The 144179-nt window shown below is 46.3% G+C and overlaps 1 non-coding gene across 1 annotated transcript; it reads left to right on the plus strand.

Moving 5' to 3' along the window:
* The first annotated feature begins 25322 nt into the window (after nt 1-25322).
* On the plus strand, nt 25323-25394 carry trnap-agg. The gene has a single exon. It is a non-coding gene; the product is annotated as a tRNA-Pro (tRNA).
* Nucleotides 25395-144179: the final 118785 nt, after the last annotated feature.

Below are 144179 nucleotides of genomic sequence, written 5' to 3' on the forward strand. Positions count from 1 at the left end.
CCTGCCTTGTTCCCTGGACTATAATTGTTGCTGCCTGCCTTGTTTTCTGGACTATAAATTTTGCTGCCTGCCTTGTTTCCTGGACTATACATTTTGTTGCCTGCCTTGTTTCCTGGACTATAAATGTTGCCGGCTGCCTTGTTTCTTGGACTTTAAGTTTTGCTGTCCACTTTGTTCCCTGGACTATAAATTGTGCTGCATGCGTTCACTTGTGAACTATAAGTTCTGTTGCTAGCTTAGTTTCCTGGCCAGTAAATGTTTCTGCCTTATTTCCTGGAATAGAAAATGTGCTGCCTGCCTTGTTTCCTGGACTATATGTTTTGCTGCCAGCTTCATTTCCTGAACATTTTGATCCCTGCCTCATTTCTGAGATTATAAGTTTTGCTACCTACCTCATTTGTGGGACTAATTTAGCTGCCTGCCCTTTTTTTTTAACTATAAGTTTTGCTGCCTGCCTTGATCCCTGGACTATAAATGTTACTGCCTGCCTTGTTTCTTGGACTATAAGTTTTGCTGCCCACTTTGTTCCCTGGACTATAAATTAAGTATAAGTATAAGTATTGTTGCTAGCTTAGTTTCCTGGCCAATAAATGTTTTGCCTTATTTCCTGAAATAGAAATTTTGCTGCCTGCCTTGTTTCCTGGAATATATGTTTTGCTGCCTGCTTCATTTCCTGAATTATACATTTTGATCCATGCCTCATTTCTGACATTATACATTTTGCTACCTACCACATTTGTGGGATTAATTTTGCTGCCTGCCCTTTTTTTAACTACAGTATGTGTGTTGCTGCCTGCCCTTTTTTTAACTATAAGTTTTGCTGCCTGCCTTGTTCCTTGGACTACAAATGTTGCTGCCTGCCTTCTTTCGGGGACTATAAGTTTTGTTGCTATCTTGGTTTCCTGGCCAATACATTGCACATAGGAAACGTTAACTCATTCTCACAAGCCCCAATCTCCAATGCAAGCATTCATTTTATAATATGAAGTCAAAGAACGTTATTGGCTCTACCCAGGTTCTGGTACAAGCCAATAGAATTACAGTCTATATTTAAATATTTATATCCCAACACAATCCCACTGATACAACCTGGGTGGAGCTAATACCTTACTGAAAACTTGGCACCTCAATCTAATATCTTCCTGCTTCTCCCTGCCCCTTGCCCTCACCCCGGTGACGTCTCTTACTAATCCCTCCTTCCCCATCTTTGTGCCCTCACTGCTTGCACCCCAACTCTTACTTACCCTTTCCACCTCCTTTCCTTCCTTATGTTCATTACTTGCCTCTCTAATTCAGGCTAAGGAGGCCCTGACCCAACGTTGGACCTTCAAGCAAAACCTACATCAACCACCAGTCTTGGGGATTGTTGTCGCTGTTTGACTCCTGTATAGAACACTTGTTATCTGATTGATCCCAGGCCAGAACATTCCACCTCAATACCTCGCTCAGGCTTATCCTTTGATATTATGGTCAATATGACCTACATGGGGGGAAATCCAACCATTTGTTACTAACGCAGAGCAGGTCCATTTGACTATTATCCCTATTGCCTGTAACACATACACAAACCCCCCTTGATAACCACAAAAAGGTCCAACTGTAGAACCAATAAATACCCCCACTTTCTGTGTAACCCAAACCAGCAGCTGCTCATCAAAAAATGAGTGTAAGTAATGGAAAAGCATTTAAAATACAATCCCCCCTGGGAACGCTTTAAAGAGCAGCACCGAACGCACGGCCGCGAGCTGCTGGGGCTCCAGACGGATCTGCAACAACATAATGGGAATGTCAGAGCTTCAAAAGAACATTCCCTGACTTATATCTTCTATTAGATTTTCTTTAAAGGAGAACTAAAACCTAAAAAAGAATATGGCAAGAAATGCTTTCTTCTATATATAGAACTTAGGGAACCAGCCCTGAGGTTCCACAGCCCTATAACATGATCCAGGCCACCATCTTGGATTCTGTTAGTCCACAGTTTGTGTGTACTGGAATGACCCTATACCTTGTGGCCATCATAAAAGAAAAAGGGGTCTTTGACCTGGGACCAAAGAAGGAAAAATAGGGGGTTATACCCTATAACTGCCCCTCCAATTGGGGGGTCTACCCCCAAGTTCTGGCTTGCCCTAAAACCAGGCTTAAAGTTGCAGGCTTATGGATAGGACGATATTGAAGATATAGAAGGAGCAATAGGAGACATAAAACAGCTGTTTTCCCCAAATGTGTAGAAGCCCTATGGCTTAAGTTACCCTTTAAATCACATTTTTTTTCTCTCATTTTATATACTTGATTCTTTTTTATGGACTGAAATCAGTTGCACCACATTGAAACCCTCATTTCCTGCAGAAAGGGAAGGGCCCCCACCTTGGATACAGTATTCATTATTCTTCCCACTCATGCGAGGGGACCCACAAACCAAACATATTCAGCCGTGTCCCCATATTTAGGGTACAGAGAGCCATAAAGTCCATATACTGTGACAGTCGCGTGAGTTCTGAGGCCGCAGTGTATGTTCAGCTGAACTGGCCCCGGCGCTACTTATAAATATTAGTTTCCCAAATCTGCTGTCTGAGCGGAATCAAAGAAGGCTCCTCAGGGGGTGAGTTACCCCCACAACTGGCGGAAGATCCAGAAGACAAAGACAAATCTATTCAGCTTGCCAGGAGTTGCTGGGAGTTTTAGCTTAGTCACAACGGCTGCTGGTAGAATATGCCTTCCCTTGGACAAGGCCCATTGGCTACTGTATAACAGAGCATTCTGTCACAGTGGCACAGATCCTATCTGATCCCTCCATTGTAAGCAGCAGTCCTGCCCTGCTTTATGGCTGAGATTCTAGCTATCTGTATAACAGAGCATTCTGTCACAGTGGCACAGATCCTATCTGATCCCCCCATTGTAAGCAGCAGTCCTGCCCTGCTTTATGGCTGAGATTCTAGCTATCTGTATAACAGAGCATTCTGTCACAGTGGCACAGATCCTATCTGATCCCCCCATTGTAAGCAGCAGTCCTGCCCTGCTTTATGGCTGAGATTCTAGCTATCTGTATAACAGAGCATTCTGTCACAGTGGCACAGATCCTATCTGATCCCCCCATTGTAAGCAGCAGTCCTGCCCTGCTTTATGGCTGAGATTCTAGCTATCTGTATAACAGAGCATTCTGTCACAGTGGCACAGATCCTATCTGATCCCCCCCATTGTAAGCAGCAGTCCTGCCCTGCTTTATGGCTGAGATTCTAGCTATCTGTATAACAGAGCATTCTGTCACAGTGGCACAGATCCTATCTGATCCCCCCATTGTAAGCAGCAGTCCTGCCCTGCTTTATGGCTGAGATTCTAGCTATCTGTATAACAGAGCATTCTGTCACAGTGGCACAGATCCTATCTGATCCCCCCCATTGTAAGCAGCAGTCCTGCCCTGCTTTATGGCTGAGATTCTAGCTATCTGTATAACAGAGCATTCTGTCACAGTGGCACAGATCCTATCTGATCCCCCCCCCATTGTAAGCAGCAGTCCTGCCCTGCTTTATGGCTGAGATTCTAGCTATCTGTATAACAGAGCATTCTGTCACAGTGGCACAGATCCTATCTGATCCCCCCCATTGTAAGCAGCAGTCCTGCCCTGCTTTATGGCTGAGATTCTAGCTATCTGTATAACAGAGCATTCTGTCACAGTGGCACAGATCCTATCTGATCCCCCCCATTGTAAGCAGCAGTCCTGCCCTGCTTTATGGCTGAGATTCTAGCTATCTGTATAACAGAGCATTCTGTCACAGTGGCACAGATCCTATCCCCCCCCCCCATTGTAAGCAGCAGTCCTGCCCTGCTTTATGGCTGAGATTCTAGCTATCTGTATAACAGAGCATTCTGTCACAGTGGCACAGATCCTATCCCCCCCCCCCATTGTAAGCAGCAGTCCTGCCCTGCTTTATGGCTGAGATTCTAGCTATCTGTATAACAGAGCATTCTGTCACAGTGGCACAGATCCTATCCCCCCCCCCCCCCATTGTAAGCAGCAGTCCTGCCCTGCTTTATGGCTGAGATTCTAGCTATCTGTATAACAGAGCATTCTGTCACAGTGGCACAGACCCTATCTGATCCCCCCATTGTAAGCAGCAGTCCTGCCCTGCTTTATGGCTGAGATTCTAGCTATCTGTATAACAGAGCATTCTGTCACAGTGGCACAGATCCTATCTGATCCCCCCATTGTAAGCAGCAGTCCTGCCCTGCTTTATGGCTGAGATTCTAGCTATCTGTATAACAGAGCATTCTGTCACAGTGGCACAGATCCTATCTGATCCCCCCATTGTAAGCAGCAGTCCTGCCCTGCTTTATGGCTGAGATTCTAGCTATCTGTATAACAGAGCATTCTGTCACAGTGGCACAGATCCTATCTGATCCCCCCATTGTAAGCAGCAGTCCTGCCCTGCTTTATGGCTGAGATTCTAGCTATCTGTATAACAGAGCATTCTGTCACAGTGGCACAGATCCTATCTGATCCCCCCATTGTAAGCAGCAGTCCTGCCCTGCTTTATGGCTGAGATTCTAGCTATCTGTATAACAGAGCATTCTGTCACAGTGGCACAGATCCTATCTGATCCCCCCATTGTAAGCAGCAGTCCTGCCCTGCTTTATGGCTGAGATTCTAGCTATCTGTATAACAGAGCATTCTGTCACAGTGGCACAGATCCTATCTGATCCCCCCATTGTAAGCAGCAGTCCTGCCCTGCTTTATGGCTGAGATTCTAGCTATCTGTATAACAGAGCATTCTGTCACAGTGGCACAGATCCTATCTGATCCCCCCATTGTAAGCAGCAGTCCTACCCTGCTTTATGGCTGAGATTCTAGACGTGCTACACATAATAACTGAGCACAGATGTATAAAGCATTTGAGCAGCAGTGGATTGTCAGCCTTGTCAGTTACTGAGCGAGGGTCAGAAGGGGACTGTTAGTATAAGACGGGTCGCAGGAGTCCTTCACACAGACCCAGTGAGTGTTATTCTTGGAGCCCCATCAGTAGATCGGCTGAGCGCCGCACTGGGAACATTGCTTTTATTTTCATTCTAGTGGAATTGCATATTTTTGACAAGAAATCCTGAGTTCACTGAGTTTTTTTTCATGCCGAAAACAAGAAATCCGTTGTTCCTTTGTCTCGTGCTGATGTTGCTCTGACATTTATGGAAGTGACAGGAGCTCTGGAAGGAGCAACATTGGCTCTCACTTGTGCCTATAAAAACCTGCAGTCAATCACGGCCCCAGAAAGTCCCGCGAACAGGTGCGATGGGGAGATAAAGCAACGCTCGGGGAAACAGCTTGGGTATTAATTACCCCGGGGTTGTTTTGTAACGGAGATCCCCCTGCCTGGGGCCGGGGGGCGGGGATCACGGGGATTCTCTGTGCGACTACGGTGCCTTTTCTGCCCAAAATATAAAAGTGACATTTTTGCCTCAGCCGCCTTTTTCTTGGCGACTTTTTTGCCAAATTTTTGCCACAGTTTCGCAAAAAAATCCGGAATTTTTGCGGAATTTCGCTGCCTGTCAAAAAAATTCACTCATCACTATTGTCTGGTTATAAATATATAAATATATAACCATAATATAATATAGGAGCCCCCTAGGCCCTTGGACCACAGGTTCTTAAACTTGAGGGACTTGCCCCTTGGGGGGGTGCCCAAAACTATAGATGGGGGTGGCTAATGATATGAAATGATATAAAATTAATTGAAAAGTTTCAATTAACTGAGACAAATTGCAATTGGTCTTCATTTTTTATTATTTGAAGTTTTTTAATTATTTCAATTTTTGTTCAGTTTGGCATTTCAGCAGCTGGTTGCTAGAGTCCAAATTAGCGTAGCAACCAGAGAGCGATTTGAATGAGTGACTGGTATATAAATAGGAGAGGACCGAGATAGAGAAATAAGTACAGGTATGGGACCTATAATGCGGAATGCTCGGGACCTGGGGTTTTCCGGATAAGGGATATTTCCGTAATTTGGATCTCCATAACTTAAGTCTGCTAAAAATCATTTAAATATGAAATAAACCCAATAGGGCTGTTCTGCCCCAATAAGGGGTAATTATATCTTAGTTGGGATCAAGTACAGGTACTGTTTTATTATTACAGAGAAAAGGGAATCATTTAACCATTAAATAAACCCAATAGGGCTGTTCTGCCCCAATAAGGGGTAATTATATCTTAGTTGGGATCAAGTACAGGTACTGTTTTATTATTACAGAGAAAAGGGAATCATTTAACCATGAAATAAACCCAATAGGGCTGTTCTGCCCCCAATAAGGGGTAATTATATCTTAGTTGGGATCAAGTACAGGTACTGTTTTATTATTACAGAGAAAAGGGAATCATTTAACCATTAAATAAACCCAATAGGGCTGTTCTGCCCCCAATAAGGGGTAATTATATCTTAGTTGGGATCAAGTACAGGTACTGTTTTATTATTACAGAGAAAAGGGAATCATTTAACCATGAAATAAACCCAATAGGGCTGTTCTGCCCCCAATAAGGGGTAATTATATCTTAGTTGGGATCAAGTACAGGTACTGTTTTATTATTACAGAGAAAAGGGAATCATTTAACCATTAAATAAACCCAATAGGGCTGTTCTGCCCCAATAAGGGGTAATTATATCTTAGTTGGGATCAAGTACAGGTACTGTTTTATTATTACAGAGAAAAAGGGAATCATTTAACCATGAAATAAACCCAATAGGGCTGTTCTGCCCCAATAAGGGGTAATTATATCTTAGTTGGGATCAAGTACAGGTACTGTTTTATTATTACAGAGAAAAGGGAATCATTTAACCATTAAATAAACCCAATAGGGCTGTTCTGCCCCAATAAGGGGTAATTATATCTTAGTTGGGATCAAGTACAGGTACTGTTTTATTATTACAGAGAAAAGGGGATCATTTAACCATTAAATAAACCCAATAGGGCTGTTCTGCCCCAATAAGGGGTAATTATATCTTAGTTGGGATCAAGTACAGGTACTGTTTTATTATTACAGAGAAAAGGGAATCATTTAACCATGAAATAAACCCAATAGGGCTGTTCTGCCCCTATAAGGGGTAATTATATCTTAGTTGGGATCAAGTACAGGTACTGTTTTATTATTACAGGGAAAAAGAAAATAATTTTTAAAAATTAGAATTATTTGGTTATAATGGAGTCTATCGGAGATGGCCTTTCCATAATTCAGAACTTTCTGGATAATGGGTTTCCGGATAAGGGATCCCATACCTGTACTAAGAATTAAAAACTGGAGCCTCACAGAGCAATAGGTTTTGGCTGCTGGGGTCAGCGACCCCCACCTGAAAGCTGGAAAGAGTCAGAAGTAGGCAAATAATTTAAAAACTATAACAAATAAATAATGAAGACCAATTGATAAGTTGCTTAGAAATGGTCATTCTATAACACTCAACAGTCTTGTATCCATCTTCATATGTATCCCAGTCCAACTGGGAAGGGAATCCAAGGAATACTCATGACAATATGAATGGACTGCCCCCCCCCCCCACTATTTGCATTGGAAATACAAACATTATTTTAGTATAATGACCAGTTTCCATTTAGCAGTTACTTGTTACATAGAGATAATCATTAATTATAGTTACCGGCAGCTTCTGTCTCAGACCCTTTGTTGTAGGACAAATAATGGATGAACTCAGCTCCTGTTCTGTCTTGTTTGAGTTGAAGGCATTTGGACTCGTGGGAGAAACAGGGAAACACAGAGACGTTCTATTGCCTTCCAACGGCAAATCCCTCTAACCGCTGGCTGAATCTGTAATGTAATGAATAAATCGGGGACTAACGTATTGTCTTCCAACCCAATAATCCCCCCCCCGTATTGACTTCCAACCCAATATGCCACTGTATTGACTTCCAACCTAATCCCCCCCCGCATTGACTTCCAACCTAATATGCCCCCCCCCCATATTGACTTTCAACCTTATATCCCCACCCGCATTGACTTCCAAACTAATGCCCCCCCACATTGACTTCCAACCTAATATCCCCCCCCACATTGACTTCCAACCTAATCCCCCCCCGCTTTGACTTCCAACCTAATCCCACCCCACATTGACTTCCAACCTAATATCCCCCCCCGTATTGACTTCCAACCTAATATTCCCCCTCCCCGTATTGACTTCCAACCTTATATCCCCCCCTGTATTGAATTCCAAACTAATGCCCCCCCACATTGACTTCTAACCTAATATCCCCCCCTTCATATTGACTTCCAACCTAATATCCCCCCCCCCCGTATTGACTTCAAACCTTATATCCCCCCTGTATTGACTTCCAAACTAATGCCCCCCCACATTGACTTCCAAGTTCCAACATAATATCCCCCCCGTATTGACTTCCAACCTTATTCCCCCCCCCACATTGACTTCCAACCTTATTCCCCCACCCACATTGACTTCCAACCTTATATCACCCCCCCTCGTATTGACTTCCAACCTTATATCATCCCCCCTGTATTGACTTCCAACCTTATATCACCCCCCCTGTATTGACTTCCAACCTTATATGACCCCCCCGTATTGACTTCCAAACTAATGCCCCCCACATTGACTTCCAACCTTATATCAACCCCCCCCCGTATTGACTTCCAACCTAGCTGAGTGAGGGGCAGGTTGGGCCCCAGTACAATCAGTGCTATTCATACTGCGCTGCCGGCCGCACCTAAATGAGTAAAAAAAAAAAGGTTTTTAAGACAAACGAGTGAGATCAGCGCTGATTTAGAACTCTGGAATATACTTACTCTGCCAGAGAATGAGAAAATTGCTCTTTTTTTCCCTTTCCATAGAATTATTGGAATGCTTTGCAACAAATTAAAGTGCCTTCAAGCTAAAAAAAAGAAGAAAACCAGCGTTTATTCCAAAAATGAGCACATAGCTCTGTCCTGATGGGATTGCTAAACTGGAACAGTATGGGGCCCGACTGCACGGGATTACTAGCGGGAGCGGGTAAAGAAAAACTTCATTCAAAAATCTAGCTTGTCTTTATATGACCCCCCCCCCCCATCATCTAGTTCAACCTTCAAATGAGCTTTTATTATGACATAGACATTGATATTCTGAGACAATTTGCAATTGGTCTTCATTTTTTATTTCTTATGGTTTTTTAGTTATTTAGCTTTTTGTCCAGCAGCTCTTCATTTGTTATTTTATTTACCAGGTTATCAGGTTTTGGAGAAGGGGGGTGGACTTTCCCTTTTGCTTTACTGTATATGAAACCCCATATGTAAAAAAAGGCACTACATTTGCCCAGGAGCAGTAGCCCATAGCAACCAATAAGAGGTTTGCATTTCAACAGGTGACTAGTAAAGGCTTCCTGCTGATTGGTTGCTATAGTATATTAGACTGGGCCAATAGTATCTACATATATTAGTGCCGCAGCCTTGACAAAAGCAGAGAAAGTTACCAAATTTCTCCTTTATGATATCCAACTATAGATATTAACACTGGAGACAAACATCACCGGCGATATGACCCTTAGCAACCAGTCAGATCTTTGCTTTTGTTTTCTAACTAGTAGGTGACTGTTTAAATCCAAATGCTGATTGGTTGCTATGGGCAATGTAACTGGTGATGTTTGTCTCTGATGTTAATAAATTCACCCCAAACTTTATTGTGCGTTTAGCCCCCCCAGTCAGAAAGTGTTACCCCCGCAGTTCCAGTCCAGCCAGTACAGGCACCAGTCCACCTACCTCTCTAGTTGCCCCACTAGCCACTAGTCATGTGCCTGTATAGATAATATGGCCCCACTCCCTTTAAAGGGGGGGGGGTCACTTTTAAGTTCACTTTTAGCATGTTATACATTACCCTGTTCCTAGCAACTTTGCAATTGGTCTTCATCATTTTTTCTTTATCGTTTTTGTGCTATTCCTCTTCTACTTCTTTCCAGTTTTCACATGGAGGGGGTCACTGACCCCGACAGACAAACAACTATTGTTCTGTGAGGCTACAGTTTTATTGTTACTTTTATTATTTATCGTCCTATTCAGTCCCTCTCCTATGCATATTCCAGTCTCTCACTCAAACCACTGCCTGGTTGCTAAGGAAAATAAGACCCTAGCAACCTTATGGCTGCTGAAATACCAAACTGGAACGCTACTGAACAAGAAGCTTGAAAACCACAAAAATGTAAAAATGAAGACCAATTGCAATTTGTCTAATAATATCACTGTCTACAGCATACTAAACGTTAATCTAAAGGGAATTAACCCTTTACATTCCCCAGACACAGAAGGGGCAGAACTTTACACCCATTAATACACTTGGCACCTGTAGGGAATGAGCTTTATATCCATAGAAAATTTGCCCTAAAAACACAAAATTCCTTCCTTTTATACAGATTCCTCATATTAATACGCCCCGCGTCACTGAAAGACATGAACCCACATGACACATTTCCCTTTTCGTGACCTTTTTATTTGATTTCTCTCCCAATTTCCTGCTCCGCCAATGCCGATGGCTTATTCTGCGCTGGAGTTGGCAACGGCTTGAAGGCAATTTTTATTTTTCTGCATTTGGATCGCTGCCACCCAAAATACGGACATGGTGGATGTATCAGAGGCGGCGTAAGGCAGAAACCGCAAAGGGCCAAATACTTTCAACAACCCAGTAAGAAAGTCTTAATATTCTCTACAAGCAGAGCTGTAAAAACCAGCGAGTATGAGAATTATTAAAGATTTTATTCTATAAACATTAGATTTATGGCTGCCGCTATGTAATGCTCAGTCAGCCGCTTACTCACTCCTTCCCCTTGCTTGCTTTCTGTCACAGTGGCACAGATCCCCCCCCTATTGTAAGCAGCAGTCCTGCCCTGCTTTATGGCTGAGATTCTAGCTATCTGTATAACAGAGCATTCTGTCACAGTGGCACAGATCCTATCTGATCCCTCCATTGTAAGCAGCAGTCCTGCCCTGCTTTATGGCTGAGATTCTAGCTATCTGTATAACAGAGCATTCTGTCACAGTGGCACAGATCCTATCTGATCCCCCCATTGTAAGCAGCAGTCCTGCCCTGCTTTATGGCTGAGATTCTAGCTATCTGTATAACAGAGCATTCTGTCACAGTGGCACAGATCCTATCTGATCCCCCTATTGTAAGCAGCAGTCCTGCCCTGCTTTATGGCTGAGATTCTAGCTATCTGTATAACAGAGCATTCTGTCACAGTGGCACAGATCCTATCTGATCCCCCCATTGTAAGCAGCAGTCCTGCCCTGCTTTATGGCTGAGATTCTAGCTATCTGTATAACAGAGCATTCTGTCACAGTGGCACAGATCCTATCTGATCCCCCCATTGTAAGCAGCAGTCCTGCCCTGCTTTATGGCTGAGATTCTAGCTATCTGTATAACAGAGCATTCTGTCACAGTGGCACAGATCCTATCTGACCCCCCCATTGTAAGCAGCAGTCCTGCCTGCTTTATGGCTGAGATTCTAGCTATCTGTATAACAGAGCATTCTGTCACAGTGGCACAGATCCTATCTGATCCCCCCATTGTAAGCAGCAGTCCTGCCCTGCTTTATGGCTGAGATTCTAGCTATCTGTATAACAGAGCATTCTGTCACAGTGGCACAGATCCTATCTGATCCCCCCATTGTAAGCAGCAGTCCTGCCCTGCTTTATGGCTGAGATTCTAGCTATCTGTATAACAGAGCATTCTGTCACAGTGGCACAGATCCTATCTGATCCCCCATTGTAAGCAGCAGTCCTGCCCTGCTTTATGGCTGAGATTCTAGCTATCTGTATAACAAGAGCATTCTGTCACAGTGGCACAGATCCTATCTGATCCCCCCCATTGTAAGCAGCAGTCCTGCCCTGCTTTATGGCTGAGATTCTAGCTATCTGTATAACAGAGCATTCTGTCACAGTGGCACAGATCCTATCTGATCCCCCCATTGTAAGCAGCAGTCCTGCCCTGCTTTATGGCTGAGATTCTAGCTATCTGTATAACAGAGCATTCTGTCACAGTGGCACAGATCCTATCTGATCCCCCCCCCCCCCCCCATTGTAAGCAGCAGTCCTGCCCTGCTTTATGGCTGAGATTCTAGCTATCTGTATAACAGAGCATTCTGTCACAGTGGCACAGATCCTATCTGATCCCCCCATTGTAAGCAGCAGTCCTGCCCTGCTTTATGGCTGAGATTCTAGCTATCTGTATAACAGAGCATTCTGTCACAGTGGCACAGATCCTATCTGATCCCCCCATTGTAAGCAGCAGTCCTGCCCTGCTTTATGGCTGAGATTCTAGCTATCTGTATAACAGAGCATTCTGTCACAGTGGCACAGATCCTATCTGATCCCCCCCCCATTGTAAGCACCAGTGCCCTGCTTTATGGCTGAGATTCTAAAACCTGATTCTAAGGATTTTTATTATACTGTATTAGGCGGTCTCCTCGACCTTAATGATTTGTTTGTGAATCCACACTCTCGGCTCTCCCTAAGCTGATCAGAAACCCTGCACTACACTGATGAGCCCCAGGAAGGGCGAGACCGGTCTGTAGTTGGGAATCTGATCAGCTATTATTCCGGCTTTTGCTTTAAAACTCAATGGGTGAGCTTTAGCCTATAGGATAAACCCATGTAAATGGGATTTTCTTGGAGCTTTTTGGAATTCATTCCCAGAATTCCTTTTATTTAATTCTCTATAATAACTGTAATTGATTCAGAAATTCCATCACACTCAGTGACTGGGACATTGGCCAGTTCTGGAATGCAAATTGCCCTAAATTCATTTCTGGCTAAAACATAATTCTTGGTTTCCTTCATTCATCAATGTTGCACATCTGGGGGAGGGACAATCCTATATATCACTCTTTCTTTATTTATGTAACGGACAAATCAGATAATCACTGCATCTCATTGTCTGTTCCGACACCTTTGATAAATGACTGTCTGGGCTTTCAGTAAACAAATCATTTCTAAATAATCCCCTCTTATTAAACTGATGCAAAGTCATCCATTATATTTTGGGAATTTTGTAGCATGGAACAAGTGTAGAATATGTATATAGCAAAACTATAAGTAACAAATGAAGAGATTATAGGCAGGGTCGGACTGGGGGGTGCAGGGCCCACCAGGGCTGCCTCCCCAGGGGTCCCGTAACCCCCAAGGTGCCTCCTCCGGCCGTGTCCCACGCTGGGGCCCCCGCACCCCTACTTCCCCCCCTGAATACGCATATTTGAAAGGACATTGGAGGCCAGAGGAAGCGGCAATAGAGTCGGGTCTGGGCCGCTGTGGCCCACCAGGGCTGGGGCCCACCAGGTATTTTCCCAGTGGCCCAGTCCGACCCTGATTATAGGGCAATATGGGGGAATACCTGGCAAGAAAGGCTGGGGGCCCCTATTACAGAGTGGGAAGGGGGGGGGGATATAATATAAATCAGGGATATCCAACCCACTGCTCTACAGCTGCTGTTAATTACAACTCAATAACAACACAATATTTATCTTTATCTGGGATCCCAACACCAAGGGACCCTTCTGATGCTGTGGGCCCAATGTAAAAGGGAAACTATACCCCCAGAATGAATACGTAACCAACAGGTAGTTTATATTATGTTAAGTGGCCTATTAAACAATCTCGTCAGGAAACATTGCCCTTTTACATCTTTTCCCTTGAGCCACCATTTTGTGATGGGCTGTGTGCTCCCTCAGAGATCAGCTGACAGGAAGTAATGCAGCTCTAACCAGGGTTGCCAGGTTGACAGGTTTTCCACCAAATTGGGCTACTAATTTAAAGCCCAGGAGGGTTTCCAAAGTACAAACCCACCAAGGTACAGTTTTGGGCTATTTTTTGAGCTTTGGTGGGTTTGTAGTTTGGAAACTAGCCAAAGTTTTTTTCCTCTGGCATGTCTATCCCAATGCATGCTGGGTAATGTAGTTTGTATCTTACAATTAGCCTACAGCTAAGATTAATATAAAACTACAATACCCAGCATGCAACTGGAGCGGGGGTGCAGGGCTTGGGAAGTGATTATAGGCTTTAAAAAGGCAGGTTTTCCCATATATACTTTTATTTTTGGGCTACTTTCAAAGTGGCTTTTGACTAGTTTGGGGCTGGTTTTAGAACTGACTTTGGCTGGTTTGGAAAAATAAATCTGGCAACCCTGCTCTGTCCACTCATTGGCTGATGGGGCCTAGCATGTATGTGTGCCTTGGCTTGCTTGTGTTCACTGTGAATCCTATGATCCCAGGGGGCGGGGCTTAGTACTTAAAATGGCAGTTTTCTATTTAGGATTACCCAATAGCACATACAGGTATAGGATCTGTTATCCAGAAAGTGCCGAATTATGGAAAGCCCATCTCCCATAGACCTTATTTTAAACAAATGATTGTAATTTTTAGAAATTATTTCTTTTTTCTCTGTAATAATAAAACAGTACCTGTACTTGATCCCAACTAAGATATAATTACCCCTTATTGGGGCAGAACAGCCCTATTGGGTTTATTTCATGGTTAAATGATTCCCTTTTCTCTGTAATAATAAAACAGTACCTGTACTTGATCCCAACTAAGATATAATTACCCCTTATTGGGGCAGAACAGCCCTATTGGGTTTATTTAATGGTTAATGATTCCCTTTTCTCTGTAATAATAAAACAGTACCTGTACTTGATCCCAACTAAGATATAATTACCCCTTATTGGGGGCAGAACAGCCCTATTGGGTTTATTTCATGGTTAAATGATTCCCTTTTCTCTGTAATAATAAAACAGTACCTGTACTTGATCCCAACTAAGATATAATTACCCCTTATTGGGGCAGAACAATCCTATTGGGTTTATTTAATGGTTAAATGATTCCCTTTTCTCTGTAATAATAAAACAGTACCTGTACTTGATCCCAACTAAGATATAATTACCCCTTATTGGGGCAGAACAGCCCTATTGGGTTTATTTAATGGTTAAATGATTCCCTTTTCTCTGTAATAATAAAACAGTACCTGTACTTGATCCCAACTAAGATATAATTACCCCTTATTGGGGCAGAACAGCCCTATTGGGTTTATTTCATGGTTAAATGATTCCCTTTTCTCTGTAATAATAAAACAGTACCTGTACTTGATCCCAACTAAGATATAATTACCCCTTATTGGGGCAGAACAGCCCTATTGGGTTTATTTAATGGTTAATGATTCCCTTTTCTCTGTAATAATAAAACAGTACCTGTACTTGATCCCAACTAAGATATAATTACCCCTTATTGGGGGCAGAACAGCCCTATTGGGTTTATTTCATGGTTAAATGATTCCCTTTTCTCTGTAATAATAAAACAGTACCTGTACTTGATCCCAACTAAGATATAATTACCCCTTATTGGGGCAGAACAATCCTATTGGGTTTATTTAATGGTTAAATGATTCCCTTTTCTCTGTAATAATAAAACAGTACCTGTACTTGATCCCAACTAAGATATAATTACCCCTTATTGGGGCAGAACAGCCCTATTGGGTTTATTTAATGGTTAAATGATTCCCTTTTCTCTGTAATAATAAAACAGTACCTGTACTTGATCCCAACTAAGATATAATTACCCCTTATTGGGGGCAGAACAACCCTATTGGGTTTATTTAATGGTTAAATGATTCCCTTTTCTCTGTAATAATAAAACAGTACCTACTAAGACATAATTACCCCTTATTGCAATATATTTTTATTGTTTGGGGGTATAGTTTTCCTTTAATACCAGCCCCGCCGGTGGAACTCCGGCCGTTGGAGAGACCGGCTCAGCGTGAGCGGCTTTGAAGGCTGCAGCAGAGGGACAGGCGCAAATAATGGATGAGAGGGGATAGAGGTGCTTCTGCCCTTCCAGGCAGGTCCAGAGCAGGATCCGATTCCCAGTCCCCAATGCTTGCACAGCTGTGCCCTGCCTGTGCTGATTGATGGGCAGCCTGGGATCCCCTGCTGGTTGGCATGTAGGCATCTCATCTCTCTTCAAATGCAGCACAAATATGTAAGAATAAAGGGCTTTGTAGCTGGAGGATCTCTCAGTGTGAAAATGTTCCTACTGTGCCCCCAGACGGAAGGAGAAATGTAGATAAATGTCATCTATGGGGGGCTCCCCCCTCACCAACAGTAAATCCACATTCTGCAGGGAGAACCGGCAGCCAATAAATGCCAAGCTCTGCAGCCTTTCCCTCTCAATAATATTAATGGACTTATTCGTCTGTTTTCCAGTTTGTTCTTAGAAATCGAATTGAAACATAAGTCGGAATTCGAGTTTTTTTTGGAACGAAAAAAAATCAAACTCAGACGTTGATAGAGCTCCCCCTAAATGTAACATCACAAATTTGATTGTGCCTAATGGAAGAAATTCTCGTTCTTCCCAATAGACATTCATTACATTTAAAGTTTTTAAAGTTATTTGCGAGTGTATTTGTTACTGGGAAGTAGCGTCTGTCTGTCTATAACCTCTGCACTGCTGGCTCCTCCTGAAACAATGTAGTACTAAAGAGCTGATCAACAGACCTGGAGGGGAAATGATTGTTATAAAAGAATGGAGATGTTTGTTCTTAGAAATCGAATTGAAACGTAAGTCGGAATTCGAGTTTTTTTTGGAACGAAAAACTTGAATCGTGAAAAAAATCAAACTCAGACGTTGATAGATCTCCCCCTAAATGTAACACCACAAATTTGATTTTGCCTAATGGAAGAAATTCTCGTTCTTCCCAATAGACATTCATTACATTTAAAGTTATTTGCAAGAGTAATTGTTACTGGAAAGTAGTGTCTGTCCGTCTGTCTGTTTGTAACCTCTAGACTGCTGGCTCCTCCTGAAACAATGCAGTACTAAAGAGCTGATCAACAGACCTGGAGGGGAAATGATTGTTATAAAAGATGGAGTCCCACCCAAAAACCTGGGCAATGAACCCACTAGGTAAAGTAGACTGCCAAAAATCTTAATTACAGATGCAAGAGAATTGACCAATGAGAATGATGCTTCCAAGCACTATGTCGGGCATCTTGCTGTTATCTTACATAGGGAGATTATTGTGCCTGTTTGGCTCCATGATATTGGAATTAAATATCAGGAGTGAGGACAGACTGTTCTGAGATTTAATAACAAAAATACTGTGATTAAATCATGCAGCTACAGGAAAAAAGAAAATATATTGGCACAGATCTGCTGGGGTTCTCATTGGATGATTGTTTTGCATTCTAATGGGGTTGCCGGCTCTGGGGAGCTGGGGAAAAGTGTTATTGAGCAATTTAATCTTAAGAATTCAGCCTGCATCTTACCCTAGTTGTGATATGAGGCTCCAAGACATACATTAACCCCCAGGAAGAGATGATATGGAGATATAACAGGAATCTGCAGGAAGTGAGGCTGAAATACAGCAATCCCCCATATGGCAGCGCTTATAATGGATATGAACTAATGGGGTGGGATGAAATGACTGAGACAGTCAAAACAAACAGTAGGGTAAGGTGCATAACCCCCAGGTTCACAAACTGTAGGCGTTAATCGGACCCTCAACTTGAATCTACAGAAATGTTTGTAAGCTCTGCGAGCCGGACCCTCTGATCCTTCTGATTCATTATGTGAGTTATTGTATAACAGAGTGACCAAGTGACTGGCTACCTCTGTATAAATAATAATAATGCAATGTACAGGGGTTTGTTATAGGCAGGGCTGGGACATTGTCAGGGCAGAAGGAACGTTCTGGAGAGTTGAACCCCGGCCTCCATGTATCTGGGGGCTGTTAGACGTCTGTATGCTGGCAGGATTGCCATCAGCAGGGAGGGGTTCCGGCAATGGTTCCCATTGAACTAGGGGCCCATAAAAGCATATTAGTACTGAATCAACGTCTGCAGAAGGGGCGGGGCATAGCTGGGAATGGGCAGCACTTGGCCATACAGGTACCCATGCTTCTTATTTGGTAAGGGCCACAGAGGGGGCCATTCACGCTGGTGCGCCATGTGATAAGAGGAGTGACCCCCCCCCTACTGGCTCCAGGCTGAACCATAGATATGTATAAGGGGTATCAGTAAAGCTGGGGCAGAATACGGGCAAACATTTAAACTTTTATGGAACCCCACCTTCTCCTCCACTTAGTACTCCAAAGGCCAGGCCCTAACTGGGGGGGGGGGGGCATGGGCCCCTACCTGCAACAAAATCACAGAAGAAATGCACAGCCCCTTATCTCTTCTTGCTGCCCCCCGATAATGAGATCTGTGTCCAGGTTCGGACTAGGGGGTTTAGGGCCCATCCGCACCGCAGGGGCCCCGCAACCCCCAAGAGACCCGCACCATGGTCCCCCTTTTAGTATGTTATAGAATGTATTATTCCTAGCAACTTTACATCTGGTCTTTATTACTTAATTCATTATTTAATGATTTGCTTTCATTGTCTACATCTTTCCAGCTCTCACATGGGGTCACTGACCCCGGCAACCAAAACCATTTTCTCTTCGAGGCTACAGCTTTACTGTTAATTTGTGTTCATTATTTTTCTATTTAGTCCCTCTTCTATTCATACTCCAGTCTCTCATTCACACCACTGCCTGGTTGCTAAGGTAAACAAGACCCTAGCAACCAAATAGCTATTTCTAAACCCTCTTCTATTCATACTCCAGTCTCTCGTTCACACCACTGCCTGGTTGCTAAGGTAAACAAGACCCTAGCAACCAAATAGCTATTTCTATACCCTCTTCTATTCATACTCCAGTCTCTCAGTCACACCACTGCCTGGTTGCTAAGGTAAACAAGACCCTAGCAACCAAATAGCTATTTCTATACCCTCTTCTATGCATACTCCAGTCTCTCGGTCACACCACTGCCTGGTTGCTAAGGTAAACAAGACCCTAGCAACCAAATAGCTAAATAACTGAAAAACTGCAAAGAATAAAAAATGAAGACCAATTGCAAATTGTCTCAGAATATCAGTGTCTACATAATACTAAAAGTTCATTTCAAGGTGAACAACCCCTTTACCAGCAAACAGTATGTATTTATTTTTCCATGTGTATATTAATGGAGATACGTAAATATGCCCCTAGGAATATGCGAGTGTTTTGTTTTCCCCCAGCCTGGCCCCCCCCCGCCCCCCCGAGTTTAATGGGACATTAAGGTTCAGCCTTGGGACTCGTTTCTTAAACTTGGTTAAAAAAAAAAATTCCTTGTCAGATGGATCCATTAATCTCAGTGACAGCTACAAAATAATTGCAGCTCGCACAGTGGGTACCAAAACTCATGTAATTTCACACCTTTGAAGCCGCCTTCCCTGAGAGGGGCACTGGGAGTCAAAGGGGCTATTTATGACTCTCAGCTGGGGGGGGGGGGGCAACACGGCGCTCGGCACAAACGCATTCCCAGCCCTTTCCCCCCCCCCCCTCATTCCTCCGCACAAACATCTCCCTAAAGTCTCTCGGATTATTTCATTAGTATCGAGTCTTTTATAGAGGAACGTCGCCTAAATACTCTTTATTTCTATGTCTGATGTAATAATGTATAGTTATGGCGCAGTTTGTACCAACGCACATGGAAAGGGGCAGATTTCTGCCGGTCTGTAGGCCCCACCCTGTGTATGTGCCTGGGGGCACTTGGTTTCCAAGGGGGCTATTACTGTGAGCCGCGAATAAACAAACACATAAAGCAATGATTATTCATGTATGTATGTGTGTATGTATGTATATATTTATTTATAAAGTGCTACTTATGTACGCAGCGCTGTACAGTAGATACATTAATACAAACAGGGGGTTATTAAGATAATAATAGATAAATACACAGTGTAACAATAAATACAAATAAACACAATTTACAATGTAAATACAGTTGCAACAAGTTGAGTCAAAGACACAAGAGGATGGAGGTCCCTGCCCCATAGAGCTTACACTCTATATTAATCTATATATATGGTAAAAAATACCATCATTTAGGGCAAACACTGGGAGCTCACAGAGGGAGAGTGTGAAGGTGAGAGGCAGGAATAAAGGCATGGGGAAGGGCATAATAAAAGTAGAAGGAGAGGAAACAGGGTTAAGGGTAAAAGAAAAAATGAAAAAGATAAAGAAAAGGAACTGAGAGAAATAAAGGAGAGAAGAAACAGTAGAAAAAACAGGGATGAAAGTGGAAATAGTTAAACTGAGAAAAAGTGGGGTCAAATAGGAGAAAAGCAACAGAGAAGTGAGCGGATAAACAGAACTGGAGAATGTGAGAAAAATACAGAAATGTGAATAGAGAAAGTCTGGAGGAAAGGAGAATATGAAGGAGTAAGGGGCAAACAAGGATCAGGGTAATAAGGGGAACAAGTAGGGGGGTACAGGAGGCGCTAGAGAGAGAGAAAATGGGGCAAAGAGAAGAGAAAATGTCTAAAGCAAAGGCAGAGAAATTAAGAGTGTGGGACAGAGTGGGAAAGGACAAGAAAGGAAAATAGAAAAGATTAAAGGAATAGGGGAGAGAGGAAAGGGGAGAAGTGGGGGAGAAACTAAAGCCATAGAGAGAGAGAGAGACAGAGAGAGAGACAGAGAGAGAGACAGAAGACACATGAAGATGAAAGAGACATGGAGTGTAAAAGAAGGAGAGTAAGGGTGGCCATACACCTTCAGATCCTCTCGCTTGGCGATGTTGCCAAGCGAGCGGATCTTCTCCCGATATCCCCCACCTACGGGTGAGCGATATCGGGAGAATCCAGGCTAATTAGGGGCCTGGGGGCCTAACGATCAAATTAGAACAACAGGTTTAGGCAAAGTCGGTCCGGGGACTGTATCAACGAGCCGATGCAGTCCCCGATCCGACTAGATTTTTAAACCTGCCCGATTGAGATTTGCCCGATTTCAGGCCAGATATGGGTGGGGCAGGCTCGTTGGTAGTGCCCATACACGGGCCGATTAGCTGGCGAATCTAAGGGACCCATATCGGCAGCTAGAATTGGCCCGTGTATGGGCACCTTAAGCTGGCCTTACACGCACCGATAATAATGTAGGAAACCTCGTTTCGTACGATATTCGGTGCGTGTATGGCAAGTCGGCGAGTCGACCGATATCGCAGGAAGCTGCTGATATCGGTTGATTCGCTGATCGGCCAGGTTAGAAAATTTTGATTGGGCGCCATAGAAGGCGCCTGACCAAAATCTGCCGTCAGGGCTGAATCGGCAGAAGGAGGTAGAAATCCTATTGTTTCTCTCTCCTTATCTGCTGTTTCAGCCCTGACTGTGTGTGGCGGATCTGACGATGTTTCGTGCGATGGTCGCGCGAAACATCGTCAGATTGCAACGTGTATGGCCAGCTTTAAGGGTGAAGACACACAGAGCTACTAGTAGCAGCTACTAAAATAGACAATGCTGATAACCCTGCTGATAACCCTGCGGCCAAACGACCGAATTATATTGGCGGCAATGGGGCAGTCAGTTCGGGAACCGCATCAACGAGCCGATGCGGTCCCTGATCCGACTGAATTTTCTAACCTGGCTGATCGATATCTGCCCGATTTCAGGCCAGATATGGGTCGGCCAGGCCCCTCGTTGCTGCCCATACACGGCCCGATTAGCTACTGAGTCGGTCCAAGGGACCCATATCGGCAGCTACAATCGGCCCGTGTATGGGGACCTTAAGGAGAACGGCAGAAATCACTGAATGGGGTAAAAGAAAAGGGAAGAAAATGAGACTGACAGAAGGTGCTTAAGGAGAAGAGGCAAAAGAATAGGAAGGAAAGGAGAATGAAATAAATACAAATGCTTTATATGGGGGGGGGGGGGGGGGGGGGAGAAGGAAGGAAGTGCCTGGGGGCCCCGGGGCCCAATGCTGCTCTGTACTAATCTCTGCCTCTGTGTAACTTTCATATTTAAAAATTCCTGGTGCCGTAGTGCTGGGCGTGTGTGTGTGTGTGTGTGTGTGTGTGTGGCCCCAGCGGGCTCTGAAACATTGTTACACAGGTCATTACTGCATATTTATCAAACTATTTATTAATACTATTACTGTATGGATACAACTCCCAGCATCCCCCGGCATTAACAACTCCCGGCATCCCCCGGCATTATCTCCCAGCATCCCCAGGCATTAACAACTCCCAGCATCCCCCGGCATTAACAACTCCCGGCATCCCCCGGCATTATCTCCCAGCATCCCCAGGCATTAACAACTCCCAGCATCCCCGAGCATTAACAACTCCCGGCATCCCCAGGCATTAACAACTCCCAGCATCCCCCGGCATTAACAACTCCCAGCATCCCCAGGCATTAACAACTCCCAGCATCCCCAGGCATTAACAACTCCCAGCATCCCCAGGCATTAACAACTCCCAGCATCCCCAGGCATTAACAACTCCCAGCATCCCCAGGCATTAACAACTCCCAGCAGCCCAGGCATTAACAACTCCCAGCATCCCCCGGCATTAACAACTCCCAGCATCCCCAGGCATTAACAACTCCCAGCATCCCCCGGGCATTAACAACTCCCAGCATCCCCAGGCATTAACAACTCCCGGCATCCCCCGGCATTAACAACTCCCGGCATCCCCAGGCATTAACAACTCCCAGCATCCCCAGGCATTAACAACTCCCAGCATCCCCAGGCATTAACAACTCCCAGCATCCCCGGGCATTAACAACTCCCGGCATCCCCAGGCATTAACAACTCCGGGCATCCCCCGGCATTAACAACTCCCGGCATCCCCAGGCATTAACAACTCCCGGCATCCCCCGGCATTAACAACTCCCAGCATCCCCCGGCATTAACAACTCCCGGCATCCCCAGGCATTAACAACTCCGGGCATCCCCCGGCATTAACAACTCCCGGCATCCCCAGGCATTAACAACTCCCAGCATCCCCCGGCATTAACAACTCCCAGCATCCCCAGGCATTAACAACTCCCAGCATCCCCAGGCATTAACAACTCCCGGCATCCCCAGGCATTAACAACTCCCGGCATCCCCAGGCATTAACAACTCCCAGCATCCCCAGGTATTAACAACTCCCAGCCTCCCCGGCATTAACAACTCCCGGCATCCCCCGGCATTAACAACTCCCGGCATCCCCCGGCATTAACAACTCCCAGCATCCCCAGGCATTAACAACTCCCAGCATCCCCCGGCATTAACAACTCCCAGCATCCCCAGGCATTAACAACTCCCAGCATCCCCCGGCATTAACAACTCCCAGCATCCCCAGGCATTAACAACTCCCAGCATCCCCCGGCATTAACAACTCCCAGCATCCCCGGGCATTAACAACTCCCAGCATCCCCCGGCATTAACAACTCCCAGCCTCCCCCGGCATTAACAACTCCCGGCATCCCCAGGCATTAACAACTCCCAGCCTCCCCAGGCATTAACAACTCCCAACCTCCCCAGGCATTAACAACTCCCAGCCTCCCCAGGCATTAACAACTCCCAGCATCCCCCGGCATTAACAACTCCCAGCATCCCCCGGCATTAACAACTCCCAGCATCCCCAGGCATTAACAACTCCCAGCATCCCCAGGCATTAAACAACTCCCAGCCTCCCCAGGCATTAACAACTCCCAGCATCCCCCCGGCATTAACAACTCCCAGCATCCCCCGGCATTAACAACTCCCAGCATCCCCCGGCATTAACAACTCCCAGCATCCCCCGGCATTAACAACTCCCAGCATCCCCAGGCATTAACAACTCCCAGCATCCCCCGGCATTAACAACTCCCAGCATCCCCAGGCATTAACAACTCCCAGCATCCCCCGGCATTAACAACTCCCAGCATCCCCAGGCATTAACAACTCCCAGCATCCCCCGGCATTAACGACTCCCAGCATCCCCAGGCATTAACAACTCCCAGCATCCCCGGGCATTAACAACTCCCAGCATCCCCGGGCATTAACAACTCCCAGCATCCCCCGGCATTAACAACTCCCAGCATCCCCGGGCATTAACAACTCCCAGCATCCCCCGGCATTAACAACTCCCGGCATCCCCAGGCATTAACAACTCCCAGCCTCCCCCGGCATTAACAACTCCCAGCATCCCCAGGCATTAACAACTCCCAGCATCCCCCGGCATTAACAACTCCCAGCATCCCCAGGCATTAACAACTCCCAGCATCCCCAGGCATTAACAACTCCCAGCATCCCCCGGCATTAACAACTCCCAGCATCCCCAGGCATTAACAACTCCCAGCATCCCCCGGCATTAACAACTCCCAGCATCCCCAGGCATTAACAACTCCCAGCATCCCCAGGCATTAACAACTCCCAGCATCCCCGGGCATTAACAACTCCCAGCATCCCCAGGCATTAACAACTCCCAGCATCCCCCAGCATTAACAACTCCCAGCATCCCGGGCATTAACAACTCCCGGCAGCCCCCGGCATTAACAACTCCCAGCCTCCCCGGCATTAACAACTCCCAGCCTCCCCAGGCATTAACTCCCAGCATCCCCCGGCATTAACAACTCCCAGCCTCCCCGGCATTAACAACTCCCGGCATCCCCCAGGCATTAACAACTCCCGGCATCCCCAGGCATTAACAACTCCCAGCATCCCCCGGCATTAACAACTCCCGGCATCCCCAGGCATTAACAACTCCCAGCATCCCCCGGCATTAACAACTCCCAGCCTCCCCCGGCATTAACAACTCCCAGCATCCCCCGGCATTAACAACTCCCAGCCTCCCCCGGCATTAACAACTCCCAGCATCCCCCGGCATTAACAACTCCCAGCATCCCCAGGCATTAACAACTCCCAGCATCCCCAGGCATTAACAACTCCCAGCATCCCCCGGCATTAACAACTCCCAGCATCCCCAGGCATTAACAACTCCCAGCATCCCCAGGCATTAACAACTCCCAGCATCCCCAGGCATTAACAACTCCCGGCATCCCCAGGCATTAACAACTCCCAGCATCCCCAGGCATTAACAACTCCCAGCCTCCCATGGCATCAAAATCAGTCATCCTCAGCCCTAATATCTGCCCAAAGGCTGTGGGTCCCTTTTCCTCTCAGTCAAAACAACTGCCCCTTTATAATCAGCTGTGGGGAGGGAGGGGTAATAGGCAGTTAGGGAACCCATTCCTGGGGTGCTCCCCGCCAGTCTATAAATGCCCCAGGGGTACTGGGAGTTGCCACTGTCTGCTGATGGGGCAGTTATAGCGCCTATCCCCCAGCTGAGCGCTAATATAAGCCGCAGTTACACACTCAGCGTCACAATATAACTCCGCACTGAGCCGAACTACACTGTATCCCTGAGCGCAGCCGCAGTTACAAAGAGTCCCTGCCCTGAATCTGCGATTTGCTCGGAACTTTCCCGTTATCCGGCCTCTAGTGAAGTAAAGACCCGCCTTACGCAGCCCACCAGGTGTCTGGAAGGGAAAACCCCGTCGGCTCGTTGGTCTAGGGGTATGATTCTCGCTTAGGGTGCGAGAGGTCCCGGGTTCAAATCCCGGACGAGCCCTCCTTTTGGATTTTGCGTTCATTTACTTGGTTATTTACACAGAATAGTGCAGAATAGGCTTATTTACTCAGCAGGGACCGGACATACAGACCGGCCGCCCACCTATGTGGGAATATTCTGATTGGCCGGTTTTATTCATGTGTTGGATAGGGATTAACTAAACTCACAGTTTGTGTAAATATTCACTGAATCGTCTTTCCTCCTCCTGACATTGAGTATTTAATCCTCCTAATCAGTTGGAATCACTCACTGACAGCAACAAAGGGAAATGGCTCCCAGTGTAACCGACACCATTAGTGTCTGTGTGTTCTATTAATGTTCTGCCTCACTGTAACAATGTACTGCCTAGTGCCATAACAACTAGGGATTCCCCTGTACTAAGCACAATTCAGCAGGAACAGCCCCCTAAGTTTGCTCATAGCCTGTACAGAGAGATACCATAAAACTATGGCACATAGGGATTCCCCTGTACTAAGCACAATTCAGCAGGAACAGCCCCCTAAGTTTGCTCATAGCCTGTACAGAGAGATACCATAAAACTATGGCACATAGGGATTCCCCTGTACTAAGCACAATTCAGCAGGAACAGCCCCCTAAGTTTGCTCATAGCCTGTACAGAGAGATACCATAAAACTATGGCACATAGGGATTCCCCTGTACTAAGCACAATTCAGCAGGAACAGCCCCCTAAGTTTGCTCATAGCCTGTACAGAGAGATACCATAAAACTATGGCACATAGGGATTCCCCTGTACTAAGCACAATTCAGCAGGAACAGCCCCCTAAGTTTGCTCATAGCCTGTACAGAGAGATACCATAAAACTATGGCACATAGGGATTCCCCTGTACTAAGCACAATTCAGCAGGAACAGCCCCCTAAGTTTGCTCATAGCCAGTACAGAGAGATACCATAAAACTATGGCACATAGGGATTCCCCTGTACTAAGCACAATTCAGCAGGAACAGCCCCCTAAGTTTGCTCATAGCCTGTACAGAGAGATACCATAAAACTATGGCACATAGGGATTCCCCTGTACTAAGCACAATTCAGCAGGAACAGCCCCCTAAGTTTGCCCATAGCCTGTACAGAGAGATACCATAAAACTATGGCACATAGGGATTCCCCTGTACTAAGCACAATTCAGCAGGAACAGCCCCCTAAATTTGCTCATTTATAGAGCTATTCTAGCATAGGTATTTTCCATACTAAGGACAATTAAGCAGGAACAGCCCCCAAATTTCTTTTAATCTGTGCAGGACAACATTTATGCCAGCATTGCTCTTGCCTTGTACTCAGCTTGATGCTCTCTAATAACAGTTGAATAAAAAGCAAATAGTTTGCTGTTCCCACACTGTATAATATACAGTTCTACTTGGTTAATGATATCAGTCATCATCTTTTTTGATTTTCACATAGACAAAAAATTCTCATTTTTAAAAGCTGATCAAAGCCCCAAACCGGCTGCTTCGTAGCCTTGTGCAAATATGGACTTCAATTGGCTGCTTTGTTTGCTTTCTGCATACAGTAGTTACAAGTCACGAGCAACTCAGCAAATATTTTAAAAGAGCCCATTCAAGTTTGTGTTTGTGTCTGTGTTACATCTAGTAAAGAAGAGACATTTTATAACTCCCCCCCTCCCATTGTAAGCAGCAGTCCTGCCCTGCTTTATGGCTGAGATTCTAGCTATCTGTATAACAGAGCATTCTGTCACAGTGGCACAGATCCTATCTGATCCCCCCATTGTAAGCAGCAGTCCTGCCCTGCTTTATGGCTGAGATTCTAGCTATCTGTATAACAGAGCATTCTGTCACAGTGGCACAGATCCTATCTGATCCCCCCATTGTAAGCAGCAGTCCTGCCCTGCTTTATGGCTGAGATTCTAGCTATCTGTATAACAGAGCATTCTGTCACAGTGGCACAGATCCTATCTGATCCCCCCCATTGTAAGCAGCAGTCCTGCCCTGCTTTATGGCTGAGATTCTAGCTATCTGTATAACAGAGCATTCTGTCACAGTGGCACAGATCCTATCTGATCCCCCCATTGTAAGCAGCAGTCCTGCCCTGCTTTATGGCTGGGATTCCATTATTACAACATTATCTAATGCATGAAGAGAGGGGCTGGAAGTGAAGAAGCCCAAGTTCTGAATCACTTCAAAGAGAGTTTCCGGAGGTTTAAGCTGACTGACATATTTCTGTGTATTTAATCCCTATAAGTAGATACAATGCTGTTCCTGTTGGCTTGGCCCATCCTCTCCGGCCAGATTAGCAGCGCCGCTTATTTACTGTTATTAAAACCTTGTGCCGTCATCCAAAAATGTATCAGATCCCTAATATGTAACAGGCGGGGGGGGGGGCAGTTTTGTTGGTTGAGGATGAGGATCAATCTCATCTTTCATTAGCGTCAGGCCACACACAGCGCAATATTGAATAAATATGTATCGTTCCGCCTGTTCCCTTCATGCCTGATATTCATTATGGGACAGACAAACAGGCACAAGTGCCAGCGTCTCCGGCGGCTTTGGACATCACGGTAATCACGGCCACATACACCGACACCTGGGGAACACGCGGCTTTGCCACAAGAGCTTGCAATCAGAATGTATACATCTGGGAAGCGAAATGGGACAGATTCGCTCATCGCTATCCCAGAGCGGTTTCCATAGACACTATAAAATGCCTATGGGATATTGTAATAAAAAAGTAAATTTGCTACAGGTCTAGTTGCCTATAGCAACCAATCAGCAGGAAGCATTGACTGGTCCCCATGCTGCACTTTGGGCTGCAGGATTAAAATAAATAAATAAATGCTGCATTGTGGGTAAAAATCACCCAAATCTCTCTCAATTTCCCACAATGCCTTCCACACACCTGCGATTCTCCTTTACAAATCCCGTAAAACAGAAAACTGGCAAAGCATTGTGGGAACTGGAGTCTTGTCTTTCTATAGCACTAATCATGGATTTGGTTTATTACAGGGGAACTCCGGCCAAAACAGTCCCGCCCAACAGTTCCCTAAGCCACGCCCCCTGTTCCATAAGCCCCGCCCCCTGTTCCCCATCTGATCTGGCTGACTACTTTGTGACTTAAATACTATGTAACAGTAGTCGCCTGTCCCCACCCTGCCTTCAGCCTGCCTCCTCCCAATCCCACAATTCCCTGCTTCACAGGTGATGCCAATAAGGAAAGGAACATCCCAGTGCAATGCATTGTGGGTTATGTAGTTCCGGCATGCTGTCTGTAAGCTGTGGGGAAGTTGTAACATCAGTGTTTTAGTCCCTCCTCCTCTGCCAGAAATGATGCAGAAAGAGCAGAACTGTTTTGCAGCTGGATTTCAGCATATAAACATGGGATTTATTCCTACTTTTTGAAGGAACAGATTACAGGGATAGGGGGCCCCCTTTATTGATATCCCCCCCCCCCAGTAATATCTCAAATAAACCATAAACCTATGGAAGGAACAGATTCATTACACAGCGTGGGGGCATTTTCTGCAATGGCTCCTCTTCGGCACTAGAAAAGAAGACTCTTTGGTAAGTGAATTTAGGAGTCAATTACTCATGGTTAATTCTAATGTTTTCCATGTTTTTCCACCCAAAACCACATGTTTGGCACCTGTGAGCCCACTGGCCGAGCGTTGCCCAGAGACACAGACAGAGGGACCTTTCTATGGGGGTTTGTGGCCCTATAGATATTCCGCTCGGGACTCGTGCTGTTTGCTCCCACTGAGGGATAGCCTCTAATACACTGATTTGGGTAATTATGGCTTTAAATCCAACCCAACACGTTCATTCCAGAGTGATGGATTGCTGTTGCTTGCGTGGAAACAAGTGCGGCTGTGTTCCCCCTGTACCGCATTCCTTTATACCCTCCGACTGTTTGGATTCTCCCAGAAGAAACTATTTGTTTTTCCAAATGGTCGGAATACTTACAGCGACTCTTTACCCGTAAAGTGTGTTCATTTGTCAGCCCCGGACACTGATCTCATCAGCACTTTATACAGATATATATACAGGGAAAAGGGAATCATTTAACCATGAAATAAACCCAATAGGGCTGTTCTGCCCCCAATAAGGGGTAATTATATCTTAGTTGGGATCAAGTACAGGTACTGTTTTATTATTACAGAGAAAAGGGAATCATTTAACCATTAAATAAACCCAATAGGGCTGTTCTGCCCCAATAAGGGGTAATTATATCTTAGTTGGGATCAAGTACAGGTACTGTTTTATTATTACAGAGAAAAGGGAATCGTTTAACCATTAAATAAACCCAATAGGGCTGTTCTGCCCCAATAAGGGGTAATTATATCTTAGTTGGGATCAAGTACAGGTACTGTTTTATTATTACAGAGAAAAGGGAATCATTTAACCATGAAATAAACCCAATAGGGCTGTTCTGCCCCAATAAGGGGTAATTATATCTTAGTTGGGATCAAGTACAGGTACTGTTTTATTATTACAGATAGTGATGGGCGAAAAGTTTCGCCAGGCATGGATTCGCGGCGAATTTCCGCGTTTCGCCATTGGCGGATTGTTTCGCGAAACGGATGAAAAATTTCGCCGCGGAAAAATTCGCCGCACGTCCAAAAATTGTCGCGGCGTCAAAAAAGAATAGTCGCGGGCGACGAAACAAGAGCCGCGCGACGAAACAAGAGCCGCGCGACGAAACAAGAGCCGCGGGCGACGAAACAAGAGCCGCGGGCGACGAAACAAGAGCCGCAGGCGACGAAACAAGAGCCGCGCGACGAAACAAGAGCCGTGCGACAAAATAATAGCCGCGGGCGACGAAACAAGAGCCGCGCGACGAAACAAGAGCCGCGCGACGAAACAAGAGCCGCGGGCGACGAAACAAGAGCCGCGGGCGGCGAAACAAGAGCCGCGCGACGAAACAAGAGCCGCGGGCGACGAAACAAGAGCCGCTCGACGAAACAAGAGCCGTGCGCGACAAAATAATAGCCGCGGGCGACAATTTTTTTTGACGCACGACATTTTCGCCGCTTCGCGAATTTTTCGCCGTTTCGCGGATCTTTTCAAAGATTCGCGAATTTTTCGGCGAAGCGAAACGGAACAGATTCGCTCATCACTAATTACAGAGAAAAGGGAATCATTTAACCATTAAATAAACCCAATAGGGCTGTTCTGCCCCCAATAAGGGGTAATTATATCTTAGTTGGGATCAAGTACAGGTACTGTTTTATTATTACAGAGAAAAGGGAATCATTTAACCATTAAATAAACCCAATAGGGCTGTTCTGCCCCAATAAGGGGTAATTATATCTTAGTTGGGATCAATTACAGGTACTGTTTTATTATTACAGAGAAAAGGGAATCATTTAACCATGAAATAAACCCAATAGGGCTGTTCTGCCCCCAATAAGGGGTAATTATATCTTAGTTGGGATCAAGTACAGGTACTGTTTTATTATTACAGAGAAAAGGGAATCATTTAACCATGAAATAAACCCAATAGGACTGTTCTGCCCCCAATAAGGGGTAATTATATCTTAGTTGGGATCAAGTACAGGTACTGTTTTATTATTACAGAGAAAAGGGAATCATTTAACCATGAAATAAACCCAATAGGGCTGTTCTGCCCCAATAAGGGGTAATTATATCTTAGTTGGGATCAAGTACAGGTACTGTTTTATTATTACAGAGAAAAGGGAATCATTTAACCATTAAATAAACCCAATAGGGCTGTTCTGCCCCAATAAGGGGTAATTATATCTTAGTTGGGATCAAGTACAGGTACTGTTTTATTATTACAGAGAAAAGGGAATCATTTAACCATTAAATAAACCCAATAGGGCTGTTCTGCCCCAATAAGGGGTAATTATATCTTAGTTGGGATCAAGTACAGGTACTGTTTTATTATTACAGAGAAAAGGGAATCATTTCACCATGAAATAAACCCAATAGGGCTGTTCTGCCCCAATAAGGGGTAATTATATCTTAGTTGGGATCAAGTACAGGTACTGTTTTATTATTACAGAGAAAAAGGAAACCATTTTTTAAAATGTGAATTATTTGATTAAAATGGAGTCTATGGGATACGACCTTTCCATAATTCGGAACTTTCTGAATAATGGGTTTCTGGATAAGGGGTCTGTATATGGGATTTGCTCATTTTTAAGGAAGAATCAGAGGGTTTTTGCTGAACATAATACATGACATTGTTTGCAGAGAGCAGACTTGTGCCAATTGGCTGAGCAAACAGTTGGGAATGGGTAAAAAAATATAAAAAGTAAAAAGGTTCTGTCTAGACTGAGTTTATTAAAATGGAAAGCAAAGTAGACTCTGAAAAGCAGCATCTGAATAAAGTGTTAATTGAAAGGGAAGTTCGTTAGAGTCTGTGCCGTAAATGCTCTAACGAGTAACCTTTAAAGGGACACGGAATCTGAAGAACATGGCGATTCAGATAAAATCAGGAATACAAGCACCACGGGTCAGGGAATGAATTCATAAGAGCTCCCCCTGTAGGATGGAAATGGAACAGAGGGAGATGCAATAGAACAGAGGCCGGTGTCCCCATTTGTCAGTTACACAGAGTCTCGGGGCTCATTTACTATAGAAAATATCATTCTAAGCAGCTTCCCATTATATATTTATTTAATTTCTTGTTGGTTTTAATGTTACGCGTAACTTTTTGTCTGTCTTTGCTATTCCTTAAGGATATATCAGAAATCAAGCCTCCTTCAGTCAAGGCTCCAGTTCCCACAATGCCTTATCCTCTTTTGTTCTTCTCCTTCTGTTAATAACAGAACATGCAAGGCATTATGGGAACTGGAGTATTGGCTAAAGGACAGCTGACTACTGATAAAAGGGGTAATTTACTTACAGTAGACAAAGAGTGCAAAATGCACTAGCAGAAGCAATCGCCATGAACCCCAGAACCCACAGCAGATAAATACAGTGCCAATTCCATGTATAATACCCCAGAACCCACAGCAGATAAATACAGTACCAATTCCATGTATAATACCCCAGAACCCACAGCAGGATAAATACAGTGCCAATTCCATGTATAATACCCCAGAACCCACAGCAGGATAAATACAGTGCCAATTCCATGTATAATACCCCAGAACCCACAGCAGGATAAATACAGTGCCAATTCCATGTATAATACCCCAGAACCCACAGCAGATAAATACAGTACCAATTCCATGTATAATACCCCAGAACCCACAGCAGGATAAATACAGTGCCAATTCTATGTATAATACCCCAGAACCCACAGCAGATAAATACAGTACCAATTCCATGTATAATACCCCAGAACCCACAGCAGGATAAATACAGTGCCAATTCTATGTATAATACCCCAGAACCCACAGCAGATAAATACAGTACCAATTCCATGTATAATACCCCAGAACCCACAGCAGATAAATACAGTGCCAATTCCATGTATAATACCCCAGAACCCACAGCAGATAAATACAGTACCAATTCCATGTATAATACCCCAGAACCCACAGCAGGATAAATACAGTGCCAATTCTATGTATAATACCCCAGAACCCACAGCAGATAAATACAGTACCAATTCCATGTATAATACCCCAGAACCCACAGCAGGATAAATACAGTGCCAATTCCATGTATAATACCCCAGAACCCACAGCAGATAAATACAGTACCAATTCCATGTATAATACCCCAGAACCCACAGCAGATAAATACAGTACCAATTCCATGTATAATACCCCAGAACCCACAGCAGGATAAATACAGTGCCAATTCCATGTATAATACCCCAGAACCCACAGCAGATAAATACAGTACCAATTCCATGTATAATACCCCAGAACCCACAGCAGGATAAATACAGTGCCAATTCCATGTAATAATACCCCAGAACCCACAGCAGGATAAATACAGTGCCAATTCCATGTATAATACCCAGAACCCACAGCAGGATAAATACAGTGCCAATTCCATGTATAATACCCCAGAACCCACAGCGGGATAAATACAGTGCCAATTCCATGTATAATACCCCAGAACCCACAGCGGGATAAATACAGTGCCAATTCCATGTATAATACCCCAGAACCCACAGCAGGATAAATACAGTGCCAATTCCATGTATAATACCCCAGAACCCACAGCGGGATAAATACAGTGCCAATTCCATGTATAATACCCCAGAACCCACAGCGGGATAAATACAGTGCCAATTCCATGTATAATACCCCAGAACCCACAGCGGGATAAATACAGTGCCAATTCCATGTATAATACCCCAGAACCCACAGCGGGATAAATACAGTGCCAATTCCATGTATAATACCCCAGAACCCACAGCGGGATAAATACAGTGCCAATTCCATGTATAATACCCCAGAACCCACAGCGGGATAAATACAGTGCCAATTCCATGTATAATACCCCAGAACCCACAGCGGGATAAATACAGTGCCAATTCCATGTATAATACCCCAGAACCCACAGCGGGATAAATACAGTGCCAATTCCATGTATAATACCCCAGAACCCACAGCGGGATAAATACAGTGCCAATTCCATGTATAATACCCCAGAACCCACAGCGGGATAAATACAGTGCCAATTCCATGTATAATACCCCAGAACCCACAGCGGGATAAATACAGTGCCAATTCCATGTATAATACCCCAGAACCCACAGCGGGATAAATACAGTGCCAATTCCATGTATAATACCCCAGAACCCACAGCGGGATAAATACAGTGCCAATTCCATGTATAATACCCCAGAACCCACAGCGGGATAAATACAGTGCCAATTCCATGTATAATACCCCAGAACCCACAGCGGGATAAATACAGTGCCAATTCCATGTATAATACCCCAGAACCCACAGCGGGATAAATACAGTGCCAATTCCATGTATAATACCCCAGAACCCACAGCGGGATAAATACAGTGCCAATTCCATGTATAATACCCCAGAACCCACAGCGGGATAAATACAGTGCCAATTCAGCAGGAAAAGCCCCCTAAGTTTGCTCAAAGCCTGTACAGAGAGATACCATACAGTTATACTATCAAATACAAAGTAAAAGAAGCAATTCAGAGCTCAGTGACCATTTAGAAGTCTTGATATATCAGCTCTTACATAAGGGCAGGGATGATAAATTTTGCATAAAAGCCGCCTTAGAAGAACTCCCAGCAAGAAAATCAGACTGGCATTCGAATGTCTCAGAGCTGGAACATTTCCTAAAGACAATATTTATGTTGCCCCCGTGGGACATTATTCAGCCCCTGTTTATACTCTGATGCCTATTGGAGAAATGAAAGCGGCTCTATAAAGGGCACATTGTAGGTGTTCCTTGTCTGCTGAATAAAAATAATTCAGATCATTAAAGGGAGATTATAGCGACTAATAAGGACAAAGAAAGCCGCTGGAAATGTTCCTGGAGCTCCTTCCCTATGAGAAATTACTATTGCCTTCTTCAATTAGTCTTTATTATTTATAGTTCTTTTTAAATTATTTGCCGCCTTCTGCCTCTTTGCAACTTTCAAATGGGGGTCACTGACCCCGGCAACCAGAAACTATTGCTCTGTGAGGCTCCAGTTTTATTGTTACTGTTACTTTTATTACTAATTTTTCTATTCAGCCCCTCCCCTATTCATATACCAGCCTCTCATCCAAACTACTCCCTGGTTGCTAAGGTAATTTGAACCCTAGCAACAAGATAACTACTGAAATTTCAAACCAAGTTGCTAACCAATAAGTGAAATAATGAAAAAAAACACAAATAAAAAAAATGAAGACTTATTGTATTAGTCTCTGCATCATACTAATGGTAAATTCAAAGGTCCATTCATTGATCACATAGGAGTGGCCACTTGGAGTAAGTGATTTTATATGTTGTAGTTTCTCTGGAATAAATTTAGGACACACCCCCTACCTCCCCACTGCTGGGTGTATAAGGGGAAACAGAAATGGGGTATGCACAGCTTGATAGATAGGCTTTACACTACTGATTAGTGACCATTTAATGTGCCATTATCTCAATTCTTTTTCAAGAATATCCAGTATAAGTAAATCTAGAGCAACTGGACTCGCTAAGTAATCATTGAAGACGTTTCACTACTCATCCGAGCAGCTTCTTCAGTCCAACTGACTGGTATGGGAAATTCAACTAATCCAATCACAATGGCACTTTGTAAAGGTCCCCATACATGGGCCGTTAGTAGCTGCCGATATGGGTCCCTGGGACAGATTTGGCAGCTAATTGGCCCGTGTATGGGCACTACCGACGGGCCTGCCCGACCGACATCTGGCCTGCCAGGCAGGTTAGAAAATCCAGTCGGATTGGGGACCACATCGGCTGGACTTTTCCTATACCCGTCGTTATAGTTCGATCGTTTGGCCCCAGAGCCAATCGAATTACCCTGGATTCTCCCGTTATCACCCACCCGGAGTTGGGGATATCGGGAGAAGATCCGCTCGCTTGGTGAATGCTGTGGGGTTACTGTGATAGGATTACCAACGTATCATGCAACTCATAGAGACAGGTGTTACTTGGGAGAGTTGCACGATGGATGTGCGGAGTGTTCTGCTAGGGAAATTATGTTATCTCTGTAGAAAACCAATAGATTGTATTAACTGCAAAAACTGTGTTTGTGCTCCCACTTTACTGAGTGCCTGGTTCTAGATCGACCAGTAACCATTGTTTTAGCTTCTAGATCACCCAACGTGCCATCATCTTGGTTACATCATTAGTGATGAGTGAATCTGTCCCGTTTCACTTTGTGAAACCGAGAAAAACTGAGGTGACTTTTTTTACATGACGGCATCCTTTTTTGACGCAACCAAGTCTTTTTTGATGTGACTGTCTCTTTTTAGACACAACAAATTTTTTGCAGTGAAATTTTGCGGAAGCTTCACAAAACAATTTACCAATGGCAAAATGCAGATTTTCGCATTTCGAATGGCCAAAAAATCCACTCATTGCAATATATCATCTATATCACCAATAACCCTTGTTCAGCTTCTAGGTCACCCAGAGGCCCTAGTTTAAACATCTAGGTCTTACCAATGGCCCTTATTTCATCATCTATGTCCACCAATGACCCTTGTTCAGCTTCTAGGTCATCCAAAGACCCTTGTTTAAACATCTAGGTGAACTAAAGGCCCAAGTTTAAACATCTACATCTACAAATGGCTCTTGTTTCATCATCTATGTCAACCAATGACCCTTGTTCAGCTTCTAGGTCATCCAAAGACCCTTGTTTAAACAACTAGGAGAACCAAAGGCCCAAGTTTAAACATATACGCCTACAAATGGCCCTTGTTTCATCATCTATGTCAACTAATGACCCTTGTTCAGCTTCTAGGTCATCCAAGGACCCTTGTTTAAACAACTAGGTGAACCAAAGGCCCAAGTTTAAACATCTACATCTACAAATGGCTCTTGTTTCATCATCTATGTCAACCAATGACCCTTGTTCAGCTTCTAGGTCATCCAAAGACCCTAGTTTAAACATCTAGGTCTACCAATGGCCCTTATTTCATCATCTATGTCCACCAATAACCCTTGTTCAGCTTCTAGGTCATCCAAAGACCCTTGTTTAAACATCTAGGTGAACCAAAGGCCCAAGTTTAAACATCTACATCTACAAATGGCTCTTGTTTCATCATCTATGTCAACCAATGACCCTTGTTCAGCTTCTAGGTCATCCAAAGACCCTTGTTTAAACATCTAGGTGAACCAAAGGCCCAAGTTTAAACATCTACATCTACAAATGGCTCTTGTTTCATCATCTATGTCAACCAATGACCCTTGTTCAGCTTCTAGGTCATCCAAAGACCCTTGTTTAAACATCTAGGTGAACCAAAGGCCCAAGTTTAAACATATACGCCTACAAATGGCCCTTGTTTCATCATTTATGTCAACCAATAACCCTTGTTCAGCTTCTAAGTCAGGGGTCCCCAACCTTTTATACCCATGAGCCACATTCAAATGTAAAAAGTGTTGGGGAGCAACACAAACATGGAAACATTTCTGGAGGTGCCAAATATGGGCTGTGATTGGCTATTTGGCAGCCTACAGAAGGCTCTGTTTGGCATTACTCTGGGTATTTATTCAACCAAAACCTGCCCCAAAGTCAGAAATTCAAAAATAACTCCCTGCTTTGAGGCCACTGGGAGCAACATCCAAGGGGTTGGTGAGTAACATGTTGCCCCCGAGCCACTGGTTGGGGATCACTGTTCTAGGTCAACCAAAGACCCTTGTTTAAGCTTCTAGGTTAACCGTTAAGGCCCTTGTTTAAGCAAAGACATTTAAACCTTTAAATCAACCAATGACTTTCACTTAATGTTCTGGTAAATCAATGGCCCATGTTTCTTCTTTTATAGAACCAATGAAACTCCTCTGCAACCTGGCAACTAAAGGCAATCTAAACCCACACCCTTTTTTTTAATATTTTTATTAATAAAATGTCATTCTAAGCAACTTCCCAATACACATTAATTCCTCATATTCATTGGTTTTATAGTCACTTGCAATAGCGACTGAAATCACTGTTGGTTTAACCCTTTCTGATCTCATAAATCAAATCTACCCCAGGTCTATAAATCAGTTGGCTTCTGCTACATTGTTCATGTCTAACAATATAATAGTATAGAAACAGACAGACGCTGCCCTCAATAGACATTAAATCTACACATAACTTTACAATAACAATACAGGGAAGAGATAAAAGAGAACAGACAAGGAAGATCAATAGATAGAAATGCGTGAAAGCATCATCCTGGCATTCATACCCCATTCTTGTTGCTAGGCAGCCTAAATTCCAGCTGGAGAGGAAGAAGAAGATGAAAGAGAATAATGGACCCCATTGTGACAGATTTACAGTGGAATAAAAGGGCCGGGGGAATTTCATTAATTCATGCCATGGGTTTCACTGCAGACGGATCAGTTTTTATATATCAGCAGATTTCGGGAACCCAGCGAGGGGCGAGTCCCACAGGGGTCTCTCTGCAGGAGCCACATCTTGCTCCCAGTTGCAGGTGAATGATTTTCTGTGAAACGGCTACGGAAGCTGTAAAACTAGAGGAACAAATCCGAAGCAGCTTAAGCTTCTATGGGTTCCCTTTCATGTTGTGCGCTCTTACACAGTGTATTAAATGTGCCCCGCCACCCCGCAGGGAGTGTGTGATATTGTATTCCATGTACAAAATAACCCCCCCCCCCCAATAACCAACTCATCTACGGCTCCCCCTGCTGACTGGGCTGTGAAATGTGATGAAATGAAGATTTTACTGTTCGAAACAGCCTAAAAAGACAGTATTTACAACCCTCATTGGTCATACCACAGTCCCTTCCCAGAGGCTATTATCCCCCCACTGCTACTATAGGCACCATCTCTCCCTACTATACCTGCTATCCCACAGCCACAGTCCCTTCCCAGAGGCCTATTATCCCCCCACTGCTACTATAGGCACCATCTCTCCCTACTATACCTGCTATCCACAGCCCCCAGTCCCTTCACAGAGGCTATTATCCCCCCCACTGCTACTATAGGCACCATCTCTCCCTACTATACCTGCTATCCCACAGCCCCAGTCCCTTCCCAGAGGCTATTATCCCCCCACTGCTACTATAGGCACCATCTCTCCCTACTATACCTGCTATCCCACAGCCCCAGTCCCTTCACAGAGGCTATTATCCCCCACTGCTACTATAGGCACCCATCTCTCCTACTATACCTGCTATCCCACAGCCCCAGTCCCTTCCCAGAGGCTATTATCCCCCCACTGCTACTATAAGGCACCATCTCTCCCTAACCTGCTATCCCACAGCCCAGTCCCTTCCCAGGGCTATTATCCCCCCACTGCTACTATAGGCACCATCTCTCCCTACTATACCTGCTATCCCACAGCCCCAGTCCCTTCCCAGAGGCTATTATCCCCCCACTGCTACTATAGGCACCATCTCTCCCTACTATACCTGCTATCCCACAGCCCCAGTCCCTTCCCAGAGGCTATTATCCCCCCACTGCTACTATAGGCACCATCTCTCCCTACTATACCTGCTATCCCCACAGCCCCAGTCCCTTCCCAGAGGCTATTATCCCCCCACTGCTACTATAGGCACCATCTCTCCCTACTATACCTGCTATCCCACAGCCCCAGTCCCTTCCCAGAGGCTATTATCCCCCCACTGCTACTATAGGCACCATCTCTCCCTACTATACCTGCTATCCCACAGCCCCAGTCCCTTCCCAGAGGCTATTATCCCCCCACTGCTACTATAGGCACCATCTCTCCCTACTATACCTGCTATCCCACAGCCCCAGTCCCTTCCCAGAGGCTATTATCCCCCACTGCTACTATAGGCACCATCTCTCCCTACTATACCTGCTATCCCACAGCCCCAGTCCCTTCCCAGAGGCTATTATCCCCCACTGCTACTATAGGCACCATCTCTCCCTACTATACCTGCTATCCCACAGCCCCAGTCCCTTCCCAGAGGCTATTATCCCCCCACTGCTACTATAGGCACCATCTCTCCCTACTATACCTGCTATCCCACAGCCCCAGTCCCTTCCCAGAGGCTATTATCCCCCCACTGCTACTATAGGCACCATCTCTCCCTACTATACCTGCTATCCCACAGCCCCAGTCCCTTCCCAGAGGCTATTATCCCCCCACTGCTACTATAGGCACCATCTCTCCCTACTATACCTGCTATCCCACAGCCCCAGTCCCTTCCCAGAGGCTATTATCCCCCACTGCTACTATAGGCACCATCTCTCCCTACTATACCTGCTATCCCACAGCCCCAGTCCCTTCCCAGAGGCTATTATCCCCCACTGCTACTATAGGCACCATCTCTCCCTACTATACCTGCTATCCCACAGCCCCAGTCCCTTCCCAGAGGCTATTATCCCCCCACTGCTACTATAGGCACCATCTCTCCCTACTATACCTGCTATCCCACAGCCCCAGTCCCTTCCCAGAGGCTATTATCCCCCACTGCTACTATAGGCACCATCTCTCCCTACTATACCTGCTATCCCACAGCCCCAGTCCCTTCCCAGAGGCTATTATCCCCCCACTGCTACTATAGGCACCATCTCTCCCTACTATACCTGCTATCCCACAGCCCCAGTCCCTTCCAGAGGCTATTATCCCCCCACTGCTACTATAGGCACCATCTCTCCCTACTATACCTGCTATCCCACAGCCCCAGTCCCTTCCCAGAGGCTATTATCCCCCCACTGCTACTATAGGCACCATCTCTCCCTACTATACCTGCTATCCCACAGCCCCAGTCCCTTCCCAGAGGCTATTATCCCCCACTGCTACTATAGGCACCATCTCTCCTACTATACCTGCTATCCCACAGCCCCAGTCCCTTCCCAGAGGCTATTATCCCCCCACTGCTACTATAGGCACCATCTCTCCCTACTATACCTGCTATCCCACAGCCCCAGTCCCTTCCCAGAGGCTATTATCCCCCACTGCTACTATAGGCACCATCTCTCCCTACTATACCTGCTATCCCACAGCCCAGTCCCTTCCCAGAGGCTATTATCCCCCCACTGCTACTATAGGCACCATCTCTCCTACTATACCTGCTATCCCACAGCCCCAGTCCCTTCCCAGAGGCTATTATCCCCCCACTGCTACTATAGGCACCATCTCTCCCTACTATACCTGCTATCCCACAGCCCCAGTCCCTTCCCAGAGGCTATTATCCCCCACTGCTACTATAGGCACCATCTCTCCCTACTATACCTGCTATCCCACAGCCCCAGTCCCTTCCAGAGGCTATTATCCCCCCACTGCTACTATAGGCACCATCTCTCCCTACTATACCTGCTATCCCACAGCCCCAGTCCCTTCCCAGAGGCTATTATCCCCCCACTGCTACTATAGGCACCATCTCTCCCTACTATACCTGCTATCCCACAGCCCCAGTCCCTTCCCAGAGGCTATTATCCCCCCACTGTTACTATAGGCACCATCTCTCCCTACTATACCTGCTATCCCACAGCCCCAGTCCCTTCCCAGAGGCTATTATCCCCCCACTGCTACTATAGGCACCATCTCTCCCTACTATACCTGCTATCCCACAGCCCCAGTCCCTTCCCAGAGGCTATTATCCCCCCACTGCTACTATAGGCACCATCTCTCCCTACTATACCTGCTATCCCACAGCCCCAGTCCCTTCCCAGAGGCTATTATCCCCCCACTGTTACTATAGGCACCATCTCTCCCTACTATACCTGCTATCCCACAGCCCCAGTCCCTTCCCAGAGGCTATTATCCCCCCACTGTTACTATAGGCACCATCTCTCCCTACTATACCTGCTATCCCACAGCCCCAGTCCCTTCCCAGAGGCTATTATCCCCCCACTGCTACTATAGGCACCATCTCTCCCTACTATACCTGCTATCCCACAGCCCCAGTCCCTTCCCAGAGGCTATTATCCCCCCACTGCTACTATAGGCACCATCTCTCCCTACTATACCTGCTATCCCACAGCCCCAGTCCCTTCCCAGAGGCTATTATCCCCCCACTGCTACTATAGGCACCATCTCTCCCTACTATACCTGCTATCCCACAGCCCCAGTCCCTTCCCAGAGGCTATTATCCCCCCACTGCTACTATAGGCACCATCTCTCCCTACTATACCTGCTATCCCACAGCCCCAGTCCCTTCCCAGAGGCTATTATCCCCCCACTGCTACTATAGGCACCATCTCTCCCTACTATACCTGCTATCCCACAGCCCCAGTCCCTTCCCAGAGGCTATTATCCCCCCACTGCTACTATAGGCACCATCTCTCCCTACTATACCTGCTATCCCACAGCCCCAGTCCCTTCCCAGAGGCTATTATCCCCCCACTGCTACTATAGGCACCATCTCTCCCTACTATACCTGCTATCCCACAGCCCCAGTCCCTTCCCAGAGGCTATTATCCCCCCACTGCTACTATAGGCACCATCTCTCCCTACTATACCTGCTATCCCACAGCCCCAGTCCCTTCCCAGAGGCTATTATCCCCCCACTGCTACTATAGGCACCATCTCTCCCTACTATACCTGCTATCCCACAGCCCCAGTCCCTTCCCAGAGGCTATTATCCCCCCACTGCTACTATAGGCACCATCTCTCCCTACTATACCTGCTATCCCACAGCCCCAGTCCCTTCCCAGAGGCTATTATCCCCCCACTGCTACTATAGGCACCATCTCTCCCTACTATACCTGCTATCCCACAGCCCCAGTCCCTTCCCAGAGGCTATTATCCCCCCACTGCTACTATAGGCACCATCTCTCCCTACTATACCTGCTATCCCACAGCCCCAGTCCCTTCCCAGAGGCTATTATCCCCCCACTGCTACTATAGGCACCATCTCTCCCTACTATACCTGCTATCCCACAGCCCCAGTCCCTTCCCAGAGGCTATTATCCCCCACTGCTACTATAGGCACCATCTCTCCCTACTATACCTGCTATCCCACAGCCCCAGTCCCTTCCCAGAGGCTATTATCCCCCACTGCTACTATAGGCACCATCTCTCCCTACTATACCTGCTATCCCACAGCCCCAGTCCCTTCCCAGAGGCTATTATCCCCCCACTGCTACTATAGGCACCATCTCTCCCTACTATACCTGCTATCCCACAGCCCCAGTCCCTTCCCAGAGGCTATTATCCCCCCACTGCTACTATAGGCACCATCTCTCCCTACTATACCTGCTATCCCACAGCCCCAGTCCCTTCCCAGAGGCTATTATCCCCCCACTGCTACTATAGGCACCATCTCTCCCTACTATACCTGCTATCCCACAGCCCCAGTCCCTTCCCAGAGGCTATTATCCCCCCACTGCTACTATAGGCACCATCTCTCCCTACTATACCTGCTATCCCACAGCCCCAGTCCCTTCCCAGAGGCTATTATCCCCCACTGCTACTATAGGCACCATCTCTCCCTACTATACCTGCTATCCCACAGCCCCAGTCCCTTCCCAGAGGCTATTATCCCCCCACTGCTACTATAGGCACCATCTCTCCCTACTATACCTGCTATCCCACAGCCCCAGTCCCTTCCCAGAGGCTATTATCCCCCCACTGCTACTATAGGCACCATCTCTCCCTACTATACCTGCTATCCCACAGCCCCAGTCCCTTCCCAGAGGCTATTATCCCCCCACTGCTACTATAGGCACCATCTCTCCCTACTATACCTGCTATCCCACAGCCCCAGTCCCTTCCCAGAGGCTATTATCCCCCCACTGCTACTATAGGCACCATCTCTCCCTACTATACCTGCTATCCCACAGCCCCAGTCCCTTCCCAGAGGCTATTATCCCCCCACTGTTACTATAGGCACCATCTCTCCCTACTATACCTGCTATCCCACAGCCCCAGTCCCTTCCCAGAGGCTATTATCCCCCCACTGCTACTATAGGCACCATCTCTCCCTACTATACCTGCTATCCCACAGCCACAGTCCCTTCCCAGAGGCTATTATCCCCCCCACTGCTACTATAGGCACCATCTCTCCCTACTATACCTGCTATCCCACAGCCCCAGTCCCTTCCAGAGGCTATTATCCCCCCACTGTTACTATAGGCACCATCTCTCCCTACTATACCTGCTATCCCACAGCCCCAGTCCCTTCCCAGAGGCTATTATCCCACTGCTACTATAGGCACCATCTCTCCCTACTATACCTGCTATCCCACAGCCCCAGTCCCTTCCCAGAGGCTATTATCCCCCCACTGCTACTATAGGCACCATCTCTCCCTACTATACCTGCTATCCCACAGGCCCAGTCCCTTCCCAGAGGCTATTATCCCACTGCTACTATAGGCACCATCTCTCCCTACTATACCTGCTATCCCACAGCCCCAGTCCCTTCCCAGAGGCTATTATCCCCCCACTGCTACTATAGGCACCATCTCTCCCTACTATACCTGCTATCCCACAGCCCCAGTCCCTTCCCAGAGGCTATTATCCCACTGCTACTATAGGCACCATCTCTCCCTACTATACCTGCTATCCCACAGCCCCAGTCCCTTCCCAGAGGCTATTATCCCCCCACTGCTACTATAGGCACCATCTCTCCCTACTATACCTGCTATCCCACAGCCCCAGTCCCTTCCCAGAGGCTATTATCCCCCCACTGCTACTATAGGCACCATCTCTCCCTACTATACCTGCTATCCCACAGCCCCAGTCCCTTCCCAGAGGCTATTATCCCCCCACTGTTACTATAGGCACCATCTCTCCCTACTATACCTGCTATCCCACAGCCACAGTCCCTTCCCAGAGGCTATTATCTCCCCCACTGCTACTATAGGCACCATCTCTCCCTACTATACCTGCTATCCTACAGCCCCAGTCCCTTCCCAGAGGCTATTATCCCCCCCACTGCTACTATAGGCACCATCTCTCCCTACTATACCTGCTATCCCACAGCCCCAGTCCCTTCCCAGAGGCTATTATCCCCCCACTGTTACTATAGGCACCATCTCTCCCTACTATACCTGCTATCCCACAGCCACAGTCCCTTCCCAGAGGCTATTATCCCCCCCACTGCTACTATAGGCACCATCTCTCCCTACTATACCTGCTATCCCACAGCCCCAGTCCCTTCCCAGAGGCTATTATCCCCCCACTGTTACTATAGGCACCATCTCTCCCTACTATACCTGCTATCCCACAGCCCCAGTCCCTTCCCAGAGGCTATTATCCCCCCACTGTTACTATAGGCACCATCTCTCCCTACTATACCTGCTATCCCACAGCCCCAGTCCCTTCCCAGAGGCTATTATCCCCCCACTGCTACTATAGGCACCATCTCTCCCTACTATACCTACTATCCCACAGCCCCAGTCCCTTCCCAGAGGCTATTATCCCCCCACTGCTTACTATAGGCACCATCTCTCCCCTACTATACCTGCTATCCCACAGCCCCAGTCCCTTCCCAGAGGCTATTATCCCCCCACTGTTACTATAGGCACCATCTCTCCCTACCTATACCTGCTATCCCACAGCCACAGTCCCCTTCCCAGAGCTATTATCCCCCCCACTGCTACTATAGGCACCATCTCTCCCTACTATACCTGCTATCCCACAGCCCCAGTCCCTTCCCAGAGGCTATTATCCCCCCACTGTTACTATAGGCACCATCTCTCCCTACTATACCTGCTATCCCACAGCCCCAGTCCCTTCCCAGAGGCTATTATCCCCCCACTGTTACTATAGGCACCATCTCTCCCTACTATACCTGCTATCCCACAGCCCCAGTCCCTTCCCAGAGGCTATTATCCCCCCACTGCTACTATAGGCACCATCTCTCCCTACTATACCTGCTATCCCACAGCCCCAGTCCCTTCCCAGAGGCTATTATCCCCCCACTGCTACTATAGGCACCATCTCTCCCTACTATACCTACTATCCCACAGCCCCAGTCCCTTCCCAGAGGCTATTATCCCCCCACTGCTACTATAGGCACCATCTCTCACTACTATACCTGCTATCCCACAGCCCCAGTCCCTTCCCAGAGGCTATTATCCCACTGCTACTATAGGCACCATCTCTCCCTACTATACCTGCTATCCCACAGCCCCAGTCCCTTCCCAGAGGCTATTATCCCCCCACTGCTACTATAGGCACCATCTCTCCCTACTATACCTGCTATCCCACAGCCCCAGTCCCTTCCCAGAGGCTTTTATCCCCCCCACTGCTACTATAGGCACCATCTCTCCCTACTATACCTGCTATCCCACAGCCCCAGTCCCTTCCCAGAGGCTATTATCCCCCCCACTGCTACTATAGGCACCATCTCTCCCTACTATACCTGCTATCCCACAGCCCCAGTCCCTTCCCAGACCCAGTAGTAGAGAGAATAGACAGCAATATATATAGTTAGTATAACAGTTACATGTACAAATAACTTTAGAATCACAGAAAATATTAGATTAATGCACATTGGAATTTTCCTCCTTTCTTGTTGGAGTATTTGGCTGGATTCCCACTTTCAACATCGCTTTAGAAACCCTGTAAAATATGGCTTTTATTGTTCTGCTGGAATTACATTAGCCAAAGCTCAAGAAAGGCTTCTTCCCCACCTTAACATAATAATAATAATATTGCCATTAGGGCACAATAGCAGAAGAGCAAACAGACTGTTGCTTGGGGGGCTGCTCTGCGTCTGTCACCAGGGGCCGGGGATAATGGCCTCTAAACCTCCTGTTCATTTGGAGAGAGAAGTTTAAAAGCAAAGGGAGGGTTATTATTCCTCAGAAAAGAAACAGCGGAATAAGTTGAAATGCAAACAGAAATCGGATCGCTGCTGTGATTTATTGCTCAAACTTCATTTCCTCCTTTGTTTCCTTCAAACAACGTCTATTTCATGTTGATCCCCCCGTTTTTTTTCTGTTTTACTGGTCGGAGCAGAGATACGAATCTCGCACAATCCCTTTCCCGGATTATTAGGCCGCGGCGCGGGTATTCAGCCCACCCAGGAATCCAATTTTCTACTCTGACTGTAAAACCTGTAGCAGGTTGGGCTGTGTCTGTGGCTTTATTACATGTGGAAATTGGCCCTGTCCCCCCGTGTCCCCCCCCCCCGTGTCCCCCTGTGTCCCCCCCGTGTCTCTGCTCACATTCGACCCCTGTAACTTTACTCTATTAATGCCTATTAATGCCTTCGGCCGAGATCTTGCTGCAGGTCACCCCTTTGGGATTTGGGTAAAAAAAAAAAAGGGAAACTATACCCCCAAACAATGTAGTCGCTATACAAATATATTGTATAAACAGCTCATATGTAAAACCCTGCTTCATCTAAAGAAACCATTTTCATATAAATATACTTTTTTAGCTGCATTATTATTATTATTAACATTTATTTATAAAGCGCCAACATATCCCGCAGCGCTGTACAATAAGTGGGTTCCATACATTGGACATACAGAGTAACATATAAAGCAATCAGTAACCGATACAGGAGGGGAAGGGAGCCCTGCCCAAAAGAGCTTACACTCTACAGGGAATTACTGCATTTCATACATTGGGCATACAGAGTAACATATACAGCAATCAGTAACCGATACAGGAGGGGAAGGGAGCCCTGCCCAAAAGAGCTTACACTCTACAAGGAATTACTGCATTTCATACATTGGACATACAGAGTAACATATAAAGCAATCAGTAACCGATACAGGAGGGGAAGGGAGCCCTGCCCAAAAGAGCTTACACTCTACAGGGAATTACTGCATTTCATACATTGGGCATACAGAGTAACATATAAAGCAATCAGTAACCGATACAGGAGGGGAAGGGAGCCCTGCCCAAAAGAGCTTACACTCTACAGGGAATTACTGCATTTCATACATTGGGCATACAGAGTAACATATAAAGCAATCAGTAACCGATACAGGGGGGGAAGGGAGCCCTGCCCAAAAGAGCTTACACTCTACAAGGAGAAAGGGTAATCCTAAATAGGAAACTGCCATTTTAAGTACTAAGCCCCGCCCCCTGGGATCATAGGATTCACAGTGCACACAAACAAGCCAAGGCACACATACATGCTAGGCCCCATCAGCCAATGAATGGGCAGAGTTCTGCATTTGGCTCCCAGACTACTTCCTGTTACAGTTAGAGCTGCATCACTTCCTGTCAGCTGATCTCTGAGGGAGCACACAGCCCATCACTAAATGGCGGCTCAAGGGAAAGGATGTAAAAGGGCAATATTTACAGATATATATATTCCAGTTTGGCGAGATTCTTTAATAGGCCACTTAATTATCGGTTCGTTAAGTGCAGCTCCATCTGTTCCTCTGCTTTCGGTCAGGCCCGGATTTGTGGGCGGGCCATAGGGTTGCCACTCGGCCGGTAAATCACCCGCTACGGCCGGGGCCAGTACGACAAATTTGTAATTCCCCCTAGTTCCCAAGGTTCTCCCCCGGCTGCACTTACTTTTAACCACTCCGACCCATTCTGTATGCCCAGGACCTTCCTATGGACCCAACAAAAATGAACCTCCCCCTACAGCCTATTCCACACCCCTGACCCACCCACTCCCCACCCCCAAAAGGCCCACTCCCCGCCCCCATTATGTCAACTGGGAGTGGCCTGGGGTGCAAAATCATTAAATCTGCCCCTGCATATCCTGCCCCATTTTACTGTTGGACATCCCCCCCTTTATGTTATTCCCCCCCATCAGATTGGGGCCCAAGCTTGGGGCAAGTCTGCACACTGGTAAGGGTTAATAGCACATTGTGCTGCGTGTGTATCTGCACGGGACTGACACGCTAGTGACACGCGTGAGCCTGTGTGTATTTAGGAAGCTGCTTCTAATCAGCCTTACATAGATAGGAACAAAGCAAGAACCAACAACTCCCGGGGGGGAAGAGTATTTTAAATGCTTTCAAAATCATAGAATATTGTCAGTTACCCCCCTTTTTCCTCAGCTTTATTACCCTTCAGGCATTCCATGGCGCCTTTATACACAATGTGTAGCACTTTAAAGGGGAACTTTATTTTAAAATGTACTCGTTGAGTTGTACTGGAGTGTTCCAGTATCTCTTTGTACAGGAGGCTGTTCCTGCTGGATTGTGCTTAGTACAGGGGAATCCCTATGTGCCATAGTTTTATGGTATCTCTCTGTACAGGCTATGGGCAAACTTAGGGGGCTGTTCCTGCTGAATTGTGCTTAGTACAGGGGAATCCCTATGTGCCATAGTTTTATGGTATCTCACTGTACAGGCTATGAGCAAACTTAGGGGGCTGTTCCTGCTGAATTGTGCTTAGTACAGGGGAATCCCTATGTGCCATAGTTTTATGGTATCTCTCTGTACAGGCTATGGGCAAACTTAGGGGGCTGTTCCTGCTGAATTGTGCTTAGTACAGGGGTATCCCTATGTGCCATAGTTTTATGGTATCTCACTGTACAGGCTATGAGCAAACTTAGGGGGCTGTTCCTGCTGAATTGTGCTTAGTACAGGGGAATCCCTATGTGCCATAGTTTTATGGTATCTCTCTGTACAGGCTATGGGCAAACTTAGGGGGCTGTTCCTGCTGAATTGTGCTTAGTACAGGGGAATCCCTATGTGCCATAGTTTTATGGTATCTCACTGTACAGGCTATGAGCAAACTTAGGGGGCTGTTCCTGCTGAATTGTGCTTAGTACAGGGGAATCCCTATGTGCCATAGTTTTATGGTATCTCACTGTACAGGCTATGAGCAAACTTAGGGGGCTGTTCCTGCTGAATTGTGCTTAGTACAGGGGAATCCCTATGTGCCATAGTTTTATGGTATCTCTCTGTACAGGCTATGAGCAAACTTAGGGGGCTGTTCCTGCTGAATTGTGCTTAGTACAGGGACCCACAAATAAAGTGCCGAGGTTGGGCAGAACCCACAGGCCCCCCCAGGCATCTGGCCATCCGGCACATCACTACCGCAGTGCTATTGTTTTCTCACTGGGGCCCCATTCTACTTGTTGGTAGGGCCCAATACCCAGGCATAGCCACATGACCAAAGGCAATTTCAGAAGCTGAGACACCATGTTTTGCTCATGGATAAACCTCCCCAGGTGAGATACCCAAAAGCCTCCCTGGTTTGCGTAAAAGTGATGGAATGTTCTGGGCATCTTTGCCAATGACCCCGATGCAGAGCAGAAAGCAGCGATCCTGCTGACATTGGCTCATAATAAATCCTGATCCGGCAACATGTTCCCCAGACCTCAGTCCGGCTAAAACCATGAAATTTATTGTGGAAAATTAGTTTAATTTCTCTCCAATCCAAGAACTAATAGATGATCAAACGCGCAGCTCTGGGGAAAAGTTTAGGGCGGAGCTGAACAAGTTCCACCCAAATTTTATTATTTGGTTGTTAACAGTGACTGACTGGCCCCCAGGGGTACCAGGAAACTCGTGGTGGGCCCAGGTGTTAGGGTCCAGGTGTTAGAGCCCAGGTGTTGGAACCCAGGTGTTAGAGCCCTGGTGTTGGAATCCAGGTGTTAGAGCCAGATATTGAAACCCAGGTGTTAGAGCCCAGGTATTAAAGCCCAGGTGTTAGAGCCCAGGTGTTGGAACCCAGGTGTTAGAGCCCAGGTGTTGGAACCCAGGTGTAAGAGCCCTGGTATTAAAGCCCAGGTGTTAGAGCCCAGGTGTTGGAACCCAGGTGTAAGAGCTGTGGTATTAAAGCCCAGGTGTTAGAGCCCAGGTGTTGGAACCCAGGTGTTAGAGCCCAGGTGTTGGAACCCAGGTGTAAGAGCCCTGGTATTAAAGCCTAGGTGTTAGAGCCCAGGTGTTTGAACCCAGGTGTTAGAGACCAGGTGTTGGAAGCCAGGTGTTAGAGCCCAGGTATTAAAGCACAGGTGTTAGAGCCCAGGTGTTGGAACCCAGGGTTAGAGCCCAGGTGTTTGAACCCAGGTGTTAGAGCCCCGGTATTAAAGCCCAGGTGTTAGAGCCCAGGTATTAGAACCCAGGGTTAGAGCCCAGGTGTTTGAACCCAGGTGTTAGAGCCCCGGTATTAAAGCCCAGGTGTTAGAGCCCAGGTATTAGAACCCAGGAACATGGAGCATGTGGCTCCCAGGGATACACGGAAAATTAATTGTATAAAGTGGGTGAAAGGGTTAATGGCTTCCAGTACCTTCTGGTTGGACGGAAAATACTGACAGTGACGAAAACAACAGGGAGTAAGTGATCCGCTGTCACGTCTTTATCTGCGCGCAGAGATCGGCGAAATAAATCCTCGTAAACATGGGATTTCCATTTTATACAGTCATGTTTCCACGCGGTGCAGAGCGGCGCCGTTACACTCAGCATTACGTAATAGATTGTCCCAAACTGTCAGAATCCGATCGTTTTGCCAGTTTCCCCCCCCAAATCTGCAATCTCCATTATTCCTCCCTGGAAACTTACTGTGTGTTTCATACTGGGCTGGAACATCTCCCACTCACTGCGCCGAACAATTATACTGATATTATTCATTGTATTCCTGTTGTTATTATATCCCTAATATTATTATATCCCTAATATTATTATATCCCTAATATTATTGTATCCCTCCTATTGTTATATCCCTGTTATTATTGTATCCCTCCTATTTTTGTATCCCTGCTATTATTGTATCCCTAATATTGTTATATCCCTAATATTGTTATATCCTTGTTATTATTATATCCCTAATATTATTGTATCCCTAATATTGTTATATCCCTAATATTATTATATCCCTAATATTATTATATCCCTAATATTATTATATCCCTGCTATTATTGTATCCCTCCTATTTTTGTATCCCTGCTATTATTGTATCCCTAATATTGTTATATCCCTAATATTGTTATATCCTTGTTATTATTATATCCCTAATATTATTGTATCCCTAATATTGTTATATCCCTAATATTGTTATATCTTTGTTATTATTATATCCCTAATATTATTGTATCCCTAATATTGTCATATCCCTAATATTATTATATCCCTGCTATTATTGTATCCCTGCTATTATTATATCCCTAATATTGTTATATCCTTGTTATTATTATATCCCTGCTATTATTGTATCCCTAATAATATTATATCCCTGTTATATCCCAGCTATTATTATATCCCTGCTATTATTGTATCCCTGCTATTGTTGTATCCCAGCTATTGTTATATCCCTACTATTATTATATCCCTGCTATTGTTGTATCCCTGCTATTATTGTATCCCTCCTATTGCTATATCCCTGTTATTATTGTATCCCTGCTATTTTTATATCCCTGCTATTTTTATATCCCTGCTATTATTGTATCCCTAATATTGTTATATCCCTAATATTATTATATCCCTGCTATTATTGTATCCCTAATATTGTTATATCCCTAATATTATTATATCCCTAATATTGTTATATCCCTAATATTATTATATCCCTGCTATTATTGTATCCCTAATATTGTTATATCCCTAATATTATTATATCCCTAATATTGTTATATCCTTGTTATTAGAGATGTAGCGAACTGTTCGCCGGCGAACTAATTCGCGCGAACATCGGGTGAACATCGGGTGAACATTCGCGGACTTTTGCCGATGTTCGCCACTTTGGGTTCGCCGCGTTTTTTTGTTGGCGCCGCGTTTTTTCGCCTTAGTTTTTCTGCCGCGTTTTTTCGCCTTGGTTTTTCCGCCGCGTTTTTTCGCTTCGTTTTATCGTCTATACATAGGAATAGCTTGCTGGGTTTTTTTTGGCGTTATTTTTTGGCGTTTTTCTTTTTGGCGTTATTTTTTGGCGGTTTTTTTTTGGGCGGTTTTTTTTGGCGGTTTTTTTACAAGTATTTTTCAGAGAAGTTTTTGCCCTTGATCCCCCTCCTGCATGTCACTGTCCAGGTCGTGGCACCCTTTAAACAACTTTAAAATCAGTTTTCTGGCCAGAAATGGCTTTTCTAGGTTTTAAAGTTCGCCTTCCCATTGAAGTCTATGGGGTTCGCAAAGTTCGCGAATATTCGCGAGTTTTGGCGAAAGTCCGCGAACGGGTTCGCGAACATTTTTGCGCGGGTTCGCTACATCACTACTTGTTATTATTATATCCCTAATATTATTGTATCCCTAATATTGTTATATCCCTAATATTATTATATCCCTGCTATTATTATATCCCTGCTATTATTGTATCCCTAATATTGTTATATCCTTGTTATTATTATATCCCTGCTATTGTTGTATCCCTAATAATATTATATCCCTGTTATATCCCAGCTATTATTATATCCCTGCTATTGTTGTATCCCAGCTATTGTTATATCCCTACTATTATTATATCCCTGCTATTATTATATCCCTGCTATTGTTGTATCCCAGCTATTGTTATATCCCTACTATTATTATATCCCTGCTATTATTGTATCCCTGCTATTGTTGTATCCCAGCTATTGTTATATCCCTACTATTATTATATGCCTGCTATTATTGTATCCCTGCTATTGTTATATCTCAGCTATTGTTATATCCCAGCTATTGTTATATCCCTGCTATTATTATATGCCTGCTATTGTTGTATCCCTGCTATTGTTATATCCCAGCTATTGTTATATCCCTGCTATTATTATATCCCTGCTATGGTTGTATCCCTGCTATTGTTATATCCCAGCTATTGTTATATCCCTGATATTATTATATGCCTGCTATTGTTGTATCCCTGCTATTGTTATATCCCAGCTATTGTTATATCCCTGCTATTATTATATCCCTGCTATTGTTGGATCCCTGCTATTGTTATATCCCAGCTATTGTTATATCCCTGCTATTATTATATCCTTGCTATTATTGTATCCCTGCTATTGTTATATCCCTGCTATTATTATATCCCTGCTATTGTTATATCCCTGCTATTATTGTATCCCAGCTATTATTATATCCCTGCTATTATTGTATCCCTGCTATTATTATATCCCTGCTATTATTGTATCCCTGCTATTATTATATCCCTGCTATTATTGTATCCCTAATATTATTATATGCCTGCTATTATTGTATCCCTAATATTATTATATGCCTGCTATTATTGTATGCCTGCTATTATTGTATCCCTGCTATTATTGTATCCCAGCTATTGTTATATCCCAGCTATTATTATATCCCTGCTATTATTGTATCCCTACTATTGTTATATCCCTGCTATTATTATATCTCTGCTATTATTGTATCCCTGCTATTGTTGTATCCCTGCTATTGTTATATCCCAGCTAGTGTTATATCCCTGCTATTATTATATCCCTGTTATTATTATATCCCTGCTATTATTGTATCCCTAATATTATTATATCCCTAATATTGTTATATCCCTGCTATTATTATATCCCTGTTATTATTATATCCCTGCTATTATTGTATTACTAATATTATTATATCCCTGCTATTGTTGTATCCCTAATATTATTATATCTCTAATATTGTTATATCCCTGCTATTATTATATCCCTGTTATTATTATATCCCTGCTATTATTGTATCCCAAATATTATTATATCCCTGCTATTATTGTATCCCTAATATCATTATATCCCTAATATTGTTATATCCCTGCTATTATTATATCCCTGTTATTATTATATCCCTGCTATTATTGTATCCCTAATATTGTTATATCCCTGCTATTATTGTATCCCTGCTATTATTATATCCCTGCTATTGTTATATCCCTGCTATTATTGTATCCCTGCTATTGTTATATCCCTGCTATTATTATATCCCTGCTATTATTGTATCCCTGCTATTATTATATCCCTGCTATTATTGTATCCCTGCTATTGTTATATCCCTGCTATTATTATATCCCTGCTATTATTATATCCCTGCTATTATTATATCCCTGCTATTGTTATATCCCTAATATTGTTATATCCCTGCTATTGTTATATCCCTGCTATTATTATATCCCTGCTATTATTGTATCGCTGCTATTGTTATATCCCAGCTATTGTTATATCCCTGCTATTATTATATCCCTGCTATTGTTGTATCCCTAATATTATTATATTCCTGCTATTATTGTATACCTGCTATTGTTGTATCCCTAATATTATTGTATCCCAGCTATTATTATATCCCTGCTATTATTATATCCCTGCTATTGTTATATCCCTAATATTGTTATATCCCTGCTATTGTTATATCCCTGCTATTATTATATCCCTGCTATTATTGTATCGCTGCTATTGTTATATCCCAGCTATTGTTATATCCCTGCTATTGTTGTATCCCTAATATTATTATATTCCTGCTATTATTGTATACCTGCTATTGTTGTATCCCTGCTATTATTGTATCCCTGCTATTGTTATATCCCTGCTATTATTATATCCCTGCTATTATTATATCCCTGCTATTATTATATCCCTGCTATTGTTATATCCCTAATATTGTTATATCCCTGCTATTGTTATATCCCTGCTATTATTATATCCCTGCTATTATTGTATCGCTGCTATTGTTATATCCCAGCTATTGTTATATCCCTGCTATTATTATATCCCTGCTATTGTTGTATCCCTAATATTATTGTATCCCAGCTATTATTATATCCCTGCTATTATTATATCCCTGCTATTATTATATCCCTGCTATTATTATATCCCTGCTATTGTTATATCCCTAATATTGTTATATCCCTGCTATTGTTATATCCCTGCTATTATTATATCCCTGCTATTATTGTATCGCTGCTATTGTTATATCCCAGCTATTGTTATATCCCTGCTATTGTTGTATCCCTAATATTATTATATCCCTGCTATTATTATATCCCTGCTATTGTTATATCACAGCTATTGTTATATCCCTGCTATTATTGTATCCTTGCTATTATTATATCCCTGCTATTGTTATATCACAGCTATTTTTGTATCCCTGCTATTAATATATCCCTGCTATTGTTGTATCCCAGCTATTGTTATATCCCTGCTATAATTGTTTCCCTGCTATTATTATATCCCTGCTATTATTGAATATTGTTCTGTCCCCAATAAGGGGTAATTATATCTTAGTTGGGATCAAGTACAGGTACTGTTTTATTATTACAGAGAAAAGGGAATCATTTAACCATGAAATAAACCCAATAGGGCTGTTCTGCCCCAATAAGGGGTAATTATATCTTAGTTGGGATCAAGTACAGGTACTGTTTTATTATTACAGAGAAAAGGGAATCATTTAACCATGAAATAAACCCAATAGGGCTGTTCTGCCCCAATAAGGGGTAATTATATCTTAGTTGGGATCAAGTACAGGTACTGTTTTATTATTACAGAGAAAAGGGAATCATTTAACCATGAAATAAACCCAATAGGGCTGTTCTGCCCCAATAAGGGGTAATTATATCTTAGTTGGGATCAAGTACAGGTACTGTTTTATTATTACAGAGAAAAGGGAATCATTTAACCATTAAATAAACCCAATAGGGCTGTTCTGCCCCAATAAGGGGTAATTATATCTTAGTTGGGATCAAGTACAGGTACTGTTTTATTATTACAGAGAAAAGGGAATCATTTAACCATTAAATAAACCCAATAGGGCTGTTCTGCCCCAATAAGGGGTAATTATATCTTAGTTGGGATCAAGTACAGGTACTGTTTTATTATGATCATTATTATTTATTTTGATGAATGTTAGAATTGAGCTACGCCACTATAGCTCAGCTCCTCAGGTTTAATAATATGATATCCTGCAATTTTTAGTTCCCCTTTAGTGTAAATGAGAGTTTACAATGGCTGAAATGGCTTTTCCTGAGATTTCCTGCCGCTTGGGAATGTTTGTGTTGCTCTCAGACTCTCAGTACATCACAGAAAGCTGTAGGGGACAGACCCCGACATGGAGAGGTCACCAAGAGCCGTTAGCCCTGATCCCTCCTCTCATTTACTCCCATTTAACTGTCGATATTACAAATTCTTCCCTTTGTAGCATAATTCATCATAATTGGCATTCTCACCTTATGGGAATACAGGGGCTTTACTGAACTGCGTCTGACCCCTTTAAATCCAGTCTCCGGCGTTTCTGGTGCTGGCAACGCGGCTGTTTAGTGAAGTGAACAACAAAAAGGAGGATTAAAGGGTTTTGTTCAGCTTTAAGTTTACTTTTACTATTATATAGACATTGATATTCAAAGATCATTTGCAATTGGTCTGCCTTTTTTATTTTGTATGGTTTTTCAGCTATTTTGCTATTTGTTCAGCAGCTCCCCAGTTTGGTATTTGAGCAGCTATCTGTTTGCTAGGGTCTCATTTACCCTAGCAACCAGGCAGTGGTTTGAAAGAGAGATGGGAATATAAATAGGGGAGGGCCTGAATAGAAAGCAAACTATTAAAAAGTAACAATAACAATAAAACTGGAGCCTCACAGAGCAATAGGGTTTGGCTGCCGGGGTCAGTGACCCCCATTTGAAAGCTGGAGAGGGAGAAGAAGGAGGCAAATAATTCAAAAACTATAAAGAATAAATAATGAAAAGCAATTACAAAGTTGCTAGGAATAGGCCATTCTATAACATACTAAAGGTTATGGAATTCCCTACCAAGAGAGAGGGAATGAGTGATACATTGGGGGTGGGGAGGAAAGGGGATCTCACCATCAGCATAGGAAGGGGTTCCTTACTGTAAGGGCAGTCAGGTTATGGGATTCCCTACCAAGAGAGAGGGAATGAGTGATTCATTGGGGGTGGGGAGGAAAGGGGATCTCACCATCAGCATAGGAAGGGGTTCCTTACTGTAAGGGCAGTCAGGTTATGGGATTCCCTACCCAGAGAGGGGGAATGAGTGATACATTGGGGGTGGGGAGGAAAGGGGATCTCACCATCAGCATAGGAAGGGGTTCCTTACTGTAAGGGCAGTCAGGTTATGGGGTTCCCTACCAAGAGAGGGGGAATGAGTGATACATTGGGGGTGGGGAGGAAAGGGGATCTCACCATCAGCATAGGAAGGGGTTCCTTACTGTAAGGGCAGTCAGGTTATGGGATTCCCTACCAAGAGAGGGGGAATGAGTGATACATTGGGGGTGGGGAGGAAAGGGGATCTCACCATCAGCATAGGAAGGGGTTCCTTACTGTAAGGGCAGTCAGGTTATGGGATTCCCTACCAAGAGAGGGGGAATGAGTGATACATTGGGGGTGGGGAGGAAAGGAGATCTCACCATCAGCATAGGAAGGGGTTCTATACTGTAAGGGCAGTCAGGTTATGGGATTCCCTACCAAGAGAGGGGGAATGAGTGATACATTGGGGGTGGGGAGGAAAGGAGATCTCACCATCAGCATAGGAAGGGGTTCCTTACTGTAAGGGCAGTCAGGTTATGGGATTCCCTACCAAGAGAGGGGGAATGAGTGATACATTGGGGGTGGGGAGGAAAGGAGATCTCACCATCAGCATAGGAAGGGGTTCCTTACTGTAAGGGCAGTCAGGTTATGGGATTCCCTACCAAGAGAGGGGGAATGAGTGATACATTGGGGGTGGGAGGAAAGGAGATCTCACCATCAGCATAGGAAGGGGTTCCTTACTGTAAGGGCAGTCAGGTTATGGGATTCCCTACCAAGAGAGGGGGAATGAGTGATACATTGGGGGTGGGGAGGAAAGGGGATCTCACCATCAGCATAGGAAGGGGTTCCTTACTGTAAGGGCAGTCAGGTTATGGGATTTTCTACCAAGAGAGGGGGAATGAGGGATTCATTGGGGGTGGGGAGGAAAGGAGATCTCACCATCAGCATAGGAAGGGGTTCCTTACTGTAAGGGCAGTCAGGTTATGGGATTCCCTACCAAGAGAGGGGGAATGAGTGATTCATTGGGGGTGGGGAGGAAAGGAGATCACACCATCAGCATAGGAAGGGGCTCTTTACTGTGAATCACTCATAACCTGTCTGCCCTTTCAGTAAATACCCCCTCCCTACACAGAGATCCCTATCAGAGTGCTGAACTGTAAGCAGACCCATTGGGCAGATAACTGCTCTGACTAATACAGGAGGGAGAGGGGAGGAATAACACTGCCCCCCTACACAGACATAACTCATTTCCTTACAGATATAATAACATTCTCTCCCCATGATTAATATTTCCAACATAAAGGGGCTTCCTGCCATGACTGCCTTCCCCCTTGCCCATTTTTATCATAATATCTCCAACCTGTAGAAGCCGGAGCAGAACGTTCTTATCTGTTCGGCCTCAGTATTATTAGTCGCACATGTTCCCGCGCCGCCGCCGCCGTATTCAGCTTTGACATATTCCCCCCGTAATTCATACTGTCAAGAAACCCCAAATCCCAGAAATGATCATTATTTTTTCCCTGTGCAAATAATGCTACATTCCAGCTCCCAGCGAATCCGAATCCGCGCTTATTCCCACTGTGGATTTCAACACCGGAGAAATTATCGGAATTTTTCAATAAACACAATAACCTCCATCTGCGGCGGCTAAAGGGGAACTTTACATTCATTTAATCCATGATCCGTTGGGCCACATGTGCCGTCCCATATCCCCCATCACCGTTATTGTTTATACATCGTGCAGGTTGATCCTTTGCCCCCTCTCCACCTTTCCCTATACCGCAGGGGCCGAGTAATGGCTTCCAGCTTCCAAAAATACCGCTTTAATGTATTCTTTTGATGGGGAAAGTCAATGTCAACCTGGGAAAGGTGGGCACCTAGAGGGACATCTGTAGGACCTTCTCTCAATTTGATAGGTCTGTTCCTGGGCCAGGGGGGGGGGGGATCAACGCGCCGCGGATAAGCAGAAAGGCGCTTCTGACTGATGGAATCTGACATTTCGGAGTGGGTGCTACTATCTCCATAGCCGGAGGAGAAATTCCATGATGGGAAAGTATCGGAAGACCTTCCGTTTAACATAACAGATAGAAAAGCTTATGTTTTCCCCAATGGCGTTTAACCTCTGATGGGAACAAAGTGAACTGATTAAAGAGAGGTATTTGCTGTTTCTAAGAGACGCCCAGGTTTGTCTTTAGGCAAATAACATAGGGCCCCTTTGTCTTCAGCCCTTCAGCCCCCCCCACAACTGCCCAACGAACGAAAAGCTACAGCTGCCATCTTGTTCTGCTGCTTCCATGATGGAAGCAGCAGAACAAGATGGCAGCTGTAGCTTTTGGCCGGAGTTGCCCAATCTCCAGTCGGCAGTTGAACCCCCAACAGAGCAGCATTTGTTAGACTGGGGGGTTAGACTCACATAGGGGCCCTTTGTCTTCAGCCCTTCAGCCCCCCCACAACTGCCGACTGAAGATTGGGCGACTCTGGCGAAAAGCTACAGCTGCCATCTTGTTCTGCTGCTTCCATCATGCCCTACTGTATCTGAACCCCCCAGTCTAACAAATGCTGCTCTGTTGGGGGGGTGTATGGACCCCCCATATGTCTCTAGATGGAGAATAGTGATGAGCAATTTTTTTCTCCAGGCATGGATTCCCAGCGAAATTCTGCATTTGCCCATCACCCAATTTTTTTTTACAAAACTGCTGCAAAAATTCAGCTCAAAAAAAAATTCACAGAGACAAAAAAGTCATCGGAAAAAAAATACGCCCATAGACTTTAATTCATTAGTGAATCTGTCCCGTTTCACTTCGCCGAAAACTGTGGGAACCTTTCAAGATTTGCAAAACGGCGAAAATGCTGCGCATCCAAAAAAATTGTCACGCTCGTTTGGTCTTTTTCCATTCGTGCTTTTTCAATTTGGATCTTTTAATAAATGACTAGTGAAGAGCGAATCTGTCCCGTTTCGATTTGCCAGAAAACAGTAAAATTTGCAAAACGGTGAAAAATCTGCGAAACATGTTTTTTTTGCCCTATTTTGCCTATTTTTTGACGCATGACGAGTTTTTCCCGAGTTTTTCACGAAACTATTCGCCAATGGTGAAATGCGGAAATTCGCTGCAAATCCACGCCTGGCGAAAAAATTCTCTCATCACTATAAATGACTAGACGCTCGTGGTTTCTGCGGAAATGAGTTTTATTCGTGGCTTCAAAATAGGGGCGTGCCGAATCCAGGATTTGGGATTGGTCCTGGCTGAACCAAATCTGAATCCTTAATATCTAGTGATGAGCGAATCTGTCCCGTTTCGCTTCGCCATAAAATTCACGAAGCGGCAAGAAAATTCACGAAACGGCAAAAAATTTGCAAAGCGCATTTGTTGCGATTGCTTTTGTCACCCGCGTCTTTTTTGTTGCCACCATCTTTTTTGTCACCCTTTTTTTATGCGACCGCGTCCTTTTTTTTACGCGGCCACGCCCTTTTTTTTACATGCTGCGCCCAATTTGATGCGCGACAAAAAAAAATTCTGCACAACGAATTTTTCCGCAGCGAATTGTCACGGAAGTTTTGCGAAACAATTCGCCAATGACGAATCCATGCCTGGCAAAATAATTTGCTCATCATTATTAATATCATGTGACTTTTTCTTTAACCCTTCCGTGGATTCTGGGTTCGGCCAAATCCAAAAATAGTGGATACGGTGCCTCCCTATTTCAAAAAAACTCTAAAAACCACAAAAATCGAATGTTGCTAAATCTGCCCCTAAGATCACATTCTACTCTTCATTTCACTGAGTTTGCAAAATGTCGAAATTTTGAATCTGAAATGTAAAAATAGTTCTACAGTAGCGATGAGCGAATTTTTTCGCTAGGCATGGATTCGCAGCGAATTTCCGCATTTCGCCATTGGAGAATTGTTTTGCGAAACTTCTATGAAAATTCGTCGCCCCTAACAATTTTTTGCCGCTCATCAAATCGGGCACGGTCGCGTCAAAAAAGGGTGGGCGACAAAAAAAAAAGACGCAGGCGACCAAAAAAGATGCGGGCGACAGAAAAAACATGCGACAAATGCGTTTCACAAATTTTATGGAAAAGCAAACAGGACAGATTCGCTCATCACTAATCGACAGTGGTCAAATTTTTAAAGTCAAGTTTTTAAGATTTTATTTTATATAAATCTCAAAAATTTGACATTGGGAAACTCAGATTCAAAAATATTCAGAATTTCCAACTCAAATCGAAAACAAAAGCACAATCTCAAATTAGTGATGGAATGGATTCGCATCGAATTCGCCATTGGCGAATTGTTTCATGAAACTTCTGTGAAAATTCAGGCGGGAAAATTTAGGCGAGCGTCAAATTGGGCGCGGTTGCAGCAAAAAAAAGGGTGCGGTCATGGCAAAAAAGCACGGGCGACAAAAAATAGACACGGCGACAAAAATGACAAGGGTGACAAAATAAAAAACGACCGACAAATGCGTTTTGTGAATTTTATGGCAAAGCGAAAAGCCGTAACTTTCCTACTACACCCAATAGAAAACTTTCGCTGCTTTTCGTCCCGTTACCGTTTATCGACTCGCCTGGGTTTGGCCCCACAATCCTTATAATGTTCCTACTGTTTCCATATGAAATCACTTTACAAGAGACGCGTTTCCGAGTGATGGATGATACGAGTGAGCGCTCATATTTTCCAAATTGCCGCTGATAATCATAATCATAACGTCCTTTCAAGAGATCACATGGGATGGGATTGAATTATCTCAAAATATCTTTGACTTTAGACCCCTCTGATTGGCTTTTTTTTTTTTCTTTTAATCCTATCAAAGACCAGAGGACGGAATAGAGGTTCAAAGACATTGTTATGGGGTTCTGAGAATATTCAGCAACGTTTCAGTATTCTTTAAAGTCAGTCGGGGCGGGTTGTACCCAATGTGCAGATGGTTTGGGCTCCACACGGAAAGGCTCGGAACAAAACTGATCCAAATAGATTCAATAAGCAAATATTTGTGGGATAATATTATTAACATTTATTTATAAAGCGCCAACATATCCCGCAGCGCTGTACAATAAGTGGGTTTCATACATTGGGCATACAGAGTAACATATACAGCAATCAGTAACCGATACAGGAGGGGAAGGGAGCCCTGCCCAAAAGAGCTTACACTCTACAGGGAATTACTGCATTTCATACATTGGGCATACAGAGTAACATATAAAGCAATCAGTAACCGATACAGGGGGGGAAGGGAGCCCTGCCCAAAAGAGCTTACACTCTACAGGGAATTACTGCATTTCATACATTGGGCATACAGAGTAACATATAAAGCAATCAGTAACCGATACAGGAGGGGAAGGGAGCCCTGCCAAAAAGAGCTTACACTCTACAAGGAATTACTGCATTTCATACATTGGGCATACAGAGTAACATATACAGCAATCAGTAACCGATACAGGAGGGGAAGGGAGCCCTGCCCAAAAGAGCTTACACTCTACAGGGAATTACTGCATTTCATACATTGGGCATACAGAGTAACATATAAAGCAATCAGTAACCGATACAGGAGGGGAAGGGAGCCCTGCCCAAAAGAGCTTACACTCTACAGGGAATTACTGCATTTCATACATTGGGCATACAGAGTAACATATACAGCAATCAGTAACCGATACAGGAGGGGAAGGGAGCCCTGCCCAAAAGAGCTTACACTCTACAGGGAATTACTGCATTTCATACATTGGACATACAGAGTAACATATAAAGCAATCAGTAACCGATACAGGAGGGGAAGGGAGCCCTGCCCAAAAGAGCTTACACTCTACAAGGAATTACTGCATTTCATACATTGGGCATACAGAGTAACATATAAAGCAATCAGTAACCGATACAGGGGGGGAAGGGAGCCCTGCCCAAAAGAGCTTACACTCTACAGGGAATTACTGCATTTCATACATTGGGCATACAGAGTAACATATACAGCAATCAGTAACCGATACAAGAGGGGAAGGGAGCCCTGCCCAAAAGAGCTTACACTCTACAAGGAATTACTGCATTTCATACATTGGGCATACAGAGTAACATATAAAGCAATCAGTAACCGATACAGGGGGGGAAGGGAGCCCTGCCCAAAAGAGCTTACACTCTACAAGGAGAAAGGGTTGAGACATAATAAGCAACAAACTCAACAAGTGGAATTGACACTTATACATTATTATATACATTGATATAGTTGGGCTTCCAGGTCACGTAAAGATTTAAATACACTTGTAATTAGCGACGGCAAAATAACACGGCAGGCATCGATTCACGGCGAGTTTCCGAGTTTCACCATTGGCGGATTTTTTCGCGAAACGGGCGACAAAATTCACTGCGTGGCAAAAAAATTTTGTCACCCGTGTCAAAAAATTTGTCACATACGTAAAAAAAATTACACACATCAAAAAAATTGTTGCGCACATCAATTTCTCTGACGCACGAGGCAAAAAATTGGCACGAGCAGCAAAAAAAAAAAAATACAAATTTTTGCCATTTCGCAAATAGGGTTTTTTTGACGCACGTCATTTTTACATTTGAGTTTTCAGGTTTTTTGCACTCAATAAATACCAGACATTTAGAAATATAATACGAATTTGAGTCTGTAAAGGGGCAAAAAAAACCAAAACCTTGGGATTTACTTCCCCTTTAAACAATGAGAAATGAGAGCAACATATTTATCTTTCTCAGATCTCTTTGTATCTCTTCCTCCGCAGAAAGTCAACTGCCCTCACTTAATAACCCCAAGCGCCAGTTTCACACGTAGCCCCCCCCCCCACTGCCCCCCCCTTACCCTGTTCCTAACCTGGGGGGGCTACTTGCTTCTTGTTACTCCCTGATTTACTGAGGCATTTTACAAATTAAAACAATCCAGACACCGGCCAATGCCAATGAAAATACACGGGAAGGCCAAGAATTCCGCAGAAAAGGAAAAGAAACAAATTCTCAGTCTGATGAAGACAAAGTACAATTTAAGAATCTCCTTGAGTCTTCCAAGGACGTTAATAAGGATAAATTCCCCGGCTGGGAACCAAAATGGCTGCATTTGGCGTTCCAGCGCCGTTATCTCTCATACGGGGGGGATTTCAACACCGAGGATCCTGATGACAATATTGAGTAGGTGGAACTTGACTTGCCAAAGACCTGTAGGAACATGTAATATACTGTATTTGTGTCGATAATATATTGGGCGGCTCATCCAGGGGGCCCTATTCTTCTGCGCATCTGTTAGCCAATAGGGGGCTTTAGAGAGAATGAAGGTGATAGAATGGTGAAGGTGGGATAATGTGTCCTGTGTTCTAAGGAATCTTTGGACTTGGCCTTCCTGGATGTGTTGGGAAACGTCAAGCCCAAGTGTAGCCCCTTCATAGGATCACAAGGTTCCTCACCACACAAAAAAGCCAGAAGATACTTGATCCTAATATAGAAGAGGAGCCACAGACATAGAGTATTTAAAGCAACCACCACACTAGCCCTCAGGAACATAGCCCATGCCAGGAGAAGACATGGACTATGGAAGGGATCCCCAACGTTTTTTACTTGTGAGCCACACTCAGATGTAGAAAGTGTTGGGGAGCCACACAAGCATTAAAAAGTTCCTGGAGAGCCAAATAAGGGCTGTGATTGGCTGTTTGGTTGTCCAATGAGGACTGCTGGCCTACAGGAGGCTCTGCTTGGGGTACCAAAACTTGCCTCCAAGCCAGAGATTTAAAATGGGCATGTACATTTGGGGCCACTGGGAGCAACATCAAAGGGGTTGGTGAGCAACATGGTGCCCCCGAGCCACTGGTTGGGGATCACTGGTCTATGAGACTCAATGATGAACTGTTTTGATAATTGTAGTACTATGGCGATCAATGGGACAGGTTGGAAAATTTCGGTCAGATAAGTATCAAATCTGCACATGTATTGTGTATCTGCCGATATCCTTGGGGGGGGGGCCTACAATGGGAGTCACTTTCGTACGATTGGTGCCTGTAACTATTTCATGTTCAGAACATCCTCCCATTGGTTATATTTAAGGCTTTATCCTACAATTTCAGGCTGAATGTTAGTTTTTAGTGATGACTGCTTTCAGCTAACCTATTGTTTCTCCTACTCCCATGTAACTGGAGGAGTCCCAAGCCGGACTTGGATTTCTTACTATTGAGTGCTATTCTGATACCTACTGGGAGCTGCTATCTTGCTCCCTTCCCATTGTTCTGCTGATTGGCTGCTGGGGGTGAGGGGGGGATATTACTCCAACTTGCAGCGCAGCAGTAAAGTGTGCCTGAGTCTGAGCTTTCAGCCAGCGCTACACATTAGAACTGCTTTCAGCTAACCTATTGTTTCTCCTACTCCCATGTAACTGGAGGAGTCCCAAGCCGGACTTGGATTTCTTACTATTGAGTGCTATTCTGATACCTACTGGGAGCTGCTATCTTGCTCCCTTCCCATTGTTCTGCTGATCGGCTGCTGGGGGGGAAGGGGGGGGGGATATCACTCCAACTTGCAGCGCAGCAGTAAAGTGTGAGTGAAGTTTATCAGAGCACAGGTCACATGGTTGTGGCACCCTGGGAAATGAAGAATATGGCTAGCCCCATGGGAAAAACAGATTACAATGCAGGATTCTGCTGGAGAAGCTCTATTAACTGATGGGTTCCGTTAATGTATCAACACCCGGGGGCACCTTTATCAGGTATAAACCTCGGCAAACTGGACTCCTTACACATTAGCGCTGTTTGTCCTTCATTATTGGGACTCATTACGTTCTCGCTGCTGTTTCTCATTACAGCCCAAGCCTCGGCCGTGCCAAAGCCCCCAGCTAATCCCTTTATCTCCCCGTTATCGCACGTAACAGATCAGGTTGGATAGTGGCGCTAATAAAAGAAAACATTTTGATTCCCCCGCAGCTTGGCACGGAACCCGAATGTTCTCGAGCCTTCGCGGCACATAAATAAATCCAAGCGGTTGCTCCGGGGATGAGTCTTTGTACGTTATTATGAGCGCCGGGAAGCCTTATTGAAGTCATTAGGACACTGTTCAGCTTCATTGAACTCCGACCCATTTTTTAATTCTCAGCAGGGCCCAATCACAGAGCAGCTTCTGCACGTCGCCCCCCGAGGGTATTGTTCCGTGATTGGATCCTTCTGTGGGTCAGGCTGAAGGTCGGCGCTTAAACAAGTAAACAAGCAAGTGTAACGCGTATGGGACGCGGAGTTTATCCGCAATCAAGGAAAGCACGAGGCGGCCATGGAGCAGGGATGTGGCCCAACTGAGCTCCCCGGGGCGGCCCAACAGGGGATTCTGGGAGTTTTGGGTCTGGGGACGGGAGAAGGGACATTGGGCAACATAAGATAAAGACTCGGCACCGTTACCCCCGATGCCAACGAAGGGGCCCATTTAGTAACTAGAACTGAATTCTAAATTATAAACTGGATTTATATAAACACAGAAAAGCTGTTGATATAAAATAAAATAGATATTGAACTGGAAACTACATCAGAATAACGTGCAATATCTAGTTAAAGGGGAAGTTTACCTTTACGTTAACTTTTAGTATGTTATAGGATGGCCATAGGGTTGCTATTTGTCCGGACAGCCGGGTAGGACTCTTTGAGACTGATTGCCATGTAATAGCCCCACCCCACTATGTCATAGCCCCACCCACTATGTCATAGCCACACCCCATGTCATAGCCCCACCCCACTATGTCATAGCCACACCCCACTATGTAATAGCCACACCCCATGTCATAGCCCCACCCCACTATGTCATAGCCACACCCCACTATGTAATAGTCCCACCCCGCTATGTCATAGCCACACTCACTATGTCATAGCCACACCCCATGTCATAGCCCCACCCCACTATGTCATAGCCACACCCCACTATGTAATAGCCACACCCCATGTCATAGCCCCACCCCACTATGTCATAGCCACACCCCACTATGTAATAGTCCCACCCCGCTATGTCATAGCCACACCCCACTACGTAATAGCCCCACCCCACTATGTCATAGCCACACCCCATGTCATAGCCCCACCCCACTATGTCATAGCCACACCCCACTATGTAATAGTCCCACCCCACTATGTCATAGCCACACCCCACTACGTAATAGCCCCACCCCACTATGTCATAGCCCCCCCACTATGTCATAGCCCCATCCCACTATGTCATAGCCACACCCCACTATGTCATAGCCCCACCCCACTATGTCATAGCCCCACCCCACTATGTCATAGCCCCACCCCACTATGTCATAGCCACACCCTACTATGTCATAGCCCCACCCCACTTTGTCATTGTCACACCCCACTATGTCATAGCCCCACTCCACTATGTCATAGCCCCACCCCACTATGCAATTGCTAAACCCCACTATGGCATAGCCCACCCCACTATGTCATAGCCCCACCCATTTATGTCACTTCCTCCCATCCCCCCCCCATCCAGAGTTAGCCACTGCAAAAGGTAGCGACCCTAAATGGCCAACTCTGAGCAACTTTTCAATTGGTCTTTATTTATTTTTGATCATTTTTAAATATTTGCCTTCTTCTTCTGACTCTTTGCAGCTTTCAAATGGGGGTCACTGACCCCGGCAGCCAAACCCTATTGCTCTGTGATGCTCCAGTTTTATTGTTATTGTTACTTTGTATTAATCTTTCTATAGAGACCCTCTCCTATTCATATTCCTGTCTCTCATTAAAACCACTGCCTGGTTGCTAAGGTAATTTGGACCCTAGCAACTAGATACCTGCTAAAAATCCAAACTGGTCAGCCCCTGAACAAAAAGATAAAATAATAAAGGATGAAGACCAATTGCAAATTGTCTCAGAATATTACTCTCTACATCCTTCTAAGATACTAGAATTACCCATTGAATTTCAATAGAAGCAACAGCGCTACTATTAGTGTTGGCCCCATACAAATCCCACTGGAGATACACACAATCTAAATTTAGCGGAATTTTCTTGCCAAAGTCTGAAACTGGCTGGAACTCTCCGACATTGTTGCAAGAAAATATGTTGTATCCCTTGGCCCCGTGATACCAACGGGCTCCACGGCTAATAGGCCCCATTATAGGCTAAATCTGACTAACTGATACCTTCCAGAAATTGGGGGTCATTTATACAGGTATGGGGGCTATTTACTAACCATCGGATTTTTATTTTTTTTCCAATTCAGATATTTAGCGCTAGTGATGGGCAAAAAAATTAGTCGAAATTCGAATTTCTGCGTTTCGCCATTGGCGGATTTTTTCACTAAACGGGCGACAAAATTTGCAGTGGAAAAATTAGCCGCGCATCCAAAACTTGTCCCCGCGTCAAAAAAGAATTGTCTCTCTCGCCAAATTCCAAAGGGGACCCAATTGTACTTGCATTTTGATGCTATCGGGCAAGTTGGATCCACCATTTTTGGATCACTTTTTCCATCACTTCCAGAGTGTTTGCGTCCATGTTAGTGATGAGCGAATCTGTCCCGTTTTGCTTCGCCGTGAAACTCACGTAACAGCAAGAAAATTCGCGAAATGCTGAAAAATTCGTGAAACGCATTTGTTGCACAATTTTTTTGTCGTCCACACTTTTTTGACGCGACCGCGCACAGTTTTGATGCGTCCGCCCCCAATTTTGACGTGACTGTGCCCAATTTTGATGCGACCGCTCCTCCTTTTTATGTGACCACACCCAATTTGGATGCGTCCGCACCCAAAAATGCGACTGCGCCCAATTTTAATTTGACCGTGCCCAATTTTGATGCGTCTGTGCCCAATTTTGATGCAACCGTGCCCAATTTTGATGCATCCGTGCCCAATTTAGATGCGGCCACGCCCAATTTTGATGCAACCGTGCCCAATTTTGATGCAACCGTGCCCAATTTTGATGCGGCCACGCCCAATTTCGATGTGAACGCACCCAATTTTGATGAGACCGCGCCCTTTTTTACGTGGCCACGCCCAATTTGGATGCGACTGTGCCCAATTTTGACGCGACCGCACCCAATTTGCAGCACAGCTGAATTTTTTTAAGCGCACCCTATTTTACCGCGGCGAATTTTCACGAAACTTTCACAAAACAATTTGCCAGTGGCGAAATGTACCCCCAGGATTCCATAGTGTCAATAGGCGCGGTTTCGCATCATTCATCGGAAAGAGGCAGAATGGACGCAACCATGTGGACGTGCATTAGGGGGGGTTGGACTAGGGATGCACCAAAGCGACTATTTTGGGATTCGGGCGAATGCTGCGCCGCGAGTAGCGCCCCTAGTGGCCGATGTTGGGAATCACAGGGCGCAGGTTTGGGTTTAATGAGCAATAATTTCTATTCCCTGACACTAAAGGGTTAAAGCACCAGATTGAGCTAAAATGTTCCAAATGTGTGTGTGTGTGTCTTGGTTGCTCATCCCGGAGCCAAACACGGGAGGAAAGGATGGAAGTTATTACTACAAAATGCTCTCGATTCAAAGGAGGCTGCTGATTTGTGTACAGATGTTGTTGGCCGCGTCTCGCTGGGCGCACATATTGCGCTGTCACATCCCTTTAAATCAAAGTTTCCCTTTTATTCGGTCTGAATTCCGTGCAGGCGTGTAATAACGGCGTGTCAGAATGTTCCGAGAGCCGTGTAACTGCAACTATGTGCATTCCTATAGCCCCCCCCAACCCCGTAATATCCTCTGCCATAGCGGCATCTGCCCCCGGCCTGTATATCAGAGGGAAGATGGTACATAACAAGCAGCTGATTAAATCAAGGAGGCCCAGGGTCGGCCGAAAATACCCGGTGTGCCCCGGCGGCCCAGACCCGACTCTGTTGGCACTTCCCTTGCCGCCTATGTCCCTCCCTGATGCATTCACAAACGCACATTCAGGGGAGAACGTCCGGCGGGGGGTTAGGGGTGCACAGTGGGGGGTTTTGGGTGCACAGCAGGGGCCCCTGCAGGGGGGGGTTATGGGTGCGTGGCAGGGGCCCCTGTTAGGCACCCCTAACCCCTCTGCAGGGGCCCCCACTACGCACCCCTAACCCCTCTGCAGGGGCCCCTGCGGAGGGGTTAGGGGTGCCTAGCAGGGGCCCCTGCAGGGGACGAGTACCTTAGGGGGTGCAGGGCCCCCAGTGCGGGAGCCCCGGTGGGCCCTGCACCCCCTGGTCCAACCCTGAGAAGGCCAAACAGACTGTAGCGGAGTCAGTAGATTGGTAACTGGCGCTTGGGTTGCCACTCGGCTAGTGTTTTATCAGCCTATCTTATAAGCTACTGGCCAGGGCCGGTATTCCAAATTTACTGGCAATAAACTTGCTGGTAAATTTGTAACCCCCAGTTATTTAGCCTCTGGCCTGCCCCTGCTCCGCCCCAATTCTGCCCCCCTCCATTAGTTTTGCCCTTTGCCTGGTTTAAACCCGGGCAGCTCGGTTTTCGGGAGGGTGGCCCAGGTCAAAGTTCTCCGGGAAACCGGGCAGGAGTCACTTAGATCGACAGTGGCAATCGGCCAATCACCCCTGAGTCACTGGCCATGCCCCTGGCATCAATCATCATGCCAAAAAAAAAATAGCCCCTCAGAATGGGGAGCAGAAAGCAACAACCACCATGGGCAAATAGGCACTCAGGAAAGAAAGACTTTATTTGAAGTAATATTAAAACATCTCCAAAGGCCCTACGTGTTACACCCTAAGGTGTAAGGTGTCAATCATCATGCACCCGTGATGTCACTGACCCGCCCCCTGCCTGGGCAACCCTACCCTCCATCCTACCCAATAGCAGTTTTGCACCACCTTCTAGCTGATTCTCCCTCTCCTTTGTCCAATGGAGTAGCAGCTCCACCCCCAAACATGTCATAGGCCTGCCCCTTTTGGTTCCACCCCCTGCCTCCACATTGGCCAGTAAGGGGCCAATGATAAGGGGGCAACCCTAACTGGTGCTAATGTAAAATAAAAGTTGTAGCAAAAGGTGAATTACAATTGAAAACCACAAATTTAGATCAATTTCTTGCAAAGTGAGGGTAAAAGGGCTGGAAAAAATAATAATTAAATGATTTGTAGTAAAAGAAAAATATGGGAGGGGGAGCAAGTAGTGATGGGAGGGGGAGCGAGTTCTGATGGGAGGGGTAGCGAGTCCTGATGGGAGGGGGAGCGAGTCCTGATGGGAGGGGGAGCGAGTCCTGATGGGAGGGGGAGCAAGTAGTGATGGGAGGGGGAGCGAGTTCTGATGGGAGGGGGAGCGAGTCCTGATGGGAGGGGAAGCGAGTCCTAATGGGAGGGGGAGCAAGTAGTAATGGGAGGGGGAGTGAGTCCTGATGGGAGGGGGAGCGGGTCCTGATGGGAGGGGAAGCGAGTCCTAATGGGAGCAGGAGCAAGTAGTGATGGGAGGGGGAGTGAGTTCTGATGGGAGGGGTAGTGAGTCCTGATGGGAGGGGGAGCGAGTCCTGATGGGAGGGGGAGCAAGTAGTGATGGGAGGGGGAGTGAGTCCTGATGGGAGGGGGAGCAAAATCTTATGGAAGGGGGAGCAAATTCTGATGGGGGGTGGAGTGAGTTCTGATTAGAGGGGGAGCGAGTTTTATGAATTCTTATGGGAGGGGGAGCAGAAGAGGGGAAAGAGGAGAGAACTGCGCAGACTCTGGCCCCAGGAATGAAAGATTTTTCTGAGAGAGAAAGTCAGATACCCTAAGAACATGTTCCCAAAAAAGGAGACAAGAAATCCGGTGTTTCATTTGATAGAGGACTCTATTCTAAAGTCGTGCTTAGATATGAATGAGCCCCAACGTGGACATTTGATCCAATATAGAGGTGAGTGGCAGGGATAATTCATGTGTGGGGAATATGGATATAGAGACGAGATGCCCGATACATTTAAGGAAAGTGTCCTTTTCCCCAAAGCCATTCCCACCAGCAGTTGCGTTGCCCCCAGACATTGAGGGGGCACTTAGATCCGCCAGTGATTGATATTTTTAATCATAAACACAATGTCTTGAAAACAGCGAGAATGAAACCAGAGAGAATGTCCGACTGTTTCAGCGAGGAATTCCAACCGACGGCACCGGGGCCCCGGGAATGATGGATGTTCAACTGAGTGCAGACGCCGCGCCACTGGGCTGAAAGGAAATCATTGCTGTAAAATAAGTGTTTTTCAAAACAAATATTGACTTTAAAGGTGGTCAGCGAGCAGCGTGGGATCCTACGGAATAGACTTTGCCAGATGCCGACGGTCTGCCTGTAGAAAGTGTTAACATATTCCCATTAACTCTGTATCTATATCAGCCCCTAAATGTACAATTTCCCTTATTTCTAAGCAAAATATATTTACATTGGGGTAAAAGTCACCCCACTATACTTCCAGGGGTACCCAGGGCACAAATAAGCACTCACCCCAAATCCCCCCCTAACTGGCCTTCAGGCTGGGCCCCCTTAGCCCATAACAAGGTTACAGATATATAGAAACATTGGGGTAACAGTCACCCCGCTATAGTTCCAGGGGTACCCAGGGCACAAATAAGCACTCACCCCAAATCCCCCCCTAACTGGCCTTCAGACTGGGCCCCCTTAGCCCATAACAAGGTTACAGATATATAGAAACATTGGGGTAACAGTCACCCTGCTATAGTTCCAGGGGTACCCAGGGCACAAATAAGCACTCACCCCAAATCCCCCCCTAACTGGCCTTCAGGCTGGGCCCCCTTAGCCCATAACAAGGTTACAGATATATAGAAACATTGGGGTAACAGTCACCCCGCTATAGTTCCAGGGGTACCCAGGGCACAAATAAGCACTCACCCCAAATCCCCCCCTAACTGGCCTTCAGGCTGGGCCCCCTTAGCCCATAACAAGGTTACAGATATATAGAAACATTGGGGTAACAGTGACCCTGCTATAGTTCCAGGGGTACCCAGGGCACAAATAAGCACTCACCCCAAATCCCCCCCTAACTGGCCTTCAGGCTGGGCCCCCTTAGCCCATAACAAGGTTACAGATATATAGAAACATTGGGGTAACAGTCACCCCGCTATAGTTCCAGGGGTACCCAGGGCACAAGCACTCACCCCAAATCCCCCCCTAACTGGCCTTCAGGCTGGGCCCCCTTAGCCCATAACAAGGTTACAGATATATAGAAACATTGGGGTAACAGTCACCCCGCTATAGTTCCAGGGGTACCCAGGGCACAAGCACTCACCCCAAATCCCCCCCTAACTGGCCTTCAGGCTGGGCCCCCTTAGCCCATAACAAGGTTACAGATATATAGAAACATTGGGGTAACAGTCACCCCGCTATAGTTCCAGGGGTACCCAGGGCACAAATAAGCACTCACCCCAAATCCCCCCCTAACTGGCCTTCAGGCTGGGCCCCCTTAGCCCTAATTGAAACAATGAGTACCCTGAGCACTTACTTAAAACATAGTTACAGGTAAATAGAAGCATTGGGGTATCATCCATTTGGCTGTATCTCTAGAAATATCTAAGAGAGCTAATAGGCATTAAACCTTGCCTTCAGGCTTGGACTCTTCTAATCACTTCTTCAAGCACCCCAAGGGGGAAACCAGATCCAAAGTTTTTTTTTGGGAGGGGGGGCATTGTTCTAGATGATCCATGGTAATATACGATTAAAAAAAAGTTATCAAGCTGAACCACAATGGAAGGGTCCATCTTATCGAACTGAGATGTTCCTTCAGATTTGCTCTGCCAAAAGGATGTCCTTATAGAGGTGAACACAGTATTATCCAGTCATGAGGGCAGAGTTCTCCATTAAGCTATAGGCCTTTAGCTAAAAAAAGAAGAAATGGCTTCTTAAACATCATAATGAAACCAAACGGAGCAATCCTGTGCAGTTTCACTGGGAACTTGATATTGCTCCGTTGCGTTGTGATGACTGGGTCTATAGTTGCCCAGTAGTATGGTCACTGGTCTTGTGTAGCTAAAAAATTCTTCAGCTACTGAATTCACATTGAGGTCCGGACTCTGAGGCCCATTGATAAACAACCCCCTGATTCTACAATTACATTTTATATTGAATTACACTCTGCTTTTGTAGCAAACTCCATCAGCTGGTCAGTATTGGCAGTAGCCTTTGCCTAACTAGTAGGTACTTGTAAGACCATTCAAGAGCTTTCCTTGGCTCAGCACGATGCAAACCATTGCTCATGATAACCCCTAATGAAACATGATTGCTTCTGCAAAACTTTTCACTTGGTTATTGTCTGAGGAAGAACTTCAATGAGTAAGTTGTGTGTCTCCCTTCCATTGAAGCACCCCATATGTAATAAAAGGCACTACGTTTGCCCAGGAGCAGTAACCCATAGTATATCATGAGCAGGAAGAATATACTGGTCATCTGTTTAAAAGTAAACATCTTATTGGTTGCTATGGGTTACTGCTCCTTTGCAAACTTAGTGCCTTTTATTATATGGGCATGGCCTTTATGCTTCTGGTCACCGTATGGACCTTTCTGGCTGTCTCCAATGACAAACATAGCTTCATTCCCCTCAGCCAAAGCCCAGTCCTTTAGATTGTTCCAGTCCAGGGAAAGCAGCCCATAAGATATCCCACTGGGGTGGGGGGGAAGCTGATGGGGAAGCTGATGGGAGCCCGAGGAAGTCGCTGGGAGGGGGGGAGCTGGAGGAAGTTGCTGGGGTGGGGGGAAGCGGAGGAAAGCCAGAGGAAGTCGCTGGGGGGGGGGGGGGAAGCTGAGGGGAGCTGGAGGAAGTCGCTGGGGGGGGGACTGGAGGAAGTCGCTGGAGTGGGGGGAAGCTGAGGGGGGAGCTGGAGGAAGTCACTGGGGTGGGGGGAAGCTGAGGGGAGCCGGAGAAAGTCGCTGGGAGGGGGGGACCGGAGGAAGTTGCTGGAGTGGGGGGAAGCTGAGGGGGGGGGGAGCTGGAGGAAGTCACTGGGGTGGGGGGAAGCTGAGGGGAACCGGAGTAAGTCGATGGGGGGGAGCTGGAGGAAGTTGCTGGGGGGGGAGTTGGAGGAAGTTACTGGGGGAGCTGCAGGAGGATGATGGGGGTGAGCTGTGCAGATGCAGCGGGGAGCCACAGGAAGTTGCTGGGGGGGAGCTGGAGGATTCTGGTGGGAGCTGGGGGGGAGCCGGAGGATGCTTGGGGGGGAGCTGGAGGATGCTGGGAAGGACTCTGGGGGGGAGCTGGAGTATGCTGTGGGGGGGAGCTGGAGGATGCTGGGGGGCCCTGGCTACCAATGTTTTAGGGGGGCCCTGGCTACCAATGTTTTAGGAGGCCCTGGCTACCAATGTCTGTGTGTCCTTTGTACTAATGGGAGGGAGCATTGAGGGGCAGGGCGTGGGAGGAGGGGGGCCCAGAAAATTTGGTTGTGAGGGTCCCTGTGATTTCTGATAGCGGCCCTGCCCCCTGGGCATCTACCTTCATTCTGGGTCTCCAGACTGAACTCCAGCTCTCATATAAACTTCTTCTTTACACAATCATGTGTCATTATGCATTGTAGGGGGGAGCCCTGAGTTAGGGGTTATTATGAGCAATGGTTTGCATCGTGCTGAGCCAAGGAAAGTTCTTGAATGGTCTTCCAAGTACCTTCTAGTTAGGCAAAGGCTACTGCAGATACTGACCGGCTAAGGGTGTTTGTTACTGGCAAAAGCAGAGTGTAATTCAATATAAAATGTAATTGTGGAATCAGGGGGTTGTTAATCAATGGGCCACGGAATCCAGACCTCAATGTGATTTCAGTATCTGAAGAATTTTTTAGCTACACAAGACCAGTGACCATAAGACCAAGAAGAATTTTTTAGCTACAGGAGACCAGCAACCTCCACCTCCTCCTCCATACAAAGAGTCCAAAGAGGAAGAACGTGGCTGCTCCCAATGCTTATTGGACCTTAAAGGCCAATACAACACTTTGTCAGGCATCAGGTTCAAAGCACAGTCCAACGTGGGGAAGGAGTGCTCTCTGCATGGTCTGGAACTTCTTCCCCGGCACTATGGAAATGACCCCTATTGTCTTCTCCAGAAGCTGAAGTAAAGAAAGAAAGTTAGAAGGCAGGTAGTAACCCAGAAACAGTGTGAGGTTCTGTTTAAATAGATTTTCCATCATGTAAGTCTAATGGACTTGTTTCTGCACCCCTGAGTAGATATTAAATACATATGTTTCTTGAGGAATATTGGATACATTTACGTATCATTGCACAACCCAATTAAGCGGGCAGCGTTATTAGACCCTACTTGTTCCACAGAACGTTCTACTGATTGACATATTGTGGAAGCTTTTCCACTACAGGGATGGGCCGGAGCATCTCTAGTTGGTGTCAGATGGGTATCTTGTATGACAAAAAGATGTTCCTTTGAACCCCACCAAACTTCAAGGGCTTGGCTTAAACTTTTCCAGAGATTGGGGCTGATTATGAAATGAAGGCAGGGTAGCATCATTAATACAACTGTTTAACATTATTAGGGCACAGCTGGTAGATATTTGGGTCTTGTCTCTCCAAGAAAATGGAGACTTCCCAAGAAAATATGCTCTTGATTTATGGCTTTGAACAATGGCCACTGAAATAAAACGTTGCAGTCCCTCCAGCTTGGGCTTCAAAGGCTGAGGAACTCGCGGAACCCTTTACGTCACCAACTTGTTATTTCTAACAACGATATAGACAATAATATACGCGTTCCTTCAAGAGTTGGAGGTTTGACCGGCGGCTGTAATAACCCGGAGATTATGGGGAAATATGGAGCAGGAAGCTCTCCGCCTCTTGTTTGGACTGATGATCATTTGATGTTGAAGGGGTTGTAATGACTCCTCGCTCAGGAGAAAACGCCGATAGCGGGGGGCGATCACCAATCAATAACTGACAGCGCGTTTTTGGCAATGTTCCAGGTATCTTCAGGGAGGGATTATGATTTAGCGGAATGCATATGTTAGGCAAATCCAGATCCACTCAACTTGTAGAACATTTCTATAGAAAGAATGAGGTGTAGAACCAGGGTTGGAACCAGGGTTGGACTGGGGGTCGCGGGGAAAGGACCTCTCCCATTGGCTTCTACCGGACCTTGTCAAGTTTTAGCTGGAGAACAGTGATGAGCGAATCTGTCCCGTTTCGCTTCGCCAATAAATTCGCAAATCTTTCAAAAGATTCGTGAAACTGGGAAAATGTTGCCCGCGACTGTTCTTTTGCCGCCTGCGACTATTCTTGCCACAATTTTTGGACGCGCGACTATTCTTGCAACAATTTTTGGATGCACGGCGAATCCATGCCTGGCGAAACATTTCGCCCATCACTACTGGAGAATTGTTTAGATTTTCAACAGTTTTGTCGCATAGTAAATATGAAAAAAGTCACAACTTTTTTTTTTAAGCGCTAAGAATCCAAATTGGGAACAAAAAATCCTACGGTTAGTAAATGACCCCCTATGTGAAGTTGTTGCTTACCAAGACACTATGGGGGTTAGGTAATAAAAGGCACTAATTTTGTCCGGGGCAATAACCCATAGCAACCAATCAGCAGGTCTCTTGTTTATAGGATTGCCACCTCTCCTGCCCAGGAACTCCAGGGGCGGGGCTATGCTTGCCCAATCGCCATGTCAATCTTCAATCTGCTCTTACAGATGGTCATTATGAATATATGTTAGTAGAGATAAATCTGTCATTTTTAGTGATGAGCGAATCTGTCCCACTTCTCTTCACTGAAAAATTCACGAAACGACGGAAAAATTCTCAGGCAAAAAATCTGCAAAACGCAGTTGTCGTGCACATTTTTATGTCACCGCCCCTATTTTGGTGCAACCGCGCTTATTTTAATGCAACCCCAACTTTTTTAACATGCAATGTATTTTTTGACGGTGAATAGTGATGAGCGAATTTGTCCCGAAACGGCGAAAAATTTGAGAAACACTTTTGTCGCGTGTTTTTTTTTTTTTTTTGTCGTCCGGGTTGTTTTTTTGTCGCCTGCACTTTTTTGACGCCACTGCTTTTTTAATGCGACTCCACCCTTTTTATACACGACCGCGTCCAATTTGAAGTGCGACCAAAAAATTCCTGCATAACAAATTTTTCTGTGGCGAATTTATACAGAAGTTTCGCGAAACAATTCGACAATGGCAAAGTGAGGAAATTTGCCACGAATCCATGTCTAATAATTTTAATATAAATGGGATTTTTTAAGCATAAGAAAACCACAAAGAACTATTTTTAATGCCAGCGCCTTTGCTACAAAAATGCAGCGTCATTTTTGGCGTTTTGGGAATTATTTGCCATTTCGCTAATCTTTTCAAAGATTCGGGACGGATTCGCTCATGACTTATTACTTTCTCTGCTCTCTCTGAGGATGAATGACAGCAGCTGATTATTAAAGCGCCATTTCCTGACATTCCGGGAATATTGGGATTTCGGCGGCAGATGGCGAAATGCCTGAAAATAATTGCGTAACCTTTCCCCCCAATCGCCCTTTGTTGGAGCCGTTAGGACTCCCAGCTGTTTGCTTTGCCGCCGAATCCTGCGCTCGGTTTGTTTACGTTCCCCCATAGCTGTCAGGACGTTCCTGGGAGTAAGGGGCTCGCGGCTCGATATCTTATTTAAAGAAAACACTGGGAACGTTGAACGTTGAACCGAACTCAAGTGATTGACTGAATGCGACGACACTCGAGCCGCGCGGCAAATTAAAACAGAGCCGCAAACGAGCGAAGCCAACGTTGCATATCAGTAACGCGATGAAGTTTAGACATAACCACAAAAGCTCTGGGTCAACATTCTATAAGAGTCTTCAGATCGCGCGGGGATAGGCGCTAGAATTCTGCGTGCGTTGGTTGTGCGCTGGTCAAACCGCGAGGGCAACTTGTCATTATGATGAGGCCCCGGGGGACTCCCCTTCAGTCTTCATTGAGCTGCAATAAAAGAATTTGATACTTTACAGGGCACATTTATGTTCTAGACAGCTGGGCCCTAAATCATAGTTAGGGGCAGGGTCAGACTGGGCCCCTGAACTGACCAGACTGGACCCCTGAACTGAACCCGTCGAGCACTCCCCTGGGCCACCGGTCTCCATCCCACACACTTAAGGTAGTAATGCCACCTCTCCTTCCAAGGAACTTCAGGCATGGAGGCGGAGGTGTGATGTTACGGGGGCGGGCTGCCCCATTGTGGGGGAGGGGCTATGACATGACGACCGGCCAATCGCTGTGTCGGTTTTAGTGAATCCTGCCTCGTTTTCCAAACTGGGAAAACCGGACAGGCAGTTTCTGGTAGGGTTGTCTGGGTCCAAAATGGTGGCAGTCCTAGCTTAAGGTAAGTTTATTTAAGAGCGCTCGGGGGGGGGTTGAGTGGGTGGTGGGGGCCCCTACAGGAGCTTTGGAGGGCGTGGCAGGGTCCCTGTGGGGGGTGCAGGGGCCCCGGGGTGGCAGCCCCGGTGGGCCCTGTACCCCCACAGTCCAACCCTGTTTGGGGGGGGAGCTGTTTCCTGATCCTGAAGGTATGTCCCTAGCAGTTCCATAACTGACCAGGAGGGGGCAAAATTCTGCAAGTGGTAAAATCGTTTTAATTACGCAGGCGACAATTTTTGGATGGGGGTGACAAAATTCGCTAGGGAAAAATTTGTCGTGTGCTAAAAAGTCATCATCCACGTCAAACTATGTCACCTGTGTCCAAAAAAATTGTTGCATGCGTAAAAAAAATGATGCTTGTCAAAAAAAAAAAAATTGTGTTTCGGAAAAAATTCTACCAATGGCAAAATGGCCGTGAATCCATGCCTGGCAAACTATTTCACCCATCACTATTGCGCAAATGGGCGCAAACATTTTTGGCAGAAAAAAATTTGCAGCAGAAAAACGTAGCATCAAATTGGGCGCGGTTGGGTCAAAATAGATGCAGTCACATCAAAATGGGAGTGGTCACGTAAAAATAGGTGCGGTCGCTTCAAAAATGCATGAAAAATGTCACATTTTGCAAATTTTTCTGAAGTTTCACAAATATTTCGTCAAAATGGACCAGATTTGCTCATCACCACCCAGAAACCTTGACCACATCCGCTCTAATCCATACGCATAGTAATAACTAGTGATGGGCAAAATGTTTCGCCAGGCATGGATTCGTGGCGAATTTCCGCGTTTGGCCATTGGCGGATTGTTTCGCGAAACGGATGAAAAAATTTGCCGTGGAGAAATTCGCCGCACGTCCAAAAATAGTCGCCGGCATAAAAAAAGAATGGCCATGCGACAAAATAATAGCCGCGGGTGACAAAATAATAGCCGAGGGCGGCAAAATAATAGCCGCGGGCAATGAAATAATAGCCACGGGCGACAAAATAATAGCTGCGGGTGACAAAATAATAGCCGTGAGACAAAATAATAGCCGTGGGCGGCAAAATAATAGCCACGGGCGACAAAATAATAGCCGTGGGCGGCAAAATAATAGCCACGGGCGACAAAATAATAGCCGTGAGACAAAATAATAGCCGTGAGACAAAATAATAGCCGCGGGCGACAAAATAATAGCCGTGAGACAAAATAATAGCTGCGGGCGACAAAATAATAGCCGTGAGACAAAATAATAGCCGTAGGCGGCAAAATAATAGCCGCGGGCAACAAAATAATAGTCACGGGCGACAAAATAATAGCCGCGGGTGACAACATAATAGCCGTGAGACAAAATAATAGCCGTGGGCGGCAAAATAATAGCCGCGGGCGACATAATAATAGCTGTGCAACTAAATAATAGCCGCGGGCGACAATTTTTTTTGCCGCATGACATTTTCACCGTTTCGTGGATCGTTTGAAAGATTCGCTCATCACTAGTAATAACATAGAAATTATTGCCAAGTTACAATATTAGAGTAACTATGGCAACACATGGATACTCGTTAGTCGTAAAACTGCAACAAACATTTCAAATCTATTTTTGTCTCAGAGAAGGAAATGTGTATTTCCCAGTGCCCGGCGGGTCTGTGCGACTCTGGGCTCGGGGCCCGGGGCCCCTTGCTGGGTTCCCACATGCGGTGCTGGAAGTGAATCTAAGGATGATTTATTATGGGACTGTCAGCCAATGGCTTCGCTCCGCTAAATAAATTATATGTAGGAGAACGCTTTAAAGGACGTCGGTGGCTCATTCTCATTGGCGGCCAAAACATTTCCCCGTCTCCAGTTTCATAATGTTCTTTAGAGAAGAGTTTGTAAAGATGTTTTAGTCATTTAATAACCCCGAAACCTCGAATCCTCCGCGGCGGAAACCTCCAAAAATGCTTCAGAGCGACGATTGGAATGTTATGTTTGGGCTCATCCGACCCGAGCTGGAAATATAGATCTGCGCCGCTCAGGGGGGGGAGGGACCCGCGGGCAGGTGTCCCCCATGGAATGCTGGGATTATTATTATTATAGCGAGAGTTTATTTATTGGATGAAAACGCGTTCCACAGCGGCGCTCGGGGTTAAAGCGTCACAGTCAGAACAAACTGGGTTGGAACAGAAGCCGAATATCCGGAATATTCAAGAAAGCAAGTGGGGGGGCACTAGGGATACAGATGTAGCTAGTGATGAACTATGGGTAATTTATTGCCTGCATTTACTCCCTGGGTACCCCTGGAACTATAGCGGGGTGACTGTTACCCCAATGTTTCTATATATCTGTAACCTTGTTATGGGCTAAGGGGGCCCAGCCTGAAGGCCAGTTAGGGGGGATTTGGGGTGAGTGCTTATTTGTGCCCTGGGTACCCCTGGAACTATAGCGGGGTGACTGTTACCCCAATGTTTCTATATATCTGTAACCTTGTTATGGGCTAAGGGGGCCCAGCCTGAAGGCCAGTTAGGGGGGGATTTGGGGTGAGTGCTTATTTGTGCCCTGGGTACCCCTAGAACTATAGCGGGGTGACTGTTACCCCAATGTTTCTATATATCTGTAACCTTGTTATGGGCTAAGGGGGCCCAGCCTGAAGGCCAGTTAGGGGGGGATTTTGGGGTGAGTGCTTATTTGTGCCCTGGGTACCCCTGGAACTATAGCAGGGTGACTGTTACCCCAATGTTTCTATATATCTGTAACCTTGTTATGGGCTAAGGGGGCCCAGCCTGAAGGCCAGTTAGGGGGGATTTGGGGTGAGTGCTTATTTGTGCCCTGGGTACCCCTGGAACTATAGCGGGGTGACTGTTACCCCAATGTTTCTATATATCTGTAACCTTGTTATGGGCTAAGGGGGCCCAGCCTGAAGGCCAGTTAGGGGGGGATTTGGGGTGAGTGCTTATTTGTGCCCTGGGTACCCCTGGAACTATAGCGGGGTGACTGTTACCCCAATGTTTCTATATATCTGTAACCTTGTTATGGGCTAAGGGGGCCCAGCCTGAAGGCCAGTTAGGGGGGGATTTGGGGTGAGTGCTTATTTGTGCCCTGGGTACCCCTGGAACTATAGCGGGGTGACTGTTACCCCAATGTTTCTATATATCTGTAACCCTATTATGTGTAAGGGAGACCTGAGCAAATACTGAAGCACAAAAAAAGGAGGGGGCTTAAAATTCCTGGTCTACGGGAAAATAAATGTACAGAATAAATAATTGTATATTTCCCATTTGTATCTATGAGATGTGTGAATAATACGTAAAAAAAAGTAAAACAATAAATTCCGAGCAGCTGGAGCCCCACAATTTTGTGTTAAGCTCCATCCCCAGATACAATTACTTGATGGTATCAGATTGCAGAGAATGCGTTTTAGCTCATCGGACAATGCTAACAAATACATCATTTTGAATTATTCAATGATATAACGATTCCATTAAAAGCCCAGCACATCTGCTTGTTTCTATGCTCGTTTTATTGGAAAACACCAGAAACACTGATTTTGTTAGGGAATCATTATTATATTTTCTGCGTGTTGTTAAGAAATATACACAGATTATTTTACATGGGAAGGTTATGTTGTATATATAAGTACTATATATATATATATAAAGATAAGTGATGCTATTGATCGCCAAGGCTGGGATCCGTTATACAGAAACCTGTTATCCAGAAACCTCTGAATTACAGGAAGACCATCACCCATAGACTTGATCCCAACTGAGATATAATAAATTTTCATTGGAGGTTTATTGTTTAAATGTTTTTTTTAGTAGTTACAGGAAAACCTTTATCTAGAAAACCCCATGTCCCAAGCATTCTGGATAACAGATCTCAAACCTGTATTAAATTATTTATTAATGGGAACTGGCACATAGAGGTGCCATATAAGAACAAATATTGTCCCCAATAATTACCCCTTATTGGGGCAGAACAGCCCTATTGGGTTTATTTAATGGTTAAATGATTCCCTTTTCTCTGTAATAATAAAACAGTACCTGTACTTGATCCCAACTAAGATATAATTACCCCTTATTGGGGCAGAACAGCCCTATTGGGTTTATTTCATGGTTAAATGATTCCCTTTTCTCTGTAATAATAAAACAGTACCTGTACTTGATCCCAACTAAGATATAATTACCCCTTATTGGGGCAGAACAGCCCTATTGGGTTTATTTAATGGTTAAATGATTCCCTTTTCTCTGTAATAATAAAACAGTACCTGTACTTGATCCCAACTAAGATATAATTACCCCTTATTGGGGCAGAACAGCCCTATTGGGTTTATTTAATGGTTAAATGATTCCCTTTTCTCTGTAATAATAAAACAGTACCTGTACTTGATCCCAACTAAGATATAATTACCCCTTATTGGGGCAGAACAGCCCTATTGGGTTTATTTAATGGTTAAATGATTCCCTTTTCTCTGTAATAATAAAACAGTACCTGTACTTGATCCCAACTAAGATATAATTACCCCTTATTGGGGCAGAACAGCCCTATTGGGTTTATTTAATGGTTAAATGATTCCCTTTTCTCTGTAATAATAAAACAGTACCTGTACTTGATCCCAACTAAGATATAATTACCCCTTATTGGGGCAGAACAGCCCTATTGGGTTTATTTAATGGTTAAATGATTCCCTTTTCTCTGTAATAATAAAACAGTACCTGTACTTGATCCCAACTAAGATATAATTACCCCTTATTGGGGCAGAACAGCCCTATTGGGTTTATTTCATGGTTAAATGATTCCCTTTTCTCTGTAATAATAAAACAGTACCTGTACTTGATCCCAACTAAGATATAATTACCCCTTATTGGGGCAGAACAGCCCTATTGGGTTTATTTAATGGTTAAATGATTCCCTTTTCTCTGTAATAATAAAACAGTACCTGTACTTGATCCCAACTAAGATATAATTACCCCTTATTGGGGGCAGAACAGTCCTATTGGGTTTATTTAATGGTTAAATGATTCCCTTTTCTCTGTAATAATAAAACAGTACCTGTACTTGATCCCAACTAAGATATAATTACCCCTTATTGGGGGCAGAACAGCCCTATTGGGTTTATTTCATGGTTAAATGATTCCCTTTTCTCTGTAATAATAAAACAGTACCTGTACTTGATCCCAACTAAGATATAATTACCCCTTATTGGGGGCAGAACAGCCCTATTGGGTTTATTTATATACACTGGCTATCTGCCCCTTGTGGGATGTGTTGGTATAGCCCTGTACTACTATGGGTATTGCTGCACTGCTGATTGTCCCTCTCTGCTTCCCTTAGCTGATGGGTAGCTTGCCAAGTCCCAGTTTGTATCCGATGGGTTGAAGCCAAACACTGGCTCTTTGCTCTGTTTCGGTAACACAGTTGTGTTTCGGCCCCATGGATATGGATACAAATCCCACATGTAACAAGGGGCCGGGGATATATCTATGACAAGAGAAGTATATTAAACATAAACGAATGGGAATGACTATAAACATCACCAATTTTTATTGGGGAATTGTGCTTTACTTTTACCTTCTCAATGGCTTTTGCAGGAGGGAAAATGGCAGGATCCGTAAGTAGATGGGAAAACCATTCTGGAAATGGCAAAGCTGTTTTGCAGATGCAACAAATCACGTAAATCCAGCGCAGTAAAGAGAACATAGCACTCGTCATGTTGGCAAATTACGCGCCGAGCAATCAAACCCGGATAAATGAGATGGTGCTGGAAAGGAGCTGAAACCTTCATACGCCATATTTTACTGAGCCGACACCCAGCGGCACATATTGCAGAGCAATTTAGCGTGTATGGGAACCGGGACACCAATATGGAGCCTGCGGGGCTGTGTAGGGAGCTGTGTAGCCTGCGGGGCTGTGTAGGGAGCTGTGTAGCCTGCGGGGCTGTGTAGGGAGCCGTGTAGCCTGCGGGGCTGTGTAGGGAGCCGTGTAGCCTGCGGGGCTGTGTAGGGAGCTGTGTAGCCTGCGGGGCTGTGTAGGGAGCCGTGTAGCCTGCGGGGCTGTGTAGGGAGCCATGTAGCCTGCGGGGCTGTGTAGGGAGCTGTGTAGCCTGCGGGGCTGTGTAGGGAGCTGTGTAGCCTGCGGGGCTGTGTAGGGAGCTGTGTAGCCTGCGGGGCTGTGTAGGGAGCTGTGTAGCCTGCGGGGCTGTGTAGGGAGCTGTGTAGCCTGCGGGGCTGTGTAGGAGGCTGTGTAGCCTGCGGGGCTGTGTAGGCAGCTGTGTAGCCTGCGGGGCTGTGTAGGGAGCCGTGTAGCCTGCGGGGCTGTGTAGGGAGCTGTGTAGCCTGCGGGGCTGTGTAGGGAGCCGTGTAGCCTGCGGGGCTGTGTAGGGAGCTGTGTAGCCTGCGGGGCTGTGTAGGGAGCCGTGTAGCCTGCGGGGCTGTGTAGGGAGCCGTGTAGCCTGCGGGGCTGTGTAGGGAGCCGTGTAGCCTGCGGGGCTGTGTAGGGAGCTGTGTAGCCTGCGGGGCTGTGTAGGGAGCTGTGTAGCCTGCGGGGCTGTGTAGGGAGCTGTGTAGCCTGCGGGGCTGTGTAGGGAGCTGTGTAGCCTGCGGGGCTGTGTAGGGAGCTGTGTAGCCTGCGGGGCTTGTGTAGGGAGCTGTGTAGCCTGCGGGGCTGTGTAGGGAGCTGTGTAGCCTGCGGGGCTGTGTAGGGAGCCATGTAGCCTGCGGGGCTGTGTAGGGAGCCGTGTAGCCTGCGGGGCTGTGTAGGGAGCTGTGTAGCCTGCGGGGCTGTGTAGGGAGCTGTGTAGCCTGCGGGGCTGTGTAGGGAGCTGTGTAGCCTGCGGGCTGTGTAGGGAGCCATGTAGCCTGCGGGCTGTGTAGGGAGCTGTGTAGCCTGCGGGGCTGTGTAGGGAGCTGTGTAGCCTGCGGGGGCTGTGTAGGGAGCCGTGTAGCCTGCGGGGCTGTGTAGGGAGCCGTGTAGCCTGCGGGGCTGTGTAGGGAGCCGTGTAGCCTGCGGGGCTGTGTAGGGAGCCATGTAGCCTGCGGGGCTGTGTAGGGAGCCGTGTAGCCTGCGGGGCTGTGTAGGGAGCCGTGTAGCCTGCGGGGCTGTGTAGGGAGCCATGTAGCCTGCGGGGCTGTGTAGGAGGCTGTGTAGCCTGCGGGGCTGTGTAGGAGGCTGTGTAGCCTGCGGGGCTGTGTAGGGAGCTGTGTAGCCTGCGGGGCTGTGTAGGGAGCTGTGTAGCCTGCGGGGCTGTGTAGGGAGCTGTGTAGCCTGCGGGGCTGTGTAGGAGGCTGTGTAGCCTGCGGGGCTGTGTAGGAGGCTGTGTAGCCTGCGGGGCTGTGTAGGAGGCTGTGTAGCCTGCGGGGCTGTGTAGGAGGCTGTGTAGCCTGCGGAGCTGTGTAGGAGGCTGTGTAGCCTGCGGGGCTGTGTAGGAGGCTGTGTAGCCTGCGGGGCTGTGTAGGAGCTGTGTAGCCTGCGGGGCTGTGTAGGGAGCTGTGTAGCCTGCGGGGCTGTGTAGGAGGCTGTGTAGCCTGCGGGGCTGTGTAGGGAGCCGTGTAGCCTGCGGGGCTGTGTAGGGAGCCGTGTAGCCTGCGGGGCTGTGTAGGGAGCCATGTAGCCTGCGGGGCAAACACAACAGTAGCCACCTGCCCTCAGACTGCCCTCAGCCTGCCTCCTCCCAATCCCACAATTCCCTGCTGCACACATGATGCCAATAAGGAAAGGAACATCCCAGTGCAATGCATTGTGGGTTATGTAGTTCCTGCATGCTGCCTGGAAGCTGTGGGGAAGTTGTTACAATCTGTAACATCAGTGGTTTAGTCCCTCCTCCCCTGCCAGGATTACAAATGATGCAGAAAGAGTAGAACAGTTTTGCAGCTGGATTTCAGCATATAAACATGGGATTTATTCCTACTGTTTGAAGGAACAGATTACAGGGATAGGGATATTAGGGGTTTCTGTGTTGTGTGGGGCTCTTTAACACATTTTGGTTTCTTTGTGCCCCTATACCCAGCATTCTGTGTGAGTGTGAAATACACCATTTGTGGAGGGAGGAGCCTGGCTGTGTAGGCCTGTCCCAAGGGGAGAACTGCAAAGGGCAACACGTACCCAGATCATTACTGAAATGAAATCTTGTGGCTTCGCTGAACTGTTTGGACCTTGAATGTCAGCAATGCCTTAGAACACGGAGACGGTTCCAACAGGTGGAAAACACTTGCTACAAACAATATGACAATGAAAGATTATTTAACGTTCTCAGCATTGGATCCTGCGTTCTGCCGAGTCACTGGTGTAGCTGTCGGACAGGCGCCCCCACCACAAATGAATTCCCAATGCCAGCTGGGAAATGGAACAAAGGCCAGGAGACCAATAATAACAATGTTTTGGGTTAGAGTAATATCAGCTTTTCCCATGAAATACTGCCCCTTGTGGCAAATAATACATTGCAAGTGCAAAACATATAGAAGATGCTTCAAGCATTGATAAGGTTCTCCTGACCTTTAAAGCCACTGATCCCCCAACCAGTGGCTCGTGAGCAACATGTTGCACCCAGTGGCCTCAAAGAAGGTGATTATTTTTTAATTCTGGACTGTACTGCCAAACAGAACCTCCTGTAGGCTGCCATTCTACATAGGCCAGTCATCCAAGTCCCGTATCCACCCTCAGGTAACCCTACACCCAGTGGGCCTTTGTTCTTTATAACTGCGGTTCCAGCTTGACAACAAATTAGGAAGAGTATATAGTATAGTGTAACCCAGTCTAGTGGGGTGGGCTGTAGGAACAATTCTACAACAAGTGTAGACATTCTCTTTAGCCAGTGGTGTCAGTTGGACAAGTTACAAGACAGGTTTTGCCGGAAGTCTGAGGCATCTCAGAGAGAATCTCAGTTGAAGTCAGAGAGGACTAGCTAGATCCCATTATAGCTCACTCAAGGATTGAGACATAGGCTTTAGGTAGTTCTTAGAATGGTCTGAGGTTCCATGAAGGGGATCAGAAGGGTTGTAAATCCAGGTATGAACCACCAGAGGTTCCATGGAGTATATCAGAAGGGTTTTAAACCCAGGGATGAACCACCAGAGGTTCCATGGAGTATATCAGAAGGGTTGTAAATCCAGGTATGAACCACCAGAGGTTCCATGAAGTATATCAGAAGGGTTTTAAACCCAGGGATGAACCACCAGAGGTTCCATGAAGTATATCAGAGGGGTTATAACCCCGGGAATAAACCATCAGAGGTTCCATGAAGGAGATCAGAAGGGTTATAAACCCAGGCAAGAACCCCAGATGTTTCATGACAAAGATCAAAAGGGGTTTAAACCCAGCCAGGAACCAAAGGAGGTTCCATGAAGGAGATCAGAAGGGTTATAAACCCAGGCATGAACCCCAGATGTTTCATGAAGGAGATCAGAAGGATTTTAAACCCAGCCAGGAACCAAAGGAGATTCAATGAAAAGATCAGAAGGGTTATAAACCCAGCTAGGAACCAAAGGAGGCTCCATGAAGGAGATCAGAAGGGTTATAAACCCAGGCATGAACCCCAGATGTTTCATGAAGGAGATCAGAAGGGTTTTAAACCCAGCCAGGAACCAAAGGAGGTTCCATGAAGGAGATCAGAAGGGTTATAAACCCAGGTATGAACCCCAGATGTTTCATGAAGGAGATCAGAAGGGTTATAAACCCAGGTATGAACCCCAGATGTTTCATGAAGGAGATCATAAGGGTTATAAACCCAGGTATGAACCCCAGATGTTTCATGAAGGAGATCAGAAGGGTTATAAACCCAGGTATGAACCCCAGATGTTTCATGAAGGAGATCAGAAGGGTTATAAACCCAGGTATGAACCCCAGATGTTTCATGAAGGAGATCAGAAGGGTTTTAAACCCAGACAGGAACCAAAGGAGGTTCCATGAAGGAGATCAGAAGAGTTATAAACCCAGGTATGAACCACCAGAGCACAGTGATGGCCATAAGTAGACAACCTAATCTTTTGTCTGTGTTTTACCATCTCAGAAACTATTTATCTCCAAACACATCTACTGTGTGCCCTACCAATAAATCAAGTCTGTGATTTTAAGACCCACTGGCCCCCTAGTTACTCAGACCTGCAAAGAATCCCAGTGAGTGGGTAACTCTGCCTCGTGTAGCCGGGGGCATTACTAAGGAAAGGACCTAAAGAAACCAAAACATAACTTTGCAGTGAGCAGAAGCCACTTTCTAACCACAATTATTCTAGAATTCCAGAGGAACAGAAGAAAATTAGGAAAAAAAAACAAACGGAGATAAAATGCAGACGCACAATAACAACCTGGAACCGTTCGACAAGAATCAAAAACATTTCTGAAATGAGATGAAATTTAATCATTTGGCCCAACAAGGACTCTTGTTATTGGACGACCTTCGACCTTATCGATGTCTCCCACCAGTTGTTACCGTCCCGACTCTTTGCCCATTAATGGCCGATTGTTACTCCAGGAAAAATCATTTAAAACTAATTATATTCTCGGCCCCTGGGGAGTTCCGTGTTCAGGCACAAAGGGGGCGGGGAATTCCCCAAATGTTTTTGGTTTTTTTTAACTCTTCCAAAACATCGTTCTCGAGCCGCGTAGAACTTGAAGCTCTGGATCCCGTGGGAACAGGGAGGAGGCAGGAGTCGGCAACACTTGCAATAGCAATTACTAAACAATTTGCAGCCGGGGGTTAAAATCAGGGTGTACTAACAACCATTAGTTTTCATTGGGGCAAAGGGACCGACCAATAAAACCCGGCCATCTGGCCTCGTTACCTTTCATTTGCAACGTGGTTCTTAAAAGATTTGTTTCGAGTTCTTTTAAAAGAAAAAGTAGTTCCGTCTAATTTTTTGACTTTTTTTTTTCTTTCCCCTTGACCCGCAGAATGTCATTGCCGTGTAACAGGCCCGATGGCTGCGCTCTATAAAGCCGGGATTAAGGAGCATCTGTCAAGCGGCGTTAACAACATGTGCTATTGTTGGGATTCTCGGGTTTGATGTGGAAACCAAAACAAGATGTATCCATTCCCAGTCTATATGCTTTCCCTATTAAAAGATCCGTCCTTCTCGGCCAAGTGACAAATGTGCATACGCAGCGGCCTTTGAAGTCCCAGTGCTGATTGCTTTAGTGACTCTTTGTTCCCCAAGGAACACTTTCATTAAAAAAAAATTGCCCCCATTGTAAGCAGCAGTCCTGCCCTGCTTTATGGCTGAGATTCTAGCTATCTGTATAACAGAGCATTCTGTCACAGTGGCACAGATCCTATCTGATCCCCCCCCCCCCCCCATTGTAAGCAGCAGTCCTGCCCTGCTTTATGGCTGAGATTCTAGCTATCTGTATAACAGAGCATTCTGTCACAGTGGCACAGATCCTATCTGATCCCCCCATTGTAAGCAGCAGTCCTGCCTTGCTTTATGGCTGAGATTCTAGCTATCTGTATAACAGAGCATTCTGTCACAGTGGCACAGATCCTATCTGATCCCCCCATTGTAAGCAGCAGTCCTGCCTTGCTTTATGGCTGAGATTCTAGCTATCTGTATAACAGAGCATTCTGTCACAGTGGCACAGATCCTATCCCCCCCCCATTGTAAGCAGCAGTCCTGCCCTGCTTTATGGCTGAGATTCTAGCTATCTGTATAACAGAGCATTCTGTCACAGTGGCACAGATCCTATCTGATCCCCCCATTGTAAGCAGCAGTCCTGCCTTGCTTTATGGCTGAGATTCTAGCTATCTGTATAACAGAGCATTCTGTCACAGTGGCACAGATCCTATCCCCCCCATTGTAAGCAGCAGTCCTGCCCTGCTTTATGGCTGAGATTCTAGCTATCTGTATAACAGAGCATTCTGTCACAGTGGCACAGATCCTATCTGATCCCCCCATTGTAAGCAGCAGTCCTGCCCTGCTTTATGGCTGAGATTCTAGCTATCTGTATAACAGAGCATTCTGTCACAGTGGCACAGATCCTATCTGATCCCCCCATTGTAAGCAGCAGTCCTGCCCTGCTTTATGGCTGAGATTCTAGCTATCTGTATAACAGAGCATTCTGTCACAGTGGCACAGATCCTATCTGATCCCCCCATTGTAAGCAGCAGTCCTGCCCTGCTTTATGGCTGAGATTCTAGCTATCTGTATAACAGAGCATTCTGTCACAGTGGCACAGATCCTATCTGATCCCCCCATTGTAAGCAGCAGTCCTGCCCTGCTTTATGGCTGAGATTCTAGCTATGTGTATAACAGAGCATTCTGTCACAGTGGCACAGATCCTATCTGATCCCCCCATTGTAAGCAGCAGTCCTGCCCTGCTTTATGGCTGAGATTCTAGCTATCTGTATAACAGAGCATTCTGTCACAGTGGCACAGATTCTATCTGATCCCCCCATTGTAAGCAGCAGTCCTGCCCTGCTTTATGGCTGAGATTCTAGCTATCTGTATAACAGAGCATTCTGTCACAGTGGCACAGATCCTATCTGATCCCCCCCCATTGTAAGCAGCAGTCCTGCCCTGCTTTATGGCTGAGATTCTAGCTATCTGTATAACAGAGCATTCTGTCACAGTGGCACAGATCCCTTGTGAATATTCACCCAAATCATTCTGTATATAAATATAGATATATTTAGGCAATAAACTGAAACATTTCCGTAGAAAATAGTTCTGGACAAATAATACTTTTCTTGGCAAATTGTCTTCAGTAATAAGTTCCTTCACCACAAACCGCTCTGCAACAAGAACTGCCTGGAACAAATATGCACATTTATTAATCAGCAAATTGTCACTTTGGATTAACCCACGGGAAAAATGTTTCACCTTCAAGCAGGACAGTTATTCCAGGATAAGAGCAGCTCATGCCAAGGGCACTAAATACAAGTTATATTATTAATGCCAAGCGCTATGGGAACACAAATGCAGGGGAAATAGTCTGCGAGGCAACATATGTGTATTATTGGCACTCTGTCTAAACAACCCCCCACCTGCTTACCTACCTGCCCCCTCCCTCTGACATATTTGTCAAATACCTCCCCCCACCCAATGCCGTTACTACTCACTACTCATTCCTACCCCAGGCTGATAACTTCCCCTCCAAATGTGCCCCCCCCCCCAATTGCACCTGTTGCCTATATGGTTGTCACCTTTATGAAAAAACTGTTCTGACAACAAAGAAAGGGGCGGGGCTGGGGCATAGGGAGAGGGGCTGATCACATGGTAATTTGATAGGTAGGGTGAGGGGATAGAGGGGCAACCGGATAAAGAACCTAAGTCAGATGTGGGGATTGGGGTGGATCCAGGGCAAAGCCAAAGAAGACCGTCTACGGGGGGCACTGTGTATGGGGGAAATTGGGGGCACTGTGTGGAGGCACTGTCTTTGGGGGACAATGTGTATGGGGCACTGTTTATGGGGGCACTGTCTTTGAGGGGCACTGTGTATAGGGGCACTGTCTTTGGGGGGCTCTGTGTATGGGGGCACTGTGTATGGAGGCAATTAGAGGCACTGTGTATGGGGACAATTGGGGGCAGTGTGTATGGGGACAATTGGGGGCACTGTCTTTGGGGGGAACTGTGTATGGGGGAACTGTGTATGGGGGCACTGTGTATGGAGGCAATTGGAGGCAGTGTGTATGGGGGCAATTGGGGGCACTGTGTATGGGGGCAATTGGGGGCACTGTGTATGGGGGAAATGTGTATGGGGGCACTGTCTTTGGGGGGCACTGTGTATGGGGGGCCCTGGCCAGCATAGTGTTAGGGGGGCATGTATATGTAATTATAAAGGAACAGAACCCACAGTGTCAGGAGGTCACAGAAATCCTCCCCCCCTAGCTACTTTCTAACCCAAATGTATGTGCCCAGCGCATTGGGCAGGGTGTGAGTGAGCAGTGAGAGAAGGAGGAGATGGGGTTAATGAGTCTGCTGGGCCCCTCTGGGGGATTCTTTGCAATGGGGGCCCAGCAATGGCTGTTGGCAACCCCAGGTACCTACCATTAGTCCGGGCCCTAATACTTAGCCATGTTTTTTACCCTCAATCCCACAGAGGAATTGCTCCCCCAACTGGCAGGTACACGTTTGCAGCAGATACCAGCGGAACAAATTGATTCGTTTAACAACAAAAATGTATTAGGAATAAACTGAGCACGGAAGGACCCCAATAGGGAACGGGCAACCTGGGGGCAGGGAATGCCCCCCCCCCCCACACTGAGCCCATATAAATACATATTTCATTTATTACAAACGTTCTCAGAGTTTCCCAACCTGGAGCCGAGGTGTCAGACGTCGCACCCAAATGGGTATTTAATGGTAAAGATAATATTTTGCTTTCGTGCTCAGTGGGTTTTATACCAGCGAGGGGCTGTTTGTAGGGTCACAAGGAAATCTGTTATTCCAGGGCGCCATTAAGAGAGTAATTGTCCTTGGGGGGTATAATGGCTGCCCCCCCCCGCCCATCTGGGCCAATCACGTATGCACAGCACGTCTGCCCTCTGATCCGCTACTCACTCCCAGCTGGACTCCCAGCAGCCTCTCCTCATTGGCCCAGTCATTACTCCGTGGGGTTAAAGGGCCGGGGCAGAGGGGGGCAGAGGGGGGCAGAGGGCACCAGGGGCAGGAATACGGCATTTGGGCTTTATTAGGCTTTTCATTAATGGAGTTGAGGGAAATGATTTAATAAACACATATGGGCCCATTTATATCTATAGGAACATTGAGATTTGGGTCATTGTGGAGGTTGTTTTGACCTCGACTAAACTCACATTTTTTTTTAAAAAAAAACACAAATGTTTCCTTATTGATTAAAAAATCTAAATGTAAAAAGTATAAACAAATAAAACCACCAAATAAAATACAAATAAGAATATGAAAATCCTCATTTTGTGCAAATTTGTGCAGGAAAAAACCCCCCCAAACCGTCGTTTTCCGTTAGAGTTTTTGTGATTTTGACACTTTATAAATATTGAATTTTCCGTGGTTTAGAGCAATTAGTTAAATACACGATTCGGGGGAAACGAAAACAACACGAACGTTAACAAATCCATGAATGGAGGAGAAAAAGGGGAGGGAAGAATAAGGAGAAGAACTTTTTTAACTTAGCCTTTAAAGGGGTTGTTTACCTTTACAATAACTTTATAAGTATGGCGTAGGGAGCGCTATTCTGATAAAACTTGCAGTTGGTCTTCATTTTTCCTTGTTTGCAGTTGATGAATTATTTAGCTTTGTATTCTGGTGAATATGTATATGTAGTTGCTAGGGTCCAATTTAACCTAGCAACCAGGCAGTGATTTGAAATAGACAGGAATATAAATAGAGGAGGGTCTGTACTGAAATACAGGTATGGGACCTATTATCCAGAATGCACGGGACCTGGGGTTTTCCGGATAAGGGATCTTTCCGTAATTTGGATCTCCATAACTTAAGTCTGCTAAATATCATTTAGATATTGAATAAACCCAATACTGTTTTATTATTACAGAGAAAAGGGAATCATTTAACCATGAAATAAACCCAATAGGGCTGTTCTGCCCCAATAAGGGGTAATTATATCTTAGTTGGGATCAAGTACAGGTACTGTTTTATTATTACAGAGAAAAGGGAATCATTTAACCATGAAATAAACCCAATAGGGCTGTTCTGCCCCAATAAGGGGTAATTATATCTTAGTCGGGAGATGGTCTTTCCGTAATTCGGAACTTTCTGGATAACAGGTTTCCGGATAAGGGATCCCATACCTGTAGAAGGAAAAGAAGGAAAGAGCAGAATGCAGTGGAGGTAAGAGATGATATATATATAAAGGCGCGTTGTTATTAGAGCGCCGCTCGCTATGAGTTATTATTGCCCGACCCTGTGAGGCCGCACTTGGCACAGCGCAGGCTCTGACACATTGGACGCGGCTTTAGGAGAGAGCTGGAGAAAGAACAGCATCTGGGCTGTAAAAGATATTATAGGAGGGGGCCGCACCGGCGCTCGGCATCGGCTTACACATTACCCAGAACGCGGATCCATTTATTACCCAACAGTGAAATGGAAAATAAGACAGGGAAATGCTAATAAACAATACAGATAGGCAGGGGCCGTTTATTATGGAGACGCAGGTCTTACACTGGCACCATTTGGGCACCCTGGCACCCAGTAGTTACCAGCTATGTGTATCACTGTGTGCATCTGCCTGGGCACCTTACAAGCAGTGATGGGTGGGCACCTATGGGCTTCCTAAATGCACCCTAAATGCACCCAAACATGTCCTGAAGGATGCAGTCGTCTTCTAAATCTGGCCAAAAGGGGACCAACACTAGCCAAGTTAGGCCAAGTCAGCAGCTTATTGATGAGCTGACCAGCCAATATCTGCCCTTAAACCATCCAGGTGGTAACCCTATCCTTAGGCAATTGCAGTCTTCATCCAATAGGGTTTTCTAACCTTCCCAATAGGTACGTACCTATTGGGAAGGTTAGAAAACCCTATTGGATGAAGACTGCAATTGCCTAAGGATAGGGTTACCACCTTTTTTTCTTTAGAATACTGGCCTTTGGGTTTGGGGGGCAGACAATGACATCACTTGGGGGGTGAGTGATGACATCATGGGGCAGGGAAATGGGCAAAATAGGAGGGGGAATGGGTGTGGGGGTAATGGGTATGTGGGGTAATGGGCGGGTGTGTGGGGTAATGGGCGGGTGGGGTGGGGTAATGGGTGGGTGGGGAAATGAGTGTATGGGGTGGGGAAATGGACTTTTGGGGTGGGGAAATGAGTGTATGGGTTGGGCAAATGGGTGTGTGGGGTGGGGACATGGGTGTGTGGGTTGGGTAAATGGATGTGTGGGGTGGGCAAATGGGTGTGTGGGTTGGGCAAATGGGCGTGTGGGTTGGGCAAATGGGTGTGTGGGGTGGGGAAATGGGTGTGTGGGGTGGGGAAATGGGCTTGTGGGGTGGGGAAATGGGCTTGTGGGGTGGGCAAATGGGTGTGTGGGGTGGGCAAATGGGTGTGTGGGATGGGGAAATAGGCATGTGGCTTGGGGATATGGGTGTGTGGGATGGGGAAATGGGTGTGTGGAAATATGGGCTTGTGGGGTGGTGAAATGGGCAGAATAGGCGGGGGAATGAGTGTGTGGGGTGGGGAAATGGGTGTGTGGGGTGGGGAAATGGGCTGCATGGGCCCTTCATTATGATCCAATCACTGGCCTTGGAGACAGATAATTAGTAGCCTTACTATAGGGACAACAGACCCCACAACTACACAGTGGAACTGGGGGTAATGGGGACTTTATAAGAGTGTAGGAGTCACAGGTCCTGGAAGGAGACTTGATTTTCTTCTTCTTTTGCTGGTTTTTCTGCTTAGGAAAAAAGAGAAAACCTGCCATTACAACTGGAATGTCTTACAATGGGGGAGGCCCACGTGCTACTGACATGTAATAACCGTGTTGCCGACTGCTGCTGTAAGGTTAAAAATGGCCCCATTTATTGGAACACCCCCAGCCAGTCTCCTTTATTCCAAATGATGAAAAATGTTTTCCTTCCCCTCAGACCGGGGTAATTCATAATGTTACACGCGGGGAGCAGCGAGCAAACCATCCCAATAATCTGGCTCGGGATCCTGGGATGCGCGGCCATGTCCATCCCCGGCGCGCTGGGCCTGTTTCGGCTTAAGTTGATGGACGCCTCATGTTTCGGATTATCGACTGCGCCTCTGCGTTCTTCCCTTCTCCCAGATGTACAGCAGCTTGGGAAAGGACGGAAATAGCCGTGGAATTCAGAACACCTCAAAAATGTAAATGGACGGAGAAGATGATGGAAAAATACAAGGTGGGGAGAACCATGAAGAACCTTCAAGATCTTCAGCTGATCTCCACCAAAGGTGTCACCATAGCTCCGAATGGGGGGACCTTTATATATCATAATATCCCTAGAACTTTCCATAGCTCTAGCCCCCCATTCCTCCCCCTCTATAAGTTCAAACATCTACCCCACGCCTTGAGGGAAAGTGACCCATCAAGTAGACAAGTCATATTTCACATTAAGTGGCAGAAGGGTGCATTTGTGAGCATGTTAGTGCATAAGGAGAAATTTCCTGTGGTAAGTTAATAGTCGGAGCTCGCGTATATTAATGTGGTGAGACTACAGTTCTGCTCCGTAAGGTATTTAGGGAGGGGGGGGGGGAATAAGACGGATGAAGCTATTTATTGCTGGAGGTTTGGCAGGCAGCATTGGTCGAAATTCTGTTCCTTTGGCTTGGCGTATCCTTGGACTAATAGGCTCCCCGGCCTCGGAACGTACATTACTGCGCTCGTTTGTGTTTATTGCCTATGGAACCATGATGACTTTCATACTAAGGCAACTATGTTAGATTTCTTTGTGGAGATGCCCCACCATCAGGGGCATTATTCTTCCTCAGGGAGGGCACCTTGGATCTTAAAAAAATCCATAAGGTTACGTGGACTCGAGAATGAAATAACGTTTTCCCCACGGGCCTCTGGCTGTGGGTTAATTTGGACGCGGCGCAATGTAATCTGGATGCGAGTCTCTGAAGGTCCATGAAGAGGCCAAGGATATAATAACAACCAAGTCCCGTGACGTGTTCAGCTTTACTACCAGCCCCCCCCCCGCCCCCATTTATGATACAGATAGGACTATTATTGCTCCGCATACGGTTTCTATTCTGCGCGGGGAGATATGCGAGCCTTTTTTTGGTTTTACTGCCCCCCAATTGGCGAATGAATTTCAGAATATAAGTACAATATTTATTATATACGGGGTGGGGGGGGGATCAATCTGCTCATTATTTCTTTTTACTTTTGACCTCGGCTAGAATGATGTTATCATGTAATTGAATAAAAAATTAAGCGATATTTGACCGCCATGACACCACAGCTTAGGGAGACAGGACACATACTAATATATCCGTTCATTTGTTAAGGTCACTTGAACTAGAGTTCACCTTGAGCACCAAATCCACTATTTTTGGATTCGTCTGAACCACAAATCCATTGGAAATGATTTGGCCGAATACCGAACCAAGTCCTCATTTGCATATGTAAATTAGGCCACAGAAGGGTTAGGGAGAGAAAAGATTTCAACCGAATACTACTGAAAAAGCCCGAATCCCGTGCATCCCCCACCTTATCTGATTTAGCCAATGGTCAATGATTAGATCATAATGGGGCCTGGTTTTCACCTGGACAGTCTTTCCGAAAACCAGGCTGCATTTAGAATTTAGAATTCTAGATGGGACTTCAAATTAAATATCCAATCACCAATCGCCACATCATAACCCCAACCCCTGACTTCATAGTCACACCCCAAAAATGATATCAGTCCCGCCCCCTGCCTCGATCCCAAGGCCAAAAACGTTGGCAACCCTAGGTCCTACCTCAACCTGCCCCAATAGGGTTGATTTTCTAACTGACCAGATGTCCTTTGGACAGACAGTCAGAAGGGTCCTATGCACAAAAGCAGCTGACTTGGACCTTTCAGAGCCACTTGGCAGCTTTTAGAAGCCCAAATTTAGCCGCCCTAACTCTGTAACTCCTTTATCTGCCTCTACTGCAGGCTTCATTGTCATATATAAGGTTATGTCACAGCTGAACCCTACAGCCTGCCGGGGTTTGGAAGGGTTAAGGCAACACAGGAAACAGTAATTTAGGAGGTGTGGGCCCCCCTGAACAGCCTCCCCATTAATAGACCCTTCCCCATGGGGCACTGCTACAGTTCCACCCCCTGCGTCACCCCAATACTTACACCGCTGGCAGCCAACCTGTCCCAACCTGTCCCTAGCAGGTTGCTAGCAGATGAAATAGTGCCCCTACTATGTGTACATGGATGAGGCTAACTGTGTTTATTATAAACAGATGGGTTTTCTGGCAAATCTGCTCATTAATAAAAGTCTATTATTTCATTTTTTAATGAGGTCAGTGTAATGAATCCCCCACTCCAAACTGTTACTATTATTCAGGTTTACAGAGAAGGAGGAGTTTATTATATTGGGAGAATCTGACTTAATACTCCGCTGCTGGGTCAGTGGCCTTGCACGTGTGTATTATGGGCAAGTGGTAGCAGTGGCCAGTAAATATAGGGGAATAACCGACACCAGGGGTTCCGACTAGTGATGGGCGAATCTGTCCTGTTTTGGCGAAAAATATGAAACTGTGAAACTGTGAAAAATGCGCAAAAATGTTGTGCTTCATTTTACTGGTTTGAGAGTCAGAAAACCACTGCATGCAACAATTTTTTTGACACCCGTCATTTTTTTTTTTTACGCAGATTTTGTCGCCAGAGGCGAAGGGTGGAAATTCGCCTTAAATCCATGCCTGGGTAATTATTACGCCCATCACTAGTCCAGATGTCTTGTACCTGCAGTACCAGAGGCACGGGCAGATTTTTAGCCCGATTCGGGTCGATTCAGTAGCATCTGCCCCTGTATGGAGGGCTGCCATCAGGGGGGCACAGTTGAGCTGGAGGATGATGGGGGGAGCTGTGCAGATGCAATGAGGAGCCGGGGCACATATCAAGAGGGGGGAGCCGCAGGAAGTTGCTGGGGGGGGGGAGTTGGAGGACGCTGGGGGCGAGCTGGAGGATGCTGATGGAAGCAGGGGGGGAGCCAGAGGATGCTTGAGGGGTTGGGAGCCGGAGGATGCTTGAGGGGGTGGGAGCTGGAGGATGCTGGGAAGGATGCTTGGGGGGAGCTGGAGGATGCTGGGGGGAGGAGCTGGAGGATGCTGTGGGGGGGAGCTGGAGGGCATGGGAGGGGGTAACTGGCTACCAATGTTTTAGGGGGGCCCTGGCTACCATTGTTTTAGGGGGCCCTTGCTACAAATGTCTGTATGTCCTTTGTACTAATGGGAGGGGTCACTGGGGGAGGGGCCATTGGGGGCCAGGGCGTGGGAGAAAATTTTGTTGTGAGGGGCCCTGTGATTTCTGATGGTGGCCCTGCGTGTATGGGTACCCCCAACGGGCCTACCCGACCAATATCTGACCTAAAATTGGGCAGCTCTCGATTGGGCAGGTTTGATATTCTGATGGACCAGGGATTACATCGGCTGGTTGATGAGGCCCTTGGTCCAGCAGTGCCTATGCCCACTGTTGTAATTACCGTTGAATTTGATCATTTGGCCCTAGGGTCAAACAATTAGCCCAATATCACCAACTTTAGGTAGCAGTGTCGGACTGGCCCACTGGGATACCAGGAAAACTCCCAGTAGGCCATTCCCTATTTCTGTATGGGAAAGAGAGATAGAAGGATAGAGAAAAGAAACTTGGAGAATAAGGAGGTTAAGGGAGGAGAGGTCCATGGATTTCTGGTGGGGCCCCTGGCATCTCAGTCCAACACTGTTGGGCATATCAGGAGAAGATCAGTTTGCTTGGAGACCTCGCCAAATGAGCAAATCTTCCCGTGTACGGCCAGCGTTAAGGGCCAACCTGACCAAGATCTGGCATAAAATTGCCCAGATCTCAGTTGGGCAGGTTTGATTTTCCATTGGATCCAGTCCTTGGTCTGATGGCGCCTATGCCCACCATTGTAATTAGATCATTTGGCCTTAGGGCCAAACAGTCGAATTAGCTCGACATCGGCAACTCATAGGCGGGCATATTGGGAGAAGATCTGCTCCTTTACAGAGGTGCCCAATGAACATGTGTTGGGCATAAACTGGGCATATCCATGGCTACTGGGACGTGTTGTGTGGCTACTGGGACACGTGTGGCTACTGGGACGTGTTGTGTGGCTACTGGGACGCGTTGTGTGGCTACTGGGAGGCGTTGTGTGGCTACTGGGACGCGTTGTGTGTTGCCTGGAAAGTTCAATGGGAATCAGTGGTAAAATGGTTATTATTGTACAAATATTTCAGTTTTTTTCCTATAGGGGCCGGCGCCCTGATCCCAGTGTAAATACCGATAAAGAAATGAAATAAACGTTTCTGTTCAACAGGTTTTTTTCCTTTTTTGCTAATTTTCTCTCCGTGACTCGGCCGTGCAGCGCGACTGTCAGCACCGCTCGGTAATTAGGGAATCTGATCCGCTTGTGTTTGTGGTGCTGCATGGAAGGCAGGAGTCGGGCCAAGGCCGAGGTGTAAGGAACACTGCTTACCCACAGCGCCGGGGGCTCAGCCGCATTTCACTTTCCCTTAAAGTGACAGACCCTTCGGCCCAGATTCATTAGCGGCCAAATTCAGTTGTACAAATTGTTCCCTTGTTTCCCTCCCAGCTGCTTATAGGGCTTCATTAACGGGCGGCCATTTGTTATAATGGGGGGATAATGTCACCGCTTGCACCAAAATATACAGGGAACTCTGAGTATCACTCATGTATTATAAGGGATAATGTACCCCCTACTGTAAATGATAAGGATATTAGCAGTCACTGAGGGGTTCTGTGCCCATATAAAGGCACAAGGCTGCAGGCTGAGTTATACAGGGAACTCTGAGTATCACTCATGTATTATAAGGGATAATGTACCCCCTACTGTAAATGATAAGGATATTAGCAGTCACTGAGGGGTTCTGTGCCCCCCATATAAAGGCACAAGGCTGCAGGCTGAGTTATACAGGGAACTCTGAGTATCACTCATGTATTATAAGGGATAATGTACCCCCTACTGTAAATGATAAGGATATTAGCAGTCACTGAGGGGTTCTGTGCCCCCCATATAAAGGCACAAGGCTGCAGGCTGAGTTATACAGGGAACTCTGAGTATCACTCATGTATTATAAGGGATAATGTACCCCCCTACTGTAAATGATAAGGATATTAGCAGTCACTGAGGGGTTCTGTGCCCCCCATATAAAGGCACAAGGCTGCAGGCTGAGTTATACAGGGAACTCTGAGTATCACTCATGTATTATAAGGGATAATGTACCCCCTACTGTAAATGATAAGGATATTAGCAGTCACTGAGGGGTTCTGTGCCCCCCATATAAAGGCACAAGGCTGCAGGCTGCATATTTATATAAGCTGTACAACATGGCAGTAATGCCACTGCGTCCAGGGTGCCAAGCCCTAAACCTTCAGTGAAATGGAGCAGACACTTGGGAGCTGAAGACCATGAGAAATTGAGTAGCTTCTAAGAGTACCTACCTGACTGAGTTCTTATGGTTACCCACCTCAGTAAATGGGAACTCTGTCTTCCAAACCTAAACTGATTAAAGAGCCCCACACAACACAGAGACCCCCAATACCCCTATCCCTGTAATCTGTTCCTTCACAAAGTAGGAATAAATCCCATGTTTATAGGCTGAAATCCAGCTGCAAAACTGTTCTACTCTTTCTGCATCATTTGTAATCCTGGCAGGGGAGGAGGGACTAAACCACTGATGTTACAGATTGTCACAACTTCCCCACAGCTTACAGGCAGCATGCAGGAACTACATAACCCACAATGCATTGCACTGGGATGTTCCTTTCCTTATTGACACCACGTGTGCAGCAGGGGATTGTGGGATTGGGAGGAGGCAGGCTGAAGGCTGAGGGACAGGTGACTACTGTTACATTTTATTTGAGTCACAAAGTAGTCGGCCAGATCAGCAGGGGAACAGGGGGTGGGGCTTAGGGAACAGGGGGCGGGGCTTAGGGAACTGTTCCAAACCAGATTATTACATTAAACATCATGAAATGCATAGTTTTGAATTGATGTATATGGCAATTATATTTGGGCTGAGTTCCCCTTTAATTAATAATTAGAATCAAAAAGTTCTCACATTCTTCTACGTTCTTAGGGGAAACTTTCCACCTCCATCTCTCGTGGAATTCCGGCAATTCGCTGACACTGGCAGATATCCGCTATCTGATTGGGTCTAAACAATCCGATTACCCTTAGCTGATGCCAATTTCTTTTCTAAATCTTTTTTTTTTTTTTTATGGCGATTATCCTGAATTCTTCCACTGAAAATATAAATGGAGCTCTCCCACCTGATGGGACGACTGACAGAAGGCTAGATATGAACCTACATGAGCCCATTTGGCTCAGCGCGTGGTTAGCCGAATTGGCCAGTGGTTGAAGAGGAAGCAGCGTGTATGGGGGGCACTGTCTCAATTGGAGGCACTTACTATGGGGGCGTTGTGTATGGGGGCACTTTCTTTGGGGGTACTGTCTATGGGGGCAATTGGGGGCACTGTGTATGGGGGCACTGTGTTTGGGGGGTACTGTCTATGGGGGCACTGTGTATGAGGGGTACTGTCTATTGCAGCGTTTTTCAACCACTGTTCCGCGGCACACTAGTGTGCCGCGAGATGTTGCCTGGTGTGCCGTAGGCAGGGCACCAATGTACTAGGGGGGCACTGCTCTTGGCACCAATGTACTAGGGGGGCACTGATGCTGGGCACCAATGTACTAGGGGGGCACTGCTCTTGGCACCAATGTACTAGGGGGCACTGCTGCTGGGCACCAATGTACTAGGGGGGCACTGCTCTTGGCACCAATGTACTAGGGGGCACTGCTCTTGGCACCAATGTACTAGGGGGGCACTGATGCTGGGCACCAATGTACTAGGGGGGCACTGCTCTTGGCACCAATGTACTAGGGGGACACTGCTCTTGGCACCAATGTACTAGGGGGGCACTGCTCTTGGCACCAATGTACTAGGGGGCACTGCTCTTGGCACCAATGTACTAGGGGACACTGCTCTTGGCACCAATGTACTAGGGGGGCACTGCTCTTGGCACCAATGTACTAGGGGGGCACTGCTGCTGGGCACAGAGTTAAATTTTTTAACATTTTCTAATGGTGGTGTGCCTCGTGATTTTTTTCATGAAACAAGTGTGCCTTTGCCCAAAAAAGGTTGAAAAACACTGGTCTATTGGGCCATTGGGAGCACTGTGTATGGGGGAACTGTCTATGGGGGCACTGTGTATGCCAGGCACTGTCTCAATTGGAGGCACTTACTATGGGGGTGTTTTGTATGGGGGGTACTTTCTATGGGGGGTACTGTGTATGGTGGCACTGTGTATGGGGATACTGTCTATGGGGCACTGTGTATGGGGGTACTGTCTATGGGGGCACTGTCTATGGGGGTACTGTCTATGGGGGCACTGTGTATGGGGGGTACTGTCTATGGGGGCACTGTGTATGGGGGTACTGTCTATGGGGGCACTGTGTATGGGGGTACTGTCTATGGGGGCACTGTGTATGGGGGGTACTGTCTATGGGGGCACTGTGTATGGGGGGTACTGTCTATGGGGGCTGTGTGTATGGGGGGTACTGTCTATGGGGGCTGTGTGTATGGGGGGTACTGTCTATTGGGCCATTGGGGGCACTGTGTATGGGGGGGCAAAACTGGCACATAGTTATAACTCACATATAACTCACTGCCTTCTCTCTTTATTTGTATTTTATATGTAGGAGTTGCTATATTGTTTCCCTTAGGTAGTACAGTATGAGGGTATAGCACAATTGCGTCTGATCCCGCCATTTGAACTATATAACAGGGGTATTTTTTGGGGAAAAAAATGGATGGGGTGTGGTAATTGGGGCGTGGCCACAAAAGTGGGCGAGGTTGCGCGCCAAATCTTTTTGTCCCTCTTTTCCTTTTTTTAGATGTTGGGAGGTTTGGCTTAACTACTCAGCTTTACAAATTGTGCTCCGAGAGCCGTAACAAAAACACCCTCATCTGTAAAATATCGTGTTTCAGTATTAGAATCAGTCTAATTCCGTACCCGGCCCGAGCGGAACGTCGGCACAGCCAGAGACCTCTAATGAAAACCAGAGTGACCGAGGCTTTAACCTGCAGTCGAGAACATTGGGAGGTGCTCGCAAACCCACTGTCACCCACCGACGTTCCTTCTCGGAAGTGGGGGCCGATCATGTTTGGGGGGGCTGTTGATAGACAGACGAGGTCACATTGGGCTATCTGGGGGCTTATTGGTCAGTTCCACGTGAGGGTTTCACGGATAAGTGCAAAAGCACGAGGGCAAGCGCTGCGCGTACGGAATGTTCCCACTTGGAACTATTTCTGTCTTCGCAGCTGTAAAAAATAAGCAAAAGTAAAAAACTCATCCGTGAACTTCTTTTGTTTTGACTTGTTTCCCTCAAAACAAAACTCCCAGAGCCCTTCCATCCGACGGGCGGCCAGGAAACGTCATAACAAAAATGTAGCTACTACTGCTCCGGCCCCCCCCCCCCGGGAGGCGCAGGGACCCTCGCACTCGGGTGCAAAGTTTATTCTGAGACTATTTGTGCGATGTTATTGAAAGTAAAAACGAATTAAAGAATTTTTAAAGGTCTTATGAGTCCATAGAGCTTACAATCGAACTGAAGGGGCCTTGACAGACAGGAAAATAGAGGTCAAGATCATGGGGACAGGAGAATCAGCAACCTGTATAAACAGGAGAAAGCCCCCAGTCTGGCCTGTCCTACACTCACTCACCCCCGGTCTGGCCTGTCCTACACTCACTCACCCCCGGTCTGGCCTGTCCTACACTCACTCACCCCCGGTCTGGCCTGTCCTACACTCACTCACCCCCGGTCTGGCCTGTCCTACACTCACTCACCCCCGGTCTGGCCCGTCCTACACTCACTCACCCCCGGTCTGGCCTGTCCTACGCTCACTCACCCCCGCTCTGGCCTGTCCTACACTCACTCACCCCCGGTCTGGCCTGTCCTACACTCACTCACCCCCGGTCTGGTCTGTCCTACACTCACTCACCCCCGGTCTGGCCTGTCCTACACTCACTCACCCCCGGTCTGGCCTGTCCTACACTCACTCACCCCCGCTCTGGCCTGTCCTACACTCACTCACCCCCGGTCTGGCCTGTCCTACACTCACTCACCCCCGGTCTGGTCTGTCCTACACTCACTCACCCCCGGTCTGGCCTGTCCTACACTCACTCACCCCCGCTCTGGCCTGTCCTACACTCACTCACCCCCGGTCTGGCCTGTCCTACACTCGCTCACCCCCGGTCTGGCCTGTCCTACACTCACTCACCCCCGGTCTGGCCAGTCCTACACTCACTCACCCCCGGTCTGGCCGGTCCTACACTCACTCACCCCTGGTCTGGCCAGTCCTACACTCACTCACCCCCGGTCTGGCCTGTCCTACACTCACTCACCCCCGGTCTGACCAGTCCTACACCTGTACTTGATCCCAACTAAGATATAATTACCCCTTATTGGGGCAGAACAGCCCTATTGGGTTTATTTAATGGTTAAAAAATTCCCTTTTCTCTGTAATAATAAAACAGTACCTGTACTTGATCCCAACTAAGATATAATTACCCCTTATTGGGGCAGAACAGCCCTATTGGGTTTATTTAATGGTTAAAAAATTCCCTTTTCTCTGTAATAATAAAACAGTACCTGTACTTGATCCCAACTAAGATATAATTACCCCTTATTGGGGGCAGAACAGCCCTATTGGGTTTATTTCATGGTTAAATGATTCCCTTTTCTCTGTAATAATAAAACAGTACCTGTACTTGATCCCAACTAAGATATAATTACCCCTTATTGGGGGCAGAACAGCCCTATTGGGTTTAATTAATGGTTAAATGATTCCCTTTTCTCTGTAATAATAAAACAGTACCTGTACTTGATCCCAACTAAGATATAATTACCCCTTATTGGGGCAGAACAGCCCTATTGGGTTTATTTAATGGTTAAATGATTCCCTTTTCTCTGTAATAATAAAACAGTACCTGTACTTGATCCCAATTATGATATAATTACCCCTTATTGGGGCAGAACAGCCCTATTGGGTTTATTTCATGGTTAAATGATTCCCTTTTCTCTGTAATAATAAAACAGTACCTGTACTTGATCCCAACTAAGATATAATTACCCCTTATTGGGGGCAGAACAGCCCTATTGGGTTTATTTCATGGTTAAATGATTCCCTTTTCTCTGTAATAATAAAACAGTACCTGTACTTGATCCCAACTAAGATATAATTACCCCTTATTGGGGCAGAACAGCCCTATTGGGTTTATTTCATGGTTAAATGATTCCCTTTTCTCTGTAATAATAAAACAGTACCTGTACTTGATCCCAACTAAGCTATAATTACCCCTTATTGGGGGCAGAACAGCCCTATTGGGTTTATTTAATGGTTTGGCCCATTTGGCTGTTTCATTCAAGGAATTCTGTTCTGGGAAACAGACTGGGGAGCAAAGTCGTGACTCCCACAAGAATCGAGGGAAAGCAGCTGTTCTATCCCGACCCTTCATCTAAATTCCATCATCGGATTCACAAATATCTTTCTGTAGTGTCACACACCCCTGAGGACAGATGGCCATTACGCCTCGGGTCTTCGGAGAGCGGCTTGGCATTGGGTTCCTTCTCTGAAGGATAATAGTCATTATGGATCCTGGGGGCGGATTTGGTGTCTGTGTCGAGTGCGACATTTTCTGGGAAAGAATAATGGACTCGTCTTACAGTCGTTATGTAACGGCTAATGGGGGATATTAACATTATAAGGACCTTACAGAGAAATCAGCAACAAAATAAAACAAAGATGGATACCGATGGCATTCGGGAACTGCTAAGAGATGTGAGAATTTTACCTTAGAAATGTTACTGCATTTTAGTCTGTTCTTGTCTTTGTAATGATTGTGTCTGGAAACAGGTGGCAAATGGGATTGTAACCAACTGTTATCTTTGAACTCCGATCTCCCTAAAGCACCAGGAATGACAGGTCAGTTTTAATTAATTATTTAAAGCTTTATGACACATACCAAGTGGTACTTCCCCACTCACCCCAAGTCCCCCCCTAACTGGCCTTCAGGCTGAGCCCCCTTAGCCCATAACAAGGTTACAGATATATAGAAACATTGGGGTAACAGTCACCCCGCTATAGTTCCAGGGGTACCCAGGGCACAAATAAGCACTTACCCCAAATCCCCCCCTAACTGGCCTTCAGGCTGGGCCCCCTTAGCCCATAACAAGGTTACAGATATATAGAAACATTGGGTAACAGTCACCCTGCTATAGTTCCAGGGGTACCCAGGGCACAAATAAGCACTCACCCCAACCCCCCCCCCCTAACTGGCCTTCAGGCTGGGCCCCCTTAGCCCATAACAAGGTTACAGATATATAGAAACATTGGGGTAACAGTCACCCTGCTATAGTTCCAGGGGTACCCAGGGCACAAATAAGCACTCACCCCAAATCCCCCCCTAACTGGCCTTCAGGCTGGGCCCCCTTAGCCCATAACAAGGTTACAGATATATAGAAACATTGGGGTAACAGTCACCCTGCTATAGTTCCAGGGGTACCAGGGCACAAATAAGCACTCACCCCAAATCCCCCCTAACTGGCCTTCAGGCTGGGCTCCCTTAGCCCATAACAAGGTTACAGATATATAGAAACATTGGGGTAACAGTCACCCCGCTATAGTTCCAGGGGTACCCAGGGCACAAATAAGCACTCACCCCAAATCCCCCCCTAACTGGCCTTCAGGCTGGGCCCCCTTAGCCCATAACAAGGTTACAGATATATAGAAACATTGGGGTAACAGTCACCCCGCTATAGTTCCAGGGGTACCCAGGGCACAAATAAGCACTCCCCCAAATCCCCCCCTAACTGGCCTTCAGGCTGGGCCCCCTTAGCCCATAACAAGGTTACAGATATATAGAAACATTGGGGTAACAGTCACCCCGCTATAGTTCCAGGGGTACCCAGGGCACAAATAAGCACTCACCCCAAATCCCCCCCTAACTGGCCTTCAGGCTGGGCCCCCTTAGCCCATAACAAGGTTACAGATATATAGAAACATTGGGGTAACAGTCACCCCGCTATAGTTCCAGGAATACCCGTGTTTGGGTTGCCCTTTAGTGCACATTCCAAGTGTCTGAAATTCAATTCCCTTTGAGGCTGAACATTCCATATTCAGGGGAAGGTTCCTGAGTGAATGAGGAGATTATGTTGGGGAGTCAGGGGAAGCCTATTATTACTCCGCTCATCACGGCAGAATAAACACTCTTTTATTTTATATTTTTTACCAGAACTTTCTGATTGATTTTTCTCTTCGGGCGCCTCCCGTTCCTCCGAGTATATTGATGGGTTCCTACAGACCGCGAGTGTAAGGTTACGGGGGGCTCCTTCCAACAAACAATGGCTCAGGTACCTACAGTGACAGTTACTGGAACCCGCGGGGCCCGGGGTGCTTAGTGTATGAAACCGCAGACTCGGGGATTAGTAAGCGAGCTGTAATTTACTGTCAGATTCCCTAACATAATTCAAATGAAAGATGTCATTTTCTGGAATTGGGCTGTTATTCCAACACTAAATACAGAGGATTCTAATACACAGCGTTGGCTTTGGGCTTTCCAGATGTTTTACTTTGGCTTAAGGCTCTGATTGTTCCACTTAGGGCTGGTACTACCCCTCCTGTTAGGGGGGGATTTGGGGTGAGTGCTTATTTGTGCCCTGGGTACCCCTGGAACTATAGCGGGGTGACTGTTACCCCAATGTTTCTATATATCTGTAACCTTGTTATGGGCTAAGGGGGCCCAGCCTGAAGGCCAGTTAGGGGGGATTTGGGGTGAGTGCTTATTTGTGCCCTGGGTACCCCTGGAACTATAGCGGGGTGACTGTTACCCCAATGTTTCTATATATCTGTAACCTTGTTATGGGCTAAGGGGGCCCAGCCTGAAGGCCAGTTAGGGGGGGATTTGGGGTGAGTGCTTATTTGTGCCCTGGGTACCCCTGGAACTATAGCAGGGTGACTGTTACCCCAATGTTTCTATATATCTGTAACCTTGTTATGGGCTAAGGGGGCCCAGCCTGAAGGCCAGTTAGGGGGGGATTTGGGGTGAGTGCTTATTTGTGCCCTGGGTACCCCTGGAACTATAGCGGGGTGACTGTTACCCCAATGTTTCTATATATCTGTAACCCTGTTATGGGCTAAGGGGGCCCAGCCTGAAGGCCAGTTAGGGGGGGATTTGGGGTGAGTGCTTATTTGTGCCCTGGGTACCCCTGGAACTATAGCGGGGTGACTGTTACCCCAATGTTTCTATATATCTGTAACCTTGTTATGGGCTAAGGGGGCCCAGCCTGAAGGCCAGTTAGGGGGGGATTTGGGGTGAGTGCTTATTTGTGCCCTGGGTACCCCTGGAACTATAGCAGGGTGACTGTTACCCCAATGTTTCTATATATCTGTAACCTTGTTATGGGCTAAGGGGGCCCAGCCTGAAGGCCAGTTAGGGGGGGATTTGGGGTGAGTGCTTATTTGTGCCCTGGGTACCCCTGGAACTATAGCGGGGTGACTGTTACCCCAATGTTTCTATATATCTGTAACCTTGTTATGGGCTAAGGGGGCCCAGCCTGAAGGCCAGTTAGGGGGGATTTGGGGTGAGTGCTTATTTGTGCCCTGGGTACCCCTGGAACTATAGCGGGGTGACTGTTACCCCAATGTTTCTATATATCTGTAACCTTGTTATGGGCTAAGGGGGCCCAGCCTGAGGGTCAGTTAGGGGGGGATTTGGGGTGAGTGCTTATTTGTGCCCTGGGTACCCCTGGAACTATAGCAGGGTGACTGTTACCCCAATGTTTCTATATATCTGTAACCTTGTTATGGGCTTAAATATATAATTCTATGCAAATCCCTAATGTACATTTGCATCGTTAGATGTAAATATCTGTCTCTTGCTGTTTTCTCTCTCTATGTTAATTAAAAGTACAAATTGACGAGACTGCTCCAGGGAGAAGAGTTCCTGCCGTACCTTGTGTCCAATATGAAGGAGTTAACCTTCCCTTTCTGTGTAAGTGAAACCTATGTCCTGTGGGAGGGACCCAGAGGTGTTATGGGTGATCCCTAATCTATAAAAGGTGGAGGGTCCTCATAGTTTGTCTTCCTTGGACCATTCTCAAAGGAAAAGGTGGATGTGCTGGAGAACCTGAAGGAGGAGGCCTCAGTAAGGAGAAGCCAGAACCCTATGTACGGCCAACACTTTTGTGGAAGTACAAGGTTGGCTGAGGGGTGTGGGGCTCACCAGGGTGCCAGTCCAGGGGGCCTAGGTAAGTAAAGGCTAGGTAAGTAGGTGGGGGGCACCTCGATAGATTATACTTACCTAGGTGCAATCAGGAAAGGGAGGTCAGTAGGGAACGCTGATGCTTCCTGGTGAGAATCAGGTCTGGGTTGGTGGGACCCACCGGGTTTTTTCCCAGTGTCCCGCTGGTCCAGTCTGACCCTGTGGAGGTAGGAGAATGTGACTTCAAGAAGTGTGAGCTAGTAACATTAGTTCTGTGCTCCATTGAAGAGACTGTAGTATGTGTGTGGTAGCTCCCCACGTTACACCAACCTGACTGTAGGAACCCCCGTGGGTAGGATTCAGGGTACAGTGCTGAATCCCTGTGAGGTACAGGATTGTTCAGTGCTAGAGGTGCTAGTATGTGAAACCCAATATTCTGCCATGAATATTCCCTGTTCCATGTATAGTAAGTACCTTCTTTTATTAATTTTGTCCTTCAGTCATCTACTGTTCCTGTTTAACAACTACATAGTTACATAGGGTAGAAAAAAGACCAGAGTCCATCAAGTTCAACCCTTCCAAGTAAGTCCAGATTTCATGTGAAATTGTGTGTAATAGTTAGAGACCCAATAATGTGCAAGCCCCCAGCCGAGGAAAGGAGACACATATAGTATCTAAGGGAGTACCTGGAAAGCAGTACGGGTATGTCTATGGCATTACAGTTGGCGCCCAACGTGGGGCTCAATGAAAGACTATGATAGTTAACATGGCGTCAGATGCAAAAGTCAAAATTTGTTCCATTACAAAATTGTACATTAAGATGGCTGCAGCTTTATCTGGGTTTTGTTTTATGGTATCTTTCTGTACAGGCTATAGAAATATAGCCTGTATATATAAGATATATAGCCTATATATATAAGATATTCTAGGCCATCTCATCTATAAAGAATTCTATTCATGGTCATTGTCATCTGACCACATCCCTAAAAACTGTCAGGCAGCACCCTCTGGCCATGATCATTTGTGGCTCCTTGAATAGCAATTCTAACATAACAGGAGGGTTGTGGAAGGCAATATAAAAGCTTGCAGTCAGCCAACATAAGGGACTATGGCAGCCTACCCTAACAATGGACGACTCTATTCTTGCACTAATACAAGTTGACTGCGCTGATTTTATTTTAATGCCACTAATATAATATTTACGTTCAGTTCTCCCAACCGGATCTCACGGCGCATTCTCCTCTCCGTATTCCCGCAGCGCTGAGAGCTGGCAGCCCATTGTACATGCCGAGACTCCTCTCTCTTCTGCGGTGTCCCGTGATGAATATTGCTTCTGATTTGAAACTTAAACACAAAGTAAGTTGTCAAAACAATTTCCAACAAAATAAATCAATTCAGAGCCACTGGGCCAGTACCCTGCTGTTCCTACGTTTGCCAATATGAAATCTTTATTTAAGTGGAGCTTATAATCTAACGTCTCTATAAACTTCCCATTAGTCCCTGCCCCAGTGAGCTTACAATCTAATGTCCCTATCACATTCCCATCAGTCCCTGCCCCAGTGAGCTTACAATCTAAGGTCCCTATCCCATTCCCATCAGTCCCTGCCCCAGTGAGCTTACAATCTAAGGTCCCTATCCCATTCCCATCAGTCCCTGCCCCAGTGAGCTTACAATCTAAGGCCCCTATCAATCACATTCCCATCAGTCCCTGCCCCAGTGAGCTTACAATCTAAGGTCCCTATCACATTCCCATCAGTCCCTGCCCCAGTGAGCTTACAATCTAAGGTCCCTATCCCATTCCCATCAGTCCCTGCCACAGTGAGCTTACAATCTAAGGTCCCTATCACATTCCCATCAGTCCCTGCCCCAGTGAGCTTACAATCTAAGGTCCCTATCACATTCCCATCAGTCCCTGCCCCAGTGAGCTTACAATCTAAGGTCCCTATCCCATTCCCATCAGTCCCTGCCCCAGTGAGCTTACAATCTAAGGTCCCTATCCCATTCCCATCAGTCCCTGCCCCAGTGAGCTTACAATCTAAGGGCCCTATCACATTCCCATCAGTCCCTGCCCCAGTGAGCTTACAATCTAAGGACTCTATAAAATTCCCATCAGCCCCTGCCCCAGTGAGCTTACAATCTAAGGTCCCTATCACATTCCCATCAGTCCCTGCCCCAGTGAGCTTACAATCTAAGGTCTCTATAAAATTCTCATCAGTCCCTGCCCCAGTGAGATTACAATCTAAGGTCCCTATCCCATTCCCATCAGTCCCTGCCCCAGTGAGCTTACAATCTAAGGTCCCTATCACATTCCCATCAGTCCCTGCCCCAGTGAGCTTACAATCTAAGGTCCCTATCACATTCCCATCAGTCCCTGCCCCAGTGAGCTTACAATCTAAGGTCCCTATCCCATTCCCATCAGCCCCTGCCCCAGTGAGCTTACAATCTAAGGTCCCTATCACATTCCCATCAGTCCCTGCCCCAGTGAGCTTACAATCTAAGGTCCCTATCCCATTCCCATCAGTCCCTGCCCCAGTGAGCTTACAATCTAAGGCCCCTATCACATTCCCATCAGTGCTGATAATGACATTCTCTGATCTGATTTGAACTGTAGATTAAATATAGTTGAAGAATTACAGAGGAGATGAGGGCAGACAAGACACTACAACAACAAAAAGCCCAGTTTAGTAACAGGGGAAAGCACAGGACGTTATTCGCACATACACAGTTTCCGTACCATGGAGCAACGTTAGACATATGATATTGACTTTGCAGTAACTCACAGGCCCGGCGTGCCTCTCGCCAACTCAACCAAGGACTCCAGAACTACAAAGCACAGCTGGGGTTGGTTCCAAGGAAGAGATTAAGGTTCCTCTGTTCCCAATATGGCGTTTTATTACTTTTATTTTCCATTTAATCCCCCGCGACAGCAGAACTCCCTCAGAATCCTTGTATTGTACATGAGTGGGAGCTGCCCTGTTGAGTCCCTCAGCTGAGACATTCCCAGAGCCACTAAAGCCAGCCATCCAATCAAATATCTGCTTGTTTAATGAGGTCACAAAATGAGCCAATATGCCCACCCCGAGTCGGGCGTTTTTTGACTGATCCAATCATTTCGCCCTTGGGCCAACGGGCTTATTATAATGGCAACCATTGCAGGTAAGAACCATATCAATGTTGCCAATGTTGTTCTCGCTCCAATGTGGATTTGGATCGGGATTTGGATTGAATCCAGCCCTTTTTTGAAGGATTTGGTTTCGGCCGAATCCACAGTCCCGGCCAAACCGAATCCGAATTAGCATTAATTAGCATTCCTAAGGATTAAATAGTTGGGGGGGAATTTTGTTTTAGGTGCGCGCCAATTTTTAACCCTTCCTGATCCTAATTAGCATACGCAGAATCTGTTGGGGTGGTTTCGGGGGTTTCGGCCAAACCCAAAAAAGTGGGTTCGGTGCACCCCTATTTGTTACACAAAACTGTAATGTTCTGAGTCACGTTGCGTTGGATTTGGCATGGCCCCATTTCTAGATGGTTTGACGGAGAGTTTTAGATTGGTTGGTCAATATCCTCCCAGCCCCCTACTTGAGTCGCACCACATACCCCAGATTCTGTCACGTTTCCCCTGTGCCCCCCTGGTCTCCTAGGCAGGGGCGGGCCAAGCCAACCGGGCGCCCTAGGCAACCCAGTCGGCCACCACGCCCCCTAGGCAGCTGGCTCTTCTGCCTACCCCTAGTTCCGGCCCTGCTCGTAGGTTGGCTTTATGAGGGGTAAAGCCTGCCCAATTGTAAGCCAGATATCGGTTGGGCAGGCCTGTTGGGCTGGCCTCATAGATGGGCCAATAAGCTGCCAGGAAGGACAGGACTGGTAGCTTTTATTGGCCCATGTATGGCCACCTATTGAGTCCCATTTGATCATATGAAGGGAGCAGTTCCTACAGTTGCCAGGTGGTGGAGCTGTGTCCTGCTCAGTGCCACCCAATGGCATCCAATTGGTTCCCATATTGGGGTACATCCCCAGCAAACAGGAGTAATGGACTCCCCAGAGCAGATGGAAATGATTGGTCCCTGTTGGGTCCCCTGGTATTGCTCAAGGCTAAGGAGATTATTTGGGTTATTTCTTATTAGTTTCCCCAGTTGGGATAATTTCCAGAGGGGATAATGAATGACCAATGGAAAAATTAAACCTTCCGATCACCACTAATAATTCAGGTGGAACGAGGGTGTGGCCACATCTACAGAACAAAATGGCTCCTCTCCATTCACTTACATCAAGCATTAAACGGTATTTAGTGCAAAAAGCTAAAAAGAAAATGGTGCCCCTTTAACAAAACAGGGGTTGTTTGCCCATAGGTTGCTATACATGTAAGCTGGCCAATCATGGCACGGGCCCCCCTGGAAGGCATTTATATATGTTATCTAATGCCCAGGGCTCATAACATGGTTACGGATATAGGAAAGGGTCAATGTTGCAGCCATTCAGCCATGTTCCAAGGATGTAAAATACTTTTTTTTATCTTAAGTTTTACCCTAATTGGTATCCAAGCTGGATTTGAGGGGTGTCTAGGGCAGCAAGTGGGCATTCAGGGGGTAGTTTACCCTTAAATAAACTTGTAGTATAATGTAGACATTGGTAACCGGGCACGTTTTGCAATTGGTCTTCATTTTTTATGTATTTAGCTTTTGTTTAGCATCTCTCTAGGTTAGTGATGAGCTAATTTTTTCGCCAGGCATGGATTCGCAGCGAATTTCCACATTTCGCCATTGGCGAATTGTTTCGCGAAACGTCTGTGAAAATTTGAAGCGGAAAAATTTGTTGTGCATAATTTTTTGGGCTGTGTGTCAAATTGGGCGTGGTCACGTAAAAAAGGGCGCGGTCGCATAAAAATTGGGAGCAGTTGCGTCAAATCGGGAGTGATTGCGTCAAATCGGGAGTGGTAGCATCAAATCGGGTGTGGTAGCGTCAAATCGGGTGTGGTAGCGTCAAATCGGGTGTGGTTGTGCCAAATCGGGTGTGGTAGCGTCAAATCGGGTGTGGTTGTGCCAAATCGGGTGTGGTTGCGTCAAATCGGGTGTGGTCGCGTCAAATCGGGTGTGGTAGCGTCAAATCGGGTGTGGTCGCGTCAAATCGGGTGTGGTCGCGTCAAATCGGGTGTGGTAGCATCAAATCGGGTGTGGTCGCGTCAAATCAGGTGTGGTAGCGTCAAATCGGGTGTGGTCGCGTCAAATCGGGCGTGGTAGCGTCAAATCGGGTGTGGTCGCGTCAAATCGGGTGTGGTAAGGTCAAATCGGGTGTGGTAGCGTCAAATCGGGTGTGGTCGCGCCAAATCGAGTGTGGCCGCGTCAAATCGGGTGTGGTAGCGTCAAATCGGGTGTGGTCGCGTCAAATCGGGTGTGGTAGCATCAAATCGGGTGTGGTAGCATCAAATCGGGTGTGGTCGCGTCAAATCGGGTGTGGTCGCGTCAAATCAGGTGCGGGTGCTTTAAAAAGGGCGCGGCCGCGAAAAAAAGGCCCGGTTGCGTCAAAATTGGGCACGGTCGCGTCAGAAATGAGCAGGCAACAAAAAATAGATGCAGGCGACAAAATAGAAGTGGGCGGATTCGCATTTTCGCCGTTTCGTGATTTTTATGGCAAGGCGAAACAGGACAGATTCACTCATCACTACTCTAGGTATTTTAGCAGCTATCCGGTTGCTAGGGTCTCATTTCCCCTAGCAACCAGGCAGTGGTTTAAATAGAAGACCGGAATATGAACAGGGGAGGGTCTAAATAAGACAATAAACAATAGAAATTAACAATAACAATAAAACTGGAGCCTCACAGAGCAATAGGGTTTGGCTGCCGGGGTCAGTGACCCCCATTTGAAAGCTGCAAAGAGTCGAAGGGAAGGCAATCAATTAAAAAAACTAAAAAAGTTAATGTAAAGGGGAACCACCCCTTTAAGACTGAGCCTCACCTCCCACTCAATGGGGGGCATCCCTACATGTTTGGGGGTCAGTGCCTGCACTGTGGGGGGTACGGGGCGCTACTAAAGCCTCATTCATCTCCAGCTTGGTGCTCCCTAAATGGGGGGATTGTTACTGCCTCAAACCCACGCTATTCCCTAACGGCACGGGGATCCGCCAATATGGAAATATGCAATAAAACGGCCCATTTACCCTCGCCTCCAAACAATCCCGCCATAAGCGCGTAAATTTCACCCTTCGTTAAAACAAACAGCGCCCTAAAATGAATGAACTATTTTTACAGCAGCCCCAATACTTTCTTTATGGCCAAACGCATCTTCACAGGAAGTTGTTTTTTTATACATTTTTTTAAAAACATACATCTCCTTTCCACGCGGAACGCACTGACGCGCCGAGAATGATGGATTGTGGCGTTTGGTTATGCGAATCCAGTTTATTTGGATTTCTGTGCGACTCCTGTGCTGGCTCTAAAACTGCATTATAGGAGAATGTGAGATCCAAGAAGAAGAAGGAAATGTATCAGTAAGTCTATATTAAGCATTAATGTGCATATAAATATGTTTATATACGTTATTTCTGCTCATAGGGGAACTGAGGAGTGGAATTTTCTGGCTGTTGTTCTGCCAACGACTCATGTATCTTGTGTGCAGTAACGTGTCCTTATACCTAGTGTATTCCCTCTCCCCCTAACTGGCACTCACCCCAAATCCCCCCTAACTGGCACTCACCCCAAATCCCCCCTAACTGGCACTCACCCCAAATCCCCCCTAACTGGCCTTCAGGCTGGGCCCCTTAGCCCATAACAAGGTTACAGATATATAGAAACATTGGGGTAACAGTCACCCTGCTATAGTTCCAGGGGTACCCAGGGCACAAATAAGCACTCACCCCAAATCCCCCCCTAACTGGCCTTCAGGCTGGGCCCCCTTAGCCCATAACAAGGTTACAGATATATAGAAACATTGGGGTAACAGTCACCCCGCTATAGTTCCAGGGGTACCCAGGGCACAAATAAGCACTCACCCCAAATCCCCCCCGTAACTGGCCTTCAGGCTGGGCCCCCTTAGCCCATAACAAGGTTACAGATATATAGAAACATTGGGGTAACAGTCACCCCGCTATAGTTCCAGGGGTACCCAGGGCACAAATAAGCACCCCAAATCCCCCCCTAACTGGCCTTCAGGCTGGGCCCCCTTAGCCCATAACAAGGTTACAGATATATAGAAACATTGGGGTAACAGTCACCCTGCTATAGTTCCAGGGGTACCCAGGGCACAAATAAGCACTCACCCCAAATCCCCCCCTAACTGACCCTCAGGCTGGGCCCCCTTAGCCCATAACAAGGTTACAGATATATAGAAACATTGGGGTAACAGTCACCCCGCTATAGTTCCAGGGGTACCCAGGGCACAAATAAGCACTCACCCCAAATCCCCCCCTAACTGGCCTTCAGGCTGGGCCCCCTTAGCCCATAACAAGGTTACAGATATATAGAAACATTGGGGTAACAGTCACCCCGCTATAGTTCCAGGGGTACCCAGGGCACAAATAAGCACTCACCCCAAATCCCCCCCTAACTGGCCTTCAGGCTGGGCCCCCTTAGCCCATAACAAGGTTACAGATATATAGAAACATTGGGGTAACAGTCACCCCGCTATAGTTCCAGGGGTACCCAGGGCACAAATAAGCACTCACCCCAAATCCCCCCCGTAACTGGCCTTCAGGCTGGGCCCCCTTAGCCCATAACAAGGTTACAGATATATAGAAACATTGGGGTAACAGTCACCCCGCTATAGTTCCAGGGGTACCCAGGGCACAAATAAGCACTCACCCCAAATCCCCCCCTAACTGGCCTTCAGGCTGGGCCCCCTTAGCCCATAACAAGGTTACAGATATATAGAAACATTGGGGTAACAGTCACCCCGCTATAGTTCCAGGGGTACCCAGGGCACAAATAAGCACTCACCCCAAATCCCCCCCGTAACTGGCCTTCAGGCCTGCCCCATAGAGCTCACAATCTACGTGGGGGGCAGGCTGGATTGCTGTGAAAGCCTATGGTATATTATGTATGTAAATAAAGCCCCCACTTCTCTAAGGACTTTCCCAGTTTAATTGATTGATGTTTATCAGTTCTGTTTGTTACAGTTTGAGCCCAATGTAATGACAAATTATTCTAGAATTCTCCCCCCCCCCAATGAAAAAAATAGCGGAAAATATAACTGGAGCGGAGTCGGAAATGGCTGCAACCACTTACGCCGTTTGGGAAAATTGCTGCTAAAGAACCAATTGCAATTAAGCAAATTACCTAGAAAATCCCCAATTGTGGCTCCAATCTAAACTCCTACAGGAAAATGTTGCTGATTGGGGATTTTTGGAGGGGGGGGGGGTTTGTTTTAAACTTGTCCCTAAAATACTCTGGGTTACGCAGTTCAGCCTTCTATGGGAGGGGGGGCTTGAACTTCAAATGATGGGGGAAAAATCTTTTTTCAGCAGTTACCTTAAGGGAAATAAACTCTGCTTCCAATAATGAAGAAAAATATATCATCATATGTAACGTAAGCCGTGTAATTACTCCTAAACATAAACTGCACCCACACGTATACACGTCTAAACACACGCGTGTATAGTCTGTACCGGCTAAAATTATCCTGCTGAATTGTGCTTAGTACAGGGGAATCCCTATGTGCCATAGTTTTATGGTATCTCTCTGTACAGGCTATGGGCAAACTTAGGGGGCTGTTCCTGCTGAATTGTGCTTAGTACAGGGGAATCCCTATGTGCCATAGTTTTATGGTATCTCTCTGTACAGGCTATGGGCAAACTTAGGGGGCTGTTCCTGCTGAATTGTGCTTAGTACAGGGGAATCCCTATGTGCCATAGTTTTATGGTATCTCTCTGTACAGGCTATGGGCAAACTTAGGGGGCTGTTCCTGCTGAATTGTGCTTAGTACAGGGGAATCCCTATGTGCCATAGTTTTATGGTATCTCTCTGTACAGGCTATGAGCAAACTTAGGGGGCTGTTCCTGCTGAATTGTGCTTAGTACAGGGGAATCCCTATGTGCCATAGTTTTATGGTATCTCTCTGTACAGGCTATGAGCAAACTTAGGGGGCTGTTCCTGCTGAATTGTGCTTAGTACAGGGGAATCCCTATGTGCCATAGTTTTATGGTATCTCTCTGTACAGGCTATGGGCAAACTAAGGGGGCTGTTCCTGCTGAATTGTGCTTAGTACAGGGGAATCCCTATGTGCCATAGTTTTATGGTATCTCTCTGTACAGTCTATAAGCAAACTTAGGGGGCTGTTCCTGCTGAATTGTGCTTAGTACAGGGGAATCCCTATGTGCCATAGTTTGATGGTATCTCTCTGTACAGGCTATGGGCAAACTAAGGGGGCTGTTCCTGCTGAATTGTGCTTAGTACAGGGGAATCCCTATGTGCCATAGTTTTATGGGATCTCTCTGTACAGGCTATAAGCAAACTTAGGGGGCTGTTCCTGCTGAATTGTGCTTAGTACAGGGGAATCCCTATGTGCCATAGTTTGATGGTATCTCTCTGATGCCGGGAGTTGAAACTGGGGGGTCACATAATATTTTCAGATCAGGGCCCCAATATCCAACTTGTTCAGGGTTCATTAAGAGCTGACAAGATGCCATTAACCCCATAATATAAATATAAATAGGGCAGGAGTGGGACTGCGCCTAACGAGCCCTCCAGTGATTGATATTTATTACCTTTCAGCTGTTGGGGATTTTGAACACAAATAAATTTTACAGTCAATTTCCTTTCGTACATTTTTCCCTCCCAAACTGGAATGTATTAATTAAAAGGGATAAGTGTTGGGTTTTATACAAGTTTTCCTATTGTGGGGGGCCGGGGGGGTCTCGGAGTAACGGGTCACATCGGGTTGGACTTGATAGGAGAAAAAAGAAAAATCCCACCAAGGTAGCGGCAGGTTTTCATACACTGCAAGGCCTCTGGGCAGGCTGTTCCAGCTGGACTCCGCTCATACAGCCAGGAAATACTGCTCATTAGGGATCATTTACTAAGCTGTGCAAAATATCAGCACAATTTGCCATGTTTTTTTTTTTACCATATAAGTGTAGGGGCCCATATAAGTCCATATGAGTATAGTGACCCATATAAGTCCATATAAGTATAGTGACCCATATAAGTCCATATAAGTATAGGGGCCCATATAAGTCCATATAAGTATAGTGACCCATATAAGTCCATATGAGTATAGGGCCCATATAAGTCCATATGAGTATAGGGGCCCATTTAAGTCCATATAAGTATAGGGGCCCATATAAGTCCATATAAGTATAGTGACCCATATAAGTCCATATAAGTATAGGGGCCCATATAAGTCCATATAAGTATAGTGACCCATATAAGTCCATATGAGTATAGGGCCCATATAAGTCCATATGAGTATAGGGGCCCATATAAGTCCATATAAGTATAGGGGCCCATATAAGTCCATATGAGTATAGGGGCCCATATAAGTCCATATGAGTATAGGGGCCCATATAAGTCCATATAAGTATAGTGACCCATATAAGTCCATATAAGTATAGTGACCCATATAAGTCCATATAAGGATAGGGGCCCATATAAGTCCATATAAGGATAGGGGCCCATATAAGTCCATATGAGTATAGGGGCCCATATAAGTCCATATAAGTATAGTGACCCATATAAGTCCATATAAGGATAGGGGCCCATATAAGTCCATATGAGTATAGGGGCCCATATAAGTCCATATAAGTATAGTGACCCATATAAGTCCATATAAGTATAGTGACCCATATAAGTCCATATAAGTATAGGGGCCCATATAAGTCCATATAAGTATAGGGGCCCATATAAGTCCATATGAGTATAGGGCCCATATAAGTCCATATAAGTATAGTGACCCATATAAGTCCATATAAGTATAGTGACCCATATAAGTCCATATAAGGATAGGGGCCCATATAAGTCCATATAAGTATAGTGACCCATATAAGTCCATATAAGTATAGGGGCCCATATAAGTCCATATAAGTATAGTGACCCATATAAGTCCATATAAGTATAGTGACCCATATAAGTCCATATAAGTATAGGGGCCCATATAAGTCCATATAAGTATAGTGACCCATATAAGTCCATATAAGTATAGGGGCCCATATAAGTCCATATAAGTATAGTGACCCATATAAGTCCATATAAGGATAGGGGCCCATATAAGTCCATATGAGTATAGGGGCCCATATAAGTCCATATAAGTATAGTGACCCATATAAGTCCATATAATGATCAAATTAAGGAATATTGGCCTAGAACATAATATTTGTAATTGGATAGAGAACTGGCTGAAGGATAGATTACACAGAGTGGGGGTAAATGGAACATTTTCTAATTGGGCCAGTGTGGTTAGTGGGTACCGCAGGGGTCAGTCCTTGGGCCTTTGCTTTTTAACTTGTTTATTAATGCCCTGGGGGGGGCATAGACAGTACTGTTTCTATTTTTGCTGATGACACTAAATTGGGCAAAACTATAAGTTCCATGCAGGATGTGCCGCTTTGCAGAGCGATTTGACAAAATTAGATAACTGGGCAGCAAACTGGGAAATGAGGTTCAATGTTGATAAGTGCAAAGTTATGCATTTTGGTAGAAATAATATAAACGCAAACTATCTACTGAATGGGAGTGTGTTGGGGGCATCCTTAATGGAGAAGGATCTAGGGGTTTTTGTAGATCACAAGTTGACTAATTCCAGGCAGTGTCATTCTGTGGCTACTAAAGCAAATAAAGTGCTGTCTTGTATAAAAAAGGGCATTGACTCAAGGGATGAGACATAATTTTGCCCCTTTATAGGTCCCTGGTAAGGCCTCACCTTGAGTATGGGGAGCAGTTACAGTGAGTATAGGGGGCAGTTACAGTGAGTATGGGGGGCAGTTACAGTGAGTATGGGGGGCAGTTACAGTGAGTATGGGGGGCAGTTACAGTGAGTATGGGGGGCAGTAACAGTGAGTATGGGGGGCAGTTACAGTGAGTATGGGGGGCAGTTACAGTGAGTATGGGGGGCAGTAACAGTGAGTATGGGGGGCAGTTACAGTGAGTATGGGGGGCAGTTACAGTGAGTATGGGGGGCAGTTACAGTGAGTATGGGGGGCAGTTACAGTGAGTATAGGGGGCAGTTACAGTGAGTATGGGGGGCAGTTACAGTGAGTATGGGGGGCAGTTACAGTGAGTATGGGGGGCAGTTACAGTGAGTATGCAGTGCAGTTTTAGGCTCCAGTCCTTAAGAGGGATATTAATGAGCTGGAGAGAGTACAGAGACTGCAACTAAACTGGTTAAGGGGATGGAAGGGTTAAACTATGAGGTGAGACTGTCAGGGTTGGGGTTGTTTTCTCTGGAAAAGAGGCGCTTGCGAGGGGACATGATTACTCTGTACAAGTACATTAGAGGGGATTATAGGCAGTTGGGGGGGTTCTTTTTTCCCATAAAAACAATCAGCGCACCAGAGGCCCCCCCTATAGATTAGAGGAAAAGAGCTTCCATTTGAAGCAGCGTAGGGGGTTCCTCACGGTGAGGGCAGTGAGGGGGTTGGGGAATGCCCTTCCTAGTGATGGGGTAATGGCAGATTCTGTTAATGCCTATAAGAGGGGCCTGGATGAGTTCTTGATCAATCAGAATATCCAAGGCTATTGTGATACTAATATCTACAGTTAGTACTAGTGGTTGTATTTATAGTTTATGTATGTGAGTGTATAGATTGGTAGGTGTGGGTTAGGTGTGCTGGGTTTACTTGGATGGGTTGAACTTGATGGACACTGGTCTTTTTTCAACCCTATGTAACTATGTAACTATGTAATATAAGTATAGGGGCCCATATAAGTCCATATAAGTATAGTGACCCATATTAGTCCATATAAGTATAGTGACCCATATTAGTCCATATAAGTATAGTGACCCATATAAGTCCACAGAAGTACAGGGGCCCATATAAGTCCATATAAGTATAGGGGCCCATATAAGTCCATATAAGTATAGGGGCCCATATAAGTCCATATAAGTATAGGGGCCCATATAAGTCCATATAAGTATAGGGGCCCATATAAGTCCATATAAGTATAGGGGCCCATATAAGTCCATATAAGTATAGGGGCCCATATAAGTATAGGGGCCCATATAAGTCCATATAAGTATAGGGGCCCATATAAGTCCATATGAGTATAGGGGCCCATATAAGTCCATATGAGTATAGGGGCCCATATAAGTCCATATGAGTATAGGGGCCCACCTCTCAGCCTGGCACCCAATAAGACTCTCTACACAGTTCAGTTAAAGTCAGTGCCAACGTGAAGGATCAGTCCCTATGGCCAAACTATTGTACATTGGGCCAAGGGTGAACCATTTTGGCCCTGTGGGGGCACCGTAGCATATTTACAGTACCCCTATGTGCCTTGGAAGTCATTCCTTCCAGAGGTTAAATCCCAGCAGCAGTTGTGGACTTTAATTTGTGGGAGTTTGTGAGGAACTTGTGGGTTTCAAAGCCCCCCGGCCGGGCCCCGTGGCACGCGCTGCTCTGCCCCCTGGGAATGAACGTTACTAATAGTAATAGCAATGTTAGTACAGATGGTTGTTATTGCACATAATGTGGGCATTGCTCAACGCGCCCGCCCCAAACAGCTGATACATGTTCTGCCTCAAATACGGTCACGTTTCTCTGCTCTCGGGGCTTATGGCTCCTTTCAGCTCTCTATAGGCCAGGTGTGAAAAGCCTGATCAAAGGGCCCACCACTCCGGCCTCACCCGCCCCCCGACAGCTATGGGCCCACCGCACCCAATGAATACCAGTGCCAACCAGGGTCAGACTGGGGGGTGCTGGGCCCACTGGGGCCCCACCGCTCATCCAACCCCCTTCGTCTACATAGGTGCATTGGGAGAGGGGGACTTGGGGGCCCTGGAGCACCCAGCAGGGATCGGTCCGACCCTGGTGCCGGTGCAGTTAAGTATCACACAATGCATTCCGGCCCCTAGAGATCCACCGTGCAGCCTGCCAGTTTGCTTAGCCCAGTAGGGCCCAATAGGACTGGAGCCCACTGGGTTTTCAACCCAACCCTGAAATCAAAGTGTGGTGCCCAACTGAGTACGAGTGGTACTTGAAGTAAAAGAGGCAGCATGTGGGGATCCCATTCAGTGGGGTAACTTCATGGTGCCGGGCCCCCAGCACCCACAGACACCCCTTCCCAGCACCCACAGCCACCCCTTCCCAGCACCCACAGTCACCCCTTCCCAGCACCCACAGTCACCCCTTCCCAGCACCCACAGCCACCCCTTCCCAGCACCCACAACCACCCCTTCCCAGCACCCACAGGCACCCCTTCCCAGCACCCACAGCCACCCCTTCCCAGCACCCACAGGCACCCCTTCCCAGCACCCACAGGCACCCCTTCCCAGCACCCACAGTCACCCCTTCCCAGCACCCACAGCCACCCCTTCCCAGCACCCACAGACACCCCTTCCCATCACCCACAGGCACCCCTTCCCAGCTTCCACAGCCACCCCTTCCCAGCACCCACAGCCACCCCTTCCCAGCACCCACAGCCACCCCTTCCCAGCACCCACAGGAACCCCTTCCCGGCACCCCTGCTACCACCCACTTGCCTGCTCATGTCCCCCACTCCCTGCCCACTCTCAGACAAGACAGCAGCAGGGGATAACTATAGAGGAAGCACACCCTGTGGTCTGGACCCCCCTGTGACCAATGGGTCTGACGCTGGCCCTTGTATAGTGCTTTGTGCGGGATAGAAAATCCAGTTTAGACTGCAGCGCTCAGTGGCACAATGGAGTTTTCCCCATTATACTGTAGAATGGTGGGGGTTCAGTAAAAGCTACTGAGCGCTGCAGTCTGAAGTGGATTTCTATCCTGCGCAGAGGCAATATTGTGCCCTCAGTGCTCCAGAAACTGCCCACCGCATTGAGCATCTCTTCTTCTATCACAGGTCGAATAAGAAAATATGGAACATTTACGACTATAGTGAAGAGTGCAAAATTTGCCCCCCGGATCTACCCAGCATGCAGCTTTTTTCCCCCAGAATTCCAGCATCATAATGGCCAACTGCTAAGCAGTGTCCTCTGCAATTTAGGGCGGCCATACCCGGGCAGCTGCTGATTTGGGCCCTTGAGACTGATTCAGCAGCTTATCGGCCCAATTATGGACACCCTCAACGGGCCTACCCGACCAATATCTGGCCTAAAATTGGCCAGATCTCGACTGGGCATTAGAGATGTATCGAACTGTTCGCCGGCGAACTAATTCGCGCGAACATCGCAAACTTTTTTTTGGGTTCGCCTTAGGCGTTTTTCCGCTGCGTTTTTTCGCACAAGCCACACATGGCATTTTTCAGCCTAGTACTGGTGGAAGCAAATCCCATTTCCATGGTGCTAATAGTGCGAAATAGCAAAAAACGCTGCGTATTTCCGCTAGGTCTGCCAGCTGCCTTTGTGTATACATAGGAATAGCTTGCATTTTTACGCAACGTGTCAACAAAGTATTTTTTAGAGACATTTTTGCCCTTGATCCCCCTCCTGCATGCCACTGTCCAGGTCGTGGCACCCTTTAATCAACTTTAAAATCAGTTTTCTGGCCAGAAATGGCTTTTCTAGGTTTTAAAATTCGCCTTCCCATTGAAGTCTATGGGGTTCGCAAAGTTCACTTTTTTTTTGAGGTTCGCTACATCCCTACTGGGCATGTTTGATTTTCCGTCCAACATGGACTTCGTCGGCACATAGATGCAGTCCTCGGTCCAATGGCTCCTATGTCCTCCATTGTAATTCAGTCGTTTGGCCCTTACCAAAGGATCAAATTTTATGGCCACCTTTACTCATTGATTTATGCCATGTTTGGCTGCAGGAACTCTTGTCAATAGTGCCCCAAAAATACCCAAACAAACAAAACCTTTGCATGTTTTTATTGTTCCTGGAAAAGAAAAACTAAAAAGGTCATGAAATGTTACCGATTCTTGTTCTGCCCCCCCTCTTTTATAGACGAGATCCAATATATTGAAGTCTTTCGTCATGAACCAACCAAGTTTTGCATCATTTTTCGGACAGAGGGAAGAATGTGCACAATGTTGCCGATGAGGGTGCATTGGGCAAATCTATGGCAGAACCCACCCCATGTTTGCTTTGGTAGGTTCCCCCCTGAAACATGGTGTCCTCATTATCATCCATCGCCCAACGATCCCTCTGATCCACATCTCTTTGCTTCATCAACTCTCAGATTAAAGATACCGTGAGTGTAATGTTGAGACCAACTGTGCAATAATGCGCTCCATATTGGCCCAGTGACGTCCCCGCATTCCTTCCATCTGCTGCAATATCTGCCCAGGGTCCTCTGAAACCCGACGCTGACCCTTCACCCTCACCCCCATTCACTTGCAAGGGTCACAGGTCAAAGATTATTATTTTTTTGTATGTTCTTAAGACTTCAAACCGGGCCTGAGCGGCTTTGAAACCCGGAATAGAACGTGGCACGAGCACAGGGCAAAATAATAAAAACATAAAGGGGACCTTGTGCCTCGGAGACACGCGGGAAGCATTTCAAAGGGGCGGATTTGTGCCGCTCAGTGTGAAGCTGAGACACAGGAGACGCAGTCCGGAGGGGACGGTACCCGCTGTCTGTGGCCCCACGCGGTTTTGTTGGGGAAGATTAAAGGAACAATAAAAGATGAGGCTTCAGCCTGCGGGACGAGTGATCATGTTGCTCAGGGAGAGTTTAGGCCTGGGACAGCCAGGCACGTGTAACCGCCATTATTGAATTTATTTCTAATCGTTCCGGGCATTGATGATGGACAGTCTCTTGTTGTCGCTGCGGGACATTGAGCGCAGGGGGGCTCTTTAATGCAGCCGGAATGTTACAGCGAAGATGTGCCGGGAATTATTGGATAAACATCTCTCCGCCGCCGCCGGGTACAAAACGCGGACGCAGCGGCGCAGGAATTTATAGTGCAGCCATTGGGGAAAGTCATGCAACCGGCCCAGTGCTTACTGGCTCTTTTATTGGTCACCGATACAGAACTTTCCAACTACTCATCATTATTTATTGTTTTTGAATTATTTCCCTTCTTCTTCTGACTCTTTGCAGCTTTCAAATGGGGGTCACTGACCCCGGCAGCCAAACCCTATTGCTCTGTGAGGCTCCAGTTTTATTGTTATTGTTACTTTTTATTCCTTACTTTTCAACTTAGGTCCTCTTCTGTTCATATACCAGTCTCTCATTCATACCACTCCCTAGTTGCTAATGTAATTCGGACCCTACCAACCAGCTGCTGAAATGCACAACTGGAGAGCTGCTGAACAAAAAAAGAAATAACTAAAAAGAAGTACAAATAATAAAAAATGAAGACCAATTGCAAAGTGTCTCAGACAGACAGTGTGGTGCTCGCCTGTTGGCACAGGACAAACCCGAGTTACTGGGGGGTAGTATGGGTAGAGAAAGGGTAGCTGGTACTTGTTAGTATGGGGGTTCCAGGTACTTGGGGTGGCCCTATAATAATTAGGGATGCACGGTATTTGGCCGAATCCATCGGGATGGATTCAGGGGTTCGGACGAACCCAACAAACTCGGTTCGGTGCATCCCTAATAATAATACAACTATAATAGCACAGGCGCCATCTCTGGGAAATGTAATAACTCTTTATATAAAATTAAAGGGGAAGCTAACACACTCCTAGTGGCAATAACCTCACCAGGGCAGGCTGTCTCACTAACTAAAGGTATTAAGTCTTTTAACTTAGTCCAATATATAAGCAAATAGTCAGTAGTAGTTCATAAAAATATAATAAATGGGCTGATAAGTCAGTCTTTTAATTGGGGGGTCAGTGGAATTTATGTGTTGTTATGGAAACTGCATCAGTTTAGGGGCCCAATGATATTACTGTGGGGCCCGGTAACCAGTCATTCCCACTGCTGGAAAGTTCAAGCAGTAAAGTAGCTCCCAGTATCAACAACTGCAGTTACAAAAGATTCGCGAAATATCGGAAAATTTGCGAAACGGCGAAAATGACGCGCATAAAAAAAAATTGTCGCCCACAGCTATTATTTTGTCCCGCGGCTATTATTTCATCGCCCGCAGCTATTACTTAGTCCCACGGCTATTATTTTATCGCCCGCAGCTATTATTTTGTCATCCGTGGCTATTCTTTTGTCGACCGCGGCTATTATTTTGTCGCCCGCGCTATTATTTTGTCGACCGCGGCTATTATTTCATTGCCCGCAGCTATTACTTAGTCCCACGGCTATTATTTTATCGCCCGCAGCTATTATTTTGTCATCCGTGGCTATTCTTTTGTCGACCGCGGCTATTATTTTGTCGCCCGCGCTATTATTTTGTCGACCGCGGCTATTATTTCATTGCCCGCAGCTATTATTTCGTCACACGGCTATTTTATCGCCCGCGGCTATTATTTTGTCGTCTGCAGCTATTCTTTTGTCGACCGCGGCTATTATTTTGTCGCCCACGGCTATTATTTTGTCCCGCGGCTATTCTTTTGTCAACCGCAGCTATTATTTCGTCGCCCGCAGCTATTATTTCGTCACACGGCTATTATTTTGTCGCACGGCTATTCTTTTGTCACCCACGGCTATTCTTTTGACGCACGCGAAAATTTTTGTACGCACAGCAAATTTTTACGAGGCTATTTTTTTTTATCTGTTTCGCGAAACAATCCACCAATGGTGAAATGCGGAAATTCACCGCGAATTCATGCCTGGCAAAACATTTCTCCCATCACTATTGCTAAACCATTCCCCACTTGTTCCGGGTGCGTCAGAACCTAGAACCAAACATCATTGACCTGTAAGGCTTTACACGGAAGGTGAAACGGCCCAAAGGGAGATGCAGTCAGACATCAAGGGGAAGAAAGACCAAAGGGGACACACACACGGGGGGGGGGGGGGGGTGATGATACACAGTTGCCCTTTTTTTCAACCCAAATTACCTATGTAACAGTAAATCGTCAATATAAACAATTTCTGCACAAAACAGACCCTAATTGAAAGCAGCAGTGAAGCAAGTGAGTTACTTACCCCCCTCCCCCCGTGGGCAGGATTCTCTCCCAGAAATCACTACATGGGGGTTATTACTTGGGAAATACAAATAACATTTTTGACAGATCTTTTCTATGAGCTGCCTTAGGCCCCAGATCAGTAATAGTATTCCTACTGCTCAATAACCCTATGTCTAAGCTCAACTACAGCATTAAAGGGCAAGTTAAATGGCAAATTATCAATTAATTACTTTCCATGCCTTGTTTAAAGGGATGATTCACCGTTTGGTTAACTTTTAATATGTCCTAGGACATTCCTAGCAGCTTTGCAATTGGTCTTAATTAAGTACTTTATTATTTACTCTTCTACATCTTTCCAGCTTTCAAATGGGGGTCACTGACCCCGGTAACTAAAAAACTATTGCTCTGTGAGACTCCAGTTTTATTGTTATTATTCTTTATCTTTCCATCAAGGACCTCTACTATGCATATTCCAGTCTGTAATTCAAGCCATTGTCTGGTTGCTAAGCTAAACAAGACCCTAGCAACCAAAGAGCTGCTTAAATTCCAAACTGGAGAGCTGCTGAGCAAAAATCTAAATAACTGACCACAAATAATGAAGACCAATTGCAAATTGGAATATCACTGTCTACATCCTAATAAAAGGAGAATATCTGGAATAGCCTAATAGGGGCTGTTCCTTCTGAATTGCATTTGTATGGGGGGTACCTTTGCTGCCATAGTTACTGTATTGCCTGTATAACAGTGATTGTCAGATTATTTTTTCCAGCAAAGATACTTATCCTTTTTAGGGACGTGATGTAAAAAAATAATAAGCACAAAGCAAAATAAGGGCATAAATTCCTGTCGATGATGTAATAACAGCTAATTTAATAAAAGGCGACCTGCGGGCAGAAAGCCCCTGGGGTAGGGGGGGGGGTAATTAAATTGCAGTTTCTGTCTTTGAAATCAAAGTGAAATGTTTAGATGATTCATGTCAAACTGTTTCCTTTGGTGCCGTTGTTTATCTACACTTCTCTGCTTTACTTCAGCGTCTATTGCTCTGGAAAGCTACTATATACTGAGAGCATCAAACTATGGCAGGGATTCCCCTGTACTAAGCACAATTCAGCAGGAACAGCCCCCTAAGTTTGCTCATAGCCTGTACAGAGAGATACCATAAAACTATGGCACATAGGGATTCCCCTGTACTAAGCACAATTCAGCAGGAACAGCCCCCTAGGTTTGCTCATAGCCTGTACAGAGAGATACCATAAAACTATGGCACATAGGGATTCCCCTGTACTAAGCACAATTCAGCAGGAACAGCCCCCTAAGTTTGCTCATAGCCTGTACAGAAAGATACCATAAAACTATGGCACATAGGGATTCCCCTGTACTAAGCACAATTCAGCAGGAACAGCCCCCTAAGTTTGCTCATAGCCTGTACAGAGAGATACCATAAAACTATGGCACATAGGGATTCCCCTGTACTAAGCACAATTCAGCAGGAACAGCCCCCTAAGTTTGCCCATAGCCTGTACAGAGAGATACCATAAAACTATGGCACATAGGGATTCCCCTGTACTAAGCACAATTCAGCAGGAACAGCCCCCTAAGTTTGCCCATAGCCTGTACAGAGAGATACCATAAAACTATGGCACATAGGGATTCCCCTGTACTAAGCACAATTCAGCAGGAACAGCCCCCTAAGTTTGCTCATAGCCTGTACAGAGAGATACCATAAAACTATGGCACATAGGGATTCCCCTGTACTAAGCACAATTCAGCAGGAACAGCCCCCTAAGTTTGCTCATAGCCTGTACAGAGAGATACCATAAAACTATGGCACATAGGGATTCCCCTGTACTAAGCACAATTCAGCAGGAAAAGCCCCCTAAGTTTGCTCATAGCCTGTACAGAGAGATACCATAAAACTATGGCACATAGGGATTCCCCTGTACTAAGCACAATTCAGCAGGAACAGCCCCCTAAGTTTGCTCATAGCCTGTACAGAAAGATACCATAAAACTATGGCACATAGGGATTCCCCTGTACTAAGCACAATTCAGCAGGAACAGCCCCCTAAGTTTGCTCATAGCCTGTACAGAGAGATACCATAAAACTATGGCACATAGGGATTCCCCTGTACTAAGCACAATTCAGCAGGAACAGCCCCCTAAGTTTGCCCATAGCCTGTACAGAGAGATACCATAAAACTATGGCACATAGGGATTCCCCTGTACTAAGCACAATTCAGCAGGAACAGCCCCCTAAGTTTGCCCATAGCCTGTACAGAGAGATACCATAAAACTATGGCACATAGGGATTCCCCTGTACTAAGCACAATTCAGCAGGAACAGCCCCGTAAGTTTGCTCATAGCCTGTACAGAGAGATACCATAAAACTATGGCACATAGGGATTCCCCTGTACTAAGCACAATTCAGCAGGAACAGCCCCCTAAGTTTGCTCATAGCCTGTACAGAGAGATACCATAAAACTATGGCACATAGGGATTCCCCTGTACTAAGCACAATTCAGCAGGAACCGCCCCCTAAGTTTGCTCATAGCCTGTACAGAGAGATACCATAAAACTATGGCACATAGGGATTCCCCTGTACTAAGCACAATTCAGCAGGAACAGCCCCCTAAGTTAGCTCATAGCCTGTACAGAGAGATACCATAAAACTATGGCACATAGGGATTCCCCTGTACTAAGCACAATTCAGCAGGAACAGCCCCCTAAGTTTGCTCATAGCCTGTACAGAGAGATACCATAAAACTATGGCACATAGGGATTCCCCTGTACTAAGCACAATTCAGCAGGAACAGCCCCCTAAGTTTGCCCATAGCCTGTACAGAGAGATACCATAAAACTATGGCACATAGGGATTCCCCTGTACTAAGCACAATTCAGCAGGAACAGCCCCCTAAGTTTGCTCATAGCCTGTACAGAGAGATACCATAAAACTATGGCACATAGGGATTCCCCTGTACTAAGCACAATTCAGCAGGAACAGCCCCCTAAGTTTGCTCATAGCCTGTACAGAGAGATACCATAAAACTATGGCACATAGGGATTCCCCTGTACTAAGCACAATTCAGCAGGAACAGCCCCCTAAGTTTGCTCATAGCCTGTACAGAGAGATACCATAAAACTATGGCACATAGGGATTCCCCTGTACTAAGCACAATTCAGCAGGAACCGCCCCCTAAGTTTGCTCATAGCCTGTACAGAGAGATACCATAAAACTATGGCACATAGGGATTCCCCTATACTAAGCACAATTCAGCAGGAACAGCCCCCTAAGTTTGCTCATAGCCTGTACAGAGAGATACCATAAAACTATGGCACATAGGGATTCCCCTGTACTAAGCACAATTCAGCAGGAACAGCCCCCTAAGTTTGCTCATAGCCTGTACAGAGAGATACCATAAAACTATGGCAGCATAGGGTCTTGTTTACCTTAGCAACCAAGCAGTGGTGTAAATGAGAGACTGGATTATGAATAGAACAGGGAATAAACAGAAAGATAAGGAATTCAAAGTAACAATAAAAATAAACTTGTACAGCAAATGTTTTTGGCTAGTGGGGTCAGTGACCCCCATGTAAAATTTGGAAATATGAAGACAAAGAGAGCGAATCATTTAAAAACTGTGAAAAATATATAATGAAGACCAATGGCAAAGTTGCTAGGAATAGTACATTTTATAACATAAAAGTTATCTTAAAGCTGCACCGCCCCTTGTTTCATTGGGCCCCTTTGTTTGGAAATGAATCCGAGACATGAAAAAACAGCTTTTTTGTGAGGGTGTCCTTAGTGATTTATGGGCGCTTTCCTGGCAACTGCCCGATTCATTCATTCTCTGAAATTTCCTTTATTCATAAGTACAAACAGAATGTAACGTCTGTCAGCAATCCATACAGATATCTACAGAGCAAACACTACCCAATGGCCCCTATTGCTTCTGTCTGTGTGTATAGCGGGGTGACTGTCACCCCAATGTTTCTATATATCTGTAACCTTGTTATGGGCTAAGGGGGCCCAGCCTGAAGGCCAGTTACGGGGGGGATTTGGGGTGAGTGCTTATTTGTGCCCTGGGTACCCCGGGAATTATAGCGGGGTGACTGTTACCCCAATGTTTCTATATATCTGTAACCTTGTTATGGGCTAAGGGGGCCCAGCCTGAAGGCCAGTTAGGGGGGGATTTGGGGTGAGTGCTTATTTGTGCCCTGGGTACCCGGGAATTATAGCGGGGTGACTGTTACCCAATGTTTCTATATATCTGTAACCTTGTTATTAAGGGGGCCCAGCCTGAAGGCCAGTTAGGGGGGGAAGTGCTTAACCCCTTAACTGAATGTTTTCTATATATCTGTAAGTAAAATGTTCCAATTGGGGCTAGGATTGTAAATAGTTATTTAAAAACACCCCAATGTTTCTATATATCTGTAACCTTGTTATGGCTAAGGGGGCCCAGCCTGAAAGGCCAGTTAGGGGGGGATTTGGGGTGAGTGCTTATTTGTGCCCTGGGTACCCCTGGAACTATAGCGGGGTGACTGTTACCCCAATGTTTCTATATATCTGTAAACCTTGTTATGGGCTAAGGGGGCCCAGCCTGAAGGCCAGTTAGGGGGGATTTGGGGTGAGTGCTTATTTGTGCCCTGGGTACCCCTGGAACTATAGCAGGGTGACTGTTACCCCAATGTTTCTATATATCTGTAACCTTGTTATGGGCTAAGGGGGCCCAGCCTGAAGGCCAGTTAGGGGGGGATTTGGGGTGAGTGCTTATTTGTGCCCTGGGTACCCCTGGAACTATAGCGGGGTGACTGTTACCCCAATGTTTCTATATATCTGTAACCTTGTTATGGGCTAAGGGGGCCCAGCCTGAAGGCCAGTTATGGGGGGATTTGGGGTGAGTGCTTATTTGTGCCCTGGGTACCCCTGGAACTATAGCAGGGTGACTGTTACCCCAATGTTTCTATATATCTGTAACCTTGTTATGGGCTAAGGGGGCCCAGCCTGAAGGCCAGTTAGGGGGGATTTGGGGTGAGTGCTTATTTGTGCCCTGGGTACCCCTGGAACTATAGCAGGGTGACTGTTACCCCAATGTTTCTATATATCTTTAACCTTGTTATGAGCTAACCTCAAAAACTACATGAAAAACAACAAAATATCAATATTTTACCTTCCTTGCCCAGATGTTGGGATCAAGTACAGGTACTGTTTTATTATTACAGAGAAAAGGGAATCATGTAACCATGAAATAAACCCAATAGGGCTGTTCTGCCCCAATAAGGGGTAATTATATCTTAGTTGGGATCAAGTACAGGTACTGTTTTATTATTACAGAGAAAAGGGAATCATGTAACCATGAAATAAACCCAATAGGGCTGTTCTGCCCCCAATAAGGGGTAATTATATCTTAGTTGGGATCAAGTACAGGTACTGTTTTATTATTACAGAGAAAAGGGAATCATTTAACCATTAAATAAACCCAATAGGGCTGTTCTGCCCCAATAAGGGGTAATTATATCTTAGTTGGGATCAAGTACAGGTACTGTTTTATTATTACAGAGAAAAGGGAATCATTTAACCATTAAATAAACCCAATAGGGCTGTTCTGCCCCAATAAGGGGTAATTATATCTTAGTTGGGATCAAATACAATGTTCTGTTTTATTATTACAGAGAAAAAGGAAATACATTTTAAAAATCTGAATTATTTGATTAAAATGGAGTCTATGGGAGACGGGCTTTCCGTAATTCGGAGCTTTCTGGATAACGGATCCCATACCTGTACTTTACATACTTAATTTGAAAACCATGTTTTTGTCCTTGTCTTTGAAAACATATAAAATATAAGTTCTAACAAATAACCCCCAACCTTAAAGGGAAAAGAAAGTCAAAGTCACTTGGGGGTGCCAAAATGTTAGGCACCCCCAAGTGACTTTGACCACCTACCTTTTACCCCGGGCTGGTGCCCCTGTGAGGAGGGAACAGCACCAGCCCGGGGTAGCTGCCGGCGCTTCCTTCCTCTTGTTTCGCTGCGCGCGCATGCGCAGTAGAGTGAAAAGCCGAACTTAAACATTAAAGTCGGCTTTTCACTCTACTGCGCATGCGCCCACCGCTGGCATTCAGGAAGAGGAAGCCAGAACACGGAAGCGCTGCGCTCCAGGTGCCCCGGGCTGGTGCTGTTTTCTCCCAACAGGGGCACCAGCCCGGGGTACGAGGTAAGCGGTTAAAGTCACTTGGGGGTGCCTAACATTTTGGCACCCCCAAGTGACTTTACCTTTCGTTTCCCTTTAACACCTCTTTCTGCCTAGAAATACACAAGTTTCATTACTTAGAAGCCGCTGATTCAAAGAAACCCAGTAACCGATCAGGAATTTTGGGCCAATTAGCCGCCCGAGGCTGAAGACTACGACCAAACGCTCCTCATTGGCTGCTTTTATATCGTCTTTTCCGATATCTAAACGTTGCTGTCAGAGAAGTCAAAATATTGCCGGCGTGACTTTACATTTCAAATATTTGCCAGTAGAAGGTACAGTTTGCACAATGGCTGCTTTCTTCATTGTGATGGATGATACTGGTTTCCACCCCATTGTCCCCATTGTCTCCTACGGTTCCAGCCGAGTTTTACTGTAGTCGATCATTCAACCGTATCAGTGACAACTGTACATACAGAGCAAACACTTCAGCCTTTGCTTGAGTTCGGGCGGCCAGATTGCCAGCCTTGTCACCGCCGCGTATTTAATGGCTGATTGGCAAATAACAGGTGGTTCAGAGTCGTTTTGTGTGGCGGAACTTCTATGTCTCGGGCTCTCAGAACTCCTGCCAATTTCCTTATCCCCCCATTCCGTGACCTTCCCCTGACTTTGTATAGCGCTCCCTTTGAAAATACTGTAAGCTCCGCTGATTGGGAACCTGCGTCTCGCGGAATTATGAAGACGCGAGCCAAATCATGCACACGCTAATATGGCCCATGACTAACGAGGAGAGAACGAGGTCTACTTTACATTTTTTGGGTTTCTGCCAGAGATCAAACATAATGATCCTCAAACCACTAGATCAGATGTGTATAATACAGAGTCAGCTTCATTAGGAACTTGCATTAGGCACACAGTGTATTGGCAAAGGCAAGATAGGGGTTGGTAGCACTAGGTAGGTACCTAATATATAGGAATTTTTATTAAAAATAAAAATGCTTACAATAAATAAACAAAACATAATACAATTCTTATACTAAGAAAACAAAACTAATGGTTTGTTGAATTAATCATGAACAGTTTACCTGTTACTCCCTCCCCATTCCACCCACATGAGGACGGCCAACTATCAAAGTCCACCCCTTTGTCCATATTGACCGCCTCCCCACACCCTCACCAATCCCACAACACCCAATGGATAGCCAGTTCCAAAGTCTTGTCTCTGTCCAGTTTTCATTTTGTGGCTTCCATTCCCCTCCACCAAACCAAAATTTCCAAAGCCCACGACCACCCTAACCCCTTCCCCCACCCAAAAGAAAAAGAAGACCCCCAAACCCGAAACAGGTATCGGACCCCTTATCCGGAAACCCGTTATCCAGAAAGCTCCGAATTACGGAAAGCCTGCCTCCCATAGACTCCATTATAAGCAAATAATTCAGAATTTTAAAACTGATTTTCTTTTTCTATGTAGAAATAAAACCGTACCTTGTAATGGATCCCAATTAAGATATAAATAATCCTATTGGATGGAAAACAATCCTATTGGGTTCAATTAATGTTTTATTGATTTTTTAGTAGACTTAAGCTATTGAGATCCAAATTACGGAAAGACCCCTTATCCGGAATACCCTTGGTCCCGAGAATTCTGGATAATGGGTCCTATACCTGTACAAGGCTTCCGCCATAATAACGAAGACAAAGGCTTGGGATCTGTCGAAAATGCCTAAAAATAAACAAAAAGGCAGTATCACGTTCTTGACATAAATATAAACATACAAAAACCAACTCAGTAGCAGAAGGAAACTGCCTTGGGGTGAGGCCTACAGGGTAAAGCCCCTCCATAATGCTGGGGTACAAGAGGATCGAGCCGACTCTAACGATCGAATGTATCTTAGCTCCACCATGATGGATTTAGCAATGTTCTCAGGGGTCACATCCGAACCAAAGGAATAGCGGCATTGCCCGTGCCATAGATGGTACCTATATACCGTAATAACCAGGTACAGCGTCTCGTGGTCGTGGCTGTGCTGTCGGGCCGACACACCATAGGCCAGTTCAGCATAGCCCAGGGTGTCCAGGAGCGGAGAACAGAGAGCTCGGGAGACCTGAGAGTGCACACTCTTTGCCAAGGGACAATGCTGCAGAAAATGCTCCTGGGACTCCTCCACACCACATCCCCAGGGGCAATTTCGGTCGACCACCGACAAATACTTGACATTTCCCCTGACAAAGAGTTTTCCCTGAAGAGAGAGCCAGGATAGGTCAAATAACTTGAGAGGCTCCTGACCAGAGTGTTCCCAACGCAGTCCCTCAAGGCGAGCGGAATAGCAAAGTAGACATCTAGCACCCTCATATAAAGAGCGCGCCTGGAGGCTGTACCGAGATCATCTACTCTGATATCCCATCTCCTCAAAAGCTTCAGCGCAAGGACAAAGTATGATGGGAAATGACTATGTCGCACCCACACCTGCTTCACCCTATCGCCCTGTAACCAGTCACCTACAAAAGGGGATACCCAGGCCCTGACACTGCTTTGCCACAGAACTTCAGTTCTTTGACCCAGGTGCCCAAAGTTAAACTTCAGGAAAATGGTGCCAAAGAAGGCCACAGGACACAACATGTCCAACCCACCCTCTTTTGTCCGCAGGTAGGTTATCCCTCTTTTCACAGGGTTAAGCCTGCTCCCCCAGAGCATCTGGAAGAACAGGCTGTGGATCCTCACATAGAAAGCTTCTGGCAAAGGATAAACAAAAGACACATACAGGAGGAGAGGGACCAGGTAAGTTTTGATGAGCTTCACCCTTTCCCTATAGGACAGCCTCCACTTTTTCCACTGCTGTACCCTTGCATTCACGGCATCCAACTTTGATTCCCAATTGAGTTTGGAATTGTCTTCCCTCCCAAATTTGACCCCAAGGATACTAATTTCTTTGGAGGCAAGCTGAAAATCAGGAAGAGGGAAATCTGGCTCCCCTTCCACAGTCCAGAAAGCCTCCGACTTGTCAGTGTTGACCAGTGACCCGGAGGCCTCTGAGTAACTTTCGATGGCATCAGTCAACAAGTTCACCTCCTCAGGATGTGAGACAACGACTGTGACATCGTCCGCGTAGGCTACCAGCTTCAGGGGCAGGCAACGAGGGGCCCGAAAGCCCTCCAAATCCAAGGCCTGCACCGCTCGCAGGAAAGGGTCTATGGCAAAGACATAGAGCAATGGACTCAGAGGACAACCCTGACGCACCCCGGCCTCAACCCCGAAGTTTTCACCGCGCCAACCGTTAACAAGTGGGAAGCTCTGTCCCTCCCTGTACAAAACAGTGAGCCACTCGACAAATTGATCCGGGATGCCGTACTTACGCAAGGTGGCCCATAGGTACTGATGATCCACTCTATTAAAAGCTTTGGCCTGGTCAAGACCTACCACATATCTCCCACTACTCTGAGCTTTGCATGTTTCAAGCACTTCACGAATTGACAAGAGTGCCCCAAAGATGCTCCGCCCTTTCACCGTGCAGAACTGCTCATGGGACAATAAAGTGCCTGAAAACAAAATCAGTCTAGAAAAAAGCACCTTTGCGAGAAGCTTCCTGTCTGTGTTCAAGAGGGCAATAGGCCTCCAATTCTTGACATCCGAGGGATCCTTGCCTTTTGATAGCAACACTAAGGAGGACAATCTCATGGAGGGAGGTAAGACACCTCCTCCCAGGCAGTCTCTAAAGACCTCCACGAGAATTGGGGCCAAAAGGTCTTTAAAGGTCTTATAAAATTCGGCTGTGAGGCCGTCTGGGCCTGGGGCTTTCTTTAAATGAAGCTGGTCAATCGCCATTTTGACCTCATCCTCTGTAATGTCAGCCACCAAAGACGAAAAGTCCAAATTCTGCAGATCAGGACCCGGGGTTCCCTCCAAGAAGGCCTTTATCTTCTCCCCCTCCAAAGCTTTGCTCTTAAACAGGTCAGCATAGTAGGCCTGAACAACTCGCAAGATCCCACCCTTGGATGTCTGGACTATACCCTGGGAGTCCTTCAGGCCAGTTATTACCTTTTTCTCCACAGACTCTCTGCAATTCCGAAAAGGATCAGGGGAATGGAAACCACCATAATCCCTCTCTAGAACCAGAGACCTGTAGCGACTGTACTGATGCTCCCTGATCAAGAGCTTCAGCTGGGAAACTTTATCCCCTGCCACCCCATCCGAAATATAAGACTCAAGCTTCTTTCGTAGGGACAGGTACTTTTTATACTTATTTCCCTCCCTAACAACAGATAGTTTATGGAAGAAGTTGCGGAATGACTCCTTAGCCTCCTCCCACCACTGCGACATAGAGTCGAAAAGCATAGTCCTTGTCAACTCGAACTGAAGGAGTGCCTCAAAGGAGTGCCTAACTGCCTCCCCCTCCAGGGATTCAGCACTCAACCTCCACAACCCCCAACCCTTAGCTGGAACTGAGGAAGCCCCCAACAGAAAGGATAAAGCAAGATGATCTGAGTAGTCAACAAGGACTTCCTCAACTTCTGTGAAGACCTCCCCTGACTGGACAAAAGCCATATCTAGCCAACTACTTTTCCCAGCACAGTGATAAGTATGTTTCCCTACCCGGCCATCATGGGTGAAGACATCAACCATATCCGCCTGCTGCAGCATGTTCTTCAAGAAGTGACTTTCATGCTTATCAAAGAAGCGACCTGATCTATCAGCAGCATTAAGGACTTGGTTAAAGTCTCCAGCCCAGATGACCGGGATGGAGGTGTGGAGGTACTGCTGTAATTCCCTAAGTAGAGTTCTCCTCCCGAGCCCTGACTGAGGCCCATAGGTGTTAATAAGCCGCAATCTGCGCCCCGCAACTGACACATCCAATAGGAGACATCTCCCTACCTCAACTTCCATGAGACGATGCACCTGGATCTCTGAATGTCCCCGAAATAGGATCCCAACTCCTGCACCTGGTTCTGGCGCAATCGAGAAGAAGCTGGGACCGCAATGCCACTCCCGGGAAGCCCTCCGAAGATCCACAGAGGATCCCAATCTGGTTTCCTGGAGGAAAATGATATCTGCCGAGGAGTGTTCGAGGGCTTGATATACTTGGAACATGGCACGGGGCGACTTCATGCTTGATACATTGGTGGACATGATCCTGAGTGGAGAGAAAACCATGGTTAAGATTTATGTTTAGATCTTTTATTTCTCTTCCTTGCCTCTTCTTGTCTCTTATCCTCCTGACTGGTATCCCCCTCCAGGTCCCCATACCTTTTGACCTGAACACCTGAAGGGACAGGATCATCATCCCCAATAGACACAATTTCATCTGTGTCCACAGAAAGGTTACCACCCCCACTACCTTTCTTTACCTGGGTTTTAACCCCCTGCCTTTCAGAGGGCCTTTTTTAGGTTACATGCTCCTGCCCTGTGTCCATTTCCCCCTCATCCCCACTCTTGCTTTCGGAATCCCCCTCCGCCCCACTATCAGATTCTTCAGCAAGACATTGACCAGGGGAATGTACTGGATCAGCTTCCAAAGGGACTCCCTCCTGCTCAGTCTGTCTCTCCTCCTCCCTTTCCATTCTTTTGAGCTCATCATGTTCCTCCATTTCTTCCCCCCAAGATTTTTGTCTACTCAAAGGGGCAAATTTATTTGAGAGATCAATTTCCATGGAGGGAATTAGTCTCTGTGGGGCTTGCTGCTTTCCTTTCCCTTTGCCAACTTCCACCCAATCTTTTCCTTTAGAAGGGACAGAGGATTTTGGAGCTACAGGACCAGATTTTAGGAGTATGGGCTTAGAACTCTGCCTCTGAGGCAAAGGAGCAGACTTGGGACCTTTGGGTTGGTGAGGAGGTGGGGATGGGTTGTGTGGTTGTACAGCCAGTATAGGCTGACTTACAGACTGATGAGACTCTGACCCTTGGACTGGGGGCTGACATTCTCTGAGCTCCTCTCTGATCTCTTCCAGCATTTCCTCAGCCATCTCCTCCTCCAAATTAGGGCAACTCTCCCTGATATTATGAAGAGCCTCAAGACAAGCCCTGTGCGAGTGGCCAAAGAATCCACACAGGTTGCACTTTACGTCCTTACAGTCTCGCCCTATGTGCCCAACATCACCACAAAGTGAACACCTGACCACTGCACAGGCATTTGCACGGTGACCATAAGAGCCACATTTGAAACAAGCCCTCGGCTGCCCGGGGTAAAAGACCACTCCCCTCTCATCCCCAATAAAGACTGAGTTAGGGAGATGCTGAGGGATGTTATAGCGCATTCGGAGCTCCACATTAGCACACCAACCCTCAGACCAGTACCCATTGTTGTCTATGTCCATAGTGAGGGGGGAGAGAACCTTACAATGCCTGCCCAGCCATATTGCTATGTCTTCAGGAGGGACATTGTCATTTTTAAACAAAACCGTGACCTTTTTGGTCTCTGGCTTAGTGACTGGAATCACCTTAAAGTTCTTCCAGAGACCCGTGGATCTAAAGTGATCATACTCATGCCAGAAGTACTCAAGTTTGTTAGAGGTCCTGAAAACAATGTCGTACTCCAACTCGGAGTTCTTTATGCAGGCTCTCACATCTGCAGGGGTTAGGGTGGCCTGTTTCAGCAGCAACTCCTTCCCAATCACATCCCTGCTGGGCATTGACTCCCTTTCTCCTTCCCATTTCAGCCTAATGCGGTTTCTCAGCTTGAACACTGGGCCAGTAACTCGCCGCTCCACCCCTGGGACTCTCACTCGATTTAGGGGCCTATTCCAAGCATTAGGTGGCTGTGGGGGGTTGGTCTTTTGGCCTGAGTTTCTACCCATGGATGCATTATTTGCCTGGATTGATGAGGGAGGGGGTGGCATTAATGGATTAGGTGCTGAGGAGACACCAGGTACCGGCACAGTAAGCGGAACGGACTGATGAGCCCCAGAGGGTGCCTCAACTGCCACATCACTTGCCCCTGCAGTTCCACTCTCCCTGCCCTGTGGTTCCTGCAGAACTGACTCCACACACCGCTTTACCACCCCAGCATTCTCACCATCACTTTCTCCATCACTCATACAAGCCACACCCACACTAGGCTCCTCCTTCTTGCCATCTGCCACTCCAACACTCACTGCCACCGGCCCATCCACACAAGGTGTTACCGTCAATTCCATATCTGAACACTCCCCATGCCCCAGAGCAGAAGCATCTGAAGCACTCTGTTTTACAACAGAAACCTCGGTTTGGCCCTGGGGGGCCCCACTTTCCTGATAGGATGGAAGAGATGGAAAGTCATCTTGGGAAAAGACA

This window comes from Xenopus tropicalis, chromosome 2 (genome assembly GCF_000004195.4).
Source record: "Xenopus tropicalis strain Nigerian chromosome 2, UCB_Xtro_10.0, whole genome shotgun sequence".
NCBI classification, from domain to species: domain Eukaryota; kingdom Metazoa; phylum Chordata; class Amphibia; order Anura; family Pipidae; genus Xenopus; species Xenopus tropicalis.